The 144,179-nt window shown below is 31.7% G+C and overlaps 6 protein-coding genes across 32 annotated transcripts; 2 read left to right on the plus strand and 4 right to left on the minus strand.

The window, feature by feature from the left end:
• The first annotated feature begins 23,101 nt into the window (after positions 1–23,101).
• On the plus strand, positions 23,102–26,652 carry LOC137837602 (silicon efflux transporter LSI2). Its single transcript, XM_068646634.2, has 4 exons — positions 23,102–23,251; positions 24,418–25,687; positions 25,824–26,013; positions 26,147–26,652. The coding sequence occupies exons 2-4, from the start codon at positions 24,518–24,520 to the stop codon at positions 26,407–26,409; spliced, it is 1,623 nt and encodes a 540-aa protein (XP_068502735.2). The 5' UTR covers positions 23,102–23,251; positions 24,418–24,517; the 3' UTR covers positions 26,410–26,652.
• A 13,964-nt stretch (positions 26,653–40,616) lies between these two features.
• On the plus strand, positions 40,617–48,254 carry LOC137837603 (mitogen-activated protein kinase kinase kinase YODA). Its single transcript, XM_068646635.2, has 12 exons — positions 40,617–40,927; positions 41,938–42,689; positions 43,063–43,800; positions 43,916–44,003; positions 44,141–44,203; positions 44,433–44,593; positions 44,709–44,784; positions 45,168–45,227; positions 45,319–45,426; positions 45,596–45,841; positions 46,792–46,883; positions 46,986–48,254. Exons 2-12 carry the CDS (start codon positions 42,139–42,141, stop codon positions 47,491–47,493), a joined length of 2,691 nt encoding a protein of 896 aa, XP_068502736.2. The 5' UTR covers positions 40,617–40,927; positions 41,938–42,138; the 3' UTR covers positions 47,494–48,254.
• Positions 48,255–50,353: 2,099 nt separating this feature from the next.
• On the minus strand, positions 50,354–58,247 carry LOC137837604 (short-chain dehydrogenase TIC 32, chloroplastic). 22 transcript variants are annotated; one of them, XR_016520543.1, is made up of 9 exons: positions 58,040–58,247; positions 57,069–57,300; positions 56,827–56,906; positions 56,372–56,525; positions 55,901–55,979; positions 55,456–55,547; positions 53,824–53,908; positions 52,465–52,511; positions 50,354–50,662 (listed from the first exon to the last, which is right to left on the minus strand). XR_016520543.1 is itself a non-coding variant. In XM_090301652.1 (9 exons), exons 4-9 carry the CDS (start codon positions 56,888–56,890, stop codon positions 50,501–50,503), a joined length of 594 nt encoding a protein of 197 aa, XP_090157778.1. In that variant the 5' UTR covers positions 56,891–56,895; positions 57,069–57,300; positions 57,374–57,428; positions 58,040–58,246; the 3' UTR covers positions 50,354–50,500. The 22 variants fall into 22 exon arrangements, 17 of the variants coding, with proteins under 17 accessions (XP_090157778.1, XP_090157773.1, XP_090157774.1 ...); XM_090301652.1 differs by lacking the exon at positions 55,456–55,547 and adding an exon at positions 57,374–57,428 and having other exon boundaries at positions 53,824–53,911; positions 56,827–56,895; positions 58,040–58,246; XM_090301647.1 differs by lacking the exon at positions 55,456–55,547 and adding an exon at positions 57,374–57,428 and having other exon boundaries at positions 53,824–53,911; positions 58,040–58,215.
• Positions 58,248–64,268: 6,021 nt separating this feature from the next.
• LOC137837606 (uncharacterized) lies at positions 64,269–67,234 on the minus strand. The gene is made up of 3 exons (XM_090301801.1): positions 66,907–67,234; positions 65,183–65,642; positions 64,269–64,516 (listed from the first exon to the last, which is right to left on the minus strand). The coding sequence occupies exons 2-3, from the start codon at positions 65,597–65,599 to the stop codon at positions 64,364–64,366; spliced, it is 570 nt and encodes a 189-aa protein (XP_090157927.1). The 5' UTR covers positions 65,600–65,642; positions 66,907–67,234; the 3' UTR covers positions 64,269–64,363.
• A 4,021-nt stretch (positions 67,235–71,255) lies between these two features.
• On the minus strand, positions 71,256–91,947 carry LOC137837607 (short-chain dehydrogenase TIC 32, chloroplastic). Of its 4 annotated transcripts, XM_068646651.2 has the most exons (9): positions 91,476–91,947; positions 89,277–89,501; positions 86,694–86,925; positions 86,478–86,557; positions 86,118–86,271; positions 82,170–82,248; positions 73,578–73,662; positions 71,872–71,939; positions 71,256–71,686 (listed from the first exon to the last, which is right to left on the minus strand). In XM_068646651.2, the coding sequence occupies exons 2-9, from the start codon at positions 89,380–89,382 to the stop codon at positions 71,519–71,521; spliced, it is 972 nt and encodes a 323-aa protein (XP_068502752.2). In that variant the 5' UTR covers positions 89,383–89,501; positions 91,476–91,947; the 3' UTR covers positions 71,256–71,518. The 4 variants fall into 4 exon arrangements, 3 of the variants coding, with proteins under 3 accessions (XP_068502752.2, XP_068502753.2, XP_090157762.1); XR_016520533.1 differs by lacking the exon at positions 86,118–86,271 and having other exon boundaries at positions 91,476–91,909; XM_068646652.2 differs by lacking the exon at positions 71,872–71,939 and having other exon boundaries at positions 91,476–91,909.
• Positions 91,948–109,386: 17,439 nt separating this feature from the next.
• LOC137837608 (short-chain dehydrogenase TIC 32, chloroplastic) lies at positions 109,387–140,332 on the minus strand. Of its 3 annotated transcripts, XM_068646653.2 has the most exons (8): positions 140,167–140,332; positions 135,875–136,106; positions 135,665–135,744; positions 135,305–135,458; positions 126,897–126,975; positions 123,811–123,895; positions 110,004–110,071; positions 109,387–109,816 (listed from the first exon to the last, which is right to left on the minus strand). In XM_068646653.2, the coding sequence occupies exons 1-8, from the start codon at positions 140,270–140,272 to the stop codon at positions 109,649–109,651; spliced, it is 972 nt and encodes a 323-aa protein (XP_068502754.2). In that variant the 5' UTR covers positions 140,273–140,332; the 3' UTR covers positions 109,387–109,648. The 3 variants fall into 3 exon arrangements, with proteins under 3 accessions (XP_068502754.2, XP_090157915.1, XP_090157916.1); XM_090301789.1 differs by lacking the exon at positions 135,875–136,106 and having other exon boundaries at positions 135,665–135,733; positions 140,167–140,321; XM_090301790.1 differs by lacking the exons at positions 135,665–135,744; positions 135,875–136,106 and having other exon boundaries at positions 140,167–140,324.
• Positions 140,333–144,179: the final 3,847 nt, after the last annotated feature.

The raw sequence follows: 144,179 nt of genomic DNA on the forward strand, positions 1-144,179 counted from the left end.
TTGTGGGAAGTTTTGATTGGAGCATAACATGTCTTATATATTCCTCTTCACAAGGTAATACTTTAAATTTTGTATTGAAATAGTATTCACGCTCATTGCATGCACTTTATAATAACAATATTAATTACATGTTGCATGTGGTAGATGAATTCGTTTTACATTGAAGACAATTCTATTAGCACCCAGGAGGAACCCATAATCAGAGATATTATTAATGAGTTTAGTGAAGATGACGATGTTGATGATTTACCCGAAGATGGTGGTTTCGCAATGTCATCACTCCAATAAAGTGATTTCAATAATCAATCTAGATAAATAGTTCAATATGACCTTTCTAAACGGATGACTTTTCCTAATAAAGAGGTTGCATTGGTTGCCATCAAACAATATCACATAGCTGAAGGGTTCAAATTTGTTTTCATGGAGTCAAAGACGGATCGATATGTAGCCTGGTGCATTGACTACAATAATGGATGTCAATGGCGGCTTAGAGAATTCTTCAGTAAAATTTGTGATACATGGGAGATCAAAAAAATTGAAGCACCCCACACATATATGTCGACCACTCTTTTTTATGATCGTGTAAATTTGGACTCCAACCAAATTGCAACTGTAGTGGTCAATTCCATTAAAGCAAACCCATCCATCCAGGTGAAAACTTTAATCACAAAAATTAAAAGTCTTTATGGTTATTTTGTAACGTATAAAAAAGTATGGATGACAAAACAAAAGGCGCTTGCCTTGGAATTCGACGATTGGGATGAATCCTAAAATCATCTCCCAAGATGGTTGCAGTAGGTTCAAGAAAGTGTCCCTGGGACAATTGTCGAATATGTAACTCAGCCTTTTTTTATAGACGGTGTTCAATACAACTCATGTAACATCTTCGAACGTGCATTTTGAGCTTTCAAGCCTTGCATTAATGGCTTTAATTACTACAAGCCAATAGTCCAAGTTGACGGAACATTCTTGACCGGAAAATACCACGAAAATTTGCTAACTGCAATTGGTCAAGATGGCAACCAAAACATATTTCCTTTAACTTTTGCAATAGTTGAAGGTGAAACAAAAGAAGCATTGATCTGGTTCTTCTGCCTGTGGCGATCACATGTCATACCGCAACAAAATATCTGCATGATAACTGATAGAGGAAAGGCCATTGTATTAGCATTAAAATTTCCAGAAGTAGCTTGGGAAGGACATGTTCTCCTATCAATATATTGCATACACCACATTGCATCTAACTTCAATAAGAAGTTCAAGAATGTTGAAGCAAATAGACAATTAATAAACATGGGTATTTATCTTAATTTAATTCACTTATATTGATTATTCTTGTTGTAACACAATCATTTTAAATCATTTAATTTTTTACATTTCACAGGTTATGAAATGAAACAACCAATTGTTCAAGCAAAGTTGTTGGCTCTAAGATCACAATTTCAACAAGCTTTTGCCTGGATAGATCAAATACCTTTGGAAAAATGGACACAAGCATATGACAGAGGTAAGAGGTATGGTCACATGACAACAAATTTAGCTAAGTGCATGAACTCTGTATTAAAGGGAGCACGATTGTTAGCCATATTACTCTTGTGAAGACAACTTTTGAAAGAACCAAATATTGGTTTGTTGAAGGAGGGACGAAGATAGAGTGCATGTTACGAGTTGGCCATCAATATCTAGAAGATATTACTGCCTTGTTACGGAAAAATGAACAATTTGCTATGTGTCATGTCCAAAGCTACAATAGACAAAATTGAAGGTTGGATCTTCAAGAGTTATCCATTGTCCAACTACGACGCCTACCTATGTCATACACAATAAGACTTAATGATTGGTGGTGTGATTGTTGGGAGTTTCAAGCTCTCCAACTTCCTTGTGCTCATGTTATCGCTGTTTGTTCGGCATGCCATTTACAACTAAAAACATTCGTTGATCCTATTTATAGTTTGTAGTATATTTTGAAGGCTTATGAAGTTGAATTTCATCCAGTTTGAAATGAAGATTATTGGTCTACTTATATGGGACCGAATTTCATCCCGAACCCCCACATGCATCGTAAGGAAACAGGCATACCAACAACTAATCATATACATAATGAAATGGATGAACCACTTCCAAATAAGCAAAAAAAAAATGCTCTTATTGTAGGAATGAAGTCCACAATAGAACAAATTGTCCATATAGACAATAGTAGAATGTAGACTCTTGTACTATTTTTCTGCTTTCTATGACAATTAAGTTTTCGGTTAACGTTTTTCATTTTACTTTTTCGGTTAAAGTTTTTGCTTTATTTTATCATTTCGAATTTAGAATTTTACTAAATAATTAATTTACATTATTTTATATTATTAAAATATTACATCATTAATTTTATTAAAAATTCAAAATAGATTTTATGTATAATAAAAAAATATTTTCTAAAAACTTATTTAGTTAAAAAATTTTATAAAAATCTAATTTTCTTTAATTATATATAAAAAAGTTATAATAGTAAATTAAATTTATCTAATTTTCTATTATTATTATTATTTTAAATACTAAAATTTTATTTTATTTAATTATATATAAAATAAATTTAAAATAATAAATTAAATTTATCTAATTTTCTATTATTTTTATTTCTATTTTAAATACTAAATATATATATTAAAATTATTATATATTAAAATATTTCAAACATATATATTTTATAATTCTTTTTAACTTTATATATTATTATATATAAACATAGGTTGAAATCGTATTTCATATATATGTGATTTTAATTTTAAATTTAATATATTAAAATATATTTTTAATGTTAAAATCGTATATGTGGGATACGATTTTATTGTTAGAAATAGTATATCCATGTATGTATGATTTTCATTTCTTTTTAAATCTCTCTTGACAATTTTATTCTATTAAAATTTGCATTGTAGTTGACGATTTATTCATTTTAGAAATAAAAAAATTGCCTATTTTGAAAATATCAAAATAAAATTACAGTACTTTTTGAGAAAAATAACCCGATTATGACACATGAATTGAAAAATAGTCTATTTATAAAATATTAGACAAAAATATGATCAGGATTTTGATCTTCTCTTGTGTATCTTTTCAATACAAAGAACTTTATATTAATCTATCTTAATTATATCTAGAGAGATATGGTGGAAGAATAAATTAAAAAAAAATTATTATTTAAAGGCAATATGAACTTAAAAAACTAATACTTTTAGAATGAATAGAAAAACCAAAACTAGCATTACTTTAAGAAGTTGGGGGTGGAGCCCACAACAGCATGAAGTAGTCAATCCGTACAATTGAAGAGTTAGTTGTTGCCATCACTATCACACAAAGGAAGTTGCTTCCTCCTACCTCACTACTTTGCCTTTGGCCCATCTATTTAAATATATAATTCATATTTATTATATCACTTTTTAATATACTTTGTCACCATCTATATTAATGTATTTTCTCTCTTGGATTCTCTTTTATAATTTTTTACTCCATCTTAAGAATATAACATAGAAAAACATATTTAATGTTTTATTGATTTATTAAGTGTAAGGTGTGTAAAGAGTTGTTCCCGAACCTGTCTAATCTAACTATAGTTTTGGGTCATGAGTTGAATTCTCTTTGACATACTCCATCCAACTATATAATAAAAATACTATTTATCTAATAATTTTGTATTTTATCATTTCAATATTATATATATTTGTTATCTTATAATTATTAAAAACATTAAAAGACATATTTTGAGACATTTCTTTAATAAATAATATTTTTTAAATTGCTGAATTTGATATCATATTCCAACCCATTTCAATTAGAACTGAATTCAATTACTAATAAAATCATTTTAACTCAATCTAATTTCAATTAAATTAAACTCAATTTCAATTAGTACTAATTAATCACTTATCATTCCAATAAAATCATTAAATAGTAACAAAATTTAAAAACTAAAAATAATTTGTCATTATATTAACTAAATTAGATATTAATTTGGAAACTAAAAAATTATTCTTATCTAAAGTTATTTCTATTATTAATGAAAATTTATAAAATAGTTTCTAAATTTGTATCTAAATTAACTATCTAAGTTTTAACGATTAATATTTTAGATTTCAAATTAGTCTCTAAAAGACTTATAGATACTAATTTAAAATATAAAGTAATCAGTAGCTAAAACATTAGTAGCTAAATGGTTAGATATCATTTTAAAAATCATTTTATAATTTTTATTAATAATAGGAAACTATTTTAGATACTAATAGTTTTTTTAATTTATAAAATGGTCTTTAATTTAATCAAATATGTTTTAGTCTTTAAAATTAACCTAATTTTTATTTTTATTTGTATTTTTTTTTTTACCAAAGATCTCCCCCTCTCCCTTTCTCTCTCTCCTCTCTATAATAAATATCTTTTTATAAAAGTAATCTTTCTATAATGATTGATCTCAAATTTTGTTTATTTAGTTGAGAAAAAAAAATAATTCTCTCAACTTTGATTTTGAGTTTTTATTGTGTTTAATTATGTTCTTCTCGATCTCTACATTTTTTATTTGCAACTCTTCTTTCACTATTTCTTGAAGTGCAAGCCACTAACATATAGAGAAAATTATCTTTGATGTTTTTTTGTTTATGAATAAGTTTTAAGAATTTTAGTTAGAGTTAAATTGGGTATAATCATGTGTATGTACGTATAAAAATAAGATTTTGAGAGCACTAGAATAATTATGTCAGTATGGTTTGAATGAAATTAGGTACATGTTGTATTAGAATTTTCTTCAAGTTAAAACAAAAGTAAAAGATTTTATTGTAGTTTATGAAATTGTGATATTTGTTGAAGTATGAATGCAATGAAAGTGGTGTTATTTTGAGCTTAAAATGTTGATTTTGAGTTGAAATAATTTCAGCAATTGATAGTTGTTTTTAAGCATTTAAAACTAGTTAAGAAGGTTAATGACTTATAAAATATCTTATTGTTAGTTTCTTATATTTTTGGTTTGAATTGTAGCATAAAAATTAGATTCTAGTTTATTTTTACTCAAATAAGATATTCTCCCTTAAACTAAAATAGGACCCAGAGTTAAACTTTTTACATTGTTTTCTCATGAAAATGAGACTTAAACAAGAGCAAAACACAAATCAAACCTTATTTTTTGTTCGAATCTTGTTCAAGTAAAATTGTCATTTAAGCAATATTTTCAAGTATTGTTTTTATTGATTTACTCAGTATTAAGAGAAATAATTATTTATAAATTGGAATACAAATGAAATGATGATATATGAATTTGATTTAGTTGTCACAAAGTTAGTGTAGGTATTAAGTACAAACACTTATATTATAAAAATATCCTAGTTTTACAAAGTGTTTAAAATTTATAGATTAAAACCTTAGGTTACAAGAAGTAGAGAAAGTTTGTTACATATCTAAGATGTGAAGAGTTCTAAAGATTTGAAATCCTTATAAACTCAATATTTACATACTTAATTTGCATATTTTGATAATTCATTTATTGATTTACCTTTGAAAATTTTGTGATAATATAATTACTAGAAGTAATATGATTATTTAATTACTAGAAGCTTTTTTGCTTTTATGTTCAGTTCATTGAGATCAAGGTTTTTCAGAGATCACTTTATCATTTTCATGCATAGGAACAAAGCACCATTTTTAATTGTATCCCAAATTTCTTTATCAATTGATTTTATAAAGATTTTCATCATTACCTTCCAAAACTGGTAATTTACACCACAAAATAGAGGTGATCTATTAATAGATGCACCTTCCCTAAAAGGTAGTTTATCATACATGAAAACAGATTTTTGGATCAAAACTTGAATGACTTTCAAGAACCTATAGCTCTTGATGTCAATTGTTGAAATTGTAGGCCTTAAATAAGAGGGGGTGAATTGTTTATAAACGTTTTCTACAAATATTGAAGGTAGAGTGGAGTTCAATTAAGAATCAAAGAACAAGAAACCAAAACAACCAACAAATAAAATTGTTTTAAGTTGATTCCAAAAAATCAACCAGTTGTTTATGCGAATGAACCGGTTGTTTTTATCAGTAGTGAATAAAAAACAAGCTAAAATAAATTTAAAGGAGATAAGGAATAGAAAGATCACACAACAAATTTATACTGGTTCACTCTTAACTAAGAGCTACATCCAGTTTCCAGAAACCTCTGAGCAATCCACTAAGCAATTAAAACCTTTTATTACAAACCACACACCAAAAAGATGATCTTTAATCCTTCAAGAACATACACCTCCTTTGGCTAACAACACACCATAAATCAAAACACCTTCTAGATCTGCACACACCAGTCTTTACAGAAATACAGTGATCAAGAGAGAAAAGGAGTGATCACACTTGGTACAATCAAAAGATTGAATTGAAAAATACAAATCAATCCTATTCAACTATTTGAAAGAATCCAAATCTTGAATCAATCTTGGAGAAAACTAATTTGAAAGGTATAATCTGATTTCATAACAACTAGGAGCATATAATAGATTATTTATACTCCAAAAAGTTGTTAAAAACATTTAATGCAAGAGTCAAATCAGTTTTGAATCATTTAAGAAAAATTTGACAAACTTAACTGATTCGGTTAAGAATTTTCAAAAATCAGTCGGTTGATTCCTCGAAACAACCAGTTGAATTGGTTTGACAGCAAAGTCAAACAAAGTCAAACTTTTCAAATCCTTTTCAAAAACCACTAAGTGTAAAACAACCGATTGAAACGATAAAACAACTGGTTGTTTTTCCACTTTTTTAGAAAACAATCTTTTCCAAAAGAGCTTGATTAAAACAAGTTTAGATCATAACTAAGAGTGGATTTACAAATTCAAATTACCCATAACACACACACCCAAGCAGTAGCCATGCCTTCAAGCAATCCTCATTGATTTGGAGACATCAAAGTATATCTTCAACAATCTCCCCCTTGGCTTGCTTGTGTTGTTCTGTTTGAATTTGAAAGTACCTGCAAAACAGACAAAATGCATGTACCAATGAGCAATCATATCCACGTTCCTCTTGCATCAATGAACCAGTTTTCACCATGTGATTTTCATAAAGAAAACCAGCAAAATTAGTGTGAAAACCCAGTGTGAATGAGGTGCACAATCATAGTTTTGTGCAGCAGCATGCTAAACAAATTTAAACCAGATTAAAAAAGATATGTATAAGCATACAAACCACATTCAAACCATATAATTCTTCCCCTATTTGTCTTCACAAATAGAGTAGAAGAAGGAATTAAAAGCAATTGTTCAACAGATTAAAATAGCATAAAAAATTGTTCAGTGAGATATCACAAAATACAAAAGTAAAGCACTAAAAGACTTCAATCATCTCTAGCATATTGTATCTCAAAAAGTTGATTTTGAACAGCCTCAATCTGCTCAACAAGGTTTTGAAAACGTGCTACACAGAACTCATGATGACTCCTTTGTTCATCGGCAAAGTTGTTTATCCTTCTCATCATCAATCTTTCAAATGGAGACGTAGAGGTGATGCGTTCTCCCATGACTCCAACATCATCATCTCCAGCTTGGAATCCAACATCAACATCACCACCACCACCAGCAATACCAGCTTGCTCTTCTCCACCATCTTCAGCATGAGCTCCACTGGAGGATCCAACTTGATCACTATCCTTGCTAACCCACTTTCCACCAATTTTGGTGAAACCCATCTTACTAAGGGACCCATTGTTAACTTCAAGTGATGTTTTGACCACTTCAGATTGCTCCTCCTCAAGATCAACTTCAAAGTAATCCAGAAATTTAGAAATAAGGATAGCATATGGATAGTGGTAATCACTTAACCTCATGGATTTCAGCATATCTTGACCTTGTTCATTATGCAATAAATGAAAACAAGATCTTCCTCAATCACCACAGAGTGATTACTTCCCCTTGGAATCAACATCAATGTAACAATGAAGGCCATATAAGCCTCTCATTTAGCTTCAAGCCTCCCAAAGAGAAGTTTCTCACTTTCGATTGTGGATTCTTCAAACAGCTTCTATAAAACTGCATTATTTTGAATTCCTCAACAACTCCGATGTTCCCTTTATTTATCCTTAATCCAGCATGCTTCAAACCAGTGATGGCAGACCAAACTTCAGGAGTTATCTCCATGTCAACCCTTTTCACATGTGAAGTGATGGTATAGTCAACAATTTTGAGATTGGTGTAGAAGACTCTTACAAGGTCATGATAGATGTTCACTGACATCTCCAAGAATCTTTTCAGCAGTTGCTCTTTCAAGAGACTCCTTAATTTAGTAAGCTTTTGTTCTTTCAGCTAGTTGAATGAGATGAGCTTTGGATTGCTGATGGCTATCCTACTTGTTTCATGTAGGTATTTTTCAATCTTGTCATCTTCTCCCGAAAACCAACTTTTAGGCGCCCACCCCTTTTCACACCACGAGTCTTTATTCTTTTGGAAGAGGGAGGTGTTGAATCCATGGAGGAGGAAATTTCATAAACAAGAGGAAGAGGGCATCATATTTGTTATGAAGGCAGAGGAGTAATCAATGGGTTGATTCTGTGAAGAAAAAGTAGTTGAACAAACATGGTTATATAAGCAGTAAAAGCAATTACGTAGTTTGGCTTTTAGTGGGTTGATTTCTTCAAGAAAAATAATTTGTTCAGAGGAATAACTAACCCACGTCAACCTTTGAACAGAATTCACATGACCATCATATGGAGAATTGACTAGTCATAAAAACTCTTAATTTTCCAAGAAGATATAGAATATATTCCATTTATAACCAACATAACTTCCTTCTAGAGCCAATTCGAAGACATGATAAATGCAATTTTGACTTATAACAGCCTTGGGAAGGAATCAACGGCAAAACCAATGCACAAAGAAATAAAGCAGCCTTAAAGAAATGCTGCTAGAGGTGAAACAATCAGTTGTTTCGTAAAAGCAATCAGTTGTTTTTCTGTAACAACACTTATGATGTTTCACAATTCAAGAAATCATGACAAAGAAGAAACATAATAAGGATAATCTCATAACCTTTGCATAAATGAGAGTTTTTACATTAAAAGACTTCAACTGGAGCCAAACATTAACTCAAATAAAAAAAATACAAGTTTAAGAATCAAGAAGACATAAGCTCTTAGCCTTTTGACAATGTTCCTCTCTTAAGGAGCCATAGCACATGATTCAAGAATTCCAATTGACTTTCAGAATAAAGTAGTGCAATTAAGATCTACAACTAGGAATCCAGTTTGGACTTTTCCCCTTTCAAACTTGATACTTTAAGTCAGAGGTTCTTGGTCCTTAAGAATACCTACAAAAAAATAAGATCAAGTAGCAAGGTTTGGTTCCCTAACAAATTTGGGTCCATTGGCATTAATTGGATCATTAGAACCTTTAGGATTCTTAGGAACCCATTTCAAAATACCCTTGAGAACAAAAAAAATTCTAATTTTGTAGAATCTGACAAAGTAACCTTTTTTCATACAGTAAAAGCATGAAACAACCAGTTGTTTTTTCCTGATGGTTGAATAAGGCTTTGAAACACTACTTTTCTTGCTCTGTGGATTAAAACCCAGTTCAGATTTTCAAAAAACACAATTTTGAGATGGCAAAACAGTCTCGAAGTTTGATTTTCCTTTTGAAAGTTTATCCACAGTTTTCACAAGATAGAGAACCTTCTTTTCAAGAGATTCACAATTTTCTCAAACACTTGAGTCGCACTTGCAAGAAGAGTTTTTGTAAATCAATTCCAAATTTTCAAAGTTATTTTTCAAATTTTCTAGCTCTTATTCCAGTGTTTTGACTCTATTTTCCAGCCAATTATTCAAGCCTTTTAATCGATTGTTTAAAAGAGTCAATCTATTAGCTTCTTCATGAGTCTCTTTGAAAGCATCAAGAAGTTGGCTATAGTTTTCAAAGTTAATTGAAGTGCTAGAACTTACACTGCTCATGACAGATTCTCCCTTGGCCATTAGGCAGAGATTTGCTTCTTCACCTCCTGAAGATGAACTAGATGAATAAACTTCATTATCTTCCCAAGCAATGTAGGCTTTCTTAGCTTTGTCTTTCTTTTCACCTTTCTTACTTGCTGCTCTTTCTTTGTTCTCATTATTGGGGCAGTCATCTTTAATGTGTCCCTGTTCGTAACAACCAAAACATGTGTATTTGTTAGAATTAAAATCATTGAGTTTCTTGCTATTATATTTGTTGGAAGATTTATTCTTGTTGTTTTTCATCAGGAATTTCCTGAATTTCTTGGCCAGCGGACTTATAGTTTCTCCTTCACTGTCATCACTTGAATCTTGACAGTTTTTTGTGTCCAGCAACCTTCAAGGCAATGTTCCTCACATGCTTATCCTCATTTTCAATAACATTCAGCTTGTTCATCTCTAACTCATGTTCTTTGAGATTTCCAAACATTGAGGCAATGGTCATAGAGGTTAAATCCTTAGACTCAGAGATAGCAGTGACCTTGGGCTGCCAAGATCTGTCTAGGCACTTGAGGATTTTGATGTTGAGTTCCTCTTTTTCAAACATCTTCCCAAGACTCATGAGGTGGTTGACAATATGGGTAAACCTCTTTTGTACCTCAGCAATTGTCTCCCTTTCTGCATCCTAAACATCTCATATTCTTGAATGAGAACATGTTTCCTTTCTCTCATCACATCATTTGTTCCTTCATGAGTGACTTCTAGAGTATCCCACATTTCCTTTGCTGATTCACATTGAGACACCTTGAAAAACTCATCAGAACTTAAAGCATATGTAATAATATTCTTGACAATACAATCAATTGAGCCTTTTTGTTTTAATGCTTAGTCCATTGAGACCAAGGTTTTTTAGAGATCATTTTATCATTTTCAAGCATAGAAACAAAAGGACCATTTTTAATTGCATCCCAAATTCCTTTATCAATTGATTCTACAAAGATTTCCATCCTTACCTTTCAGAACTGGTAATTTACACCACAAAACAGAGGTCGTTTATTAATAGATGCACATTTACCAAAAGGTAGTTTATCAGCCATGAAAATAAATTTTTGGATCAAAACTTGAATGACTTTCAAGAACCTATAGCTCTTGATGCCAATTATTAAAATTGTAAACCTTAAACAAGAGGGGGTGAATTATTTATAAACGTTTCTCGTAAATATAGAAGGTAGAGTGAAGTTTGTTGAATCAAGTGTCTTCAAGCTTTGAAGAATCCAAACCCTTGAAGTTTGATGAAAGGTTGCATGTGCTTGCTGTTGCTGAGCTGTCTCTAGATAGGATCTGGGTAGATTATCTGTGTAAATCCACTCTTGATTGAATCCAAAGCTTAAGCATTCTCAAACCTTTTTAATTGAAAGTGTTTTTCAAACTAAGTGAAAAACAACATGTTGTTTTGTCGAAACAACCGATTATTTTATACTTAGGTGTTTTGGGAAAGGTTGAAAACTATTTTTGATGGTTGACTTGCTGTCAAACCAAAACAACCGATTGATTCGAGCATTCAATTGATTGTTTGTTTTGGGACCATAACAGAAAACTGTTTTGTTCTTTGACTGAGTTTTAAATGATTTTATAACTGAATACGCTTTAGTTTTAAATGCTTTGACCAGTCTTTGAATGCAATAAATAGTTTGTTCAGATTATGTAACAAACAAGAACTTAGTTTTTGATAAAAAGAAAAACAGATTTGAGTTTTTCACTGATTTTGCTTTTGAAGAGTTGAAGATTGCTTTGATCAAGAGAGTGTGATATAGGATTTTCATCTTGTATTGATTTCAGATATTTTCTCTAACAAGTGTAATCCTTTGTACTTTTTTTAAACTCTGTGTGTGAAGCTGAGAAGTGTTGTGTGTTCTTAAGGTTGTCAAAATCAGAATTCTTAGTGGTGTTTGTGCTGAGCCAAAGGAAGTGTGTGTCTTGAGGGGATCAAGGTCACTTCTTTGGTGGTGTTGTAAGTAATCTAGGGTTGATTGCTTAGTGGATTCCCCAGTGGTTTCTGGGAAGACTAGATGTAGCTCTTGGTTTAAGAGTGAACCAGTATAAACCTGTGTGTGCAATCTCTCTATCCCTTGAACTCTTTAATTTCAGTTTATATTTGTGAACTGGTATAAATAACTGATTGTTTTTGCGAAACAACCGACTGTTTTTCTGGTGCTGTGCTATATTGCTTTGTGTTTTTGGCAAACTGAATTCTTAATCAAGTTTTCTCAAAGTAATTTCATTCTAGACTTAAAAGTTTGCGAAAACCCTCTTTAAACCATTCACCCCCCTCTAGTTTAAAGTCATACATTCTAACAAAGTTCAATGAAGAATCAAAGAACAAGAAACTAGAACAACCAACAATTAAATTGTTTTAAGTTGATTCCAGAAAATTATCCCGTTGTTTATGCGAATCAACCGGTTGTTTTTATCAGCAGTGAATAAAAAACAAGCTAAAACAGATTTAAAGGATATAAGGAATAGAAAGATCACATAACAAATTTATACTGGTTCACTCTTAACCAAGAGCTACATCCAGATCCCAGAAACCTCTGAGCAATCCACTAAGCAATCAAAAACCTTGATTACAAACCACACACTAAAGAGGTGATCTTGAATCCTTCAAGAACACACACCTCCTTTGGCTAACAATACACCACAGATCAGAACACCTTCTAGATCTGCACACACCAGTCTTTACAGAATTACAGAGATCAAGTGAGAAAAAGAATGATCACACCTGGTACAATCAAAAGATTGAATTGAAAAATACAAACCAGTCTTATTCCACTCTTTGAAAGAATCCAAAGCTTGAAGCAATCTTGGAGAAAACTGATTTGAAAGGTATAATTTGATTTCATAACAACTAGGAGCGTATAACAGACTATTTATACTCCAAAAAGTTGTTAAGAACATTTAATGTAAGAGCAAAGTCATTTAAGACAAATTTAACAAACTTAACTAACTCTGTTAAGGATTTTCAAAAAATTAATTGGTTGATTCCTCAAAACAAACGGTTAAATTGGTTTGACAGCAAAGTCAAACAAATTCAAGCTTTCCAAATCCTTTTCAAAAACCACTAAGTGTAAAACAACCAATTGAAACGATAAAACAACTGGTTGTTTTCTATTTCTTTAGAAAACACTCTTTTTCAAAAGATCTTGATTAAAACAAGTTTGGATCATAACTAAGAGTGGATTTACAAATTCAAACTACCCAGAACACACACACTCAAGCAGCAGCCAAGCCTTCAAGCAATCCTCATATATTTGGGGACATCAAAGTCTATCGTAAACAATATCTTCCCGAGGGAACAAGCTTGAGTCCTTTTTTTTTTATTCGTTGTGTAATTCTTCTGTGTGGTCTTTTACTATAAAGTGGACTGAAACCATTCCAGTTCTGAGGAGCAACTATTAGCTAGGAACCCTGCCCAATTATCAATTTGGCATTCAACGTATCCCTCCTTAATGCATTAAAAACTTCTTCTGCGATTCCAGCATCTCTTTTGGTAATATTGTCAGGCACTTGTTTGTTAGAATATATGGCCTTAAATGAGGGGGGGGGGGGGTGAATTGTTTAAGAGAGGTTTTTGAAAACTTTTCTAGGTTTAACAAAATTCTTTGTGTGAATCCAGAACAAGAATCAAGTTTGTCAAGAATATAAGCAATAAAACAGCAAAGCAACATAAAAACAATCAGTTGTTTATACCAGTAAAGCTTAAAACAAAATTTAAATGAGTTTAGAGTAAGAGATAGATACACCAACAGTTTATACTGGTTCACTCTTAAGCCAAGAGCTACATCCAGTCCCTAGAAAACCATAGGGTAATCCACTAAGTAATCAAACCAGATTACAACACCCAAACCACCAAAGTAGTGACCTTGAACCCTTCAAGAAACACACTCCCTTTGGCAAAACACCCCAAGAGTATTGATCTTGACCACCTCAAGAAGGCACAACACTCCTTGGCAACACAACACCAGAAATACAGTAGGTTGAGAAGGGATTACACTTGTTCGCAGTATAAACTGAAATCAATACAACTGCAATCCTATTCCACTCTCTTTGAAAACCCAAAGCTTGATGTGAATGTTCAAATCTTAGAATCAACTTCTTCACAACTGAAAAACTCAAATTTGTTTATCTTGCTTGTTTGAAAACATAAACAAACCATTTGTATTTTCCAAAGATTGGTCAAAGCAATTAATGAAGGAGCGTATTTAGTTAAAAATCATTTAAAGCACATTCAACAACCAAAACAGAATTTTGTTAGGATTTTCAAAGAAACAATTGGTTGAAACCACGAAACAACCGATTGTTTGGTTTGGCAGTTAAGTCAACCAAACTAAAACAATTTTCAACCTTTTCAAAACTCCTAAGAGTAAAACAACCGGTTGATTCGACAAAACAACAGGTTGTTTTTCACTTAGTTGGAAAAACACTTTATTTTCTAAAAGGTTTTAAATCACATCAGTTTTAGATTCAACAAAGGAGTGGATTACATTCTGTTCTATCTAAACACAGCAGCAACACCAGGCTTGCATCAAACACTTTGGATTTGGATTCTTCAAAGCCCTTGATCACTCTTGATCAACATTGTTAACATTGCATCTCACTTGAATGTTTTTCTATATATGAATTCATAAAACATTCATGAAAAAGATTAGAACCTACACACACCATTTAGCCATAATAACTAGGTAATAAATTGGTATTGTGACAGCATATTATGTAAGTGTACAAAGCATTTAAGTACAGTAGTTACAATCAGAAAAAATTTAGTTGCCAAGTGTTTTTATTACTGAATAGAACATTCATGTGATTTATGTACTTCTTTCTAAGATGAGGTGAAGAAAAATTTGTTTGCTAAAAGATGCAATTAATTGTGGGCAGGTTTTTTGTGGATAGAGTTCCTGTGAGGGTGTTCAAGAACAACGGTAAAGCAAACAATTTCTTCCTCAATGAGAAACCCATGTACTTGTTCTCCAACATACAGAATGCAGATGAATGGGCCACAAGAGGTGGGCTTGATAAGACACACTGGAAATTTTCTCCATTTGTGTTATTCTACAAGGACTTCAGTGTGGATGGTTGTCTATGGGAAGACCCATACCTTGCTTGTGTCTCAACCACAACCAAAAATTGGTGGGATCAATATGATGCTTGACACCTCTCTAGTGATCAAAAAATGGATTATGCTTGGGTTCAGAGGAACCTTGTCATCTATGATTACTGCAAGGATTCTGAACGTTTTCCAACTACACCAGATGAGTCTTCATTGAGTTCATGGGATTAATATTGTATACCAACTACAAAAATCCCTATACTTTTGAGTCTGTCTTTTCTGCCTCATAATTTTTTAGTTACCATCAGAATAATAATGTGCAATTTTGTATTTGTAAGATTTTAAAGTTTGGCAATTTTATATTCAAACATTTATTCATGCATTGAGGAGACGAAAGGACTACAAGAACGGTAGTTATAATTTTTTATATTATTAAATTGTAATTTTATTATATTTTCTTGATATTTATATAATATTAATTTTTTTGTTATATATTTTTAGATTAATATTATGTTAGTTTTCTTAGAAAATATAGATTTATATTTAAAATTCAATTAATTCTTTTTATAAAATTATGAATTTGGATTTGATTTGGATTGGATTTGGATTTATAAAAATTCAAATTGGTTTTATAAAAATTCAAATTAGTTTTATGAAAATATGGATTTGGATTTAAAATCCAATCCAAATATTTGGATTATGTAAAAATCCAAATTAGTTTTATAAAAAATATGCATCTAGATTTAAAATCTAATTCATGACCATCATTAGTATTTACATCACTTATGTTTAGATTTTATGGTTAAGTATGAATGTTACAACTTAGGCTCAAAATAAACATTATATACATTATAAACATTGTTGTTAACTTTTAATTATTAAAAAAATTTAAATATATTACTATAAGAAAATTATTAAATAAAAACTAAATTTAGATACCAAAATAAAGTAAAAAAAATTAATGACATTTAAGTAGTTTCTATTATTAATAAAAATTTATAAAATAGTTTCTAAATTAGTATTTAACCATTAACTACCTAGGTTTTAGCTACTAACTACTTTATATATTAAATTAGTCTCTATTAGTCTTTAGAAATTTATATATTAAATTAGTCTCTACTAATGAGTCAACCTTCATTCCTAGATACAAGTTTCATTAGATATTTTGATTCGATTCTAGAATACAAAATATATTTTCCAATACCAAATGAATCAAATATCAAGCTATGGATGATCAAACCGCAACAAGCATTAAACATAGAAACAAAATACTGACATTGAAAAGACATATATAAATATAAACAATATCAATTGAATGAGAGTTTATTTGGTTACATCTAACCCCAACAAAATGGGGTTTAACTTTTCATTATGGGTTCAAAAAGAAAAGATGAACAATAGAGAAAGATGGATAACCAAAGATAAGAAAGGAGGACCCCAAGGAAACCCTAGAGGAGCCCATAAGTCTTCAAAATTGCATTTTTTCTTTGAAAAACTAAAAGTTCTTTTTCACTCGAAAAACAAGAAGAATTAAGTCAAGGATGTTATGTAAGCAAAAACATAGTCAAGCACTACACGTTGGGTGCATCAATCAGAAAAAACTCTTTGTCACACTAGGTACGTCCATCAAAAGTAACTCTCTGTCCAATTGGTTCTCACTGCAAATCATCTGACCGCCAGTGTAAATCACCATTGGGATGTGGTGCTCACTTGCAAGTAGGTGATGCGTGAAATTTTTTCTCTACCATCATGACATTGAGCTTGATTCAAGTGGCACCTAACACAGGTAATCTTGTGGTTATTCCAAATTTATCCTCATTTACACTTTCTTATATTCCAATCTTATTCCACTCTATCCAAGAACCTCTTATTCAATTGTTATACAAAAAATAATGGAGCGGAATGGCATAATTAGACGATAGTAACCAATATCCAAATATTTACAAAAAAAATTAAAAAGGAAACTAAGTAGGTTAAAAGCTAAATAAGAGTTAATTTTATTAATATAAGATGACTAAATATAATGATAAAAACTGATCATGTTATTTTTTGCAATATAGATTTTGAAATTTGTTTCACCTTTATTTTATTTCTAGTCAATATACAAAATTATTTGTGATATTCTTTAGTAATAAACTTTAAAAAGATGAATGCTTTATAAAGAAATAAAAAAATTAACTTATTTCTAGAAAAATATAAATAAATTTTAAAAATAATAAGTTGACACATAAGTTTTCTATTTGATCATCTAACATAAGTTTTCTATTTCATCATCTAACAAAGTTGACACATAAGTTGTGACAAACTTGTGATGATAAATTAATATTAATTCAAAAGGTTCAAAATTAAAAAATATTTTATCAACTCAAAATGTTTTTACATAAAAAAATATATAATACTAATTTTCTATTACATATAAAAATGTAAAATAATGTAATTATTAGGAAGTAAGTTGAAACATAATCCATCCTTACAAAACCGACATTATAAGATGAAAATTGTATCCATTTATATAATGTAAATTTGTTTTATCTCTAGTCGATATGAGATCTTCAGTACATTTTGTTGGTTATTATTCAAATTTTATTATTATTAATTCTAATTTTATTACCCTTAAATTATTTTACCGTTATTATTGCATTAATGGTCAGTTTACAGGCCTATTAGTATTCCTATTTTATAGCTTCCAGTAATTATAATTTTATTATATATATTATTGAAGTAAATCAAAATGAATAAGAAACCATTCGGCAGTTTTTCAATTTTGTGCAATTACGTTCAATTAGTTTCTACAACCTTTTGCCTTCTGTTATTTCCTTCCATTAGTTCCTACAACTGGTATCAGAGCTAGTCTATTATCATGAACTCTACTGAATTATCAGTCCCTATCTTTGATGGAAAAAATTACAATCGGTGGTGTGTGTAGATGAAAGTTTTGTTTGATTATCATGATTTATGGAATGTCGTTGAGAGTGAAGTGTCTGCATTAGTTGATAATGCAACTTAGGCGCAACGAGTAGTGCATCATGACCAGAAGAAGAAGGACAATAAGGCTTTGTATCTCATCCATCAAGGGATGAATGACGAGACGTTTGAGCAGATAGAAGGAGCAACAACTGCAACTGAGGCTTGAATCATTTTTTCAACCAATTATAAAGGTGATGACAAGATCAAGAAGGTGCGTCTTCAAACCCTAAGACGCCAATATGAATTGTTGTAGCTGGAAACCACAAAGACTATTGATGTTTATATAAACAAAGTTCTTGCCTTGACAAATCAAATGAAGAGCAATGGTGAAACACATTCGGAGCAGACAAAGGTGGAGAAGATTTTGAGATCTTTAACTCCCAGATTTGAATATGTCGTTGCCGCAATTGAAGAGGTCAATGACATTTCAAAAATGACAGTAAGATTATTGTCCGGTTCCCTATGAGCGCATGAGCAGCGGATGAATGACAATAATATTGAAAAACCAATTGAACAGGCTTTACAAGCACAAGCCTCAATTGGTAGCTCCTATCATAAAAACGGTAGTTCACGAGGCAGAGGACGGGGACATGGTGGTTTGGGTGTTGTAAATAACTCCTATCCAATCACATTCCAAGTTCAAATAACTCTTGGCGTGGAGAACTTGGTCGCGGAGGACGAGGAGGCATTTATAATAAATCAAATGTGGAGTGTTATAACTGCCATAAACGCGACCATTATGCAAATGAGTGCAGATCAAAAGGTGATAATCATGCTGCCAATTATGCTCAAGAAGACAGTAATCACGTACAAGATGAAAAAGATCATGCAGTACTAATGGCAGCCACATCAAATGAAACCCCAAACAATCAGACTTGGTATTTGGATACAGGTTGTACGAATCATATGTGTGGTCAGAAGGAGCTGTTTGCGAATTTGGATGACTCGTTTCGCACAAAAGTGAAATTCAGTGATGGCAGGTTCGTTCCAGTGACTGGAAAAGGGCGAATTCTTATCACATTGAAGAATGGTGATTACAGGTACATCTATGATGTTTTCTATGTACCTGTTATGAAAAGTAATCTGTTGAGTATAGGACAGTTGGCCGAAAAGGGTTACGTGATGCACATAGTTGAAAATAAATTCTCAATTTTTTATAAAAAAGGTAATTTGATTCTTAAAACCTTTTTATCAAAAAATCGCATGTTTCCAGTAGATATTCATATGGGTGATTTCAAGTGCTTGAATGCAATAGTGAATAATGAATCGTGGTTGTGGCATTTACGCTTTGGGCACTTGAATTTTCAAAGTTTGGAAAATCTCTCCAAACGAAATTTAGTGAATGGTTTACCCCGTATTCATCATCCTAATCAATTGTGTGAGGCTTGCATTTTTGGAAAGAATCACAGGATACCATTTGTTAACGAGCCCTGGCGTGCAAAATTTCCTTTGGAGCTTGTTCATACAGATGTTTGTGGCCCGATGAACATATCATCAGTTGGAGGTAATAAGTATTTTTTAACCTTTATTGATGATTTTTCAAGGAAAACCTGGATTTATCTATTGAAAAGTAAGGATGAGGTATTCCTCTGCTTTAAAATATTTAAAGCATTTGTTGAAAGACAGAGTGGCAGACAAATTAAGATGGTGCGTAGTGATGGAGGAGGTGAGTACAAGTCTAATGAGTTCAAGAGGCACTGTGAAGAACTTGGGTTGCAGCATAACATAACTTGTCCCTACACACCTCAACACAACAGAGTTGTCGAGAGAAAGAATAGAACAATCATGGACATGGCGAGGAGCATGCTTAAAGCGAAAGGTATGCCAAATTATTTTTGGGCTGAGGCTGTAACATGTGCAGTATATTTGATAAACAGATCACCCACTCGGAGTGTTCCTAACATAACTCCGATTGAGGCATGGAGCGGATTCAAACCTAATGTGCAACACTTGAAGGTATTTGGGTCAATTATTTATGCTCATGTCCCCAAGGCAGCAAGATTGAAGTTGGATGATAAGGTAGTGAAGACCATTTTCATTGGATATAAGCATGGGGGATACAAACTGTACAATCCAATGACAAAGAAGGTGATTATCGGTCGTGATGTTACATTTGTCGAAGATGAGGAATGGCAATGGAATGCAGCAGCTGAAATGGATTCGAAAAAACAATATATTTACGTTTTGAACGATAATGTGGAAGATGGAGTCACTCTTAAAGCACGCAGTTCAAACTGAAGCACCTGCAGTTCAACCTGAAGTTGTAATTCAATCTGAAGTTGCAGCTCCAATTGCAACTATGATGGAGCGACCAAGAAGGCAGCAGCGACAACCTGTACACCTTCAAGATTGTGAAGTAAATCTTGATGATGAAGTTGATGACAATGGAGATTTAGTTCACTTTGCTTTTCTTGCAGATTCAGAACCCGTGAGATTTGCATATGTCATTCAACACACCAAATGGCAAGAGGCTATGAATGAAGAATTGATGGCGATTGAGAAAAACAATATCATGACTCAAATTGGTTTTAATCTACATATTCCAATTAAGATTAATTGCAGATGTTGGGCATGAAGGTTGTTCTAAATCAGAATTAAGGGAGGATGTTGATTATTAATTCAAATTTTATTATTATTAATTTTAATTTTATTACCCTTAAACTATTTTACCGTTATTATTGCATTAACGGTCAGTTTACAAGCCTGTTAGTATTCTTATTTTATAGCTTCCAGTAATTGTAATTTTATTATATATATTATTGAAGTAAATCAAAATGAATAAGAATCAGTTAGGCAGTTTTGCAATTTTGTGCAATTACATTTAATTAGTTTTTACAACCTTTTGTCTTCTGTTATTTTCTTCCATTAGTTCCTACACATTTCCCTTACATCGAGACATATATAACTCGAGCATAAAACTATATATTTGTGGGTGATTCAATAATGGGTGACACAATAGACCTAATAAACCTTATTAAGATAGAATCTAATAATATATTAAAATAAATTTAAATCTAATATTTGATTACGAACCTATTTATATATTATAAATTTACCTTATAATCTCCAACAATAAAACCTAAAAATATATTTCATAAAACTTAAATATTTTAAAAATTATAAAATAATATGTCAGCATATTGAGGTCAAATTTAGTGATTCAAAACTAAAAAATGTCAACCATCAAAACTATATCTTAAGAAATATTATTATTTAAGTAATAATAATAATAATGATAAATATAATTTTTTAAGTTAATACATTTTAAAAAATAACTTAGTAAGCAGGAAAGACGAATTTATTTAAGTATTATATTAAAGGTAACTACTTTTAGAGACTTTGTGCGGTAATAGTATTCTTTTACATAGTTAACTCTTATAAATGACATTTTTTTATTCGAGAGAGAAAGTCCATTTTACATTTTTCTAATAAACCATAATAGCACCTCCATATTTTTATCTCTTTATTTATTCCAGTGTTTCATTGTAATTATATTGCAAAAAATTATAAAAATATTAGTGCCTAATATCTTCTACTTACTTTAAAAATAAATATAATTTTTTTTGTTAGATATATAATTTGTTAGGAATTCAGAAATATGAGTCTAAGTCCTATTTTGGATAAGAAGTGATATTAAACTTATTATATGGGTTTGGTCATAGTTCATTAAAGCTAAATTTTCTCGAAAAAACCTTTCTCAAAATATCTAATATTTAATATTTATCGTGATGAATGTAAATTTGATAAATAATTTTTTTTATCACTCCAATCTAATTATATCCTTTTACTTAACTAAGGAGGATTCAAACTTTATGTTTTATACTATGTTTGAAATTCATATAATTATATTTTTTATACAATTGATAATGTTTTATTAAATCAAATACATTTCTGCGGATAAAACTTTCGAAGAGTATTCAAATATTTAACATATCCACATCTGTCCACACGTGTCCCTTACGTGGATGTTTCAAATCTCTTAATACTTCAAAATATGAATATTTAATTCTTCAATAAAAATAGTTTAATTAAAGAAACACAAATATACATGTATGTGCCAAGAAACCTCCCATGAATGCGACAGAAGCTTTATCATCTGAAAGAGGTAACAGAAGAAGAAGATAACAGAAGCATTTTAATTTCAACTAAAATTGTTTACCTTCAATTTGATGAACACATTTTGGAACACCTCTTGCAAACAACTTCTTATCAACATATTCTTTCCAATTAAAAATTATAAAATTTTAGAAATTTCATTTCTTGGTTAAGAGATGGTATCCCTCATAATTTCATATATCTTTTTAATAAAATTTATTACAAATAGGCTTAATGATCTTTTTATTCTCTCGTTAATTTGGTTCAAGATTTTTTTAAAAAAAATTAATATGATCCTAACTTTTTAAAACAAATTCAGTGTAGTTTAATTTTTTTCTAGAAGGATTCATTGTAGTAGTAATTGAATGGCTGAGATAAATCTATTTTAACAAAATAATTCAACGAATAAAATGATCGTTTTAAAAAAAGTTGAAATGATAATGATTTTTTAAAAATCTCAAAATTAAATTGGCTTTTACATTAAAAATAAATTCTACAATAATAAATGTGCCCTAACTACAATGATTTGAAGCTATGATTGAAGCTGCCTCATATGACTTTGGTGCACACACACACCAGAGTGTCAGAGGGTCCCTCTCCAAGTGACCAAGTTGGTACGAAGTTGCTCTTTTCTTCCTTCTACTGCTGTTGGAAAAAACTAAGCATCATGGTAGAGTTTTGTTAACACAGATGTTTTTATTAGGTTAAAATTATAATGGATAATTAAAGTTTAACTTTTTATTTAAAAATATAGCAATTCAAATATCACAGTAACTTAGTTATTCCAATTTATATAGACTTTGTTCAAAGAGAAGATATTATGAGTAGAATGTATCACGTGATGAACCTAAGTTGCCTCTTATGACTTTTATAATATCAGCATGCAAAACAAAGTGTCCTTTTTAACCAACTGGATTCAGCTATAACAACTGGACTCAGTTGCCGCTTATGACTCATCCTTAAAGTGTTGAAGTATATATATAACTAACAAGAGGGTCATCTTTCTCACCAAGTAATTTGAAGTCTCTTCACTAGTTTTCAGCTCTGTTGCAGATTTTCCTGACATTATATTTTTTCTCAATCCAATTCAGAAAAAAAAAACACTCAGAGTTCATAGCCTTACATGGAGCCTTCAACTTATCAATAAGGTAACAATATGATGTAAAGTGATGAGAATCAACTATGGCTAGTGGAATCACATCATAAAGTGTGTGATGAATGTTTATGTTGTTTTCCTTTTCCAGTTCCCTTTGATTCAACTGCTGTGTTATATACCTTTGCTGTTCATTGGATCATTATGGTTATGGATTTTCAAAGTACATGTCTGGATTAAACCTGAAAGAGTTACAAAATATTTGTATTTCAGATGTAGGAAATCTTTCTTTCTCATTTTATATTCACTGGAATGCATGCCTTTGTATTAAAATTTGCAAATATATTTTTGTAACTTTAAACCAAAGATGTGTTGAGTGGTGGCTTTCATGGGTGGTATTTTTACCTCAAAAGTGGATAAAAACTTTGTTTTTAGAAGTGGTGGAACAGTCCACTTATATGTTCTTTGTGTAGCTACAGATTTGATGCATTTTGAGGGTTCAATGAATATTTTGTTGTTGTTCAATTTTGCTAGAATGTACAGAAGTACTTTGCTCAGTGTTTACCGTGTCAGTACTCTATATAACATGATACTACTAGCTGGCTATTTGAGGCCTTGACTGAGGACAAGTAGCCCTTAAAAAAAAGGAAAAAGTGGATATGGTTCTCAAGTCAAGTGTATCTTGGATGAGGATTAAATCTGATACCATTTTTGTTTGTCAAAGAAAAAACACCATTTTCCCCAATAAGACACTGACACGTGGTGTTGACAAAGAGTTGAGTTGAGACAGCTATTATTAATATTATTTGTGATTCCTCTGGTATCGGTACTGGTTTGTTGGTTTGCTAACCATTTTTTTATTACATCTTATTCATGATTTTTTTTATTTTTATCCTAAGTTGTTTTTTACATAACTACTTTTAACTTTTACTCTAGGCTTTGAAATTTATATGATTTTATCTTTCAACGGTGTTGTCATGTTTTATAACATGAAATTCCAATGTCTGGTCTGTATTTAATTTTATTTAAAGCATGGCAATGGAATTGAGCTCAGTCAAATACCATAAAAACATGCACTCTACCTGCTTGATCCTTAATCTTCAATAATGATTAACTTAACTCATGTCTTGAAGTGTTAGATTGAGTGGGTAATGGAGTGTTAAATGTTGGATTTTCATGTAGTCTCACTAAGTTACTAACCAACTGGCTTTCCATGTTCAGGGAGTTCTACCAAACAACATCCTATTGTGTGTTGACCTGGAGGTGAAAGTTTGAATATTTGTTTGGAAATTTGGGAACTTTTGCTTGTTTAAGCACAAGAATGGCACTGACTTCTCCTCCAACAGTTGTCCTTGGTTCAGTAGCCTTTGCAATCTTTTGGGTTCTAGCAGTTTTCCCATGTGTGCCTTTTCTACCTATTGGGAGAACTGCAGGGTCCCTACTGGGTGCAATGCTTATGGTGGTATTCCAAGTTCTTACTCCAGATCAAGCTTTTGCTGCAATTGATATCCCAATTCTTGGTCTTCTTTTTGGCACAATGGTTGTGACTGTTTTTCTTGAAAGAGCAGACCTGTTCAAGTACTTGGGGAAGTTGCTCTCATGGAAAAGTAGAGGACCAAAAGACTTGCTTTGTAGAATCTGTCTGATTTCAGCTATTTCAAGTGCTTTTTTCACCAATGACACCTCTTGTGTTGTATTGACTGAATTTGTGTTGAAAATTGCTAGGCAGCATAACCTCCCACCTTACCCTTTCCTTCTTGCACTTGCTTCAAGTGCTAATATTGGGTCCTCAGCAACCCCAATTGGGAACCCCCAGAATCTGATTATAGCTATTCAAGGTAAAATATCATTTGGGAGTTTTCTAGTTGGCATTCTTCCAGCTATGCTTGTAGGACTTGCAGTGAATGTTGTAATTCTTATAGCCACTTATTGGAGGGTATTAACTATTCATAAGGATGAAGAGGATCCAATTTCAGAAGTTGCAGAAGAGGAGATTATGTCCCATCAGTTTTCTCCAGCTATAATGACTCATTGTGGTCCCTTTAATTCTGAAGAATGCAATGACAGTTCAGAACCAACTAATAATCTTCAGAACTCTTCTCAAGTTCACGTTATGACAAACCAAACAGTGCCAAGTTTAAGGGAAGTTCAGATGGTTCCTAGTAGCACAAACGCAAAGGACTCCACAACAACCACAAATGCATCCGAGGAGAGGACCAGTGACACAAAGGAGGAAACTAATCCTTCAAAAGATGTTGCAATAGTAGTGGATAGACCTATGGAAGCACGTATCATGCACTCTTCAGAAGGAAAGGAGGACTATTTGAGCATAAAATGGAAAAGGATACTATGGAAATCTTGTGTTTATGCAATCACATTGATGATGTTGATTGCAATGCTTCTTGGTGTAAATATGGCATGGGCTGCAATTGCAGCTGCAATAATTTTGGTGGTGCTTGATTTCAAAGATGCAGGGCCAAGCATAGACAAGGTAAAACTTATATCATAGAACCTCTTGTACATAAATCTCATTTTATCTCTCTTCCTTTTGAAACTCTACCTATTGTTATTCTTGAGCCAGTTGAACTTTGAACAATCTCTTACCGTGATTTTTCTTCTTGGAACAGGTCTCTTATTCACTTTTGATATTCTTCTGTGGAATGTTTATCACAGTAGAGGGCTTCAAGAAAACTGGAATTCCAAGTGCTCTGTGGGACTTAATGGAGCCTTATTCTAGAATAGATCATGCTACTGGAATAGCTACACTTGCTGTAGTTATACTTGTCTTATCAAATTTGGCTTCAAATGTACCAACTGGTAAGTACATGATCACCTGCCAAAATTGTTATTTTTCTTGTAAAAATTCCCTAAGTTGATATTTGACCATATTCTTCTCTACTAAGAGCCATTTTCATCTGATGAACCAAAACATTCTATTTATGTTTTGTAGTTCTGTTGCTTGGAGCAAGAGTTGCAGCCTCAGCTGCTGCAATTTCCAAAGAAGATGAGAAGAAGGCATGGCTAATCCTAGCTTGGGTGAGCACAGTAGCAGGAAACTTTTCACTATTAGGATCAGCTGCCAACTTGGTTGTGTGTGAACAAGCTCGTAGAGCTCCAAACGTTGGATACACATTAACTTTTTGGACCCATCTCAAATTCGGTCTTCCTTCAACTCTCATAGTCACTGCTATTGGATTGACCCTCATAAACTGATAAAACAATCACTAAATGAGAAATTTACACAAGCAGAATAGGTTCATTTGTAACACATTTTAAGGTTGTGTGAGAGAATACACGGAGATACATGTACATTAACATAGGATATAGGATTTCTCTATTTTTTTTTATCATTTACATCATCAAATAAATGTATGATCATGATGATCCTAGCAAAAAAGTTTGTTAGGAATTCTCTGGATTTCAGCTTATAATAAAATGTCAGTTTTCATGTGAAATGTTATACTTATTTAGTTGCTTAACTTTCTCTGAGACAGCTCCAAGTTAGTGCACTCCCATCACATGCTACCCTTTTGCAACTTTATGTCCCTTGTGTTGGCATGATCTGAAAGCTTCTTATCAAAGCTTAGGTGTTGTTTCCCACATATATTTTGAGAGATAAAAGGAAATAAACTTGTGGATGATAAACATGTCCATTCTCTATCTGTGGATTGTGAAATGTTTGCTGACTTTTCCAAATACAATGAACAAAAGAAGTTTACAATTAATAAACATTGGTCCAAAAAAAAGATTATAAGAGTGAAAGAAACAATATGAAAATTATTGAGTGAAATATAAGTGCATGCCAAGATCAGGAACTAGTTCTTGTATCAACTCAGAGGAAACTTTAGTTTCAGAATGTATTGAATATGAAGAAATGAAGAAGACACGTGCATGGGACACGTGCATGGTTATGTGTAGGTGAATGGAGCCCAAGAAATGTAGGAGCATGGCACGTGGGAGGGTGCTACCCGTGGAATGTCCTACATATCTCCCTTTGCCTTATCCCTAAGTTTTCATCAACAAGATTACATGTTATTGTGCCTTCTCTCATTGCTTAATACTTTATTTCAATTTGCATTTCTTCAATTTTTCATATAATTTTGTGTCCCTTTTTGCAATCAAACTCCTAATACCATAATCATATAACCACTACATTCTATCTTGTTAAATGGAAACTATCTCGTTTCCTCTTTCAACATTATTAGAATCTTTTAATAGGATTATAGATTTAATTGTTATAAACAATGTAAATCAAATTACATAGCATACAAAACAAAGTACTTGCTTTCAATTATAAAATTTATAAAAAAAAAGAAACATCATAATTGATTTTGTAAGGGAAAGTGGCATCTTTCTTTTATTATTTGGAGAGTTTTTCTTCAAAAATCAATGGAATGACTTAACATGATTGTGTGACAAATCTAAGGAACACATTGACATCAATTCTAGGCACATTTGATGGCTCAATTGAATTGGAAGCAAACATAATGTAAGAGATTATATCATCATGTACTGAGCATGGAACATTGCTTACATAACACCCTAAAACTTATATAGTGAAATTTACAAAATGGAGCATTCTAACACTAACCTTAAATACACGCACTTGATTGAGTCATTAATTGCATAACTTCTTTCCATTTCAAATTCATTTTTTTTAATTATAATTAGTTTTAAAATTTTAAGATTAGCTTTTAGTTTAGGAGGGACTTTTTAAAACAATTTTTTTAATTTATAGTTTAAAAGTTTACTTTTTTTTATGATTTAAGATTAGTTTGAAAAGAAAATTATGTGGTAGTAATAATATGTTAGTAACACAATTGTGTGGATGGATAATGATAATAATAATGGTGATAATATTGATAATATATTGAAGCTAGTGATGATGATAATAATAGAGATGGTGTAATGACTATGTAACCTAAGATTTTTGCTTTGTAAACTTTAGCAAGAATATCAAATAATAAAAGTAAGAATGTATTATGCATATAATGAAAAATATTATAATTTTTATTGAATTATGATTATATTATCATTTATCCCATAAAATTATTCAAATCTCAATCCGTTAAAAGAACTTAAGTCTTTTTGTTTAATATTAATCTCTTAAACTAGTAAAACTAAGACGCTTACATTTAAGAAAAATGTTTAAATAACAATCTTTCATATTTAACCTATTGTTAAGAATCAAAACGATTGATTCTCTTCTGTAGCTCAAAATAATCTATTAATTACAATTGAAATTATAAAATGATGCAAGTGATTTAATGTTCAAATTTAAACAACACAAATATTAAAATAAATGAAAGACAATAATAAATAGTCATTAACTTAAAAATAATTTATAAATTTAATTGCATTAAACCAAAATAAAAAGTTGCGAATTTCCTTCCATGTTTGATGATTCGTCCTATAAAATTAATAAAAAAATAACCAAAATTAAATGTAAAAGATAAGAAAAATATTTAAATTTAAATAATATTAGTAACTACAAAAAATATTCTGCACATAATATGCCTAATCCATATATATGATTCATAATCTACCAGCATCCTCTCTTAACCATTAGTAACTACACACTATAAAAAAAATATTAAATAAAAATTAATTTTAAAAATAAAAATAATTTATTATAATATTGACTAAATTAAATATTATTTTAAATACTAAAAAAATATTAATATTTAAAATTATTTATATTATTAATAAATAATTTTTAAATTAGTATTCAACTAACTATCAAACTTTTACCTACCAAAGATAAAAATATTAATTAACTAATTAAATATAAATATAAAAATAATACAAACTACTTTATATAGTAATAATAATTTTAATTTTTAAAATAATATACAAGTTATAGTAAGTAATTATTTTTTTTAATAATTATTTTTGTAGTGAGAGCAAATACCTTAACTCAGTGTATTATTTTAATTTATCTCAATATTTGGTGAAATGAATTTGAACTCAAAAGATTTATGTTTGAGAGTTAAGAGAGGAAATAAATAAGAAAAAGGATTTAAATAGTTAATAAAAATTTAGCATTGATGTAATCATTTTACTAACCACTAAAAATTGCTCTAATCTTTATACGTCACAAATGGTATTGTTATTATAAGTAAAAGGTCAACTACTGTACATATTAGTATTTACAAACCAAAAACCTTTTTTCGAACTTTTTTTTCGAAGTATAATATTTACATTACAATTCAAAATAAAGTATGTTGGATTAAATAATGGATTATAATGCTTGAATTTGATTTTAAAGCTCTAATCTTAATTTATAAAATTTAAAACTTAAAACGATTTCAGGTAATTGATAAAACATGTTGTACTGGTAGGGTTTGCACGACCGAAAGTCAATGGACCGACCGACACAACAAATCAAATTATGCTTAAGAAGAATTAATGAAAGTAACCAACGGTTAAAAGTTAGGTAATATATTCTTAAACATTATCCAACTCCCTAATCCAGTTCAGTAAGAAAGATCTACCAAAATAATATAAATAACACATATTTAAAGAATTAGGTACGTCATTACACAGTACTTAGAATACCGAATGTTAAATACTAAACATGACTTTAGCGTCGGAGTGTATGTTGTATGTATCATCTAAATCTAGATTTCGTGTAGATTTCGTGGAGGTCGAGGAGTGAAAAAGTAACCAAAATTATTTTAACGAACTTAAAATTTATGATGATTAAATTCAAAAAAATAATAGAAAATCAAAATTGAATTTAATTATATTATTGTTTTGTTTCATATATAATTATATTTAAGATTGAAACATATTTTTATCTTATGTTTGTTGGAATATAAAGTTTGCCGGATGAAGATGTCATGCTAAATTAGTAACCTAATTTCGTATAGGTTATTCATATTTTTATATATAACACCTTACATTACATTGATATTTTTATTAATTAGAATATATGAAATTATTTCATAAGAAAGCATTAAGTGTTATTTGTGTTTTTTTTTCATTTTTAAATGTTATTATTACAATATGTTGTTAATTTTCCTTTTTATAGATTGTTTATGATTATTTGATACATTTGTTAGCACGTCCATTTTTTTTCTCGTTGGCCATTCGTATTTTTATATAACACCTTACATTGATATTTTCATTAATATGAATATATGTAATTATTTCATAAGATGATATAAAGCTTCTTATAGGAAGCTACAATGGTTAAGTCAATTTTTTTATGAAAGTAAAAAGTATATTATTTAAAAAAAAAAATTATATTGTTTTTTTATTTCTCTTTCTTTTTTATCTATAGTAGCTAATTAGAGTTTCAACCATGATGATGATTATTTTATAAATATCTTATATTTTCATGCTACTGAGTCACACTCACAAGCATTAATGATGTGATCATGGATGAGAAGCAATTCAAGGAGAAGAGAAAACAATTCAAGTATAAGAGATCTTAGAAGGAAAATAGGTTTTTCAATGAGACCTTACAAGGAATATGACAAAGGAGAAAACAGAAAAAGAAATAAAGAAGGAATTTAATCGAAAGATTTACATGGAGGAAACTTAAAGAGCTTGAAGAAGAAATTAGAAAGTCTAATAATTTGTGACTTTTTGAAAGTTTCTAAAATCTAGTAATTTCTAAGAGATTATGTATGTGTGAACGAAGTTGGAAGGTACATGAACTCATTTAAATACTCATCATTAAAGAGGTTAAGCAAGTTCGTAAACTTGACCACCTCATCATGTGAAAGTTATAAGTGTCTTCACATGTCACCATTAATAGTACACACCTTATGTAACCATGTGTTGTTTTGCTTTCTTTACATATTTCTTTGAATTGTTCTTAAATCTCTCTCCATCTATAAATAAAAGGGATTCTCCCCATGTAGTCTTTACACTTAAATTAAATGAAATAAAATTTTGTGAGAATTTTTAGTGTCATGAGAGTATGATACTTCTTCATTTGGTTATTATCTTGAAAAATTACTTCCAACTGTGAATCTTTCTTACACTTATTATTAGAAAACCTAAGTGGTGTATTCCATCTCATTAATCCACTTTATTTTCATTTTACTTTGTTTGTTGTTTTCTTATGGAGGTAAGTTGAACCTACTATTAATGATTTGCTTCAAAAAAAAAATTAGTTGAATAAATTCTTCCTAAGTCCAAGAAGACTTCATCAACTAGTCTCTTCAAAACTAAATGGTTGAAACTATCATGCTTGGGCAAGAGCTATGAAGCTCAATTTTCTCTACAAAAACAAACTAAATGATGAAGCCATGAGTATACCAACTCCAACTAACCAAGGACTTCAGTCTCCCAGAAGGATTACCAGGACATGACACAGGATCCAGAGCTTGGTTAACTAGCCTAGCCAACCCAGGACCCAAGCTCAACCATTCCCAGAAAAATCACCAGGAACATTGAATAAGAAGCAAGGGTCAGGGCACCAACTGCTCTCCCTATTTTGCCTTTCAATAGTATAGGCCTCTTTTGTAAATAAATTGGACTCACATTAAGCCCATTTAGAAACCTTAGTCGCCCCTTGTTAGGAATCCGTAAGTGTCTCCTTCTAAATACCTCATGATGGAATTTCTCAACAAGTGGACCAAGTCAACTGTAGTATAGTTGATAAAGGGTTATCATATCCTTAGGGATTAGAAGGTAATGTAGTAGTTGTGATTTCCTTCATAAAGTATGATATAAGATATGAATCTAACATTGAAAACATAAGAACTAACTTGAAAAAAATTGCATGACACACTTGAATAATGATTAAAGGTACATTACAAGCCCCTTTGTTCCTTAAGGCCAAACCAAGTTAATCTCTTAATATCAAATCACCATAACCAATTCTTTAAATTATAATAATTTGATTTCTTCATTAAAGTTGGAATAAAAATAGCCAATCACCACAACTTTATTCCTAGCAGTTGAAGTCTTTTGGTTGATTTGATTTAGTTTAGAAAATGAAAGTATTTTCCAATAACATTCAAGTTCTAAGATCAAGAATAATCACTACAAGAAAAAAAGGTTTTAATGAAGGTTATTTAGCGAAGGTTAATATAATCCCATGAATGGATTTAATTAACGGAGGTTTCTTTAACCTTCGTTAACCTCTATAGGTTTATTCTAAAATTTCAGCAAAATAATGGAGGTTTTTTAACCTTCGTTAAATTCCAAATGTTTATTTTAAAACTTCAGCAAAAAAAAAGGTTTATTGTTGAACCTCAACAAAATACTCTAGGTTTTTTCAAACCTCCATAAATAAATAAAATTAATTAATTTTAATGAATAAATAATTAAAAAATATATAATTTGTTGTGGTTCAAAAAGTAATTCAGTGGTGTGCACAATAATTTGGAAGAATTGCTAACGGGGGAGTTGCAATTTTCTAGTGAAATCGATTAGCGGAGAAGACAACTGAAACAGTGCCTTGCGTTTAGGTTTTGAAATCAAAACTGAATTTGAAGCGATTTGCTGAAGAATTTGAGATTGATTGAACACAAATCAAAGAGGAACTATAGTGTTTCATATGAATTGATTCATGTGAGTTCCTTCTCCGTTTTCGTTTCCAATTTTGAAAATTTGTTTTTCGTGTTTTGTTTGTTGTTTTTTCTTCTAACTGGAAAATTCATCTTTGAACTTGTTGCTCAAAACGAAGAATTGTGTTGAGCGATTATGGTGAGGAGATTGGACCAATAGTGGATCTGACCAATAATTTGAACATTATCTTGTTGTTTCCATCTCCACTTCCGGCAACTTGTTGTTTTTCTAGTGCACAATTTCCAACTAGATATTTGTCTTTTTGAGAAGGAAGCTATTTTCCTTTATCCTATTAATTCTTCTAGTTATAATTTGTTATAATATGTTCTTACTACTGATATCCACTTTTTCTTTTATTAATTTTTATTTATTTATTGTATTTATGAATGCTTAAATGATAAATTGAGTAAAAAACTAAATGTTTTTAGTTCCAAAACCTATAGTATTTTACGGGAGTTTTGAAACCCGTCATATTTTATGAGGGTTTTGAAACACATGGTATTTTACAGAGGTTTCAAAACCTATGGTATTTTACGAAGGTTTTAAAATCCATGGTATTTTACAGAGGTCCTAAAACTCATGGTATTTTATGAGGGTTTTGAAATCCATGATATTTTACAGAGATTTTGAAATCTATGATATTTTACGGAGGACCTAAAACCCATGGTATTTTACGGGGGTTTTGAAATCCATGGTATTTTACGGGAGTTTTTGAAACCCATGGTGTTTTATGGAGGTTCTTAAACCCATGGTATTTAACAGGGGTTTTGAAAGACTTTCTTGGGGTCTAAAAAACCTCAGGGAACACATTCCCCAGGGATAGTTTAGCAGGGGAAACTACAACCCTGAGTAAATGACTTAACGGAGGTTTTAACCCTTAGTAATGTAAAAATAAACTCTCGTTAAAACCATTTTATCTTGTAGTGAATGATTGCTTTGCTATCAAGCATTGAGCATAAAACCAGATCAAGTAAAAAAGAAGTGTACTAGTATATATAAATAAAGAGAATACAAAAGATTTACACTATCATTCAATCTCAATAGTTATTAAGTTAGCTACTCCTTATGAATGAGATAGTACAATGAATACAATGGTAGCTTGCAACTACGAACATTACAGATTTAGACCAATTTTCACTCTTTGCTAAAAGAGGCTTCCTTGACTCTAAGGACTCTGCCTTCCATTTAGACTATTAAACTACTTAGTCTAATCTTAAATATCTATGCTCAACACCATGGTTCTTCTACTCATCAGATCAAGATTCTTCCTCTGAAAGTTTCCTCTTAGCTCAACCTTTTCGTAGCTAACTCAATAGATTACCTTTCTTCACTTTGAGGCTTCCTTTATGCTCAACGTTTTTATGGCTCGCTTATCAAACTTTGGTTCATGGTTTCACCATTCTTTAGAGTAAATTTGCTCAGGTCCAACTCCCTACACTCAACGCTTTGAGGTGCTAGTTTTGGTTGCTCTCTGCCTTGATTTTGCTCAACTCCAACTTCTTGCACTCAGTAAACTCCCTACGCTCAACAAATTTGCTTAATTATAGTGACACATAATGATGAAGAAGATCACTATGATGATGAGAAGAAGTTTATTTTGAATCAAGTGAGACAAATGCTAAGAAAATCAAGGACACGATTAAGATATGTTTTGGCACTACATTGTACAAAGATTGAACTCAATCATATTTTAGCATGTTTACAATATTGAAAACATATTTCACCTTAAGAATTTATATTTTATTTGTAAATCTTCTCTAATTTTTCTGTCTTCTTCGAAATAGAAGGAATCATTAACTTTAAGGATTGAAACCTTTTAAGACGACAAATTTAAAAATAAAAACAAATTTGATTGAAGTTGAGTTAGATTGTATGCTTGATTGTTTTGTAGTTCATGAAAGTAAAAATGTTAAAGTGTTACACTCGCAAGTGAGCAACTAGAAAATTTAGGAAAGTTAGAAATTGATTTTTGAGGTATAACAGTTATGACAGATGAATCACATATCTTCATGTGATGTTTTTTCTTTTCTTTGAGTGAACAACTTGCTTTTTGTTTCTTCTTCTACTTCAATTTTTTTGTTGTAGTGACACATAGTGTAGAAGAAGACTATGATGATGAGAAGGAATAAAATCAAGCTGAGTAAGTAGTTTATGCAACATATATAAGAATTTTACATTTATCTCTCAAAAATCTTTATCTATATTAAAAATATTATTTTATAGTAACAACATTCAAACTTAAAAGTCATATTACTATAATTTTTATTTAGTTGAGGGTATACAACTTTTGCACAACATTAAACAAAGATTGAACTCAATCAAATTTTAACATGTTTGCAATGATTAAACCCATATTTCACCTTCAAAATTGATCTTTTATTCATAGATACTTCTCCAATTTTTTTGTCTTCTTCAAAATAGAAGGAATCATGAAATTTTTTTATGGATTGAAACCTTTCAATAAGACAAATTTAAAAATAAAAATAGATTTGATTGAAGTTGAGTTGGATTATATGGTTTGTTCTACAATTCATGAAAGTGAAGATGTGAAAAGTGTTATGCCAGCAAGTGAGCAATTACAAAATTTAGATAAATTAGAAATTGATTTTTGAGGTACAATAGTTATGGTAGATGAATCTCATCACTCTTCACTACCTTCTTCAACAAGTGAAATTGATTGAAAGATAGTCATAACATTTGTTGTCGAAGGAAAAGCAAGGCTTCCAAAGGAAAATTGGCGTGAGACATATGCTCCTCCCATTTATGAAACCAAAGTCACTCATCCAGTCGAGGAAAGTAAGACAATGAAAAAAGTTGTAAAGCTCATTTTTTTTCTAAGGATTTTGTATTAATATCAAGTATAACGTTATAAATTTTTTTCCACACATTTCCTAACATGTATATATGTTATTTGTAAATTTATATATGAAATGGACATGTAAATAATAAATATATATATATAAGATTTTTTATTTAATTAATAGAATGAGCAATTAATTTAAAATGAAATTGATATGTATTTTCTATTTTTTTAGTACTTTTAGTTTCAATAAACTAACTTATATAATTTTTTTCAGTATTATTTTAAAATGGATAAATAAACTTTACAAAATTAGAAAGTGAGATTTAAATTTAATTTCTCAAACAAAATATACTACTTGCAACACACAGATATCAAAATTATTTTTGTAAAATAAAATAAGAAAATTTAAATTTACTTTCCCATAAATATTTTGCATAATGTTTTTTTTTTTAAATTTAAAAATAATTTTTATGTAATTAACATATTTTAATTACTTATAAAAAGTATTTAAATCATAAACTTAAAATTTTTAAATCATGGTCAAATTTTGTCTCTACATATAGATATTATCTTTCAAAATAATTATATTCATTGTATCTAAGTAAATTTTGTCACGAATAAATATTAGTACTATATTAAATAATATGATATGGATAAATTTTGAATATATACTTTTTATTTGGAATTTTTTACCAACTCTTGTTTACAAAAATAAACCTGGATACTAGGAGGATATTAACCCTATTAACTCTTACAACTCAAGAGGATATATAAGTTATCAACTCTTAAATCACCGAGAACAACAACATTAGAACAATTCAGTAACAACAACAATAATTACAAACCATTACTGGAACAATCCAACATAAACAATGAGAAATAGTTTACCAATGTATATTCATAATAGAAGTAATCACAGTTCAGCAACACAATCTTAATCAAATCTTTAATTATCCTTTTAATTATTGATAGTTCAAAATGAGTATTTGAAAGCTCTGATTTTTATCACTCAAATATACACTTTTCAATTTGTAATTCTCTTTTTCAAAGAGTGGGTGAAAGCTTCTATGTATAGTTATTTGAAGGCACTGATTAAAAATTGAGACTAATGCTTTCAATAAATTATTATTAATCTTTACATCAGTTCTTAATTTAATTTTGAAACACATTTAATTGATTATAAAATATTTTAAACAATTATTATATTAAAAACTCTAAAAACATTAAAATTGGTTATCTAGTTTAATCAGTTATTAATGAGATAATCGATTATCATGTTCCAAAAACAAACAGTTAATCAATTATTTTGTTCTAAAATCCTTTTAAAACCATTTTCTCTTTTCATAAACTTTTTAACTCATTTTAAATTAGTTGTGTGTTGATCTTATGGATACCTTTGTGTGAGAGACTCAGATAACAACTGCATAGAAAGTCAAAACATTCTAGACAGATGTTAACCATCTTCATATTCATTCTTCATCATCAAAACACCATCTCTTGGGGCTTAAGCATCTTCAAATCTCAAGTATAACACCTAACACAACATACAAAATTTGATATTGGAATTTGACATCTATGATTTAGTCACATATCAAATTCTACCTTAAGATTGGTGTGTAAACATTTTTCCTTAGTTACTTTTGAACATTCATTCCCATGTAGACAAATAAAACTCTTTTGTTTCTAGTTTTACAGAATCAATAAAAAAATATATTTTACATATTGATTTATGGAACCATGTTCTACTTCTTTCATTTATGACCGCAATTTTTTTTTCAATTATTATTGATAATTTTTCTTAATTCACCTAGATAAAACTAATGAAACAAATAACTGAAACTAGAAATCACATAAAAATGTGTATCTACTACATAGAAATATAAATTGATACAAAAATCAAGGCAATCCAAAGTGATAACGGAACAAAAGTTATAATGAAAGATTTTTATCTCAGTAAATTATAAAATCAACACCAATTTCAAAATTTATATCATCAACCACTTATTCTTAGTCATTTCAATGTTTTTAATTGTTTTCCATATTTCACTACTTTGGAACAAGAGAGAAACACGTGAATTTAAGGGCAAGAAAGTTTATTTCCTTATGCTATAAGAAAGGAGCTAATGGTTGTTTGTTGTATGACATTTAATCAAGAAAAATTCATGGTTCTAGAAATGTTATTTTCTATGAGAATAACTTTCTTTTTTAAAAAAAAAACTAAGATGGGGTATGATATAACCATTTCGTTAATGTTATAAGAAAACTAGATTGATGATTTCTCACTCACAACCAACAACAATTCTATTAACCTGCCAACTAAAACATCTATTGACTATCCTACCCCAAGCTTAACCACCAAATATTTAATATTCATTGACTCTTCTCCATCCTCACCAAATGCCCAACATGTTTCTCAACCTCTTAGATAATCACTAAGACATAAAGCCCTATTAAGTTACTTGAGAAACCATCATTGTTATTCATCTACTCTAACTACACTAATATGTCTTAAGGTATGACTTCTTTTATATCTTATCCATTATCTTCTTTCATTTCTTACCATAAATGTTCACCAAATTATATAAAATTATGCATTTATGTTTCATGCATCCAAGTTGTATTGTTGAAAACAAACTAGGAACACTAAGATTAAGGTTCTTGAAAAAAAGACACTTGGTAAATCTTATTAATTTATGTCTTGTTATACAATGCAGTTAACTTATTTCTATTTATAAAATCAAACTTTAAAGGTAATCACATTACTTGTTTTAATCAATTCATTCAAATGCTACATCCATTCCACAATTTATATATATATTGATAATATTTGACTAAATATTTAGAATGTCTATCTCTATGTTATATATGGTAAGAATATATCTCAATTGAATTAAGATTAGTTATTGCATAACATTACATATTATCTATTATATTCTCTATTGTATGTTATTTTCAATTGAATTAAGATTAGTTATTGCATAACATTACATATTATCTATTATATTCTCTATTGTATGTTATTTTCTATTACATTGAGTACATGAACAAAATAAAACAAGTACTTCTATATAAGAAGCCACTAACATGTAACTCAAGTTAAATAAAGTAATATTCACAATTAGATTAAGTATATAGTATCATAATTATAACAAAAGTCACCAATAAAAAAATTACTTTAAATAGTTATATTCCCAAAAAATAAATATATAAAGACATATAAAGATACTACTACTCTAGTACTAAAAAGCCTTGCTAGCCTATATTCTTTATAAGTGAAAGTGAGAGAAACTTGTAATATCTTTCTCCTTGTGAAGTAACATCCATTTATGAAAACTTTGTTGTAAATTCTCTCTAGTAAAATTATTTCTCAAGATTCAATCTTTGTTTTGCTTGTAGTCCGAAGTGATAGAAAAAAAATTACTTAAGGTTCTTAATCTCATGAAAATATAAAGAAGAAAAAAATAGAAGTGATTAGTGTATTCGTGTTGCAAGAATAATCTAAAACTTTGGAGTACATCAGTATAAAAACATTGTCATTACTTTTTAGACAATCTATTAAATAATCTAATGCTCTTAGCTAGAAAACTTTATGCTCAATACAACTCTATTTTAAAATTTATATGTTATTTTAGTTTAAACTAAAAAAGAAAATAAATGTAATCCATAATATAATTTGCTAAATTTATGGTCTTGGTATCATTAAATCAGCATAACAACTTGAATAAGTGTTTTTTTCACTTACAAAACTTACCTCAAAGTTTAAAAAAAGTTTTAGAACTTTTTTAAATTGATTTCATAAAGATTGCTTGAAATAACTTACATATACGATTGCGAGTTTTCAAATGCTTGAATGTTTAAGTAAAATAATAAATTTAATTTATTAAAATATTTATTATTTCAAATTTAACAAGTTTAAGAACATTTTAATAGATTAAAAAATTTATTAATATATTAAAACAAAACTAAACATTTTCTTCACCTATGCAATATAAAAAAATTACTTAAAACATTTTTAATGTAAAAATTTATAACCTAAATCCAAATTAAATATAATATCAAAGTTTATATTCAATTATATCACCACGTTGGAAACATCAAATCTTCAAACTCAATTTATTTTCAAAATTATATCTCAATAATATAATTATAACTAAAGGATTATATTGATAAAAAGAGATATTATATATAAATTGATGGTGCTTTAATAATTTATGCAAGTACTATATTATTTTCTATTTTCTTAAAATATAAAGAGTAACTCATATTTAACACTTTCTAGATTAAAAAGTTGAAAATAAAAAAATTCACGAAATCGTTTAGATCATTCTCTATGAAGAGAAGAAAATATAAATAAATTAAATTATACAAAGGTAGCTACTAAGAATTATTCAATAATTCTTAATTGGATAAGTTATCTTAAAATCTATAATATGATTGGAAGTTCATTTCACATTAGTTATATTTACAAAAGTTGATATTATTTTAAAATTATTTTATATTTTATTCATATACACCAATATTAATATAATATATTTTAAAATATAAAAATATAAATATTTTGAAAGATACTTTGGTGTTTTATTTATTCCCATGTTTATACTCTTTTTTGAAAGATAATATATTTATTATGTATTTGGAAAATAGTTAAAATCAACACAGATACAGTGTGTTCAAATTTATATTTGAAGACTATTTTTTTTTTCTCATTTTATTTCCAACCTCTGATTTATTCAAATAATTAAAATTAAAATTTCATCTTTATTATTTTACCATTAAACTTGTCCCAATAACCTTTAAGGTAAGGCTTCATCATTGAATGTTGATATTCCTTTAGTGACTCAGATTTAAAATAATGTATGAATGTTCATAATAGTAATAATAATGATAAAAAAGTGTAACCTAAGAATCTCTACCGAAATAATCTCTCACACATTATACAAATATATATGTTGTTGTGGTTGTAATAATTTCCAACAGCAAAAGATGTAATAATAAAAACAATGTAATAATTAGGTTCCATATTTTAAATTATTTTATTGCAATTTGTAATTAATTAATTAATATTAACTATTAAGAATCAAGTCTCAAAGTCCCTCTTCTGCGATGTCTTAGCAAGAGAAAAACACACACTCTCTTCTCTCTCTTTCTTTATCTCTCTTCTACTTCTTCTTCCGTACGCGATCTCTTTCACTATCTCCCAATTCCCAATTTTTTCAAGACACACCGCTGCAATCCCTGTCCATTTTCTTGCATTTTCGGTTTCTGGGTCTGTTTTCTTCTTGGGGTTCCAAGTGGTTCAGAAAAAAAAAGTGATTTTTCTTCGCTTTTTGCATACTCAGATTTGAGTTGAGCATTACAGTGTGGGCTTGAGTTCAGATTCACGGCGTGGAGCAATTCGAAGTAAGTTTCCAGCTTTGTTGCATTTTGGGCATGTTCTAATTCCAGTGAACGATGATCGAGTTGGTTGATTTGACTGTTTTTCTGTATCCAGTGTCATGTGTGGGTGATGAGTGGATCTGGGTTTTGATGTGATTTCTTTTAACAATGGGGGTGTGGTTTCACTTGGGGTTATGAGAAATTTGGTGTAGTTGAACTTTGTGAAGTTGAAAGGTTGAGTTTTTTTTTTTTTTTTTTTTTTTTTTTTCTGGAGAGGGTTTTGGAATCTGGGTATTGGAAAACACACTCAAAGGGTAATCTATATGTGAATACTAGTTTGATTTGGAGATGAGTTTCTACTGTTTCGACTATCTGCTTGCAAATTTTTAGGGTGTTGATATTTTCATATGCATTATTTACTTATTTTTTTATTTCTAGGTTAGAATTTTGCGGTTGGGACATGCTAAACTATAAATTTTTAAGTTGCTAAATAAGAAATTTGAGCTGATGTGAAGTAGTGGATGTTGTTGTCTAACTAATGCCTTAAAGTTTCGGAGAGTTTTAGAATCTGCATACAAGATTTGTACGGCAAATGATGTCACGTTGCATTAGTCTATACTGATTAGGAATAGGAAGGTTAGAGGTGTTTAGACTTGACTATATTGCACTGATACAGTATTAGGTTTTGGGCTTGAGATTCTGGGGCCCAAGGGTTTGCTGATGGAATTATTGATTTTTGTTAGTTAATATGTTGTTGTGTTGGATCCGGTGTAAGATGTTTCTCTATCCGAACACCTGTTGACCAACTTATTGGAAAAAGTTGATAGTTAGTTATAGGGCATAAACTAGAGAATCGTTGGATTGTTAGTTTATGATATCATCTTTTGGAAATATATCATTCAGGAGAGTGTTGTCATAGTTTTTACTGGTTAAGATTAGATGCATATGTAGAAGAGTTTGGATTCAATATGTACAAAAGTTGTGAAAATATTGATTTTACAGTGATTGAGTATATGTGTTATTCTTTGTTGCAGGGTTTTGGAACCATTCAGTCCATAATTTCTATCTCAGACTCTGTAGTACTGCTTTCGGAATTATTGGATTCTTCATTTGATAGGGTTTTGGTCGGATTGTAATGTGTGTAACTCCAGATAGTGACTTGAAGTGATAGATATTTCAAACTATCAATGGAATTAATTTAAGAAACTTGTTTACGGCCTATACAAATTGCAAATATGCCTACATGGTGGGGGAAATCATCATCAAAAGAAACCAAGAAGAAAGCAAATAAGGAAAGTTTTATCAATACATTTCACCGAAAATTTAAAATCCCATCTGAAAGTAAATCCAGCAGTAGATCTGGAGGATCTCGTAGACAATGCAATGATTCAATTTCTGAGAAAGGGGCTCAGTCTCCTCTTGAATCAAGATCTCCTTCACCTTCCAAAGTGGCAAGGTGTCAAAGTTTTGCTGAAAGGCCTCATGCTCAGCCACTACCACTTCCTGTCCTGCACCCATCAAATATAAGCCGAGCAGATTCTGAAATTAGCATATCAGCTAAATCAAGACTTGAAAAAGGCTCCAAACCATCATTGTTTCCACTACCAAAACCAGCATGCATGCGTGGTAGGCTGAACCCTGCCGATTTGGATGGAGATCTGGTCACTGCGTCAGTCTCTAGTGAGAGCTCTGCTGACAGTGATGAGCCAGTGGACTCTCGCAATCGTAGTCCTTTGGCAACAGACTGTGAAAATGGGACTAGAACTGCTGCAGGCAGTCCTTCCAGGTATACTCTACAAGCATTAACTATAACGTGCTTCAAGATTGCATATTTTGTTGCATATGCATGCCTAGGTTGTGTATTTTTAGACGTAGAGAATAGATAGATATAGTTGGTTCATGGCATGTTATCAAAGTCTCAGTTCAATCTTTGCTGCCCCATTCTATGAAAAAGTTGAATTTCAGCACAAGGTAGGGGGCCAAGGAATTATCCATGCATGAAGTTCAATGGTATATGAGGGTGTATTGGAGATATAACATAAAACCATTCTTGATTCATCCTCTTAAGCTTAAGCTTTGGGATGGCTAGTTCATGAAATTTATGATTACTAGCAACTAATTTTATTTTACTCATTTTGGATGTTGGCCTTTTTATGAAGCTCGATGCCCAAGGATCTATCATCTACTGTTTCCCAAATAAATTCAAGAGAAACCAAAAAACCGGCAAACATTCTGGGTAATCACATGTCTTCTACTTCACCAAAACGGAGGCCTTTAAGCAACCATGTTTCAAATTTGCAGATTCCTCCTCATGGTGCCTTCTGCAGTGCACCTGATAGTTCCAAATCAAGTCCATCAAGAAGTCCGTTGAGAGTATTTGGCACAGAAAAGGTGTTGAACTCTGCCTTTTGGGCTGGAAAGCCGTATTCGGAGATCAATTTAGGTGGATCTGGGCACTGCTCAAGTCCAGGTTCTGGTCACAATTCTGGACATAATTCAATGGGAGGGGACATGTCAGGACAGTTATTTTGGCAACCTAGCAGGGGTAGCCCCGAATATTCTCCTGTACCTAGTCCCAGAATGACTAGCCCTGGACCTAGCTCTAGAATTCAGAGTGGTGCTGTTACACCTATTCATCCTAGAGCTGGGGGAACACCCAATGAATCACAGACAGGACGGGTTGATGATGGAAAACAACAGAGTCATCGTTTGCCCCTTCCTCCTTTAGCAGTGACCAATACTTTACCTTTCTCTCATTCAAATTCTGCAGCAACTTCTCCATCCATGCCAAGAAGTCCAGGAAGAGCAGATAATCCAATAAGCCCTGGATCACGTTGGAAAAAAGGAAAACTGCTTGGCAGAGGCACATTTGGACATGTTTTTGTTGGCTTTAATAAGTATGAGTTTTACCTATTATTCTTGATTCTACTTTAAAGATTTTTTTTTTCTACTTTTAAATCCACTAATATAGGCATCTTATACATTGGTTGGTTAAAATATTTTCATGTTTAGGGAAAGTGGTGAAATGTGTGCTATGAAAGAGGTGACTCTGTTTTCAGATGATGCCAAATCTAAAGAAAGTGCTAAGCAATTAATGCAGGTAAATAAATATCCTTTTTTGACCCTGGAAGTATTTTGTTGAATGTGTAATCCTTATTCTCTTTGGAAATACATTTGTTTCTATTTCTGTTTCAAATTTAGTGTAACTTTGAAAAGCTAACTCCTAGATTCTCACAGGAAATTACCTTATTAAGTCGATTGCGGCATTCAAATATTGTGCAGTATTATGGTTCTGAAACAGTAAGTTCTCCATTTCCTTTTTTGTTTGCAGTCTGTTTATATTAGCTACTTGTAAGTGATCATGATTTATTTTGGGTTTTTGTTCCTAATTTCTAATGCTTGCATGATCATCTAGTTACAAGATTATTAGTTGGTTTATATATTTACCTAACACCATAATATTGGAAACTTGTCTACAGTTTGTCCTTTTAGTCTACTTATAGGTGCTGATGAATCATCCCTTAAACAGGTAGGTGACAAACTTTACATATATCTGGAGTATGTCGCTGGAGGCTCCATATATAAACTTCTTCAAGAGTATGGACAATTTGGTGAACTAGCTATTCGTAGTTTTACTCAACAAATTTTGTCAGGACTTGCTTATTTACATGCTAAAAATACTGTCCACAGGTGAAATAAGTCACATTCCTTTTTGAAACTTTAATTATACCAATGATTTATAATGACTAGCTTTCTCTGCTTCTGAGTTCTGATATCTATCACTTAAATTGCTTTTCTTGTAAAGGGACATCAAAGGAGCAAATATACTGGTAGATACTAATGGTCGGGTTAAGTTGGCAGACTTTGGCATGGCAAAGCATGTAAGCTTGAGGATAAAAGTTATCCTGTTTATTTGCTTTTAAGCTAATTGTAGGATATGAAAAATTGGTTTCTGTTGCTTGTGAAATTATGTATAAAGATTTAAAACTTCCTAATTCACTTATTCAAGAGAGTTTCTAATTTCAGTGAGGTTTTTTTCATGTTTCTTTCTTGTACTTTTTTACCGTTTTTTGGAAGATATCTTTCCTGTCCCACCTCCTACCAGTTTATCATGCATGACTTCAACTTGAAAAAAGATCTCTAAGAATCCAGAAGACATTGTTTTCCTGCTTAATTGCCATTTGATATCACATCTAGTATATATAATTGCAAGTTTGCATGATCCATCCTGTTCTCCCATCTATTAACCTGCATATTTTTGCAGATAACAGGGCAATCATGTCCATTATCATTCAAGGGAAGCCCCTATTGGATGGCTCCTGAGGTAGTAATGTTTTCTGTTAGTTTCAGTACTTTATAGGTTCAATTACATCTTGCTTTTGATGACATGATTGCTTGTCGTTCTGATATTTTAGGTTATCAAAAACTCCAATGGTTGCAACCTTGCTGTTGATATATGGAGCCTAGGATGCACAGTTTTGGAAATGGCCACAACTAAACCTCCTTGGAGTCAGTTTGAAGGGGTTAGTAATTTTTGTCAATATATTGGAACTTTTAGCTAGTTTTTTTATATTCCATTTCCCCCCTATTATTTTATTTAAGTTTGTTATTTTCATTTATAAAAGCGTTGATGATATTTCTTGTATTTATGTGTTGACTTGATGTTTATTGTCTTTGCATGTTAAAAAAAAGGTTGCTGCCATGTTCAAGATTGGTAATAGCAAGGAACTCCCAACAATCCCGGATCACCTATCTAGTGAGGGAAAGGATTTTGTTAGGAAATGCCTACAACGGAATCCACACAATCGCCCTTCTGCAAGTGAATTATTGGACCACCCTTTTGTAAAACATGCTGCACCTTTAGAAAGACCTATTCTGGGTCCTGATGCTTCTTCAGACCCAGCTGTCTCTGGGATCACACAGGGAGCTACAGCTCTGGTAGGGAAGCTACTGCCAACATTAATCACATAAAAAAATTGTGTATTTTCATATTAGTGTGGGGGATTGCCTGTTTCTCTTGCATTCCATATCATGCATGTGTTAAATATTTGTGTCCCCTTATTCCCCATTGCGTATGATAGGAATAAAATGCGAAGCCATCTCCTCTCCTACTTGAAAATGCTGACATTTTTGTGCACTTCATGCATTCAAATTCCTTGTTTGATGAATCATTTTTCTTGGTATAGATAGTGGCCTTTTATAGGATCTGCTTGGATAAACTTTTCCATAACTTCTGGTAGAAAAGTATTAGGAAAAATGGAATAAAAACTTTTCCCTCCCTCTCCCTTTGGCATCCACCAATATATGTCGTTGTCTTGGTAATATGACTGGTCAAACTCTAAATGGTCTTTTTTCAGCTGATAAATTTCTATTTTGGAATCATGACTTAATAATAACTTAGACTTTTTTATGTTACTGTTTGGAGAAAAGGATTCATATTCTTGTTGATTTTTTATGTTACTATATGGAGAAAAGGATTCATATTCTTGTTGAAATGTGTAAGATTTCCATTAATGCTTCATCCTGTCATTGATTCCCTTGGAAGTAGAGAATAAAAAAGACAGGGCTAGGTATAGACAACTAGAGAAACGGTACAAAACCATTTACTTTCTGCAAACTGTAAGATAGATTTTTTCCATTAACATGAAGTAAAGTACACGGTGGTTGGAGGGGAGACGAACTACAGATGAAGAATGTTGTTGTCAGAAGAATTGTGGTTACGATTTCCTACAAGCAAAATAAATTTTCTTATCTGGGTGTTAATTCGAACTATATTTCAATTGTATAATATTGGAAAATTTTGCTGTCATAATGGAATGATCTTTGAAGTTTTCTTTTATGGTTTCTTGTCTATCCTTGTAATTATTGTGGTTGTGATACATTTTCAGGGTATTGGACAAGGAAGGAATCCCTCTACATTGGATTCAGATAGACTTTCCCGTCATTCTTCTAGGTTTTTGAAAACTAATCCTCATGCAAGGTCTCTCTCTCTCTCTCTATCTCCCACCCTCACACACACACTGCACACACAAGGTTGCTGACCATTCCTACGATGATCTGAAATTACTTTATCAATCTACAGTGAAATCCATATTCCGAGGAATATATCCTGTCCTGTCTCACCCATTGGAAGCCCACTTTTGAGGCCAAGATCTCCGCAGCATATGAATGGTAGAATGTCTCCCTCTCCTATATCCAGCCCTCGGACTGCTTCTGGTGCATCCACACCTCTCAACGGTGGTAGTGGTGCCATTCCATTTAGTAATCACTTGGTTTACATTCAAGAGGGTCTTGGAAACTTGCCAAAGTCCTCAAATGGTGTCTACATTATTGGCCCTAATCATCATGACTTGAACGTTGACATTTTTCGAGGAATGCAACAGACGTCTCACATTACATCAGAACCGGTTCCAAGTGAAAGTGATGTTCTGGGGAGGCAGTTTGCCCGGTCTCCTCGTAGCGAGCCATATGATGTTCAATCAGTCTTGGCTGATCGAGTTTGTCGGCAGCTGCTGGGGGATAATGTGAAAATCAACCCATCCCTTGATCTAAATCCCAATTCTTTGCTCAGCTGGGCTAATGGGTTATGACATGGGGCATTATCCTTGGCCCACCTCTGTGAGCAAATCTTTGAAGTTTACCAGAATGATCCATTCATTGTTCTATTTGCTGAGGAAGTAATTGTAAAATAGGGAGCCAAAGCATAGGAGAATCAATGTAATAAATTTTGATCGGAGAATAGGGGAGCTGAGGCACATTATTCCATCTTGCATGGTTTCTCCCTCAGGCATATGGAGTTCAGAACCTTTCAGGTGAAGTGCCAAACTAAGCCATAGGATGAAAATTCTTGACATTTTGATTTGTCTATATCAACCGAAGCAAATGCTCACTTGTTGCAAAGAGGAGCTTATGTTTGAATGTAGAATTTTCAAGATACAGCATCAGTGCGTGGATTTCTCTCTGGTGTCTGAAATATGAGAAATGATAGGTTTAATGTTAACATTAGCTCAAGGAATGAATTTTTCTAATCACATGTATGCAGTTCCTTCAGTTAAAGAATTCATGCAATGACAACTGTATCTTTTGGAACATCATATAGATGCAAAAATAGTGAAATTGGTGCAAAATTTAGCTTCTAGACTATTTTTTGGGAGGTGATATTGCTGTACAGAATATGGGAGACTGTATTGTGATTCTGCATTTGTTGATGGGAAGCCAAGGATTTGTAAAACCCATATATCTCTTGACTGCATGCTCAGATGTACTAATGTCATTAAATCCTTCTGCTGGATTTATTTTGTACATTATTTTTTGAAGTAAAAATTGAAGATGTGTTTCGATATTCTCTCAACTGGTTTATGCAGTACTTATCTAATATGGTTATTCTTTCTAATATTATTTTCCCTGTAGTGATTTATCTATTAAAATCATGTTTAAGTTACGAAAATTTTCAAATAAAATCTTTATAACTTTTAATTGGAATCCTGAATAGAAAAAGGAAGTCTTTTGAACAATTTGAGAACTTTCAAATAAGTTCTTAAACTATTTTTTTAATTGGAATCCTATATTAAAAAGTTAAGTTCATTGGATTAGTAAAAGTCTTTTTAAAACCACAAAAATGTTAATGTTAAGATTTTAAAGATCACAGGGATTCAATTAAAAACAATTATATGTTCAAGGTTGTAATGAAAACAAATTTTAATATAAGCTTATTTAAAAAATTCGAATGGTTCAGGAACATTGTTATTTAACTTAAAATGTTACAATTTGTATCGAAATTATTTTAATATTTTCTTCGAGTTTGATTGGATTGCATTTATACCGAGGTACGTACTCATCATACTCGACCGCTTCTTCCTGCACCTAAGACACCTCCATAAATTTTAAAATTTCTAAAATTACCTATTAGTAATGGTTTATACCTAATTAAAAACTCAAAAATTACAACTTCTAAATTACAGAAACCTATTTAACAGTTCACATTACCGGATTATGTAATTAAAAACTATTTAAGAAAATAAACCTATCATATTACATAATCTAAAACTAAAAAATTACCACTTCCAGATTATGTAATCCAAAACCTATTTAACAACTAACAAAGTCGGATTACATAATTTGGAATTTATTTCAGAAAATAAACCCACCAAATTCGTAATCCAAAACCTATTTAACAACGACCAATATCGGATTATTTAATTTGAAATTTATTGAAACTTTAAACCCTACCAGATTACGTAATTCAGAAGACAAAAGTTACAACTTTTAGATTACATAATCCATAACCTATTTAACAACAAACAATATCGGATTACATAATCTAGAACTTATTTAAAAAATAAATCTACCGGATTGCGTAATCCGAAATCTAACTAAACGCTCACTGAATTACGTAATTTGAAACCTATTTAATAATTTAAAACTACCAGATTACTTTATTTTCACCAAATTCAAATTAAAAAGAAAAACCATTTAAACTACTAACATAGTGTTTGGAAGAGAAATGGGAGGAGAGGTTTAGGCAAGAGAGGATGTGGATAAATTTTTTTTCCTAAAACTCCTTTTTTTAAATACATTTTTGAATTAAGAAAAATTCTTTTTTGGAATGTATTTTTAGATTTTGTGTTATGGGTTTTCTTTTCCATATTTTTTTTATTTTATAATTTATTTTTTTAGCATGAGATTTTAATTTTTAAATTGTATTTTTCAATTCTAGATTTTTAAATCCTGAATAGGGGATAAATTTGGAAAATTTAAAAGGTAATAAGGTACAAGTTCAAATTAGTACGGTCCAAGAAGAATTTGCCTCATTTTTATTGATTTACTGATTGATCCCTTATCAAAACCATGCAAAAAAAAGAAGAAAAGAATAGAACTTTCCTTTCCAATGACTTGCAACCTCCAACAATGAACCACCCTATTAATTTCATGTTGTAAAATTGAATAAAATTACTTGCTTGTAGAGATACTTGTAATTTGAAAAAAAAAATATAGATTCCAATATATAAGACTTTCTAAAAGGGATGATGGGAGCCTTATTATTAGTGCAAAAGAATATGTTCAGCAATAACATGATTAATTCTCAAATGTGCACACCACAGACAAAGTTGCGTTACTTTTAAGCCATGTGATTCCGCAGGTAATTGATCTTGAGCCTGACATAAACCATTAGTTAATTGAAATTGGAGCATAATCAGACATGTCACATTAAGTCTAGCTATGATAAATTATGATCTGAGGTATTGTATCTAACATGTTCAATTTCTATCCATAAAATAAAATTAATCAGATGTTAATTAATTAAGCGTAGTTATCATTTGGTGCTTCTTTCTCTCTTTTGACTGTCATGTTGTGGGATCATTCACTTCCTAGTTGTAAGATATTTGAGTTACTCACAGAAAAAACAACAATAAAAAACAGCAAATAACTGTAACAAAAAACACAATCAAATACATATCACCTACAAAAGTGTAGTTTATTTAGAGACAAGATCAGATTACAAGTATATCTCAATTCGGTAATGAGGTACTGTACAAGGGAAAACTCTAGTAGTGATTTTTAATGGATCATTGTCCCTATTGGTTAGGTAACATAATATCAAGATTTGACCAAATTTGAGCTATGTTCCCACAGTTTCCTTGCCAGCTCTGGATCAGCTGCTTGTGAACTTGCTTCAGCTAAGTTACTATCTCCAAAGTAACGGCCAGTCAACCCTTTCAATTGTGGATGCAATGCAACGTAACATGTAGTTGCTGCTCCCTATGTTCAGAGGAAAAAATGTATATTAGGTGATACCTGCTACCAAGAAAAACCATACTACTCTAAGAAAACTATATGAAAAAACAAACATTTTGCCTTTTTCATTTCCACAACTGGTCATATAAAGGCCTGAATACATTATTCCTACAAACCAGTCAAACCCATCTGTCCATTTTGGGTAATAGAAAAGATTTCTAGCAAACAACTCATGGTGTAGGGCTAATATAGTCCTTTAGTGAAGTGGGCATAAATATACTCCAAATTGGTCTATTATGAGTGCCAAGTCCACTAACAAGACTACCTCCATGACAATAACCAGTCCTCAAGTTGATAGAAGGTCAATAGTGTGAGGTGGGAACGCCTTGAGAGGGCCAATAGGGGTAGATTGGATTGGGATTAAGTTATGCCATGGTTGGGATTGGGCTAGATTTTTGTGTGTGGATAGAAACGTAAGGGAGGTTATGAGACTATTGGGTGGGTGGTGGATAGAAACCCAGTTGGACTCTAGAGTAAGAAGAGTTGTCCAACTGAGAGGTGAGGATCCCTAAAATAAATGTCAGGAAGTAAGTCTTATTGAGAATTTATCTATTGCATTGAGAAATGAAAAAAAGATTGTGTAAAATATCTTATTTCTCAATATGTTTGCACTAACAATCTTTCTACTAAACATTGAGACTTATTGGTTGTCACAAAAATTCCTGTCTCAGCCTAAGAAGCCATGAAAGTGAACAATAGACTCAAGTCATGAGAGGAGATGAATGCATTAGAAAGAAACTCAACATGAGACTGTTAACAAATCAAGAGACAAGAGGGTTGTAGGACGTATGTTTCTTGGAGAAAGTCTAGTAGCATATATATAAGCAAAAAACAAGGTAAAGTATTTCATTCTAGTACAGAAGTTAAATTTCAAATCTTTGCTCAAAGTGTATGAAAGACTTTGGATGAAACTCATACTAGATAACTTTAAAATAAAGGATGAGATCCTTATGCAATTTATTATGATAACAAGTCAATTATGAACATCGTCTACAATCCATAACAATGGGATAGACTCAAACATAATAAAGTTGATAGACACTTCATCAAACATAATATTGAACAGAGGTCTTGTGGTTATAACCCATTTCCCAACAAGACTTGAACATTTTTACTAAGAGGCTTCCCTAGGGAAAATTCCAGGATCTTCCAGGTATATTGGGAATGATCAATATTCATTTACCAACTTGAAGGAAAGTGTTAAAGGGAAGTGTTATAAATAGTGGATTATTAGGATAAAAATCTCTCCAATATCTCCTAAGTGATTAGGAGAATATATTTTTAGAATCTTTTTATTCATTTTGACCTATTTTTATTTCCTTAATTTGAAGAGTTTGATTATTACAAATATAGATGATAGGAATGTAATTGGTATGGTTGTTATCAATAAAATAATTCTTTGTTTTCTTACATGGTTCAAGTGGAACCAAATAATTAATTAAAACAATTAAAAGAAGCTTTAGGAGTTGTAACCATTTTCATAAGTAGTTTATAAGGTCTAGCCAAATTTCCTTGTACTTGTTTGCCAGAAAATTGTGCTGTATTAAATTGTAATCTTATAAGGGAGAACTGGACAAACCAGTCTCAACAAAGATTTTTCCTAGTGATAACAAAATAGAGTTTGTCTCTCTTTTTCTTTGGATATAAAATATAATACATTCAAATTTCCTCCACCTTTTTTTATTATTTCATGTAAGTAATAATAGTTTACCTCACCTAGTCAGATAAGGCTCTATTGTTGGGTTTCAAATACCTAATCCGTTTACCTGCTGAATATTTTTCATCACATATTTACCAAGTAGACCAACAAACACTGCATAAAATAGGAGCAAACTGTCAATATAACAAGCTAAACAACAACAAGCATGCATATCTTCAGATCTAAAGAAAAAAGCAGGCAACACCATCATATGTGATATATTTAAGATTAAGGCATGATAAAGAAATATAAAATAGTGAATAGTGTCATGGAGGCTAAACCAACCTGTTCCACCCCCTCCCCCTGTGTCCTAACATCAAATGATAACCACATGACCATGTTTTTGACAGGGGAAATTAGTTAGTTTGGTCATCTCCTAATCTACACAGTTGTCAGTATCAGACCCAACTAGTAAATGTATATTAAGAAGAAAGGTGTTGAGAAAGATGAATCTTATGTATTTTATGAAATTAAGAAGAATGTACAGCGACACTGCGATTCTGTTTATAAAGATCTACATACACTACTGAGCTCAGTTACAGGTTAGTTATATTATAACTGTCTAACAAAAAACAGTTACAGTAACCAGAGTTTACTCTTCTACTATAGTTAATAACACTAAATAATAGCAGTAAAGGAGTTTTACACTCAAAAGGTTTAATTGATCGTTTGATCCCTATACTATACCTGTGTCAATTTTTCGTTTTAATCCCCATATTAAATCCCTATATAAACATTTTCTTTAATATTTAAGTCATTGTTATCAGTTTTCTGGTGGTGTAAGACTGCCACAAAATGGAGTCATAAACACTAAAAAAATTGCTCATAAAGGGAGTAAAATACAGAGGTGTTAGGTATAGAAACTAAAACAAAAAAGTTGACCCAGTAATATAACAAAAGATTAATTAAACCTAGAAGAAATAAGTAAGAACTGGCCTACAGTGTCAAGTGAGTCAGCCTCCATTAGTTAGGTCTGTCAAATAATTTTTAGTTTCTCTCAAATAAATAGAAATAAAAATATAATTGAAGGCCATGGTTAGAGTTAGTTTTGAGTGGGACAGACCACACTCAAATTCTAGGAACAATATTTGTAATTCACTTAGAACCTGCTGTTTCAAGAGGAGGCTATAATAATAAAGATTTCTTCTCTTTATTTGTTCCATACTGTCATGCTAGATTCATAACAGCTGACATATCTGCACACAGTTTGTCACCTAAGAACTGAATTAATGGATGTTTGACAAAGGGTTATGATGGAAACCTCAATAGAAATGTTTTTTTTATTATCTTGGACCTAATCAGAAAGATTTTAACCTAAACGAGAGAACCTAAAAATTGAAGTAAAACCAAGAATGTAATATAACATGTATAATGTCAGATGTAGTTTTTCACGTACAAATAAAACACCAAAGTAAAACGGAGTTACCATCTATTAAACTGTGATAACGAAATAGATTGGTGGCAATTGGTCCTGGGCTAATTGAGTTTGCAGTTATCTTTGCGCCCTCTTCCTGCTGCAAGTAAACACCAAGTAGCATGGTGACTGCTCTGTTGTATGTTGATTTAAACTTTTGACAATGATGAAATTTTCAGGAATAGGAAAATGTTTTTTCAAAATAACAGAAACAGCTGCAACTTGTGATTTGGGAAAACCTCATAGATGAGCTAAATGCTAGCAGTAGATGAATATGATTCAATACTAATCTAAACAAATATGCTCATGGATATACATGAATTATTGAGTAAACTATCATGCGGTACGTCTTATTTATCCTAGGACATCTTGACCTATGTATATAACTAATTCTTATTCAGGGACTTGACATAAGGCGCCAAGCTTCTCATTTACCACGTACACCGTATCATATTCCCCACAAAATCATCCATATGTATTTGAGTTTGAGTTGTGACACAGGTGCATTCATATATATTCTTCTGGCAAGATCATTTAGTGCGTGAAGCAAACAATTCACGGGGCAGACTAGCAGTTAGATCATGCATAAACTAAAGGTAAAGCCAAATTGAGACTTATGTTATATCACATGAGCTCGTTTTACATGTCAAATCAAAACCAGAAACGTACATAAAGAAAAAAAAATTCAAGCCACCAAGGCTGCATCCTCCCTCCTCCATTTTGAGGTTTGGGGAGTGTTGAATGCTTGCAAACTTGCTCCTATGAGCATAGAGGCTACTTCTAGCAATTGCTGTTATGCTAAGGTTCACCCTGCCATCCCCATTTACAACCTAACTGATGTACAACAAACTTATGCTTTGTTTGAATTGGATGATAGAAAGTGAGAGTGAAAAAAGAAAGAAATGAAGGAAACAATAGTGGAAAGAGAGTGAAAATAAGTTGAACGTAAAATATATTTATTTCCTTTTGTTTATTATTTTAATTTTATTTATTTTATTATAGAAAAAAATAAAAATATTAATAAAATCTCGACGATATAATTGATTATGTGAAAGACAGTCAATTATGCTCATCGGTTTTCACACTTTTAACTCTTTGATCTTCCATTTTTTATGCTTTCCTTCAGTTTCTTCGTGTCCCAACTTTTTGGGCCTTGAAACATACATAGTGTAAAAAAAAGTCTTTTAACATTTAAACAAATCACAAAAATGGTCTTACCAAAAATAAAATGTCAAGAAAATGTTGCCTAACCGAAAGAAAGTAAATGGTCTTCTAGAATAAGAAGCATTCATGTGAAAACTCTTAATTTGCTCTAAAGACAAGTCAGTTTTAAAAAGTCAAGTCAAAGAGTCCAGACCAACCAAATCATTGCTACATTCCAAGGTCCAAGCAACCTAACAGCCAGCTAAAAAGCACCCACTTCTATAGGCTAAGATCTTATATGTTGCATAACCCATTTTTTAACAAACTTGCAATGTCAAAGAGGAAGATAATTCTACCTTGTATTGTTCAAAGACAAAAAAGCTCACAAGTTACAAGTTACAACACAGAATTTTTCTCTCTTTATATACAGCAATAAAGCTTTAAGGTGTTATCTAAACAAAAAATGCACTGCATAACAAGTTTGAGTGAGCCAGAAAGAACCTTTTCAAGCTGAACTCAACCTTCTCATCACAGTATCCTCATTACCCTCAAAATCACCACAATCCTAGCACACGGTTGAAAGAGATTGACACCTTCCTCATAAAAAGTGGCATTCACCTCTGGTCATTAATATCAGAGTGATACGAAATAAGAGAAAAGGTAACTTATTTATCAATAAAAACCCTGAGGAAAATATCTTTACAATCCCCAACTCCAGTTTAACCACTCCTAAACTGTTCTTACATATGCAAATTGCTTATTACAAACTGTTGGTTTCAGTAGTCCATCTCCACAACCATTTTCTTGATAATCTAGTCCCCTCACTCCTGCCTCCCTCCTCTCATGTTTTCTTTATTTTGCTGGGTAAATAAACAGAATAATGCATACAGAAACAGACTACTAGAAGAAATAACACATAATCAATAACCTCAAATAAGTTGGTCACCTTAAGCCGTCTGGCAAGCTCATTGGCATGCAAAACATTGGCAAGCTTTGACTGGCCATATGCAGACAAACTATTATACCTGTACATTGATAAGAAAATAAAAAATATTGATCACTTAATATATTTTGGATGGAGGGGGGTTTGAAGGGAAAGCAAATGAATGACTAGTTTTTCAATTCAATTTAACTTAAGATTTTATTATTTGAACATTTTTAAAATAGAAAAAGTAAATTTATATTACTATGCAATGCTATCGTAACTTTTACTTATTTTCATAAAAAAAATAGTTTTACCAAATTTATAGATGAAATATTAATCCCCTCTATCCCTCCAAAGCCCCTCCATTCCAACATATCATTAGTTTCAGAAACAATTAGTAATTACCAATGAAAAGGGGGTGAGCTGAGGGGATAACATAAAGCTAAAAACTGTCAACAGTACTAAACTTTATGCGATTAAACATATTGTTACCCTGATTCATCATTAATTTTATCAAATCTAATCCCTTCAGGATATGATAATTTATGACGTCTTGATGAAACATTCACGATCCTTCCCTCCTTCCTTTGTTCAATAGAAGTCTGTTTCATTGTTTCAAGCAATAAGTTTGTCAAAAGAAAATGACCTGCAAGGAGGGACCCATATATCTCAAATCCCCTAGTAAAGGAATAAGGTAAAATATTTATGTAAACAACTCAATTCTATACTATAAATAATTTCAGGTAAAAAAAAGAAATGAAATTGATAGAATTTACAAAATTCATAAATTTTTTAAATTATCAAATTGAGATAGGGAAGTATACTCAGTTTCTTTTTACATGACAATTTGAAACAATTATTGTTTTAAGCCCAATGAGTATAACAATCTATCAAATTCAATATTTGTGTGTGTATTTTCTTTGGACAGTTTAAGATGAGATTCTGACCTATATGGTTTGTTGCAAATTGTAATTCTATGTTGTCTTTGGAAAGCTTGAATGGTGTTGCCATGATTCCTGCATTATTACTTTGAATAGAAACTTAATTTTCAGTGTATACAAATACAACAGCTTACGTTGAAATTTACCATCTTGCATTCTTCAAGCAAACAGCATTTTGATGAATGGTTGAAGTCACACAGAACACCAAAACATCCATTCAAAAAGTACATATGACAGTAGTAACATACACAAGTATATTTAGAGGAAGACCACAGGATTTGAATTGTGCTGCAAATTTCCTAACTGATTCCAGTGAGCTAAGGTCCAGCTCCATCATGCCAATTTTTGCAGTTGGGTTATCTCTTAGTATCGTTTCCTTGATCTCCGCACCAGCTGCCATATTTCTGATCCCCATAACAACATGGACACCGCGTAATGCAAGAACACGTGCAGTTTCAACACCAATTCCACTAGTTGCCCCTGCAATAACATGTATCACACAATGATAACAAGTCACTTGCCTAAAAAAACACAAAAAAAGGACAAAAATTACCATAAAATGAGCACCATGATGATGAATTAATTCCGCCAACATGTATTTCCCAAATCTACAACAACATACTTGACACAGCCACTCAACTAAATAGCAATAGATAAAAATGCAATAGCTTTTTCATCCTTATCCGCAACCACAATTGTAGCCGCAACATCAAGGTTTCTGGGGTTTGGTCACAACTACAACTATGATAGCATCCACCGCATTTTATTCACAAATTTTCACAATATCAAGGATTCTGACCAAACCGCTCAATGATTCTGGAAAAACCACCACTGCAACCGCAATTTACAACGTTGTTGACAAAACATAGGAGCATAATTCTCCAACACTCATTCAATACATGCAAAACCATGCAAAGATGTCTCAAGCATAATCATCAAGACAAAAAGTGTGACGTTCTGTTCAATAACCATCAAGAGAATAAACCTATAGCATTTCATGATCTTCTTCCACTCTGTTCTCATTCTAAACAAAACAAAAATCCCAACCTAAAAGGTTGAAATATGGAAACATATTGGTTGAAAACAAATACCCATTTAAATAAAGTTTACATTTTTAAAAGGGCAAACTTCCATCTCATAAGAACAACAATGAATGATGAGTAAATTAAGGAAGAACAGAACAAATAAAGGACACCCATTTCCATTATTCACGATTAACCTGTAACAATGGCAGTGAGGTGAGAGGCATCAATTCCTTGAGTAACTTCCTCAGCAGTAGAAGAAGCTGAGAATCCTGAAGGTCCTTTTCTTCCCAACCACCACATTATTTTCTCTTATCCTTCTCCCAAGTGAAGCTCACACATTCATACTGTGTTGCGTTTCACTTTAATTTCTCACTTCAATCAAAATCCTACCTCGCAAAATCGTGTTCATTTTATTTATTTTCACCTACAAGAACAAAATAAACGTCTTTGAAAATTTCTGAATTATTACAAAAGATAAGTATTTTATATCTTCACATAAAATACTAAATTTTTGAAGAAAATATAACATTAAATGAGATTTTTAACCAAGGTTTAATTTAACTTTTTGCAGCACATTTTGTCATCTTTTTGTGAATTTTGTTACCAAATTATGAAATTTACATACTCTACTAATTAATTTTTTAAATTTTATGCATTTTGTTACCCAAACTTATATAGACTGAATTGTTTGAGTGTTTATTAAACGTGTAAGACATTTTCAATTTCTTTCTTAAAAATTAATAAATTAAGAATAAGTTCTTGAAAGATTTATTTGTTACATAAATATATATGAATTCGGCATAGCTCACTCTAATTCACATGGAAGAGGGTAAAAATACTCCCAGTCACATAAAACAAAAAGTCTATACGATGAAAATGTCAACAAAATTCATGAGCTAGAACCAACTCATGAGCTATTTTTAAAGTACAATCTATTTAGAAAAAAGTTACTTAAAAAAGATCTTTATACATATAAAAAATATTTATTTAATTCAAATTCAAACCTAGTATGAGAAAATAGTTAGACCGACATCATCTTAAACTGGTTGATATGGGTCCATGTCAAGTTGAGTCAAGTCAAGTTTAAGTTAGGTCAAGACGACCCGAGTTTAGGTCAGGTCGAGACGAATCGGATTTAGGTCAGGTCGAGACGAATCAGATTTAGTTGAACTCGATCCAGTCTAGGTTTGCTCGAGTTTAGCCCCACCCAAGTTATGTCAAGTCAAGCTAAGTATGGGTTGAGATAAGTTAGGTTGAACAAAGTCTAATTTTGGCCAGGTCAAGTCAGGCTAAGACAAGTTAAGTCAAGTTGAGCCCATGTTAGCCTGAGTCGAGTTCGATCCACCTTAGGTTAAGTAGATTTGGCCACATTAAGCCAAGTTGAATTAGGCCCAAGTCGAATCGAGTCATGTTGATCCCACATTGAGTCGAGTAGAGTTGAGCCAACATCAAGCCGAGTCGAGTCAGGTTCAAGTTGGACCTAATCGAGTTAGATCCACATCAAGTCAAGTCGAGTTAGATCCACGTCGGGTGAATTCTCAATGGTTAGTCGAGGACTGGATGTAACTCTTGGTTAAGAGTGAACCAGTGTAAACATCTTGTGTGATTCTCTCTATCCCTACACTCATAAACTGTTTTAAAATTATTTTTCAATTTTGCTGGTATAAACAATCGGTTATTTTGCACAACATAGTGAATTCTCAATGGTTAGTCGAGGACTGGATGTAACTCTTGGTTAAGAGTGAACCAGTGTAAACATCTTGTGTGATTCTCTCTATCCCTACACTCATAAACTGTTTTAAAATTATTTTTCAATTTTGCTGGTATAAACAATCGGTTATTTTGGAAAATAACTGGTTGATTTTCTGGAATCAAACTTAAAACAATTTTTTTATTGGTGGAACAAAATTTTCTATTGATTGATTCTTCATAGTTTTTCACTCTACCTTCAATCTTTGCGAAAATCTTACAAAAACAATTCCCCCCCCCCCCCCCCCCCCTCTTGTTTAGGCCTCTAATTCTAACAATTGGCACCAGGAGCTGAGTTCTTGAAATTCACTTAAGTTTTCGATCCTAAAACCATTTTAAAATGGCTGAAAAACTACCCTTTCATGAGGGCGCTTCTATAAACATGCCACCTTTGTTTTGTGGATTGAATTATCAATTTTGGAAGGTTAAAATGAAAATCTTTGTTGAATCAATTGATAAAGGAATTTGGGATGCTATTGTAAATAGCCCTTTTGTACCCAAATTTGAAAAAAATGATGTTTTCATTTGGTCCCAATGGAATGAGAGTGAAAGTATAAGAGCTCAATATGATTGCATTGCCAAAAACATCATCACTTATGCTTTGAATTCTAATGAGTTTTTCAGGGTCTCACAATGTGCTTCTACAAAGGAGATGTGAGACATCCTTGAGGTTACCCATGAAGGCACCACTAATGTAAAGAGAGCAAGGAAGCATGCTCTGATTCAAGAATATGGAATGTTCAGAATGCTTAAAGGGGAAACCATCTCAGATGTGCAGAAAAGATTCACTCACATAGTGAATCGTCTCATCAGCCTTTGTAAGATCTTTGAAAGGGAGGAGTTGAACATCAAGATTCTAAAATGCTTGGATAGATCTTGGCAACCAAAGGTCACTGCAATTTTTGAATCCAATGATTTGACAACATTGACCACAACCTCCTTGTTTGGTAAGCTAAGGAAACATGAGCTTGAGACGACAAAGAAAATGAAGAAAATCATGTGAGGAACATTGCTTTAAGAGCTGCTGGTCATAAGGATGGTCATGACTCAAGTGAGTGCAATGACAGTTAAACTCTTAACTTGCTCACAAGGAAGTTTAACAAATTCTTGAAGAAGAATAATCGGGACAAGAATCAACCATCAAACAGGTACAATAGTAAGAAAGTGAATGAATTCAATTCTACTAACTATACTTGTTTTATATGTGGTAAACAGGGTCATATCAAGGTCGATTATCTAAACAATGAAAGCAAGGAGAAATAGGCAAGCAAGAAATTTGAAAAGAAGGGCAAAACGAGAAAAGCCTACATTGCTTGGCAAGATAATGAAGATGAAAAAGTCAATTTATGTTTGATGGCCAAGGAAGAATCCAAATCAAGTAGTGTAAGTTCAAGCACTTCCATTAACTTTGAAAATTATAGCCAACTTCTTGAGGTTTTCAAAGAGACTCATGAAGAAGCTAATAGGTTGACCCTTTTGAATAACTAGTTGGAAAATAGAGTCAAAACCTTGGAAGAAGAGTTGAACAATTCAAAATTTGATTTTGAAAATTTGAAAATGATTTACAAAAACTCTTCTTGCAAGTGTGATTCTAGCTCTTGTGAAAATTGTGAAGCTTTTCTAAAGAAGGTCTACTATCTTTTAAAAACTGTGGATAAGTTTTCCAAGGGCCAATCAAATTTTGAAATTGTTCTTGCATCTCAAAAATGTGTTTTTGGAAAAGTTGGACTGGGTTTTAATCCAAAGAACAAGAAAAGACCCGTTTTTAAACCCTTTTTCCAATTTTTTTTGAAAAACAACCGATTGTTTTGTCAAAACAACCGATTGAAACGTGCTTTTACTGCATGAAAGGGGCCATATTGTTAGATTTTGCAGAGTAAGAAAGTTTTCTATTCCCAGAGGTATTTTGAAGTGGGTTCCTAAGAATTCTAAAGTTCCTAATTTCCCAATTAATGCCCATGGACCAAATTTGTAAGGAGAACAAATCTTGCTTCTTGATCTTGTTTCTTGTAGGGTTCATTGATGGCAAACCAGCACCTATGGTACCTGGACAATGGATGTTCCAAGCACATGACAGGGATAAAAGCAAGTTTATCAATCTTCTCCTCAAGCAAGAAGGTCATGTGACATATGGGGACAACAACAAAGAGAAAATTCTTGGAAGAGGAACCATTGACAACAAAAATACCTTCTTGATTCATGATGTGCTTTTTGTGGAAGGTCTAAAGCATAGCCTCCTAGGCATAAGCCAACTGTGTGACAAAGGCTATCAAATAACCTTCAAGCCCAACACATGTGAGATAAAGCTGCCCAAATTACAAGAAGTTTGTTGATTGGACTCTATGAAGAATTATGCAGAAGAAGATGATCAGAACACCATTCTGAAGAAGTTGGAATCCTGTTCAAAAAATCAACCAGTTAATTCTGCGAAACAACCTGCTGAAATTCTGCATCAGGATGATCTTCCCAAAAAAAAAGGAGAATTCCAAGAGACCTTTTTGTGGACAACATCATTGGACAGATTGATAAGGAGTCTCCACTCGAAACTCTATCTCTAATTACTACAAACACTTGGCTTTCATATCTTAAATTGAACTTAAATCCATTTTTATGCACTTAAAGATGAAAAGTGGGTTGCTGCCATGCATGATGAGCTGAATCAATTTACTATAAGTGATGTGTGGTTTCTTGTTCCTAAAACTGATTACATGAATGTCATTGAAACTAAGTGAGTGTTTAGAAACAAAACTAGGTTGGTTGCTAAATGGTATAATGAAGAAGAAGACAATTATGCAATTTATTATGATAACAAGTCAATTATGAGCATTGTCTACAATCCATAACAATGTGATAAACTCAAACATAATAAATTTGATAGACACTTCATCAAACATAATATTGACACATAGATCTTGTGGTTATAACCTATTTCCCAACAAGACTTGAACATTTTTACTAAGAGGCTTTCCTATGAAAAAGTCCAGAATCTTTCAAGTATATTGGGAATGATCAATATTCATTTACCAACTTGAAGGGAAGTGTTATAAATAGTGAATTATTAGGATAAAAATCTCTTCAATATCTTCAAAGTGATTAGGAGAATATATTTTTAGATCTTTTTTTCATTTTGACCTATTTTTATTTCCTTAATTTGATGAGTTTAATTATTACAAATATAGATGATAAGAATGTAATTGGTATGGTTGTTATCAATAAAATAATTCTTTATTTTCTTACATGGTTCAAGTGGATTAAAAGAATTAATAATGATGATAACATTATAAATAATAGGTAGTTTGTAGTGTATTGCAGAGATAAATGAGAAAATAGAAGTAATTTAAAAAGTGTAAATAAAATTATAGGAGAAAAGTAATAATAGTAATTATATAATAATGAAATAGGAATCCTAAGAGTGAAATAGTACATATAAAATGTGTACTACAAAACAACTTATCAATTTATATATAGTTATAATATAATTATAAATTATTATTATCATTATTACAGAGAAGAAAGAAATGATTTCTAAAATGCATGAGGTTAAATAAAAAAAATGATCATGCAAGTATATAGTAATTTAAAAAAAAAAAACATTATGGTAGTCTTAATTTTGTAACAGTAACTTTCATTCCAACTTACTGTTTTTTACAATATTTGTCTGTGTTTCTTTTAATCAAGAAAATAAATTGAATAAGGAAGTGTTTCAATCCTTTCCTTTTACAGATGAAGGAAAGATAAAAACAAAAACAATAATGTTTAAAAAAAACATCCGTACTGTTAATAAAAAGACAAATTCTTTCTACACCTAATCTTTTTTAACCTGCACCCTACACAGCTTTAAATTTTCAAAAATACCTTTTATTCCAGAAATAAAAATCTGAAATTGGAAATAATACATTTCAAAAAAATACATCCGAAAGAGAGAGATTATTGTATTCTAAAATAAAAATTTAGAAATAAAAATAAAAATATCATTCCGAATAAAAAAATTCACAATACAAAAAATTCGTTCCAGAAAAAAATCCAGAAACATATTCAGGAAAAGAGAGTTTGAAATGTATTTTTTTATATGTATTCCATTTTATTTAAGGGTATTTTCGTACTGAAATTGGGTGTAGTGCTCTAGTGCAGGAAGTAATTGCCATAAAAAAAAACCTGTGACCAACACCTACAGCAAACTATACAGATCCAACACCTCAACGTCCCACTGAAAACTACTTGTATTATATACCCTTTGAACCTCTAAAATCTGACACCCATCAAAACATCCAAAGAAAAACTCAAAGATCAGGGAAAACTCTGCAACATGTTTGTTGTAATTAGTTCAAAGCACAGAGAAAGAGTAAGTCTTTTGCAGATCAGATCAGAGACAATATTTGTCTCTATAGTTTTTAATTTTTGAATAAACCTTAAATTAGACATTTTGTAACTGTTTCTCTCATTATGAACTTTAATCTTAACTTCTTCAGAATATAAATGTTTCTTCAGACATGCTTATGTTTAAACTGAATATAGTTGCGATTGTGAACTCAGTAATAAAAGATTAAAGTAGATTATCGAAGTTCAGTGGTTCTAAACTACGAGCCAGAAACATATGGACAGATGAAAGGAGAAGAGAAATGCGACCTTGGCATAGACAGGGAATAAACGATGAAATCTAGGAGATGAGAAACGAAGAGAATAAACTCTTGTATAAAATATAATTCAAGACATCTACATCAATGAACAATCAGTGTGGCTCACATGCACTAACTCATCATCCATCATTTTCATTTTGGTTGAGGACGCTTCATTTTGAGAAGATGGGAGAGTCCAGCAATAACGTGTAAACGACTACTCGGGACACCTGTTTTTGCCAGTGCCTTGCCTTTGTTGTCAAGAAGCACAAAACAAGGAACATAGCTAACATCATAATTAAGGAGCTGCAATAGGAATATTCAAAAGCAAGTCAGCAAGGAGTAATAATACTTTTCCATCAATAAAATTATAAAGGCCTCAAGTATCTTAATTGAAAAATGTATTCTACTTTTTAATTAAAATGTAATATGTTATTCCATATCCTTCCAAAGAAGTGTAATATGCACATTCATCAATTTTTATTAGTATTTGATGATAATTGAGATCTCCAAGGAAACAACATTTGCTACAGTTGAAAGGTAAGGTTAAACATGGAAACATCATTTTGTTACAAATTACAATACATAATCCAAGACAAGATACTGGGTTAAGGCCAATTTAAGCAGCAGCTGGATTGCAAATAAAATTTGCATGGTTTGCTTGCATGTAGAGGTAATTCAGAAAGAATGAATAAAAATAGAAAAGCCAAAGTTACACAGATGAAGAGTCAAGAATACAATACTTCTTTAAAGGGATATAGTGACCACAATCACATTTGAAGAAAACAGACTGAAAAACAGGTCGGCATCTTGAAAAGGTTTACTTCATTTTTTCTTTACCTATGAATGCACATACAAGTTTATTCACTATCCAACAGTTAATGATGTTTTGCAAAGGGAATGATTAAAGTGAGAATTTCATAATTTACAATCTCAAGACTTAAATGGGTACTTTTATGCAAAAGAAGGTACCTCAGGTAGCCAATTGGGATCCTCAGCATCGGCCATGACAATATTGACCCAGTGAGAGTTCTTCGTTTCAACTTCGGAAACAAATTTGAGCAAGGAATTGCAGAGCCTGCACTTAGGTGAGTAGAATTCCACCAAAGTTGCCTCCTTGCCGCTCGTCAGAGCCGAAGCAAATGCTCTCTGCTCTGCCTCCGACTGTGCCGGAGCCGTTTTCTTCTTCCAACTAGAAACAGAGTTCGCAAAATTGAAAGCAATTAAACCAAGGTTTTGGAGAGATTTCAATGGCCAGGGACCCTCAAACTTGCAGGGACTAGGACCAGAGTTAAGGCTTGCGTCACTCCATGGCCATTTTAGGCAAAACGTAATTTGTTTAGGTTTAGGAATAGGAACCAAATCCATCCATTTTGCTTCGGGCATCATATACAACGAGAACGACGAAGGATAAATATGAGGCAATTTCTCCCTGCACCATATCATTTAAGACATGCACCCAATCCAAAAGTTAAAACCCAATAATGATATATAGTATGATCTACTAACGATATAAAATATAAAAAGTTATCAAACAGAATATAGTGTGAAATTATTATGTTAATTTATAGTATTTGAATGCAACTTTTATGCGAAGTATCCTCTCTACTATTTGAGTTCTATGAAACTCTCACGAGTCTAACAACCTTATCAGTCAGCACTAGCATTTTGCGTCACAGGTTCTCAAGGATCATTTAGAGACCAAAGATGTAAAGGCAAGATGTAGTGTCAAGTGGGTGGTGACCAACACTCAAAAACACTGTAGCAGCAGCCAGAAGCCACTACCAGAAATTAAGTGACAGCAACCAAAAACTTCACATAAATTTTAAAAAACAGATATTAGATAGTCCAAGCAGGATTAAAAGTTTATATATTTCATGTAGGAAGGAAACACCGTTAGCAACAGACCTGTTGGATAAGGAACTAAAGAACTGAGTATGAATAACCGAAAAAAAGGACAAAAATCATATCAAGATTAACTACGTTATTAGGAGCATACCAGTGAAATCTAAAACTTCATCATTAGTTATTTAAAAACACAAAATTACATGACATAACCTATCCTATGAACAAAAAGGAGAACTTTCATAGATAGTGATTTCTTTCTGATCCCTAATCAGTTCGAGGGTGTCAAATGGATTAAAAAAAATCCTAATTAGCTGCATAATACTGGATGAAGGAGGGTTAGGTTATTAAAAGCGGGGATTTGACACCTTTATAAGAGCATTATTCCATAACACAAAAATTAGTACAAACAATTTATATCACAAATTTTCCATTAATCAGTAAAATAGAAACCAGTTAGCAGATTAATCATTACTGCAACTTCAGCAGTAAAGTTTTAATCTTTAGATAAACCAATAAAAAAAAATCATGCAAAATCAATAAACCCCACAACTTCAATAGCAACAGTTTGACCACCTCCAACTTACTTTTATCTCAATAAACTCAGTTTGTTAACATGTTTGAACGTCCCTCGGTACTCTTCTCACATAAGTTTGCTAGTATATTTTTTTTATCAGTACTGTCCAAACAAATTTTATTTTAGTAAACTCGATTTTTTGATAAACTCAGCAGAATCGTAGTGAACTCGGTGAACTCGCTCAAACTCGCGAGTCTGCTCCGAGTTGGCGAGTTTAACTGGGTTTTCGTTTTAACGGTATCCTTCTGGGGAAAATTAAATGAAATAAACTGACCTTTAGGGTTTCGCGTTTCGTTTTCGTTTTGGTTTCACTTTGCGTCTTCTGTGGAGTGCGCGGAGGTAGTGCGTCTTCTCTGAACGAGTGCGGCGGTGGTGGCGATCGAGCGGAGTGATCGCGCGGTGATGGCGGTTAGGTGGCAGGGTGGTGGCGGTTCGTACGTTCGTGCGGCGATTGCGGTGATCGCGGGTTGCAGGTTGACGGTGTTGTCGGAGGTGCCGTTCATCGTAAAGGTTAGGGATTGTGGTGAGGAATTAGGGTTCCATTGTTAAGTGGTCTAATCTAGGGAATTAAGGTTCTGTTTTTATTTTATTGGGCTGCACAAACAACAATTCTCACAAATTGTTGTTTTTTTTAAATTTAATTGAGGTGTAGATTTTTGTTTTGTTTGGAATGGTCTTTTTTTTTTAATTCAGAAAACTTGTTGCAATTTTGTTTTTGGCAGAAATTGAATTTGAAACAGTATATTTTTTAAGAAATATCAAATTCAACCGAGGTTAATCCAAGTATATCTTCTATTTTTAATAAAAGTAAAAATACTTTACGAAATAGATCAAATATTAGATGGAAGCATGATATAAGTAAAAAGGTGAAATGTAATTATTGTCCAAAGAGTATGAGGGGAGGAATATTTAGATTCAAGCATCGTTTTGCTGGAACTAGGAATGTCTCTGAACCTTGTGCTGGTCAAAATGTTCACTTAGATGGAGGAATAAGAGTTCCAACTCTAGATGTAGATGATGGAGCAATAAGATGAAGATGGAGATAGAGATGATGGAAGAGAGGATATCATTAGAGGATTGGACATAGAAACTTGACATTTGTCCATTTCTAATTATTTAATTTCTATGACTTGAACAATTTAACTTTTGTAGTATTTGTATGAATTTCTTTATTTGAGGTACTTTGAAGTTATATAATTCTTATTCATGACTAAATGTAGTTATTTATTGTTAAAAAAAATCATGTAAAGTAAACTCTTACGACTCTACAAGTTGAGCCTACAAAACTTCCATGAGTCTACGTAGACTCTTGAGTTTGACAAACATAAATCACATTATAGTATACTCATTTTCTATCAAACTTAAGTTTCCGAAAAACTTTTGATTCAAACATGTGTTTACATGCTTTAATCCAAACATGCACTTGTCATCAATTCAATAGTAAAGTTTTTCATCTTTAGATGAACCAAAAACAAAACCACGCAAAATCAATAAATCACGCAACTTCAATAGCTTAATAACTACTTAAACATCAGTAGTATACCCAAAAAAATAATCATGCAGAATAGATAAACCCCCACAACACATATTTCAGGATATATAACTAGATTTCGAGTGCAAAAATCAAAATTCGATAAACACAAATATACCAAACCTGAAAACCCCAACAGTTTAATCGTTTCAATTTACACAATACCTTGTCACCAGCACGAAATCGATATTCAATTGAAACTAAATGAACAATAGAACTTACGATATGGAAAAGGTTCAGAAGCCAAGGTCAAAACGCAAAAGGGGTAGTCGTTTTGTTCTACCTCGTCGTTCAACAGTGTTTTTGTTTCGGAGCAAATAAAAAGAATACCTCCCTGGTGCTCTCAAGCCTACATCGTATTTCCCCTTTCTCGCCTTTGAAAAGAAAATTTACTTCAAGCCCTAAAAAATTGTTTGTTTTTGCAGATAATATACTATTTTGTTGTGGAGTATTAACACATGATGTTTGATGCACTATTCCTTTATTAACAAATAAATTAGTCATGGAAAATTCATTTTTGTTGAACCAAATGGTGTTCAAGCTTTGAAGAATCCAAACCCTTTGAAGGATGTTGAATGCTAGACTGTGCTTGTTGTTGCTGAGCTGTCTTAGATAGGATCTGGGGTAGATTGTTTATGTAATCCACTCTTGATTGAATCCAAAGCATATGCACTCTCAATCTTTTTAAAGAAAAGTGTTTTTCAAACTAAGTGAAAAACAACCGATTGTTTTATACTTAGGAGTTTTTAGAAAAGGTTGAAAACTATTTTTCAAATGGTTGAGCTGTTAAAACCAAAACAACCGATTGATTCGTGGAAACAACCGATTGTTTGTTTTGGTACCATAACAGAAAAATGGTTTGTGCTTTGACTGAGCATTAAATGATTTTCTAACTGTTTACGCTCCAGTTTTTAATGCTTTAACCAATCCTTAAATGCAATGAAAAGTTTGTTAAGATTTGATAACAAACAACATCTTTGAATATATTCAGAAAGACAGATTTGAGTTTTAAGAACTAACACAAGATTTTGAGATTTTCAAAGAGTTGAGATTGATCAAAGAGTGTGAGATAGGATTTCTGCTTGTATTGATTTCAGAATTGTTTCTGTAACAAGTGTAATCCTTGTATCTGTTGAACAAGAATCTTTGTGTGTTTGCTGAGAAGTGTTGTGTGTTCTTGAGGGGATCAAGATCAGCATTCTTAGTGTTGGTGTGTTGGCCAAGAGAAGTGTGTTTCTTGAGGGGATCAAGGTCACTTTCTTGGTTGTGTTGTAAGTGATCTAGGTTTGATTGCTTAGTGGTATTCCTCAGTGGTTTCTGAGAAGACTGGATGTAGCTCTGGGTTTAGAGTGAACCAGTATAAACATCTGTGTGCATTCTCTCTTTCCTTAATTTCTTTAAATTCAGTTTTGATATTTGCAAACTAGTATAAACAACCGATTGTTTCTGCGAAACAACCGATTGTTTTTCTGGTGCTGTTGTTTTTGCTTTGAGTTTTTGGAAAACTGAATTCTTTATCATTTGTTTCTCGAGATAATTTCATTCTTGACTTAAAAGTTTGCGAAAACCCTCTTTAAACAATTCACCCCCCTCTAGTTTAAAGCCATCCTTTCTAACAATTTCCATTATCATTCCTAATTATTTTTATTGCAACAAAATTTTCCAAAGTTTTAACAACTTCAAAATTTTCTTTTTAAAGAAAAATCCACGTGTACCTCGAATAGTCATCAACTATGGTCAAGAAATATTTATAACCATGAATTGATGGTATTGAGTATGGTCCTCATACATCTACATGAATCAATTCAAAACATTTTTTAGATTTAGATGTACTAATAGGAAATGAAAGTCTTTTTTGTTTTGCAAAATAACAAACATCACAAACAATAAATTTGTTATATTTAACAAAAGGAAATTTAGTCATGATAACATAAATACGTTTGTTGGAAACATGCCCTAAACGAAAATACCAAAGGGTTTCTAGATCACTAGCACTAACATTAACAATATTGATGGTATGTGCATATTTGATGGGTTTGATTTGAAGTTTTTGATAGGATGGGATCCTGAGTATATAAAGTCTATCTTGCATCTTAGCTAAACCAATTGTTTTTAAGGAACTTGTCCTGAATGTGACAAACATTAGAGTCAAAGGTGAGAGCACAAGATAAATTATCAATCAATTTTGCTACTAAAAGAATATTAGAAGTGAAACAAGGAGTATACAGAACATCATCTATGACTTGATTTTGATTGAGAAGAACACTTTTAGAATAATTAGCAATGACTTCATTTTCATTTGGTAATTTGACATGAATATGATTAATTTGATGATATGAAGTGAAATGAGTTAAGGATAAACAAATGTGGTATGTAGCACCACTATCAAGAATCGAAGGACTAAAGGAAGAAAGAATTTTATTACTAGTTTGTTGTCATGTTGGAAGGAATAACAAAAACTTGATTAGAAACATTACCATTAAATTTGGACTGTTGTAAAAGGAAGGCAAAAGATATGAAAATGAATATTTATTCTATTTTATTTTCCTTACATAAATCAAAGCAAAGATTATGAATATATACAAGCAGTATACTCATCCTAGGTCTAGCTAAGGAGACAAAATGTAAAATAAAGAATCAATAAAGACTAGAATAAGAAAAAACAAAATAGATGTTATACATATGTACAAAGAGAAATAACTAAGAATTAGAAAAAACAAAATTAATATTAACTTCCTTCTAGAAGCATTATCCATATGCTTTGTTATTAATTTCTATCGTTCTATATCTTTGATAAAAGCTTTTCTTTCATATGTAGGTTGGAAAGAGAGTTCAAGAACATATGTGTCCTCTATTTTATATAATTTGTTATTATTAATAAAAAAAATTAGTATAATAAAATCGGTTGAGTTCAATAAGAATGTTTAAATATTATTTAAATATATAAAATTTTACTTTTAATATATATATATATATATATATATATATTATACATATATTAAAATATGAAGGAATACAAAATTAAAGATGTGAAGGAATACAAATTCTTCTAGAATTATAGAAATTATTCAAATAAATTATAAAAGATGAGCTAAACATGACAACTCACAAACTTTACGCAATTATAAAAATATATCTGACAACATTTTCAATGTCAATGAGGGCTTTGCAATAACATTTATATACATATCATTTGTGTAAAATCCACTCTTATACTCAAGCCATCAAACTTTAAGCTTGAACAACACACACGACTCTCATAAGAAATAACAACAACATATGCAGATTAACATAACTACATCATTGGTATTTTTATTTACTAAAATGGTATTCCTTTAACTGACCATTGGCACTTTTATTTATTTTGCTTAGTCAAATTTATGCTAAAATCCCATAGCTTCTTAGCCAAATCCATGTCCCTTCCCTGCAAAGAAGCTTCTGAAACATTATTATCTGCAAAATATTTGCCATTGAATCGACTCACTTGTGGGTGCAATGCTAAATAGCATGTTGTTGATGCTCCCTATCATCATGTAAAACACAAAAATAGTAAGAAAAACTTATATTTAATAGTTAAGAACATAAAATTATATAATTTAAAAAAAAGCAGAAATAGAAAATTGGGTTTTTCTGTAAAGATAAGAGTTTTCAAGTAAATGTTTTTTTAGTCTATCTATATTCTTGGATTATTATCGTGATTTAACTTACTTGCTGCACATTTTTCACCACATATCCCTCTAGCTTATTTAAAATTGGACTTAGCATACACTTTAAACCTGCATAAACCATACAATATGGATATAAAACTCAACATTTATCATTATGGATGGTAGACATAAGAAAGAAAAGAAAGAAGGCAATGAGTTGATACTCCAAGTAGAAATGTTAGAGCTATCTTTACTTGGTTCAAGAATAACAGAACATCTAAGAGTATAATTGATTGGATATTTGTGTTTCAGAAATGGTTGAATGATTGTCCATATAATAAGATTTATGTACTCGATAGAACCATATTAGATCATTTCCTTACTTTTCAAGAACACTAGTATTGATTGAAGACCCAAATGTTTAAGGTTATGCATTTGTGGCAGAAGGAGAGAGGATTGACAGTTGAAATGAAGTGACCGTATCCATTACAAAAAAATACTATTAAATAAAAATTAATTTCACATATAAAAATAATTAGTTACATGTTAACTATGTTAACTAAAGTAGAGATATTTTTATAAATTAAAAAATTATTGATATCTAAAGTAGTTTATTATTAATAAAAATTTATAAAATAGTTTATAAATTGGTATATGATCATAGTTACAAAAATTTTAACTAATAATTACTTTATATTTTAAATTAGTTTCTATTCATTTTTTTAAAGGCTAATTTAGAATCTAAAATATTAGTAGCTAAAACCATGGTAGCTAATTTAGACACTAAGTTAGAAATCATTTTATAATTGTTTATTAATAATAAAAATTATTTTAGATGTTAAATTTTTAAGTCTCTAAAATAGTATTTAATTTAGTCAATTTAGTGACTTTTTTTTTTCTAAATTTGATTATTATTTAATGATTTTCTTGTAGTGATATATTATGAAGGAGAAAATGAAAGAATTGAAGAAGAACTTTGAAGTGTGAAATAGAGACAAGTTTTGGAACATAATAAAGATACAATAGAGAATAGTTCAAAGAACAAGTTATTTGGATAAATTTGACGTAGAAGATAATATAGGACAAAATGGGTCGAAGGAGAAAAGGGAGCTAATGGTAGAATTAAAAAAAAAAATTAGTTATAGGTATGAATGTTGATCAAACAAAAAGCAAGAGAAAATTGAGTTACTAAAAGAATTCAAACACAAGGTATTTTCATGCAACTATAAATTAGAGGTGGATTAAAAATGGAATAAAAGGTGATTCATAGAAGGAGTATGAAGCGAGGAAGTTAAGAAAGTAATAGAGAAAATAAATAAATAAATAAATAAAAATTTAAGGAGAAAGAAGATATAAAAATAAGGCTACAAGGTGAATAAAATACATTAAAATAGTACATGAAGTCTTGTCATATAGAAAAATATTTGAAGTATTTTATTTATATATTTTTTTTAATGATAAAAGTGATATAACTATAAAATAATTACATGTGAATTGTGTTTGGAAAGATGTAGACTATTGTATTTACTAAGTTTGAATTCAATAAGTAGAACAACGAATTGAAAACAATTAGCTTCATTTTCCAAGCAATATTAATTGATTATGTACAAAATATAAGATTATAACATCAAAAGTACATATATTAAACTTTTGGAAGATAGTTAAATGTAGAACATTATGCAGATATAATTTAATTATTTAACAATTTAAACACGGTTATTATAATTTTCATGTAGACTATTAACTTTATAAATATATTATAATTACCTTTCAAGAGTCGATTATGAAGATATATATTTGTGGAAACAACTCCTGGATGAAGAGAATTGGCAGTAATATTTATTCCATCTTCCTGGACAATTGCAATATTGAGCAAGTGTTATATTTAATGCATCATATTATTTTTTAATTTAAAAAATTACATAAGAAACCGGAAGAACAACCAACTGTTATATGTTTTCATTTATTGTCCTAACAATACAATTTTTCAAATATAGAAAATAAAGTCTTATTGGGTGATATTTTTATTGCTAAAAATTAAAATAAATATTTTTTGTCAAATAAAATGGCCTCTCCCTCTAAAAGACCAAAATACTAATTATTAACAATATATAGTTTTGCCAAATACTTGTTAATAATGACCTACTGAAAGGATATGCAATTTCAACATAAGTAACATAAAATTTAATTTAGTTTCAACATGAGATTTGACTTGTCCAATCCTCAGGTAGTCAACTTGTACCATAATTATACAAAGGTTGTTTATGAATAAAAATGACACTCGTATTTATCAGGTGTATATATTAGTGTTTTACCCCAACTTATTAAGTTCTTGTTAAAAATTGTTATGATCATTCCCCTATTCTTACTAGTCTTGCTAGTAATTCTTTGAGGAAGGTTAGCAATTTTCGTTTCTTTTCTATGTGGCTTCAAGACGCTTCATGTAAGAAGCTTATTCATGATTCTTGGGCTAATAAGGTTGTTGGTTGTCCTATGTTTATTTTACATCATAAGTTAAAAAGGTTGAAAGTTGAGCTACGTGACTGGAATAAAAATTCTTTTGGTAATGTTCACAATGCAGTTCTTCTTAAACAGGGTCTTCTCCTTGGTATTCAACAAACCTTAAAGACTGCTAGTATGTCTGATATTGATGGGCTTCTCTGTCAAGAAAGGATCGCTAAGGAGGAGCTTGATCAGGCTCTTCACTGTCAATATTTGTTTTGGAAAGAAAGGGCTAAAATGCTTTGGTTTAAAGATGGGGATAGAAATACTGCTTTTTTCCATGTTGTGGTCAAGAGGAGAAATAATTCTAGTGGGATTCATCGTCTACGAATTGATAATGTTGTTACTGAGGATCCTACACTCATTGAGAAACATATTTTGGACTTTTATAAAACTCTTTATGTTGTGTCTATTTCTCATGATCAGGATACAGACAATATGGAAGATTTTATTGGTACTTATATTGTTTCCTCTGAGGAGAATATGATGTTGATTAAGTGTCCTGATTTTTTAGAAATCAAGAATGTTGTTTTTAACCTTAATGGTAATAGTGCTCCTGATCCTGATGGCTTTGGTGGTGTTTTTTATCATTCTTGTTGGGATATTATTGGGACAGATGTTTGTAATGCAGTCCAACAGTTTTTTAAACAAAACTGGGTTCTCCCTGGAATGAACAATAATGTGGTATCTCTTATTCCTAAGATTCAGGGTGCTGAATCTATTAAAGATTACAGGCCGATTGCTATTGCTAATTTTAAATTTAAGATTATTTCCAAAATTTTGGCAGATCGGCTTGCTCTTGTGGATGCCAGAATTATTTCTCCTAATCAGTATGGGTTTGTGTAGGGTAGACAGATTCAAGATTGTATTAGTATTGCTTCTGAAGCTATTAACTTGCTTTCTAAAAAGGTTCACGAAGGCAATGTGGCTTACAAAGTTGATATTCACAAAGCCTTTGACACTCTAAGTTGGAAGTTTTTACTATTAGTTTTGTCACGCTTTGGTTTTCACCCCTCGTTTGTCGGTTGGATTAGTACTATTCTTCGTTCAACTATGCTTTCTATCAGAATAAATGGTAGTTTGGTGGGTTTTTTTTCCTTGTAGTAGAGGTGTTAGACAAGGTGATCCTTTGTCTCCTATACTTTTTTGTCTTGCAGAGGAAGTTCTTAGTAGAGGTCTCTCAAAGCTTGTGAATGATAAGAATATTCTACATATGGCTAGTCCACAAGGTTTTCTCACTCCCTCTCATATTTTATATGCGGATGACATTTTTATTTTCTATAGGGCGGATAATAAGTCTCTTAGAAATTTGAGTAATTTTCTTAAAACATACGGTGATTTCTCTGGTCAATATGTTAATAATTCTAAGAGTAGTTTTTTCACCATGGATAATTCTACAAGATTTGTCACCAAAATTCAGCGTATTCTTTCTTGTAGTCATGGTTGTTTGCCTTTCACTTATTTAGGAGTGCCTATCTTTGTTGGTGCTCCAAGAAGTCGTTTTCTTCAACCTTTGGCTGATAAAGTCAAATTGAAGCTAGCTTCTTGGAAAGGTAAATCTCTTAGCATGATGGGTCGGGTTCAGTTGGTCAATACGGTGATTACGGGTCTTCTAGCTTATAGTTTTAATTTGTATAAATGGCCTGTTTCTCTTCTTAAACAAGTTGAGCAGTGGTGTTGAAATGTTATCTGGACTGGTGATATTATGAAAAAAGGTATAGCTACTGTTAATTGGGATACGATTTGTTCTCCCCTTGAGAATGGAGGTTTGAAAATTATTAACCTTCACCATGAAAATAATGCATATCTTCTTAAGCTTGCTTGGAACTTTGCTTATAGCAACAAGCCTTGGTCTTTGCTCTTGAAAGCTAGGGTCCTTAAATCAAAATACGAGTTTTGAATGGTTTATAGATCGTCATCTCTTTGACCTAGAATTAAGCAGTTTTATTCTACTATACTTGATTATACTTCTTGGACTGTTGGTACAGGTTCTCTTATTAATTTTTGGAATGATAAATGGTGTGCTACTACTTCTTTAGAAAATATTGCAGGATTATCTTATGGTGCTAGTATTCTGGATACAGTCTCTCAGTTTTGGACAGGTGGTGATTGGAATATTCCATTGTCTTTACAACATATGCCTAATCTTTCTAGTCATATCATGGTTATGCCTAATCTCAGTTTTGCTCTTTTTAGTCATATCATTCTAGATGAGTTTGGTCGTCTCACTCTTAAATCAGCTAGGACTTTTTTCTTGGATCCAGGGGTTTCCTGTGGTTGGGGTAAATTTATTTGGTCTTCATATATTCCGCCTTCCAAAACTTTTGTCCTTTGGAAAGTTTTTCATGGGCGGCTTCCTACAGATCAACATATTCAAAATAAAGGTTTGCATATTTGTTCTATGTGTACGCTTTGTGAAAAGCACGAGGAATCTATTCAACATTTATTTTTTGAATGTGCTAATGCTTTGCGCATTTGGAGTTGGGTTCGACACATTTTTCCTACTTATCATTTCTCTAATAAGGATGATCTTCTTTCTTTTATTAAGAGTGATGGTAGTTCGTTGATTAAATTAATTAAGCTAGTTGTGATAACTTTTTCTATTTGGATGATATGGCGTATGAGGAATTATGCTCGTTTTCAGGATAAGATTGAGGTTTCTAGGGCTATTTTGGTTATTAAAGATTTAACTTGTCTAGTGGGTAATTCGTCTAAAGCTTCAATGAAGAATGATATGTTCGATTTCAATGTGCTCACGGTATTAACACTCGTACTGGTAAAGTTCTACGTCCTCTTCCTGTTAGATGGGAGTTTCCTTCACCAGGTTCGGTTAAAATTAACACTGATGGGGCTGCTAGGGGATATCCTGGTCTTGCTACTTGCGGAGGTATTTTTCGTGGGAGTATGGGGGAATTTATTGGAGCTTTTTCTGCGTTTCTTGAAGTTCAGATTGCTCTGGTTGCTGAGTTTTATGGGGTTATACATGCTATGGAGGAAGCTCAAAAGATGGGGCTTACTAATGTCTGGTTGGAATGTGATTCTGCTTTGGTTTGTGCTGCGTTTACTGCTAGGACAAATGTTCCTTGGATGCTTCGTAATCGATGGAATGCTTGTCTTAATTATTGTGGGAAAATTAAGTTTACAGTTACACATATTTTTCGTGAAGGAAATGTGTGTGCTGATAAGTTGGCTAATTTAGGATTTTTTCATAGAGAATATTTTCTTTGGTATAATAGGCTTCCACCTTGTTTGTTCTTAGAATTCTTTATGAATAGGTATAATCTACCTATGTATCGTTTTTGTTAACATATGGGTTTTGGTCTAGTCCCCCGTATTTTTGTATTTTCTTTCTTTTTTCTTTTGTTTAATAATAATTTTTTCATGTGATAGTAAATGATTGTTGTTACTTGAGGTGTCAGCCTAGCTGAGATCTTAAGTTGCATAGTGATGCCTAACATGAAAGCTTTTATTTAAAAAAAAACACTAATATATACACTTTTATGTAAATCAGTAGCTACTTTACTTGTTGCGAGATCCTTCATTTTATACAAACCTAAAAAAATGTTAGGACTAAAATTGATAGAATATTAATTACTAGAGAATGGCTAGATGTATAGGAAGCATAGTCTTTTCAAGACAGAAATATTTTAGAAAGTAATAATATGTTGAAAATCCTGCAATATATAAATTACAAACTAAAAAAAAATTGTTTAAATATGGAGTCCATAGTAAGAGATTGATTTTTTTTAAATTGTAATGTGTGATGTCACAATTGTAAACTGATATCTTTTTCTATACATTGTCAAAGTTAAGGATGAGCAAAAAATTCAAATTACAAAATCCAATCCATAATTATCCAAATCCATATTAGTTTTAATCCATTTAAATGGATTTATCTCAAATACAAATCCATATTTTTGGATTTTAAATCCAATCCATTTAATTGGATATAGATTATATATAAATTTAATACATTTTTTTATTATCCAAATTGCATTTTGGGTTGAATTTTGACTTGACCTGATCTAGGTTGAGCCAAGACAATCTGGGCCCAGGTTGAGCAAAGTCGGCTCAAGTCCACATCGAGCCGAGTCGTCTGGGCCCAAGTCGAATCGAGTCGGTATGGGCCAAAGTCGAGCCAAGTCGTTTCGGGCAAAAGTCGAGCTGAGTCAACCCTAGGCCAAGTCGAGCTGAGGGGCCGATATTGAGTCAACCCGAGTCGGTCGGGGCCAATATCGAGTCGAGTTGGCCAAGGCCAATGTCTAGTCGACCCAGTCCAACCCCATGTCGAGTTGAGTCTTTCGGGTTCGATATCGAGTTGAGTAGGCCCAGACCGATATCCAGACGATCAGGCCACGACCGATGTCGAGCCAAGCGGGCCCAGGCTGGTGTCAAGCCGAGCGGGCCCAGGCCGATGTCGAGCCAAGCAAGCCAAGGCCGAAAATGAGTTGCGCGGGCTCGAGTCGATGTCGAGCCGAGTAGTCCCGGGCCCATGTCGAGTCGAGCGGGCTCGGGTCGTTGTCGAGTCGAGCAGGCCCTAGTCGATGTCGAGCCGAGTAGGCCCAGACCGATGTCGAGCGAACTTAGGCCTTTGTCGAGTAGTCCAGACCCGGGCCGATGTCGAGTCATCTAGGGCCGGGTCGATGTCGAGCCGAGCGGTTCCGGGTCATGTTGACCCATCTAGGCTCGGGCCGATGTCGAGTCGTCCGGGCCCGAGCCGACATCGAGCCAAGTGGTTCCGGGCTGATGTCGAGCATAGCGGGCCCAGGCCGATGTCGAGTTGTCCGGACCCGGGCCGATGTTGAGTCGTCCGGGCCTGGGCCGATGTAGAGTTGTCCAGGCCCAAGCCGATGTCGAGTCGTCCAGGCCTGGGTCGATTTCGAGTCGTCCGGGCCCGGGTCGATGTCGAGTCGTTCGAGGCTGGGCCGATGTCGAGTCGTTCGAGGTCGAGCCGATGTCGAGTTGTACAGGCCCGGGATGTCGAGTGGTCCGGGCCGAGACCGATGTCAAGTTGAGCGGACCCGGGTCGATGTCAAGCCGAGTTGGTCCGCGTCCAGGTTGAGTTGGCTTAGGCCCAATTCGAGCCAAGTTAGTTTGTGTCCATATCAAAATGGATTTTATGTAATTGACAAAGTGGATTTAATTTAATTAACAAAGTGGATTTAATCTAGATTTAATCTATTTTAAATTAAAAAAATCCAAATAAATTTGATCTAGCTAAAATGGATATGGATTTTAAATCCAATCCATTTATTTGGATTTGGATTGGATCTAGATTGGATTTTGAAAAATCCAATCCATGACCACCCTTAGTCAAAGTAACATTTTTCTATTTCAGATTATTGTCTTATTGTTTTGGTGGACCAAAAACAAGATTAGAGATATAAGTCTTTTAGGATATTAGATGGTTGGTTAAAAGTAAACAATTTTAAAACTTTTGTAGAGATTGAATGAAAAACTCTCTAGCAGCAAGGTGCTCTAGGTTTTGTCTTAAAAGAGAAACTAAAGGCTTTAAAAGGTAAAATAAATAGTGATTTCAACCCTTATGCAAAAAATACAGGTTATTAGTGTATAACCAATCCTATAGTCCAACAAATAACAAAACAACAACCCAATAATAATAAAATAGTTGTGTTACAACCTTTAAAACTGGTCCAAAAGGGAAACCAATTACACATTCCTACTATATGTTTTCACAATACGAAGATACCTACAACTTAAATCAAATAAGTTATTTGTAAATCACATCAACTTTGTGAAATTAGCCTATCCTTTTGAAGACAAAAAGATACAGGAAACAATGTATCATATTGTGAGCATTAATGAACGATACTCAAATGTTACGAGAGAAATTAGTGAGATAGATAAAATTGGAGGAAGTACAAAGGCTTAGAGTTGAGGAATATGAAATAAAAGGAAATTGTAGGAAAAAGTCTAGAAAGTGACTACATAGTGTGAGTCTCTGGAACAGTGATCATACAAAGCAAATGATGAAGAATAACATGATGATCTAAGAAGAAATTTGTTGTGTGATGATAGTGCTTAGTGCAACGGTGCAATTATTCGTAGGACCTACTATGGTGCGGTATGTAGAATTATATGTTGCATAATGGTCGACTAACTGGTGCAATATTTGCAGCCAAATAACGAGGAAGAAACAGTGTCGTAAAGGTTGTCTTAGTTGCGGCGTACCACCCTATCACACCGTAGAATTGGACTTGTTTTTTTCTTTGTTTGTTGGCTTGGTTCACGATCCCTATATCAACATAGTCCTAGAAATAACAATGTTGGATACTGATAAAAAAGGAGTAAAGTGTTATACTTCGGACAAAGAAATCATGTCTCATAGATTCTTTTGTTTGTAATGTTTTTCTAATGGATCAATTCAAGGGTTGCTTATGGTCTACAAGGTTGGATGGGAATATTAGTCTGGGTCTAAGTATTTTTAAAGATTGTGTTTGGTATTAATGATGGAAGGTCCTTGTTATTTTTTTCCTACAATATTTCTTTTTGCTACTGGAAGAGCTCTTATTAGGATTCTCTGATTTTGTTTTGAGGATCATGTGCAATAGTTTTTGTATAAGGGTTGAAATATTCTTAAAATACCTCTATTTATTTATTTTTCTATGCTGATTAAAAAAAATGTGAGTCTTTGTAGAGGCAAAAGACAAGATTTATATGGCTTAAAGAAGAGGATAAAGAAGCAAATCCATGGTTACAAAAGTTGTAAATCCAAGGAGGTTGGGAGTAATAATAAGTGTCAAATTTCAGTAATTTTTCATATTAAAATATAGACACTTATGGATATTAATTGCTAAAATAAGTATAAAATAACCCTTAATTTATGAAATTATACTTTTTACATATTTTGTGATTTTAATTTAAATAATAATGATTTATTTCCAAATTTGTGTTAATTTCATGATTCCAAGGAAGAATAGGGATAACTGAGAAAAAGGAGAATATACGGTGCTAAAAAGGGAAAGTTGGAATGCACCAGTATCACCAAAGCTGCCCCAAACTCACAAAAAGACAAGACACCACTAGTGGATCTCGCTTAAGCGAGCTCATTCTCGCTTGAGCGAGCCTATTAGCGCCCAAGCGAGAAGTAACTTAAGTCCAAGCAAATTAGGTTAAATAGGAGGCTTGAGGCATAATCCTAGTGTGCAAGATTGAGAGGAAAACACCATTGAATGATTTGTAACCCAATTGGGAGAATAGGAGGTGTGAGAAACATTAGAGGAGGAAGTCGTCAAGGAGAAACATCCTGGATCTTCTTTTGATGCTCTCCCTGCTTGTAGCAGTCATCATGTGTGGTTAATTCTATCCTTTGGGATTGAGACCAATCTGTTCAAACTCTTATGTATTAAGGTGATATCTAAACATAATATTATGTTCTTAATTGATGTTTGGTATTAACATTTTGTTTGTAATGCTTGGTTTACCATGATCTAAAATCTTAAATTTGTCTGGAAAGTACTTTTAAGGTTCTGACCTAAATGATAATACTTAACATATTTGAATGCTAGGAATGAATTTGAAATGTTAATTGCTATCAACGTCTGATCTTAATGATAAGTTGTTTTTATAAATATGCGAGGAATCAATATTTAGAAAATATTTTAATAATTTTATATGCAAGGAATCTTAATAACCACTCTTTCTTAGGGATTTTTAGTATATGCATATAGAAATTAAGTTTTTTATCTTTTGATTTTTATAAAATGGTTTGGTACTAATTGTGGTGTCCATTGTTGATAAAAAAAAAAAACTATAAACAACAACATTGTTTCTTCATAGTTAAAAAAAATTATTAATTAATCAATTGAAATAATGAAAAATTTACTATGGTAAAACCTTGAAACGTCTTGCAAGTTCTTTGGCATGTAAAATGTTAGCAAGCTTCGATTGCCCATATGCACGCCAATTGTTGTAACTGCACATAAGAAAGTAAATGAATTATGAAAAACACGAATATTTTGTCATTATAATTCTTGTATGTTTGCATGCTTATATGTAAGAATCATAACTGATTGATTGTAATAAGGTTAAAGTATCTATAAAATACTATATATTTATTTATTAATTTTTTTTGCTGTAAAAGAATGTTTACATGCTGAAATATTTTTTTCTTAAAAAATATAGAAATATATTATAAATGATAAGGAAATGATTTTTGTGTAAGTCATCAATAAGTATTAAGAAGTGAATTTTAAGCCTAACTCAACCTCATAAAATCGGCTTATAAGGTGAGGTTTGCACCCACTTATATATTATGAAATGTCCTTATCTCTAGTCAAGGTGGGATCTCCAACACACCTCTTAACGCCAAGACTTGCCAACTCATGCACGAGACTATATATTTATGAGTAGTCCGATAGCGGCTCGATAGCGGGTGGTCTGATAAGTCCAACAAACTCTTGCTAGGATGGACTGTAAATGGCTCTGCTACCAAATTAAGAATTGGATTTTAAGCCTAACTCAACTTAATAAAATCGTCTTATAAGGTGAGGTTTGCACCCACTTATATATTATGAAATGTCCTTATCTTTAGTTGATGTGGGATTTCCAACAATAAAAAATAACGGTTGGTAAGAAAATTACCACAAATAATGAAAATTGATATTAATGGTTATTTTAGTTGTGTACATTAGGTCAATCCTAATAAAATCAATTTAGTTTCATCAACCAAAAAACATACACTATATTGATGTTTGCTATGCGACATTTTAGTTGCCATTAAGAAAGCTGATGTTATTTCTTTTCTGACTATTATAACCAAAAAGTCATGAATCTATTTTATAAACTTTTGTATAAGAATATTTATAAGAGAAAAGTAAGAATAACATATTAAAAATGTATTCTTCATAAATTTAAATTCATTTATGCATAAGTAAATTTATAGAAAAATTTTCATATAACTTTTCCAAATTTTACTTTTAATTTATGCATAAATTATTTTTATCTTATATAAAAATAAATTTATTTTTTTACTTTATATATTTGTTTTATTATGATTTTTACTAAAATACTCCTATAAAAAAGTCTCAATAATCAACATGTTATTGGTATTGATATTCAACTAAATTTTTTAACAATGTTTTGATTCAAGATTTGCTAAAGAAGAAACAATATTTAGGAGAATGGACATGTTAAAAGTGATTAATCAACTTTTTTAGAGTAGATAATTTTAACTGAATATATAATATAGTTATAGAAAAAAAAATTAAAATTGTTAACAATGACTTCAAAAGGTTTTGTTAAGCATGATGTTCATTGTGTTTGTGAAAATGAGAAAGTTTAAGACGTGAAAGGGTATAAGATGTGGAGGTTGGAGTTTGAAGAGGCTGGATGCTTTGTTAGTAGGAACTTCACATTTGACAAAACTCAAATGACTATTATAGTGGGAAGGAGAAAATCCACATTGAAGGGATCCTTCTAATGATGGATTAGACCGTCTAGAGGTGCCAAACAATGAATCATTAGACAATTTAAACTAACATTTCTATCTCTTAGTCAAGAAGGCCCAAATGTACAGAGGTTGAGTCTGACTATGAACTTGTGTGTGATATAGAGAGGAGGAGGATCAAACATGCACAAAGGTTAGGGCATGTTGATTTTATCAGCTATACTTTGACAACAACTAAAGAGATATACAATTCGGATCCTAGAAGCTTCCTAAAGGAGGCTATAGATTATGTATAAGGTTAGCAATGACATCTTGGCATGGAGGAGAAGATTGAATCTCTGAGGAAGAACCACACATGGATGCTTGTTGATCTATCGAAATACTAGAAGGTGTTAGGATGCAAGTGGGAGTTCAAGAAAAAAGAGGGAATATCATGTGTGGAAGGATAGAGGTTCAAGACTAGACTAATGGTGAAATGGTTTAAATGAGTCAATGAGGTAAAGTATAATAAGATATTCTCACCTTTGGTAAAACTTTTTTCAATAAGGATTTTGATGTCTATTATTAACCTATACAATCTAGTGTTGGAACAATGAGAGGTGAAGACAACTTTTTTACATGGAATCTTGGAGGAGACCGTCTACATACAATAACCTGGAGGGGTTTGTTGAAGAAAAAAGGAAGATATCTCTTGAAGAAATTACTTTATGGCTTCAAATAGAGTCCAAGGTAGTGGTACAAGGGATTTGAAGACTTCCTAAGGTGGACAAGGTTCTAGAGGAGCAGTTATGATAACTACGTCTACATCCTAAAGAAGAAAAGTATATATTTATTTTTGGTTTATATCTAGGCAATATTCTTATAGCCAACTAATATGAAAATGAATTGAAAGATTTTAAAGAAAAATTAAGCTCAGAGTTTGAAATAAAGGATCTTGGTCACGCAAGGCAAATACTAAGAATAAAGATACAAAGGGATTAAACGGTTGGAATATAACGTCTATCTTAGCAAGGAAACTTGCAGAAGGTGGTTGAGAGGTTTAGGAGGCATGAATATAAACTTATGGGAAAAACTTTGGGACATCACACAAAGCTCTCAAATACCCAAGCTCATAATATTAAGATAGAAATGAGGGAGATGAAGACTACTATATTGTATGGGATGATCTGTAGCAAACCATTTGGAACATGCTATTAATGTGGTTATAGCATTCATGGTAGGTCCCAAACTGCACATTGGGAGGCTTTAAAGTGGCTATTGAGATATTTGAATAATGGAACAATAACGTTTAACCTAGACAATTTATGCATACCAAAGTTGTTATAAAGTAATTTGTAAACGCTAATTATACAAGGAATGTTGATACCAAAAAGTCACCTCTGCGTATCCTTTTACATTGTTTGGTATTGCAATTTTTTGAAAATACAGTTTGCAATTAGTGGTGGTTTTATCTACTACCTAGGAAGAGTATATCGCACTCATACAAGAGGTGGAGAAGTTATAGTGATTGAAGGGGATGATTGGAGAGTTGGGTATTGTGTAGGCTTGTGTGACTATTTATTATGATAGCCAAAGTATCATACATCTAGTTAGTCATTAGATCTACCATGAGAGGATGAAACAAATAGATGTTAGACTGCACTTCGTGAGTGACATTGTTGAGTCTAGGTAGGTTAGAATAGAAAAGATATCCTTGGAGGAAAATCCTACATATGTTTTACGAAGTCCTTCCTAAGGTCGAGGTTTAGATAGTGTTTGGAGTGGATTAATTTTTTGTTAGAAGAAAAAGGAAGTTGATATTGGAAGCTCTTTCATAATTTGGAGTAAAGGTGGAGATTTGTGATGTTTTGGTCTAAATCATGTGCAACATACAATCTTCTGTAGAGATCATTCAGGTGATTAGATCATCTGATGAAAGAGAGCAGAAGACCATCTACTAGAGACGGTCTAGGAATGGTTGTAACAGACCATCTAGTGCAAGCATTTATTAGGCTTAATTGTCTTAATGATTTTTTATTATTCCTTTATTTAGGTTTTATATATCAATATCGTTATGAGTGTGGACTGTACACTCTAAACTTATTAGACTATGTGTATAGAACCTTTTCGTGTTAATAAAAGTGTTTTATTTGTTCTTCTTGTTTGTTATTGTTGATAACCTAACAATTTCAACTTTAAAGATCACTCTCCAAATATCCTTTTTTTTGTTTGAGAAGAGAAAGAAAGTTTAGGAGAATTTTAACGAGGGAGTGTTTATATTTCAATTTTAGCACCCTTTCTCATAAAAGCATTAACATAATTGATACTTACTAAAAAAAAATCTTTTACACAACTATCATATGGTCATATGATTGATTCAAGATGAATCTACTTCATAAATTTGAACTACATTTTACCTTGATGGATCATTAATTTTCTCAAAATGGATTCCTCCACGATAAGTAAATTGATGACCTGTTGAAGATACATTAACAATTCTCCCTTGTACCTTACTTTCTCTTGTTGTTTTCTTCATATTATCCAACAACAGATTTGTTAGATGAAAATGACCTGTGAAATTATGTTGAAAAAAATGTATAGATTGAGATTATTTTTAAAATTTCTCAACTTTATAGAAAGAACAAAGTTATTAGACATTTTATGGCAAAGGGTAAAATGAATATGCATATATTTCATATGATAATTACTTATAACCCCAAACACACCCAGTATCATAAAAGAATAATGTAATGAAACTTAGATAAATTAAAAAATACCTAAATAATTTATAGCAAATTGAAGTTCAACGTTATCCGTGGATAGCATGAAAGGGGCTGCACAAATCCCTGCATTGTTTCTTAGAATTACAAAAAACAAATAAATTATTATTATTATTACTAAATTATTTCAATGAATGATCACGATTAAGTATTTGGAAGGATATATGAAATAGTATATGAAAGAAAAAGTTTAATAATGTAGTTGGTGCTTACATCAGAATATTCAATGGAAGACGAGTTGAATTAAACTCAGTTGCAAAATTTTGAACAGAGGCCATTGAACTTAGATCTAATTTCATCACATCAACTTTAGCTGTTGGAATTTCCTTAAGTATTGATTCCTTCACATTATTTGCATCAATCATATCAATTACTCCCATAATCACATGCACACCACGCAATGCAAGAACACGAGCAGTTTCAGCACCAATACCACTTGATGCACCTATTATGGTTTCAAACAACAACTATTACAATTAAAAAGTGTATGTATGCAAAAAAAAAAAAAAAATATCATGGAGTTTTTTTTTTTAATTTGATTTAGTATATATACATTATCAAAATTTAAAATCATGAAAGTATAACATTTTCTTAAAAGATAGTCTTGTACCTAAGTTGCATAGTTAAACTCAGTTAACAACTAAGCAATTTTGGCTAACTCTCAATTGTAAGGTTGAGGTAGTTTGTTTTAGGTTTTAGACCCAGTTTGAAACAGTTGCTCCCTACCTTGTTCAATAATTTCCACTTGCGTTGGATGCATATTGTTTTTCTAATTAAGTGTATGTCTGTCTAAAAGCTGATTTAATTAAGTTTTAAGTTATTTAAGTATTTTATAATGAGTTTTTATTTAAAATAAATTTTTTTATTGAGTATTTAAAATTTTTATATTTTTCATTTGTGTCATTTAATTTTTATGGGAATTGGGTAACACGTACTTGTATTTCATGTGTTAATACATATGAAGATTTATAGTTAATATAAAACGATATTATGATTTATGTAAAACAAGAAGTAACTTGTATTCATTTCATTGAAAATGTGTTGGATAAGAAAGTTTTCATACTCTCTTATGGCTTTCATGTCATCATCTACAATGACCAAATAACCGTCGTCATCTTCGGTAGGTTACAATGATGATGGTTTCTTGGTCATTGTAGATGATGATGTCGGCGTCATCGGAGAGCATAACGATCTCAATATCTAACACATTTTCGATGCAATAAAAGTCACTTATCATTATACATTAATCGTGATATCATTTTATATTAATCACAAAATATCACATCTTATTTCATTGCACATGAAGACGAAAAATTAATGGAAAAACTAAAATAACACTCATGTAACTTAATTAAAAAAAAATTAAATAACAGACATTGAATTGGAAAATATAAAAATTATGAGTACTCAATCAAAGAAAACAAAAATAATAAAAACTCAATTGAAAATACTCAAAGTTATAAGGAAGTTGAAACTTAACTAAGCCTAATTTAATTAGATAAAAAAATTCACCCTTTTTACGAAATTAAAATAAAACCAATTTTAGTTATTTTCATTTTAAACAATTTTATTTTTAAAATTTTGTATTTGAATAAAGACATTTAAAGTTATTAAATTTATAGTATTTCAAACTATTATCAAATATAAAAATGTATTTTCCTATTAAATATTTTTAATAATTAAAAATACTAGTTAAAGAGTTTTTTAATCAAGGTCTACAAGCTTTTTAAAGTTGACTTAGAAAAAAAAATGTAAAACAATGTAGATTAGGTTTCTTTTACAATACTAGTTAAAGTTTTTCTAAGTTGTTTCAAGTGATATTAATTAGAGTTATTGTTTTTTTGGCATTGTTAGAATGAGTTTTTCGGATAACTTTTCAATTGATAGCAGCTAAATAACCCAAACTAACATTAACTAACAAAATCTTAAACAAGTTAATGAAAAATAATTTCTAAATTAGTATTTAATATTAATTATTAAGATTTTACTTACAAAAATGTTAATTTTAAATTAATAATTAATTAATTAATTTAATTAAAATTAATTTAGAATATAAAATAACTATAACTAAAATATTAATTAATGTAAAATTTTAATTTATAAATTATTTTATTATTTTTTATTAATAATATAATTTTTTAAAATTTATAAAATATTATCTATTTAGTCAATATAGTTATTAATTATTTTTAAATTAGTTATTTAAAATGAACATCTAATTAACAATTGTATGTAAATAATATAATAATATATACTAATATTTTAATTTAAAAAGAAAACATATCATTAAAATAGTAATATAATAAGTTATCAAGGTATTAAAGCTCTATTTTGAAATATTTGAAATTTATTATTTATATGCATTATTATTTTTTATTATATTATAATACATTTACTCGTGAAATGGTAGCATGTCTCTCCCCTTTCGCGTAAAAATCTGGGACGATGGCTTGAGAATACCATGAAAGAAGCTTACTATCGACTTTCTTTGAAAAAAGAGTGATAATTAAATGTAGTCTCTCAAGTAAAAATTTCACTGCATTAACTCATTACTCAAGGAAATGATCCAGTGAAATTTTAACAGAAATTTAATTTTCAATGACTAAATTGGAGAGACAGTATGATAAAAAAGTATTTCAAATATTTGTTTATTAAAATATAATTTTCTTTATTTATATTTCATAAGATAATAATTATTTGTTTACCTTTTTCTTTAATTAACATGTAATGATATGAAAAATATGACGAGTGTTGAATAGAAAATGAAAAAGCAGTGAGAAAGAGAAAAAGAGCGACCTGTGACAATTGCAGTGAGAGCGGTAGCATGGATCCCTTGAGTAACTTGGAGTGCAGTGGAAGATGATGAAAACCCAGAAACTCCTTTTCTACTCAATCCCCACATTTTTCTTTTCTTTTCTTTTCTCTCTCAAACTCACTATTTCTCTATCTTCTCTATATTCATTGCAGGAATGCAGGAGCAGTTGCTGATATATATATAAATATATGCGTGTGCAAGAACACCTACACAAATCATAAATGTTACAGTTAGATAAATTAGATTAAACAATTTATAAAAAAATTTATAAAACAAAATCACTATCAATTAGATTAAATTTATTTTATCAATTAGATTAAATTCATCTCGATTTGGACCTTGGCAGACTCACTTAGAAATGGACCTGGACCCACTCGACTCGACATGAAACTTAACCGACTCGGCTCGACAAGGATCCAGACCGACTCGGCTCGACCTAAGCCTGGATCGACTTGGCTCTACATGGGCCCGGTGTCAACTCAAACTTGGTCCGGGCCGACTCAGCTCGGCATGGGTTCAGCCTAACTCTACTTAACATGGGCACGGGCTGTCTCAGCTCGACATAGGCTTGGGCCCACACAGCTTGACATGGTCCTGGGCCGACTCGACTCGACATGGTCCTGGGATGACTCAAATCAACATAAGACCGGGCCTACTTGGATCAACATGGGTCTAGGTTGACTCGGCTTAATATATGTCTGGTTGACTTAGCTCGACTTGGCTCAACATGGGCTCGGGCCGACCCGGCTCAACATCATCCTGGGCCAACTCAGCTCCGACTCAACTCAACATCGGCACGTGCCGACTCGGCCCGACATGGGCCTGGATCAACTCGGCATGACATGAGCCGGGGCTGACTCTACTCGACATTAGCTTGGGCCGGCTTTGCTCGACATGGTCCCAGGCTGACTCGGCTCGACATCGGTCGGGGCCAACTCAGCTCGACATAGGTCGGGGTAGACTCGGCTCGATATAGACCCGGGTCAACTTGGCTCGACTTGGGCTTCACTCATTTTGACTTGGGTCTGGGTTGACTCAGCTCGACTTTGGCCTGGGTCAACTCTACTCGACTTTGGTCCGGACCGACTCGGCTTGACTTTGACATGGACTGATTCGGCTCGACTTCGGCCTTGGCTGACTCGGCTCGACATGGACTCTGGCCGACTTTGCTCAACCTGAGCCCGGATTGACTCAGCTCAACCTAGGTCCAGTCCAAGTCAAAATCCAACCAAAATCCATTTTGGATAATCCAAAAATATTAATCTATATCTAATTCATATTCAATTAAATGGATTGAACTTAAAATCCAAAAATATGAATTAAAAGGAATATAGATTTGGATAATTATGAATTGGATTTGGTAATTTGGATTTTTAGTCCACCCTTAATTATAAGTTTTAATTATTTTTGTTCCTGATATTTATTTTCATATATATATATATATAATATTAATTTACAAATAAAATTTTACATAATTTATAATTAAAAACTATAAATAGAAATAACCCAATCTTTTAAAAGCAAAGATAAAATGTTCAGTTTTAAGTTTTTTTTAGTCTAACTTGAGCAAATATTTCTCACTTGAGCAAGAATAGGTCACGTCCAAGCAAGAATTCTCTTACGTGAGCGAGATTGAACCCGAGAGCACCCCAAAATTTACCCCATTTCGCTTGAGCGAGATTCCGTCTCGCTTGAGCAAAAATGGACCTAAGAGCACCTCATATTTTCATTCTATTCTCGCCTAGGCGAGATATGCAGAATTTTTTTTGTAAAATATGATATATTTTACATTTTCACCCAAACATTTCCATTCAAATTGTTATGTTATCAAATATACTAAACCAAAGTAACAAATTTTCTGCTAGAGTTGGATAATTATTCTAATATAGCTATTCTATAAATCTATAAATCAAACTCAAAATAACCAATACTCAACAAACATTACCCTTTAAGTAATTCATCAAACTATTCAAATACATTCATTTACTTATTCAAATAAAAAACAATATAATTCTGCAACATCTATCATATCTACAATTTTACATTCTAATATCAATCAAATTCTAATATAATTAAACAAACAATCTTGCAAGAAAAATTGAGATTGGTGACCACGTCACCCCCACATCCAGATCTTCTAGCCTAAGGTTCTATTGGAAATTTAAATTAGCTTCCCTTACCTGAGTTTGAGTAGGTGCTCACTAAGAGTTCCAAACCTACCAAAAGGTTAATGGTAAGTTAACCTGCACCACAGAGGTCCTGATAAAAGAGTCTGATCCTGAAGTTAAAAGAGTCACATGCAAGGACCTATACTAAAGGCAAATCTAACCACATCAAAATTGACTTAAAGAAAAAATGTAGCAAAAGTGAATTAACTCGGTCTAAAACTCTGATTGGAGAATCTTTTAGTATTCAATGCTAAAAATCCAGTGACAGGCTCCAATTGTCATTTTGATGACAAAGATGTTCAAAAACTTAAAAAAAAGAATGATGAAGAAAAAAGAAAAAGGTTAGAGAGAAAAATTTAGGAAGAGGAAAGAAATTTCAAACTTGGCCACCACTAATACCAAATAATGAAGAGAAAGAAAATGAATTAATGTGGCAAACTTTCTTTGCCTTTTCGGTTTGTGAGAGACTTTATAATTAATGTCTAATTTTTTTATATTATATTATTATAATATAGTATACATTATTTTGGTGTGTACCCGATAAATACCTATAAGTTTCTTAATCTTAGTAGTTAAGGCTTTGAGTAATTAGAAGTATGGGATTCTAGTGAGGTTTACAAGGCTTTCAACCCTCCCACCACAATCTTAGTAGTTAAGATATAAAAAAAATAACTACATTTATATAGTTTTCAATGTTTTATTTTAGTTTCTTAAACACATGACTATTAGGGTATACGGTTGGTCGCGACGAAAATAAAGAAAATAAAAAGGAGCGAAAATACAAAAAAAAATAAAAAAATAAGAGTTTTGCATTGGCAAAATAAACAACAAGCATAAATTTAACATTATTATTATTATGTTTTGTTAGAACTTATATATAAACAGAAACTATGTGTTAAGGCAGTTTGTTATATGTTAATTATTATTTATAAAATATTTTTTTATTAATTTATAATTTTGTGTAATTTTAATTTTTCAACATAACAATTTAATGTGTAGCATTTTTCATCTATTTTTTGTTTTATTTTTTTTGAAGTATATATTATTGTTTCTTTATGTACTCTCAAACAAAACGATAAGCAGCTATGAAGGGGAACTTCTCAACTACCTTGATATCAACTACCTTTATATCTTGGGAACTTCTCAACTACCCAAGTTGGTTCATCTTCATAACAACTGACACTTACTTCCATCACTCTTTTGTTTGTTTCCAGAAAGAAAGTTGTTATACTTTAATATAGTAAATAATTTATTTTTAATGTAAAAGTGATTTTACTTTTTATTACTATTATTACTCTATCAATATTTTCATAAATAAATAAATAAAGTCTCTTTTAATGGTCACATACAAATTGTTTTAATGTAGAAATCAAGAAAATTTGAATGATTTCTTTTAAACAATAAAAAAAAAGGTATTTTAAAAGCAAAGATAAATATGAGATATTCTTCCAATTTGACATATGTAGATTATGAAAAAGAAAGCATTAAAACCCACAATATTTTAATATTATTATATTTGGATAAGACTATGATATAAGACTGATTTGTCCTTCTCCTATCAGAATTGGAGTTTGACATCAATAGTATGTATGAATTCACATTTAATTGTATCAATTATTAAGTCGATTATTGAGACTAGTGGGTGCCTTTATATTCTTTAAGAAAAATAAATACTAATAATGATAGTTATATTGAAAAAATAGGTGTTGCACGGTTAAAGTATATGTTTTAAGAAAAAAAAATACTAATTACATTAAAAAAAAATAATTGTGTATATTTTTTCTTCACTACTTTTCTCTTTTACTAGCTCTTTTTTTTTCTCATCACAATTGCAACATGTTTTTCCAATACTTATTAAATATTTTCTTTTTATCTATATATTTGTTTTTACTTTTCTTTTCTTTTTCTTTCAATTTTTTCTCATTTGTTAAACAAAATCTTCAACAATGAATTTGTGATATGAATTGAGCTGAATGCAATTGTAATACTAGTATTTGTGATAAATTAAAAATATTTGAAAGTATAAAAAATCTCATTAAATATCAAGATTCGAAACTCCAATGCCTCTAGTGATGGAAAATATCGTCTTTGGTCTCCAATATTCCAAAGACAAATGGTAGATTCTAATCAGATTTGAGTTTTAGTACTCTTCATAGTAGATGGAAGCAAGTCTTTTGTCCAAGCAAACAATCTCAAGAAACTAGAAGATAACTACAATGAACCCATCCTGAGAGCCCACCGCATGTCTTCTAAAGAAGAGAACTCAAATTTTGATAACAATCTTGACTTTACCACAAATTTTGTAAAAATCTTGACTTTACCACAAATTAGAATTGGCTACTTGATAGAATTTCCAAGAAGAAATTGAAGGAAACGCCAACGTCCACCACCAAGTTGGAGAATGAATGACCACCCACACAAACCCTAGCCGCACCAAAACCCTTTAGAGGAGAGAGAACAAAGTAAAAATCTTATCTCCAAATCTTAGTTATGTTCTCTAATATATTTATTTGCACTACATTGTTTTTAATTCCCACTATATTTTTCATTTATTTCTCACCATGAGAATATGAATTATTTATTTATTGTAGTTTTTTTTATCTTCTCATATATCCATTCAATCATTTAATTAAAAATAGAAAAATTATAAAAAAAAACACAAAATTATATTTGACTATCATATCACGGTAACACTCACTCATGTAAAATAGAATAATTGTGTTACGTCTTCAAAGTTGATTAAACAAGCTGACAAACAAATGTGTTAGTAATAAATTTGTGTGTTTCTTGGTCGTATTTGCACCTCCCCACAACTCACTCTTAGCCTTGTGATTATGCCTTGCACCATTTTCCCTCCCCATTGAGCTACCGTAACTACCTCATAATCTTGTGACTCATCTTAAGGATGTTGTCATTCCCTATCATGTTGTCGTCACTTGCATCCACTTTTTATCATTGTTATTGTTGCATGAATATGAATTTGGTTTATTGTCTTAGTTGGATAAGAGGTGGGTAGAATAATGTACATTTTATTCTAATGAAAGGAAAATAGTTTACTTGATTACCATAATATTATTTTGTAAATAATTTTTAAATTGCTATCATTGGCTTAGTTACTATAAGTTGTCAACCTTAATATTATTTGTTATGGTAAAAAAATTATTAAATAAAAGTTAAATTTAAAATTAAAAAATAATTAATTATTATATTGATTAAAGTATATTATATAGAGATTAAAAAAATATTAATATTTATATTTCTATTATTGATAAATAATTTTTAAATTAATATTTAATTAGTTATTAACATTTTAGTTGAATCTAAATAACTAATAACTAAAAGCTTAGTAGGTAATTAATTTAAAAACTATTTTTCAATAATAAAAATTAATTTAAATATCAATAATTTTCTTAGTTTCTAAAATAATATATGATTTAATTAATATAGTCATTAATTTTTTTAACATTTTTATTTAATAATTTTCTATTGTTAATATTATATCAAAAATAGTAATTTATTTAAGAAATTAGACATTTTAAAAATAAATATAAAAGGTGATCTCGTCGGTTGACTTTGTCGCCAATTGACTCTGGTGACAAACTCTAACTCCGTCGGTTCTTTAGGAATTTGTTCTATCTCTCGTTGCTCTGGAATGTGGCTCCGTTGAAACAAAGGGGACCCTACCTATTGATTGCACTTTGACGATAAGTCAGGAAAGGGCTTACTAGAATTTAAGAAGTATTCAGTTTCAGTCTCAGAAACAACGTATCTTTACCTAGGGTCACAAACCCCTTTTATAGCTGATCTCTTGTAACAACTTTCTCTCATGAGAATCTAATCTCAACTGAAAGCATACTCAACAGGAAAACATTATATTTATGGGCGCTCTCTCTCAAGGTGCTGCAATAGAAAGGAATCATATCTATAAGGAGAGCATAAAATAATAACAAAACAACCACCTGCTAGCAGGGCACCAACTTATGCGCCAACATCAGGAGAATATTCTGCTTACGTGGGCACCCTACTCATGGTGCAACGTTATCTTTTGTCACGCATCCAACTTAACCACTATGTGCCCTAGAACACACATACCTAAGTTAAAAGAAACATTTATTTGACCTAGACACCTTATGTACTATTCGTACCCCTAGGTTCAAAAATACCCTTCACTAGTAAGCTCGTTGTGACATAATTAAAAAATGTATAAAAATGTTATTTTAATTATGCCACAACGGGCTTACCAATAAAACTAAGTCAGACTCATGACCCGCACCCTGAGCCAATAGTCGAGCTGACCTACTCACTCTGTGTACTGAACTCCGATTACTGAGCACCGTGCACTCTGTCCAGTACAAAAGGTATGGGTTTTTTTTTTTTATATATTTTTTGTTTATTTCATTAAATAAAGCGTTGGTTGACGTAATACGTCTTTTGAAAATCTAGATCAACGTAATTTTTTTTTATTATATTAAGTAATTAACTGAAATAAAATACATAATTTTTTGCTCCATTCATATCTATATTGATTCCCAAAAATAATATAATTTAACCTAAACAATTAACGTAAATAGCTATTTTTCACTTTTCTTTATCGGCCCCATTTTTCACTAATTACTTTTGGAACTCATTAAAATGGATAAATAAGAATGAGAAACTTACTAATATTTAAGTATTTATTTATATTAATATTTAGTTCAATTATTCAATATCTTTTTCCTTACAAATAAGTATTTTTTCTATAAATTATTATTATTATTTAATTAATATTTTTAGTAAATAACTAAAAAGTTCTTTTAGTTAATGTTTATTTTTTACAAAAATGATTATTAGATGAAGATCTTATCGCAATTGTCAAACCACTGTTAAGACCATATGTGTATGTAACTAGTCATAATAAAGTTCATATATAAAATACTTGTTATATTTTTAAATAAATTCTAGAAAAAGTTTGAAATACTTGTTATATTTTTAAATAAATTTTAGAAAAGTTTGAAATACTTGTTATATTTTTAAATAAATTTTAGAAAAGTTTGAAATACTTGTTCAATAAATGAGAAATAAAAACAAAAAATTAGATGGATAAAATTACTTAAAAATGAATGCCCTTGGGTTCAAGTATCACTTTGACACGATGATCTGAGTTGGAAGATGAGACTGAATCCACAATTGTGTGATTCATGCATTGCTTGAAAAGTTTAGACACTTTGATATAGTTACTAGCTTTAGTACCTTTATAATAGCCTTATGTTGCAAAGATTGAAAATCAAAGGGTAGAATTAACCATACATGATTGCTGTTACAAGCAGGGAGAGCGAGAAAAGAAGATTCTAGATGTTTCTCCTTGACAACTGTCTCATCTTGGGTTTCTAACACCTCTTAATCTCCCAACTGCATTCCAATTCATTCAATGGTGTTTTCCTCTCAATCTTGTGTGTTTAGGATTGTGTCTCAAGCCTCTTATTTAACTTAATTGGCTTGGGCTAAGTGACTTCTTGCTTGGGCGTTATTGGGCTCGCCTGTGCGAGTTGCACGAAAAAAGGCCCAATGCTTATGGAGTAATCTCGCTTGGGCGGTATTGAGCTTGTGTGAGCGAGATCCTCTGGGGGTGTCTAGCTTAGGCGAGTTTAGTCGAGCTTTGGTGAGTACTGGTGCATTCCGGCTTTCCCTTTTTAGCTTTGTATATTCTCTTTTTGCCCAATCATCTCCTTTCTTTCCTAGAATCCTGAAATTAACACAAATTTGGGAATAAATCATTTTTATTCAAATTAAAATCATAAAATATGTAAAAAGGTATAAATTCATAAATTAAGGGTTATATTATACTTATTTTATCAATTAATATCCATAAGTTCCTATATTTTAATATGAAATATTACTGAAATTTGGCACTTATCACTAGCGACCCTTATTAACCAACCAACTACTCAGTTAAAGCAGCCGCTTAACAACTAGTGACCCTTACCGATCGAACAACTACTCGGTTAAGGCCACCGCTTAACAACTAGCAACTCTCATTAACCAACCAACTATTTAGTTAAGGAATTTGTGTGGAAAAATATCATCCATCGCTTCGGGATACCTCACGTCGTCGTCACTGATAATGGTCGACAACTCATCGACTGAGGACTCGCTGAGTTCTATGAGAAACTTAACATTAAACATATCATAAGTTCGGTGGAGCACCCTCAAACCAATGGCCAAGCCGAAGCTGCTAACAAAATAATTCTCAATGAATTAAAAAAGAAACTCAACCCAGATAAAGGCAAGTGAACCGAGGAGCTTTTTAAGATCTTATGGGCTTATCAATGTACATCGAAGTCCACAACTCAGGAGGCCCCGTACATATGAAACAGAGGCTATGAACCAATTGAAGTTGGAGAACCTTCTCTACGACGACAAACATTTGGCCTAAACCTCAATAAGGAAAACCTATTGGTCGGACTCGACCTGATCAATGAATTCAGAGACAAAAACAGAATAAGAGAATAAGCTTGCAAGATTCAGGCGACAAGACAATACAACTCAAAGGTGACATCTCAGAAGTTTCGAAAGGGAGACTTGGTATGGAGGATGTGCATTGAAGCTCGGCGAAACGAAGGTAAATTCTCAAGCAATTGGGAATGATCTTTCTGTATTCAAGACACAACGGTCGGTGAAGCCTATTATTTAGAATTTTTATCAGTCAAATATGTACTAAGAACGTGGAATGACACTCATCTCAAATTTTATTACAGTTGAAAATCTAAATAAAATATTGTACTATTTCCTTGCTCGGTTGTTTTATCTCTAAGGAGGGTTTTCTACTGAGAAGTTTTTAACGAGGCACTTTAAAAATTATGTTTATTTAGTAGATACTACATGCTATTGTCATAAATGCAGGATCACTCGGTTAAGGCATATGCTTAACAACTAACGACCATTATCAATCAAACAACTACTCGGTTAAGGCAACCACTTAACAACTAGCGACCCTTATTGACCGACCAACTATTCGGTTAAGGCAATCGCTTAACAATTAGCGACCCTTACCGATCGAGCAACTACTCGGTTAAGGCAACCGCTTAACAACTAGCTAATGACTTTTCTATGGCAAGTGCACCTCGTTTTCTAAAGTAATAATTTGTCCCTAAGGATGGATATCAAACCCACAAGGAATAGTTGAATAATCAAGTAAAATATTCACTAAATAAAAAATAGAATAATAAAATTTGTTGGACTTTGTTAAGATTGCAATGATTAATAAGAAAACAAATCAAAGAGTTTGTTGTTTCAATTGAGAAAATAGGTATTGGGGTTCATCTTTCTCAATCTTTTGTATTTTGATTAGCATGATAATATTGTGTCCTCTGATTGATATTGATGTCTGTATAAAAATCATTTTTATCGATTCCTTGTATATAAAATTATTAAGATACTTCCTAAATATCGATTCTTCGCATATTTATAAAAACAATAAGAGGCCTACCTAGTATACTTTTCAAGTTGAAATTAATAGAAGAAGAGTTACTCTGCACAAATTGTGTGAGGTGTTAGTGAGGTTTGAATTCTTCTTAGCATTTAGGTCTTCTCTTGTGAGTAATTAAGAGCTCTCAAGTGGCGGCTAACATCACTTATCTTGGAGGCCAACCACACTCCAAGTGGCATGTTCCACTTCTCAAATCCATCACATAAGCTTTGTCCTTCATTCATTCCTTCTTCCATTGTCATTCCATTTTTACTCTTTGTTTTTATGTTCTTGTTTTGTTTCCTTGTATCCATTCGGTAATTCTATTTGGCTTTCCTTTTCACGTTCTTTAATTTCGCACCTATTGGCATCATGTTCACCTTGTAATTGTCTTTTACTTTTGCTTTTGTGAAGTGAACCTTCACATTTACTTAACCATTTGGTTAAGTTTGTGTCCAGTGGGGATCTTCTTAGAGTTCTCACCATATTCTTTCTTAAAATCTCAATCTAAGTAAAGTGTCACACCAAAAATGAACAATCCTAAAATCAACTCACATCACATCTTTGTTCAACTCTCCATGTAAAAAGACATTCTTTTTGTCTAATTTTTTCAGTTCCCAATTATAGATAGAATCTAAAGAAAGAAGGAACCTTATGGTAGTCATCTTTCCTACTGGAGAAAAAGTATCAAGGTAATTAATGCCTTTTGTTTGTGTGTATCTCTTTGCTGCTAGCCTTACTTTATACCTTTCAACTGTCCCACAAACATTATATTTTATTTTGAATATCCATTTGCAACCTATGACTGTTTGATTTGACTCCAAAGCAAATATCTCACATTGTATATCTTTTCTCCAACAATCATGTTTCACAACTTCAGAATAAGTGTTTGGCTCAACATGTGAAGAAAGAAATATAACAAAAGATATGTAAGAAGGTGATAAATTTTTATAAAACAAAACAAAATTCAAATAATATTTAAATTTTAAAAATGGTACTCATGCAAACATGCTACTAATTTAAAATTTTATTGTGTCACGATCTTCATTGAGATTTTGGTCTATATGAGAACAAACTTCTTCTGGAACCTCAATATCTGATTCACAATTACTATTACTATTATTTTCAGCATTATCACAAGGTGTTAGAATGGCTTGTGATAGCTCACTCAAAACAGGTTGATCATCAGTAAAAAAATTTGATCATGAATGTTAGGATTGTTAGTTTCATTTCTAATATCTTGAACTCTTTGATATGGAAAAACATGTTCATAGACGACAACATCCCTAGACACAAAAATTTATCTGAATTGAATATTCAACAAAACATATCCTTTTGTCCCCCTTTTAAAACCAATAAAAACCCATTTTGATGCCCTTAGATCAATTTTTCTTTTGTTTGTTGACAAAGTGTTAGCATAGCATAAAGATCCAAACACCTTTAATGCATTAAAATTTGCTGCAGTTTTGTAAAACATTTTATGAGGAGAAGAACAATTTAAAACAGGTGTTGAAAGCATGTTTATAATATGCGCAACATGTATCGCAAAATATGACCCATAAATTTTGGGTAAATGAGATTGTATCATGAGAGTTCTTACTACATTTATTACATGACCATTTTTTCCTTTTAACTATGCTATTTCGTTATGGAGTATTGACACATGATTTTTGATGCACAATTTCTTTATTAAGAAATAAATTAGTCATGAAAAATTCAGTCTCATTATCATTTCTTATTATACTTATTGATGTCACAAATTATGTTTGAACAAAATCAACAAAATTTTCCAAAGTCTTAACAACTTCAGATTTTTGTTTTTAAAGAAAAATCCACGTGTACCTCGAATAGTCATCAACGATGGTCAAAAAATATTTATGACCATGAATTGATGGTATTGAGTATGGGCCCCATACATCTACATGAATCAATTCAAAACATTTTTTAGATTTAGACATACTAATAAAAAATGAAAGTCTTTTTTATTTTTAACAATGACAAACATCACAAACAATAGATTTGTTATATTTTAAAAAAGGAAATTTAGTCATGATAACATCAATACATTTGTTTGAAACATGCCCTGATTGAAAATGCTAAAGGGTTTCTAGATCACTAGCACTGACATTAACAATATTGGTCGTATTTACATATTTGATGGGTTTGATTTAAAGTTTTTGATAGGATGAGATCCTGAGTATATAAAGTCTATCTTGCATCTTAGTTGAACCAACTACTTTCAAGGAAATCTTGTCCTAAATGTGACATATATTAGAGTCAAAGGTGAGAACACAAGATAAATTATTAATCAAATTTGCTACTGAAAGAAGATTAAAAGTGAAACAAGGAATATACAGAACATTGTCTTTGACGTGATTTTGATTGAGAAAAAAACTTCTAGAATAATTGACAATGACTTGATTTCCATTTGGTAATTTGACATAAATAGGATTAATTTGATGATATGAAGTGAAATGATGTAACACCCCGAAAATACATCTAACTATTTAAAACGTTCTACGTATTTCTATACAAAATTAGAGTTTTTCAAAACATTCCTAATACATGCTTAGGACATATAGAAATACAAATATTTACAACATAAGTTTCAAAGTCAACATCCTAAAGCTCTTCAGACCCTCCGACACCTGTAATATCATTTGCTCGTGTACGTAGTACAGTCATCGCAGTTCAAACACAACAAGAAAAGCAAGGGTAAGCTAGTGAAAAGAAATTGCATATCATATCTAATTCTTGCAAAAAGAACCAACCAAACAAATCATTTATAAACATTTCTTTAAATGTTGTCATGTAAAATTTCAATATCAATTTCATCATTCATATAGACCACACTTGGATCTATTTTCAATTACAATCATTGGATTTCATTTCAATCCCACTCCAACTTCCGGAAGACTCATTAAGTAATGCCCCTACCAGAGACTAACACCTGATCCAAAGATTACCAGCGAATCCAATAGAAAGGATCAGGGTAAGTTCAAACATCCAATACCGAGTGTCTACAGTGGGACCTGGTGTGTATGAACTCCCTCTCAGCTCCTCACCACCTAATATCTTAGTCTACATGACTTAGATCGTTAGTGAAGCCAGAGGATCTTCGTTAAACATAGGCTTTTCATACATAACGTACCACCACCAACAACTCATACATTATCCCAAATGTATGGCATCAATTTCATACTATTTATATCATTCGTATATAATACATATCATTCAATCACATAACATTTAAAAATTCATATCATTCTAGAACTTTTCCAACATTAAAGACAATATTTAACTATCAAACTATCAAAATATAATATTTATAAGGTTTAAATAATATATAAACAAACACACAATATATAAACAAATAACACCCCTGCAAGAGAAATTCAATATTGGGACCACGTCCCTTCCGCATTCAGATCTTCTATCCTAGGGTGTTATTAAAAATTAAATTTAGCTTCCCTTACCTCAATTGCTTGTTTTCCAAGCAACTTCTAGAATTTTATTCCCTGCAGTTTGGATAAACTTCAAGATTTACGGGCCTAAAGCAAGTTATCCAAACATAACAAAAATTCAGTATATAGTAGAATAAGTTGAGAGGATTAAACTTCTCATCTGACTCCACCAAGATTGATGACTAAATCCTAAGGAAAAATAGAGAACAAAGGAACTTTAGAGCAAAAATGAACTTACTCTGTTTGAAAATCTGATCGGGTAGAAATGTTCCTTAACTCCTCAACTACAGCGTGGTATGATCAAATTCTAAAATAGATGAAGATTGGGAGAGAAAATCAGGAGAGAAGATAGAAGGGAGAGATGGAGGGAGAAAGAAAGGGAAGAAAAGAATGGTACGCGCAGGGGGAGGCAACGACTCTGCTTCTTTAATTTTTTTTATACTGTTACATTATCTCGAACTACAAAAACTTTTGTCCTTGAAAATGAACTTACCAATAAAGAGATTAGTGTATGATGCTCGTATCTCCTCTTCAATTTCCCAAGTGGAGTCTCTAGAGATGAGATCCCACAATACTTTCACCATGGGAATACTTCTTCCACGAAGTTGTTTCACTTGTGAATCTAAAATTATGATTGTCTACATTTCAAATGACAGATTTTCTTCCACCTGGATTAAATCAGACTCTAGAATGTGGTTGGGATCGAGTACATACTTTCTTAGCTGGGATACATGGAAAATATTGTGAATGTTAGCTAAAGGAGGAGGCAAAGCAATTTTGTAAGCCATAGGGCCTATTCTCCTGAGAATTTGATAAGGTCCTATGAACTTAGGAGTCAATTTCTTGGATTTGAGTGCTCTTCCTACACCAGTGAACGGTGTAACTCTCAAAAAGACATGCTCACCGCAGAGAATTCTAAAGGTCTTCTTCTTTGATATGCATAAGATTTTTGCCTGCTGAGAGATGTTTTCAATCTTTCCTGAATCATTTTGACTTTCTCATTGGTTTATTGTATTAATTCTGGTTCAATTAACACACTCTCACCAATCCTAAAACCAACACAGAGGTGTCTTACACTTTCTTCCATACAATGCCTCGAAAGGAGCCATTCCTATTCTAGCTTGGTAACTGTTATTGTAAGTGAACTCTACTAATAGTAGAATTTCATCCCAACTGCCCAAATGATCTAACACACAAGTCCTAAGCAAATCCTCTAAGGACTGGATAGTTATCTCTGATTGTCCATCAGTCTGAGGATGGTATGTTGAACTAAGTCTGAGTTTAGTCGCCAAAGCTTCTTGAAGTGTTTGCCAGAATCTGGAGGAGAATCTAGGATCTCTATTTGAAACTATGTTGGAGGGTACACCATGCAATCTGACTATTTCATCTACGTAAAGTCTATAGGTAGGAAGTGTGTCGTCTTTGTCAGTCTGTCCACTATGACCCAAACAAAGTCATGCTTCCTCAAAGTATGTGGTAAGTGGGTAACAAAATCCATTGAGATACTGTCCCACTTCCACACTGGAATGTCTAACTGAGTTAAGATGCCTGCAGGTCGTTGATGTTCAATCTTTGATTTCTGACAAGTCAAGCAAGTAGCTACAAACTTAGCTACATCATTCTTCATGCCATGCCACCAATAAGACTTCTTGAGATCTTGATATATCTTGGTCATTCCTGGATGTAAACTGAGTTTGCTTTTATGACCTTCAGATAACACTGTTTGCTTTAGTTCATTATCCTCTGGCATGCATATTCCATTTATGAATCTCAAAATACCATCTACTCCTAAAGAGAAGTCTTTAGCTTTGTCAGTATTTAATAAGCCCACGAAGTTCTTCAATTTTGAATCTTCCAACTGCTTCTCCTTCACCTTCTCCAGAAATTCATTAGTTATAACAAGTGTATTACAACTAATACAATTTGAAGACATGGAAAACTCCAAATTCATACTCTTGAAATCTTCAATCAATGCTAGCTCTCTAATCATAAGCGACGATATTTGTATTTTTTTACGACTCAACGCATCTGCAACAACATTTGCCTTCCCAGGATGATATATTAGTTGGAAATCATAGTCTTTTAAAAATTCAATCCATCTCCTCTGCCTCATATTTAGCTCCTTCTGATCAAACAAATACTTCAAGCTTTTATGATCACTAAACACATTAAAACTAACTCCGTAAAGAAAATGTCTCCATATTTTTAAAGCAAAGACAACTGCTGCCAATTCTAGATCATGAGTTGGATAATTTCTTTCATGCACCTTTAACTGACGAGAAGCATAGGCAACAACTTTCTTATTCTACATCAGAACACAACCCAATCCCTGATAGGAAGCATCACAGAAAACTTCAAAAGACTGATTGGTATCAGAGATTGTCAATACAGGAGCATTAGTCACACCAAATGTCATAACCAGAAATTCATAGTGACCATACCTTGATCTAAAAGCAGTCTTCTGAACATCTTTCGCTTTCCCTAAAATTTGGTGATAACCTGAGCGCAGATCTATCTTAGGAAAGACAACTGCCCCATGAAACTAATCCATCAGATCATCAATTCTAGGAAATTGATATTTATTCTTTATTGTTAACCTGTTTAATTGTCTATAATCTATGCATAGACATGACGAACCATTCTTCTTCTTCTTCACTAATAGCACTGGAGCTCCCCATGGAGAAACACTAGGTCGAATGAATTGCTTCTCCAATAAGTCTTCTAGTTGTTTCTTCAATTAAGCTAACTCTGCGGGTTCCATTCGGTATGGAGAAATTGACATTGGGCCTGTTCCAGGAATAAAGTCTATTGCAAACTCTATCTCTCTTTTAGGTGGAAGTCCAGGAATCTCATCAGGAAATATGTCCATAAACTCTTGAACTACAAATATATCTTTTTGTACTTTATCAGTAACTATAGAACAAGCCAAAAGCATAAAACATTCTGCACCTTCTTGTATCTCTCTCTCAAACTGATGAGCTGAGATAACCTGCATTCCTTCTAATTTAAGGAAAATTAACTTCTTCTGACCACAATCTATAAGGATAAGATTAGCAGACAACCAATCCATTCCCAATATAACCTCCAAATCTTTTAGAGGTATACAAATCATGTTGATCTTGTATCTCTGCCCATCTATAATTACTGGACACTCAACACACATGGAAGAAGTTACTATAATACCTTCTGTTGGTGTAGATACCATCAACTCAAATTCTAATTCTCGGACTGGCAACTTAAGTTTCTTAGCACAATCAAAAGATATAAAAGAATGGGTTGCCCCAGAATCAAACAATATAGATATTTGTGTTCCAAGAATAGAACAAATACCTCTAACAAGGCTATCGGACTATGAAGCTTCAACTCCACTAATGGCAAAAACTCTTCCAGCAACTCTGGGTTTTTGATTACTATTTTGTTGTACTTGCTGCACTACGCCAGAATTTGGAGATCCCAATTGGACACGACAGTCTTTTGTTGCATGACCATACCTGTGACATCTATCACATGTCACATTTGACACTGGATGAGGGCAAAATCTAACAACATGTGGCCCACCGCATCTAAAACATCTGAAACTAGGTGGTGATTGAGAACTGGGTCTTCCGCTGCTATAAGATTGAGGTCTGAAATAAGGTTTCTTTCTATCTTCATATTTAGGCATGCTTTTAGAAGGTCCTCCCACTTGAGGCTTAACAAGTCTGCTACTAATTTTCAAACTCTCCACTACTTTTGATTTCTCCACTAGAGCAGGGAAATTTCTAATGGACATAGAAATCACCACTTCTTTAAGTTCTTGCTTCAATCCAAACTCAAATTTTCTACATCTCCAAGCCTCAGTAATGGTTTGGGTGTAGAATCTAGCTAGGTGTTTGAACCTAGTAGCATATTCAGTGACTGAAAGATTTCCTTGTTCCAGTTGAATGAATTCAATTTCTTTTGCATACCTGACACTATTAGGAAAATACTCCTCCAGGAATTTTACTTTGAAGTTCTCCCAAGTGGCATCTTCTCTTTTGTCTTCCATCATTTGCTTCATGCCTATCCACCAAAACTCAGCTTCTTCAATAAGCATATAGATGGCATAAGATAACTTTGTCTCTTCAGGGCATTGAGTAGCTTCAAAGATTCTTTCTATGTCTCTCACCCACTGGTCTGCTTCATATGGATTTACCTTCCCATTAAACTTGGGGGGATTGTGTCTCAAAAAATCCTCCAGACTAAAGGTATGGGGTTGTTGATGAAGTTGAGATGCTTCAGCTGCTAATCTAGTAGTTTCTAATTGATGAAGGGCAGCCTAATGTTGTTGTGCCATAGTAGCACTCTGTTGTTGCAAGGTTGTTGCCATCATCACTATTGCCTGAGCTAAGTTGGGCATATCTACTGGTGGAGGAGGAGTAGGTGGTCTACGTGCCATCTACTAAGCACATAAAGAATTGGGTTAGAAATTACTAAAAATTTCCAGCTACATCTTTAAGACAAATTAACTTAAAGGAAATAATCACACAACATAGATACAAAACCAATCAAGACTTATCTCTAAAATGTATTCTAGCTAATTAGAATTAAGATAGAAAATAATCTTGATCTAGTCATGAGTGTGCACCCTCACTACTCTATCAAGATTTTTTTCATTCTTAATACTTTCATCTTTATTCCTAACAATTAACTTGACTCGAACACAAACAAGATTTCAAGAAAAACAACTTTGTCAAACATCTTATTAGAAACTTTTAACTAAGTCTTGAGGCTAGATGTAAACAAAAATCTACACGCAGGAGAAACAGAATAAACCCACCACCCTCAGATTATCTTAAGGATGAACCGCTCTGATACCATCAAATGTAACACCCCGAAAATACATCTAACTATTTAAAACGTTCTACGTATTTCTATACAAAAGTAGAGTTTTTCAAAACATTCATAATACATGATTAGGACATATAGAAATACAAATATTTACAACATAAGTTTCAAAGTCAACATCTTAAAGCTCTTCAGACCCTCCGACACCTGTAATATCATTTGCTCGTGTACGTAGTACAGTCATCGCAGTTCAAACACAACAAGAAAAGCAAGGGTAAGCTAGTGAAAAGAAATTGCATATCATATCTAATTCTTGCAAAAAGAACCAACCAAACAAATCATTTATAAACATTTCTTTAAATGTTGTCATGTAAAATTTAAATATCAATTTCATCATTCATATAGACCACACTTGGATCTATTTTCAATCACAATCATTGGATTTCATTTCAATCCCACTTCATCTTCCGGAAGACTCATTAAGTATGCCCCTACTAGAGACTAACACCTGATCCAAAGATTACCAGCGAATCCAATAGAAAGGATCAGGGTAAGTTCAAACATCCAATACCGAGTGTCTACAGTGGGACCCGATGTGTATGAACTCCCTCTCAACTCCTCACCACCTAATATCTTAGTCTACATGACTTAGATCGTTAGTGAAGCCAGAGGATCTCAGTTAAACATAGTCTTTTCATACTTAACGTACCACCAAACAACAACTCATACATTATCCCAAATGTATGTCATCAATTTCATACTATTTACATCATTCGTATATAATACATATCATTCAATCACATAACATTTAAAAATTCATATCATTCCAGAACTTTTCCAACGTTAAAAACAATATTTAACTCTCAAACTATCAAAATAGAATATTTATAAAGTTTAAATAATATATAAACAAACACACAATATATAAACAAATAACACCCCTGCAAGAGAAATTCAATATTGGGACCACGTCCCTTCCCCATTCAGATCTTCTATCCTAGGGTGCTATTAAAAATTAAATTTAGCTTCCCTTACCTCAATTGCTTGCTTTCCAAGCAACTTCTAGAATTTTATTCCCTGCAGTCTGGATAAACTTCAAGATTTACGGGCCTAAAGCAAGTTATCCAAACAGAACAAAAAATTCAGTATATAGTAGAATAAGTTGAGAGGATTAAACTTCTCAACTAACTCCACCCAGATTGATGACTAAATCCTAAGGAAAAATAGAGAACAAAGGAACTTAGAGCAAAAATGAACTTACTCTGTTTGAAAATCTGATCGGGTAGAAATGTTCCTTAACTGCTCAGCTACAGCGTGGTATGATCAAATTCTAAAATAGATGAAGATTGGGAGAGAAAATTAGGAGAGAAGATAAAAGGGAGAGATAGAGGGAGAAAGAAAGGAAAGAAAAGAATGGTACGTGCAGGGGGAGGCAACGACTCTACTTCTTTAATTTTTTTTTATACTGTTACAAAAGACTTAAGAATTAACAAATGTGTTCAGTATCACCCACTATCAAGAATTCAAGAACTGAAGGAAAAAATAAATTTATTACTAGTTTGTGTTGTCATGTTGGAAGGAATAACAGAGACTTAATTAGAAACATTGTCACTAAATTTGGATTGTTGTAAAAGGAAGGCAAAAGGTATGAAAATGAATATTTATTCTATTTTATTTTCCTTACTTAAATCAAAGCAAAAATTCTTAATATATACAAGCACTACACTCATCCTAGGTCTAGCTAAAGAGACAAAATGTAAAACAAAGAACCAATAAAAGCTAGAATAAGAAAAGACAAAATAGAGGTTAGACATATATACAAAGAGAAACAACTAAAAATTTGAAAAGATAAAATTAATATTAGCTTCCTTCTAGAAACATTCTCCATATGCTTTGTTATTAATTTCTATTGGTTTATATCTTTTATAAAAACTTTTCTTTCATATGTTTGAAAGAGAGTTCAATCACATAGTTTCTTCTATTTTATATAATTTTTTTTACTGTTGATAAAAAATTTAGTATAATAAAATCGGATGAGTTGAATAAGAATGTTTAAATGTTATTTAAATATATAAAATTTTACCTTTAATATATATATTATATTAAAATGTGAAGGAATACAAAATTAAAGATGTGAATGAATACCAATTCTTCTATAATTATAGAAATTATTCAAATATAAATTATTTCTATAGTATAAAACATGAGCTGACAACTCAAACTTTTCGCAATTATATAAATATATCTTACAACATTTTCAATGTCAACGTGGACTTTGCAATAACATTTAAATTTAAATACATATTATTTGTGTAAAATCCACCCCTTATACTAAAGCCATCCAACTTTAAGCTTGAATAACACACACGACTCTCATAAGAAATAACAACAACATATGCAGATTAACATAACTACATCATTGGTATTTTTATTTACTAAAATGGTATTCCTTTAACTGACCATTGACACTTTTATTTATTTTGCTCAGTCAAATTTATGCTAAAATCCCATAGCCTCTTAGCCAAATCCATGTCCCTTCCTTGCAATGAAGCTTCTGAAACATTATTATCTGCAAAATATTTGCCATTGATTCCACTCACTTGTGGGTGCAATGCTAAATAGCATGTTGTTGATGCTCCCTATCATCATGTAAAACACAAAGATAGTAAGAAAAAACTTATATTTAATAGTTAAGAACCTAAAATTATATAATTTAAAAAAAATGCAGAAATAGAAAACTTGTTTTATATGTAAAGATAAGAGTTTTCAAGTAAATGCTTTTTCAGTCTATCAATATTCTTGGATTATTATCGTGATTTAACTTACTTGCTGCACATTTTTGAACAGAAATCCCTGTAAATTATTTACAAATGGACTTAGCATATCCTTTAAACCTGCGTAAACCATACAAATACAGATATAAAACTCAATATTTATCACTATTGCAAAAATAGTATATATAAAATATGCCTATAAAAAAAGTATAACATGATCGTTGTTACTGAACACGCGGTAGGGAGAGAAATTCAAGTTTTGGGTGTAAAAGATTAATTATTACGACAAAAAAAAGCATTAAATACAAATTAATTTTAGAAATAAATTATAATTAGTTGTTATATTGATCAAATTAGATACTATTTTGACTAAATTAAATACTAGAGACTAAAATATTATTTGTATCTAAATTAGTTTATATTATTAATAAATAGTTTTAAATTGATATTTAATCACCTATCAATGTTTTAGGTACCAACTTTAAAATCTAAATAATTCGTAGTTAACTATCTACAAATTTAAAAAACTATTAATCAATAGAAACTAATTTAGAAACCAATGATTTTTTTAGTCTCTAAAATAATATCTAATTTAGTGAACATAGCAACTGATTATTTTTTTATCTCTAAAATTGATTTTTATTTGATGTTTTTCTAGTATTGTTTACATGAAAAGGGTATGTGTAGATAGTGGGATTTGTGGGGTGAGAAGAATATTCCTATGGCGATTACAAATGTATGTACTATGTAATTTAGTTGTTAGAAGAATGTTGTGAGAGAATTTAGTTATTACAAATGCGTACGACTCTGTCAGGTGGGATTTCCTATATGGTATGCGGTAGAGGTTGGGATTCCATACTAAATGGATTTTATGGATCAGAGGGTGCATGGAATCCGCTTCGGTTTCTGTTTTGGTAAATGGCAACCCAACTGATGAATTTAAATCGATGAGAAGGTTGAGGCAGGGTTATCCCTTAACGCATTTCCTTTTTATAATAGTAGCTGAAGGCCTTGTTGGGTTAGTTAGAAAGGCTGTAAAGGCCAAAATGCTATCAGGTGTGAAGGTTGGTAGGAATGCGGTAGAGTTGTGCATGCTCCAATTTGCTGACGATACACTTTCTCTATGTGAAGACTCCTTTCGTAATCTTGAAGGCTATTCTGAAGGGATATGAACTTGTATCAGGTATGAAGATTAATTTCCATAAATCGAAGGTGGCAGACATAAATGTTGAAAGGAATGCTATGAAATACTATGCAAAGACCTTAAATTGTACATAGATGTCGATGGCAGGTAGAATTTGTTTAATTAAATCTATTCTCACAACCTTATCCCTCTTCTATCTATTGTTGAACAAGATGCTTTGATGTCTCCAAATCATAGTGGAAAGCTTGAAGACCTTGCTGTTGTTGTGTATGTGCGTACCTAGTTGTTTGAAACTTGTTAATTCACTCCTTAAGTTGATCCAAGCTCAATTGAATCTTTAACATTTTGAAAAGATGGATTTTCTAAAAGGAAGTGAAATTTCAACAGGTTGAAATTTCGTTTTAACAGGTTGTTTGACATTTAGTAGATTTCAAACTGATTTGGACAAGCTTTGTCTTTGCCTTTGTTGTCAAAAAAATTTTAACAGGTTAAAATTTCGAAACAACAGGTTACTTGACACTTAGTGATTTTGAATGCTGTTAAATAAGATTCAATCGGTTATTTCGAAAAATCAACCGACTGTTTTGCTGAAAACCTTAACAAAATGCTGTTAGGTGGTTTTTCTATTTTGAATGATTCCAACTGCTTTTGGGCTTTTGTTGTAAACTGTTTTAACCATTTGATTGAAAGATAAAAAGGTGATTTTTACGCTCCTATGTTTGAATGAAGAAAATGAGATCAATCAAAAACAGTTTTGTAGTTTTGAAAGAGCTTTGGATAATCTCAAGTGTGGAATAGGATTGGGTCTTGTATTATGATCTTTGATCTTGTGATTTACCCAGGCGTTTTCTATTCCCTTCTTTCTTAATAATTGTATTTCTGTACCGGCGTTGCCAAGAAGTGTTGTGTGTTCTTGAGGGGGATCAAGATCAACATTCTTGGAGTGGTGTGTGGTTGCAAAGAGGGTGAGTGGGCTTTGTGGGATTCAAAGTCACCTCTTTGTGGTTGTGTAAGGTTGTAATCTGTGATTGATTACCTAGTGAATTCTTAGTGGTTTCTGGGACTGGATGTAGCTCAGGTGTTGAGTGAACCAGTATAAACATTCTGCGTGAATCTCTCTGATGAGAACAACTAAAGGTGGCTTTTTATAATGAAGAACAAGATCATTCGCCTTCACATTTAAAGTTTTTCTTGTTAATCTTTGCAAAAGATAAAGCCCAAGCCCAAGCCTAAGAAGGCCAAAGCCCACAAAAGCCCAAAGACCATCCCATGAAGGGCAAAACCAAGTTTTAAATAAATATTGTTTAGAAAGGTGCTTAGAGGGAAACATTAGAAACCTCTATTGTTAAAGCATCTTTTAGTCTTTAGTTAAGAGTCTTAGGGGGTGTGTGTTAGTAGATAGGTGTAGGAGTAAATAAGGAGGTGCCAAAGTGAGAGAAAGGATCACACTTTCCTCATGCTTTGTTTTAGGCGCAAATTCTAGAAGCTTTTTAGGAGGGAGTTTTTTTGAATTTGTGTAGCTTACTTTTCAGCACCTTAGGCTATAAATAGAGGTGCTCTCTTTGTAAAATTCAGATTGGAATTAATCTAAGAAAACTCTACTCAAATTTTGAGTGATCTTTGGAGAGCTTTTGGAGCCTTCTTCTCTAGTCTTATCTTGATGGATCATTGGAGTCCTCAAGTGGCGGCATCACTCTCATCTAGGAGCATTCCACACTTCTAGTGGCGAGATCTTCCAACATTCTTCCATCTTCATGAGCACTCTCTTCTCCTTCCTTTCTTCTCTTTCAATTGTTCATGTTGTCTTGTGTTCTTGAGTGGTTTGGTTCGGCTTTTCTAATTTTCCAGGACCTATGTTTTGTTCTTTGCCTTTTAATTTCATTTTGTTCGGTTGAAATGTGTTTTTATGCAATTCTGTTCGGTACTTCTTAATTCTACCTCTTTTGTTTGGTTCAATTTGACTATAATTGGTTCATCCAAATGAGTTTGGGATTTGGTACTAGTTTTTGGTGAGTTCTTGTCTTAGAACAATGATCCAACTCTAAGAAAAGTGCCTCTATAATGTCCAACTCAAGGTGATTCCTAAGAAGGTCAATAACCTTGCTCTTTATGGCTAGTGGAATCACATCATGTGGTATCATGAGTCTTAGGTTCTTCTTGTTTAATTGTTGAGTTGTGTGCACTTTATTTCAAGAGCTCTTTTAATTTCTTGCAATTTAAGTTTCTATTTTAGAATTTTAATTGAGTTTTCTTGCTGTTTTTCTTTTACACCAAGTGCTTGTGAAAAGGTTTATGGCACTCATAATTCTTATGAGTATGGTTGCTCTTTTGGAATGGCATTATCCTTCCTAGAGTTTACCTTAAGCTTCCTTTCACTTGTTGTTAAACTTTGTGATGTGTCTTTTAATTTTGTAATCATGCCAAGTTTTGTCTTAGTCATGTTATTCCATATTTGTCATTACTTCTAGTAGTACTTTTCTTGTTTTGATTGTTTCTTGCTTTAGTGTCATATAATTTTCTGAATTGATGTTGATCCTTTGTGCATTTTCTTTTTAGAATTGAGTTCATACTTGTATTCTAGACCTATACAAGTTCCAATACATCATTTTCTATTATGTCTTTGCTAGTTCATCATCCTGTTTTTTATTCCTATTAGGATTCCTCTGTTTCTGAAAAAAGTGCTTACTGTTTTTCCTTATTTCAATTGATTTACTGACTGGAAAATTCTGAAATTCTGGATTTGTGATATTCAAAGTGTTAGAAAAGAGTAGAAAAAAGAATCATTCAAAAATTCAAAGTACACAAAAAATGATAAATAAAATAAAAAAAGTGTACAATTCTGCCGAAAAGAATACGGTAATCTGGCAGCGATTTTGAAAAATTTATTTCTGTCAATTGGCTTACTGTTTTTAATTGATTCCAGTGCCATTATTGAGTTAACATCTTGAAGTTTCTGTGGTTTAAATTTCATAATCCAGTTCGCTCTACATCATTCCAGTTAAATCAGTGAATATCAAGCACAGTTTGCTTTTAAAAAAAAAATTTCCAGTAGCTAAATTTTTGTTTTCTTCATCTACTCTAGTGCTTTTCCTTAAGTATTCTTTTGTGTGCCTACTTTTCTCATTGAGTTCTTTATTTTCTTGATTGTCTTTCATTCTTACTCTTTGAGTTTGTCTTACATATAGTATTCCTTTTGCAATTACCTTTCCTTGCTTATACCTTTTCTTGTTTGTCTTTATTGTTTCATTGGTTTTGTGGTGGTTGCTCTTGAGATTGGTGTGCTTGCTTTGACATATTTCATTTGAGGATTCCAAGGCCTCAAGATCAGATTGGTGCAAGAACATTATTTCTTTGAGAGTGATCTCTTTTTTCAGCCTCAATTCACTTCGGCATTTTGCTTAAAACATTCACTGTTTTTGCTAATTTTGTTTCTTAACTTGTTTGCTGTTTTTGTGTGTTTGCTGTTTTTAATTACAAATGGCTGGATTTTCAAGTGATGCATCATACAAGCAGAATTCTCCTTCCAAAGCTTCAATCCTTGGTGAATTACATGAAGCACAAAGAACTATTAGACGCTTGGAAGAGAAAATGCAAAAGATGGAGGTCCAACAAGCTAGACCATCTCCTTCTATCCATGATGGGCATCATTCACATAGACCTTCAACAAGAGGTTCTTCCAATGACATAGGCCGTGAAGAGGACCATACGAGAAGGAGAACTCCACCCCAATTCCTTGGACATAGACATCACAACCAAGGGGAGAGACCTCACTATGGCAATGGCTACTACCAAGATGCAAAGGCTAGGCTACCTTCGGTCAAGCTTCCTTGTTTCAATGGCTCAAGTGATCCTAATGTATATTTAGATTGGGAGGCTAAGTGTGAACAAATATTTGAGATCCATGAGATCCAAGATGAGCATAAGCTTAAGCTAGCCACCCTAGAGTTTAGTGATTATGCCATGAAATGGTGGCATGGAATTGTAAAGGACATTATCTATCACAAGGGTCCTCCCGTGGACTCTTGGAACTCTTTAAAGGATCAAATGCACGCTAGATTTGTGCCCCCACATTTTAGGAAAGACCTCATGTTGAGACTCCAACGGTTTCAACAAGGCACGCTAAATGTGGATGAATATTATAAAGAGTTAGAAACGCTTGTGCTTAAAATTGAATTAGAGGAAAGTGAGGAAGCTATGATTGCTAGGTTTGTGAGTGGTCTTAGGAAGGATATTCAAGACTTTGTTGAGTTACAAGAGTATTCATCATTGGGCTCTTTAGTTCATCTTGCAATGAAGGTGGAAGCCCAACTTGCTAAGAAAAACTCTTTCAAAAATGCTTCCAATGATGGATACTACTCCAAGTCTTGGAGAAAAAAAAATTCTTTTTCTAAACATCCTTCCAAAGATTCTTCTTTCAAACCCAAGGATCCTACGCCATCTACTTCTAGGCCTAAATCCCCAATTAAATCGTCTAGTCAAAAGTGTTTTAAATGTCTGGGATATGGTCACATTGCTGCTAATTGCCCTTCTAAACGAAGTATGTACATGCATGAAGGCATTGTAGTTAGTGAGCATGATTCCACTTCACCTAGGCATTCTTCACCTTCTAGACCATCAAGTGAAAATGAGAGTGAAAGTCCTTGTGAAGGTGACTTATTGATGGTAAGACGTATGTTGGGCACAATTCCAAAATCTTTGAATGATACTCAAAGAGAAAATATTTTTCACACCCGATGTCTTATCAACAACAAGTTATGTTCCTTGATTGTTGATGGGGGAAGTTGCACTAATGTGGCTAGTACAAGAGTTGTGGAGAAGTTAGCCTTACCCACTATCTCTCATACCAAGCCATACAAATTACAATGGCTTAGTGAAGTAGGTGAAATCATGGTGAATAAACAAGTCCTCATTAACTTTGCTATAGGAAAGTATAAAGATGAGGTTTTATGTGATGTTGTGCCCATGGAAGCTTCTCATATTCTTTTAGGAAGGCCTTGGCAATATGATAGACATGTTTTACATGATGGCCTATCCAATACAATGTCTTTTTCCTTCCTAGGGCGCAAGGTTATATTAAAACCCCTCTCTCCTAAAGAGGTTCATGAGGACCAAATAAAAATGAAAACTAAAAGAGAAAATGAGAAAGAAAAAGAAGTAAGTACTACACCGAGTCACACCATTTTCTCCTCTAAATCCATCATGTTGACTCGTGCTATACCTCAAATGGACCCTCCAAGGTCTTCTTCTTCTTTATCTTTTTCATTACCCAAGGTTCCTATTTCAACACCACCTTGGTTAAAATATGTTAGGGATGATTTTTTCATACCTCCTAATGGGTTTCACCATTTAAGAGGTCTTTTTCCCAAAATTATCATCATTCCCAAACACATTTTTTCAACTTGGTCGATTTGTAGGACCTCCTTTTCTGCAATCCCTTTGGTTCCATCTGCTAAGTCATGTATTCCTTTTTCTTACACTTTTGATTGTAAAAGTAAACTGACTTTGTTATATGTAGGGATTCAGAATTCGTGGGCGAATTCTCTCCAACTCAGGGAGTATGATGAGAATCAACTAAAGGTGGCTTTTTATAATGAAGAACAAGATCATTCGCCTTCACATTTAAAGTTTTTCTTGTTAATCTTTGCAAAAGATAAAGCCCAAGCCCAAGCCTAAGAAGGCCAAAGCCCACAAAAGCCCAAAGACCATCCCATGAAGGGCAAAGCCAAGTTTTAAATAAATATTGTTTAGAAAGGTGCTTAGAGGGAAACATTAGAAACCTCTATTGTTAAAGCATCTTTTAGTCTTTAGTTAAGAGTCTTAGGGGGGGGGGGGGGTGTTAGTAGATAGGTGTAGGAGTAAATAAGCAGGTGCCAAAGTGAGAGAAGGGATCACACTTTCCTCATGCTTTGTTTTAGGCGCAAATTCTAGAAGCTTTTTAGGAGGGAGTTTTTTTGAATTTGTGTAGCTTACTTTTCAGCACCTTAGGCTATAAATAGAGGTGCTCTCTTTGTAAAATTCAGATTGGAATTAATCTAAGAAAACTCTACTCAAATTTTGAGTGATCTTTGGAGAGCTTTTGGAGCCTTCTTCTCTAGTCTTATCTTGATGGATCATTGGAGTCCTCAAGTGGCGGCATCACTCTCATCTAGGAGCATTCCACACTTCTAGTGGCGAGATCTTCCAACATTCTTCCATCTTCATGAGCACTCTCTTCTCCTTCCTTTCTTCTCTTTCAATTGTTCATGTTGTCTTGTGTTCTTGAGTTGTTTGGTTCGACTTTTCTAATTTTCCAGCACCTATGTTTTGTTCTTTGCCTTTTAATTTCATTTTGTTCGGTTGAAATGTGTTTTTATGCAATTCTGTTCGGTACTTCTTAATTCTACCTCTTTTGTTTGGTTCAATTTGACTATAATTGGTACATCCAAATGAGTTTGGGATTTGGTACTAGTTTTTGGTGAGTTCTTGTCTTAGAACAATGATCCAACTCTAAGAAAAGTGCCTCTATAATGTCCAACTCAAGGTGATTCCTAAGAAGGTCAAGAACCTTTCTCTTTATGGCTAGTGGAATCACATCACTCTCTATCCTTACACTCTTTAAATTGCTTTAAATTTGTTTTGATAAAAATGCTGATAAAAACAACTGGTTATTTCGTAAAACAACAGGTTGAATTTCTGCATCAAGCTTAAAACAATGTTATATTTGGTTGGACAGTTTTCCATTGATTAATTCATCATAGCCTTTCACTCTACCTTCAATACTTGCGAAAATCTTTTATAAACAATTCACCCCCTCTTGTTCTAGCCATCAATCCTAACATCTATCATTCTTTAAAGCGCTAGAATCAGTTTGTAAAAGCATCACCAACATCTAAATGAGGTTCTTGTGGGGATGGGGGAAGGAGGAAAGATCAATATCATGGGTAACATGGGAGGATTTGTGTAAACCTAAAGAGGAAGGTGGGTTGATTTTTTAAGCATATCAGAAAGTTTAATCAAGCCCTCTTGGCTAAGTGAAGATGGTGGTTCCTAACTGAAGAGAAAAGGAAATGGAGTGCCTACTAGTTTCAAAGTATGGCTCGAATGTAGATAGAAATAGTACGCCAGTGAAGTTCCATTCCTGGTGATGGAGAGACCTGTCTAACGTCTGTCGTGGGGGAGGAGGAGGATGGTTTCAGGAACCAATAGGCTGGAAAATAGGAGCAAGTGATAAGGTTAGATTTTGGGAGGATGTGTGGGTTGGCAACCTAAATCTCAAAACAATATTCCCGAGGTTGTATTCTTTATCACTAAACCAAGGAGAAAAGGTGGGTGAGGTTGGCGTGCGGGAAGAATCAAAATGGCGGTGGAGCTTGAGGTGGAGATGTGCCATGTTTGAGTGAGAATCTCTCATGGAGGAAGACCTTCTAAGGTACATTTCTCTAGCCAGTTTGAATAAGGAGGTGAAGGACCTCCAGGTGTGGAGGAGTGAAGAATCAAGGTTGTTCTCTGTGAGCTCAGTGTATGATCACTTCAAGTGCTTATGGAAGGTAAAAGCGCTACCCAATGTGTTGATTGCGGCTTGAAGGGTCTTGCTGGATAGAATTCCATTAAGAATGGCTTTGAGTAGGAGAGGAGTGTCAGTGAATACTCCCATATGTCCTATGTGTCAGGCTAAGAAGGATTCAAGTCAACATTTGTTCTTAGAATGCGTATATGCACAAAGGATTTGGTCTATGTGTTTCAGGTGGATTGGCATTTTATTTGTGTAACACAATGATTTGAAGTGCCATATGAGAATTTTCATCTGGCTCAGGTGAGTAGCCAACGAAACTTGGTGTGGAAAGGTTTTTGGGCAACCATAGTGAGGTGTATCTGGGAACAGAGGAACTGTGTTATATTCAAGGAAGGGGTAGTTGATGCGGAAGAGATTCTTCACATGGCACAACTTAAATATTGGTTGTGGATAAAATCTAGGATTCATTCATTCAATTACTCCTTTACGGACTGGGTCTTGAATCCCCTTCCATGCATTAAAAGTTATAAGTAAGCGTGAAGGGTTACATGAAGCAAATCTAGAGGGAAGAGGTTGACTTTAGGGGAACCTATAGTACACAAAGGAAGTTCTTTTATGAAGGGCGTTGAGGAGTCTAGGAGCATTCAAGCAGGGGGTAGGGTTTAAGTATGAATAAATAGTATGTAGGGTGTTGATGTATGTATATATGGTGTACCACATCTGTTTCCTTGCAGCAACACAATGCAGATTGAGGATTTGGCAATTGGTTTAGCTAGGTGGAGTGAACCTGAACCATTACAGCTTTGACTAATGTCTACCTAGCTCTGCTGTGAATTTTCTAGCAGTTTTAATAGGTATGAAGTAATAAGTTGGAGTCTCTGTTGGGTGTAATAGGTGTGTTGCATTTGGTTAGGTTGTGTGTTTTTGAAATCTTTGTTTTGTTATGGAATGGTGCGGTGTATAAGTGAAAGAAAAGGAGCAGATTATGGTAGGAGAGGTGTCTGACGTAGGGATCAAGTTATCACCTACAGGGTGTTGCCTCTGCTCTCTTGGTTCTGCTATATCATTCCACGTAACTCTGTAGCATAGAGCCACCAATCCCTGTTGGTTTTTCTGCAGTTGTGCGCTATCTATGATGCAAATTAGTAGAGCAGTTGCCACTGTGATGCAAGGTTTTTAAGTTTCCAACTTCAGGGTTCCTGTGTTGGTTTTTTTCACAATGTTTTCTACATTTGTACCCTACGTCTAAGGCATTTTGCAGTTATGTGCAAGTGAAGTTTTAAGGAGCTACAAAATTATACAACAGCTGCAATAAATCAACAGGGAGAATGCATTGGAGGAAGGAAGATGAAGAAGAATGAGCTCTTAGGTAAGGCTTGACAACATAGGTGCTATCAAGATTTTTCACAGTTTGAGGGCAGTTTAGTTTGTTGTGTGGGGGCAGCTATGAATTTCTTTGTATAAGGGACCTAGTTAACTTCTTTTGTAGAACTTGTTTTTTGGGGAAGCCTAAGCTTATTATCTGTTATGTTATAACTGTTAGTTTAAGCTAGCTGGTAGGTTTTGATCTTGTTACTTGTAATAGGGTTGGGACACTCCTGAAGTGTCCCCTCTGTTGAACCAAGTGATGTTCAATGTTTTGAAGAATCCAAATCCTTTGAAGGATGATGAAGCCTCTGCTTTGCTTGATGCTGCTGTGCTGGTTTTAGCTTTGTTCTGGGGTAGTTCTTTGTTGTAATCAACCCTTAGATTAAATCTCAAAGCAATTAGCATATCTTTTTTTATCAAAGCAAAATGTTTTTCAAACTAAGTTGAAGCAACCGATTGTTTTGTCGAAACAACCGATTGTTTACACTTAGGTGTTTTGAGAAAGTTTGAAAACTGTTTTTGAATGATGTTTTTGTTAAGTAACAAAACAACCGATTGATTCGAGGAAACAATCGATTGTTTGTTTTAAAACCATAACAGAAAAACTGTTTTCTTTGACTGAGCTTTAAATGCTTTAACAGAATACGCTCCAGTCATTAAATGCTTTGACCAATCAACTTTAAATGCAATTAAGAGTTTGTTAAGATTTGATAACAAACTATATTCTTAGATATATTTTGAAAAACAGTTTTGATATATTAAGAATCTTGAAACAAAGTTTTTCATCTAAGAGTTTTTCAAAGAGTTCTAAGATTGCTAAAGAGTTGAGAGATTGATCAAGGTGCTGAATAGGATTCTGCTTGTATTGATTTCAGATTTCCATCTGTAACAAGTGTAATCTTTGTAAACTGCTGAACAATTCGTTTGTGTGTGTTGCTGAGATTGGCTGTGTGTTCTTGAGGTGTTCAAGATCAACAATCTTAGTGTTGGCCAAGGAGAGTGTGTTTCTTGAGGTGTTCAAGGTTGTGATGTAAGTGATCAAGGTGTGATTGCTTAGTGGATATCCTCAGGGTTTCTGAGAAGACTGGATGTAGCTCTAGTTTTGAGTGAACCAGTATAAACAACTATGTACAATCTCTCTATCCCTATCTCTTTAAATTCAGTTTGTTTGTTGTTTGCTGGTATAAACAACCGATTGTTTCGAAGAAACAACCGATTGTTTTTCCTGGTATTACAGTTTTGCTTGCTGTTTTGGCTAACTGAATTGCTGAATCAATTGGTTTCTGAAATAAGTTCATTCTAGCTTTGAAAAGTTTGCGAAAACCCCTTTAAACCATTCACCCCCCTCTAGTTTAAAACCATATTTTCTAACACCCTCTAATTAATTTATTTTTTGTTGATAAAAAAAAGAATAACACAACTGCTAAGAGTATAATTGATTGGATATTTGTGTTGCATAAATGGTTGGATGATTGTAATAAGATTTATGCACTTGATAGAACTGTGTTACATCATTCCTTACTATTCAAGAACACAATTATTAATTGGGGACCCAAACATTTAAGGTTATGGATTTGTGGCAGAAGGAGAGAGGATATATAAAATGTGATTGATATATAAAGTAGTTTTTATTAGTAATAAAAATTTAAAAATAGTTTCTAAATTGGTATCTAACCGTTAGCTACCAAGGTTTTAACTACTAACTACTTTATATTCTAAAAGTCTCTATTAGTTTTTTAAATACTAATTTAGAATCTAAAATATTAGTAGTTAAAACCTTGGTAGCTAATTTAAACACTAATTTAGAAACCATTTTATAATTTTTTATTAATATTAGAAATTACTTTAGATACCAATAATATTTTAGTCTCTAAAATAATATTTAATTTAGTCAATATAGTGACCAATTATTTTTTGTTTCTAAATTTGGTTGTTATTTAATGATTTTCTTGTAGTGATATATTATGAAGGAGAAAATGAAATAATTGAAGAAGAACCTTGAAGTGTGAAATAGAGACAAGTTTTGGAACATAATAGAGATACAATAGAGAACAGTTTAAAGAAAAAAAAGTTATTTGGATAAGTTTGATGAGGAAGATAATATAGAACAAAATGGGTCGAAGGAAAGAAGGGAGCTAATGGTAGAATGAAGAAAAATTAGTTGTAGGTATGAATGTTGATCAAACAAAAAGCGAGAAAAATGAGTTACTAAAATAATTCAAACACAAGGTATTTCCATGAAACTATAAATTAGAGGTGGATTAAAAATGGAATAAGATATATTTTAGGAGAAAATAGAAAAAAAATAAAAAATTATATATTTAAGGAGAAAAAAGATATAAAAATAAGGCTACAAGGTGAATAAAGTACATTAAAATAGTAAATTAAGTCTTGTTGTCGAAATGGAAATGGAGTCAAATGACTAAAAACCTGGATGTGGAGGGAGATTTTGAAATCCAAATGTGGGAATTGGAGGAACATAAAGAAGGACAATAACAGTAAATATGATTCATTGTGGAGGAAGGATTTGGGAAAGGTATGCAAAACTGAGGAACAACAAAATTTGTTTGATGCAAATGTTATTTGGAAAGTGAATTTAGGAAGCAGAATCAACTTTTGGAGAAATAGATGGTTAGGGAAACTCCGTTCTACATGAAATATCCTAATTGTTTTACAATGTAACTCTCAAAGATGTTGCAAATACAAATTTAGGTAGTTGGGTGAAGGAGAGTTGAACATGGGATTTTCAGTGGAGAAGAAGATGGTACCAATGGAAATTAACTTAGGTCAATTAGTTGATGTAGGAAATAGAAAGTACTAAACTAGTAGTAGCAGGAGATGATGGTTTCATATGGATGGGTGATGAATATATTGTCAAATTTGCATATGAAGTGAAGCAAGACATATATATGGTCAAATAAGCTAATATGTATATAACATTGTGGAAAAGTAAGTTATACCTTCAAGAATATGCTTTGCGTGGAGACGGTTTCAAGTTAGGTTATCGACTAAGATAATTTAGAACATATGGGGATTACATGTGAAAACTAATATGTCTGTTATGTGCGGTGTTGAAGAAGAGACAACAGATAGGATATGGATCCGGTGCTGGAATTGGTTGGGAACAGTTATGGTTTCCAAAAAAATGTCTAGGGATCACTTCCTTATGTTTACGATATTAGGGTAAGTAAAAAAGGAAACAACATTTGGAGAAAAATGTGTCTAGTTGTGACATAATGTATTTGGAAACAAATAAACACAATGAATTTTATAAACCATTAAATAGCATTACAAGAAAACTATTAAATAGAAACCAGTTGTAGAATCTAAATAATTTGTAGCTAATTAGGTACTAATTTAGAAACTATTTATGGAAATTAATTTAGATATTAATAACTTTTTTTAGTTTCTAAAGTAGTATCTAAGTTAGTCAATATAATAACTAATTATTATTTTTTTCTAAAGTTGATTTGTATTTAATGATTTTCTAGTAGTGTATGGATTGAAACATCGGAAGTATTTTATTTATATAATTTTCTTTTAATGATAAAAAAGTGATATAATTATAAAATAATTACATGTGAATTGTGTTTGGAAAGATGTAGGCTATTGTATTTACTAAGTTTGAATTCATTAAGTAGAACAACGAATTGAGCACAATTAGTTTCTTTTTTCAAGCAATATTAATTGATTATGTACAAAATATAAGATTAAAACATCAAAAGTACATGAATTAAACTTTTGGAAGATAGTTAAAAGTAGAACATACAGATATAATTTAATTATTTAACAATTTAAACAAGGTTATGATAATTTTCATGTAGACTATTAACTTTATAAATATATTATAATTACCTTTCAAGGATCGATTATGAAGATATATATTTGTGCGAACAACTCCTGGATGAAGAGAATTGGCAGTAATATCTATTCCATCTTCCTGGACAGTTGCAATATTGAACAAGTGTTAATACATCATTTACTTCTTAATTTAAAAAATTATATAAGAAACAGAAGAACAATCATTTATTGTTATATGTTTTCATTTATTGTCCTAACAATACATTTTTTCAAAAATAGAAAATAAAGTTTTATTAGGTTATACTTTTATTGCGAAAAATTAAAATAAATATTTTTTTGTCAAATAAAATGGCCTTTCCCTCTAAAAGACCAAAATACTAATATTAACCATATATGATTTTGCCAAATACTTGTTAATAATTACCTAAAAGGATATGCAATTTCAACATAAGCAACATCAAATTTAATTTAGTTTTTCAACATGAGATTTCACTTATCCAATCCTCTAGTAGTGAACTTGTACTATAATTATACAAAGGTTGTTTACGAATAGAAATGACACCCAATTTTAAAACACTAATAAATACACTTTTATGTAAATCACTAGCTACTTTACTTGGTAGCGAGATCCTTCACTTTATATAAACCTAAAAGAAATGTTAGGACTAGAATTGACATAATACTAATTACTAGAGAATGGTTAGATGCATCGCAAGTGCATCCTCTTTCCGAGACAGAAATATTTCAATCTTCACTATATTACAACTAAAAAGAAAATTATTCTTTTTCTTAAATATGGACCCCTCATGAAGAGATTGATTTTTTTTAAATTACATTATGTCACGTCACAATTGTAAATTGATATCTTTAACTATGCAGTTCTCAAAGTAATATTTTTCTATTTCAGATTATTTTTTTAATGTTTTGGTGGACAAAAAACAAGGTTATAGACCTAAGTCTTTTAGGATATTAGATGGTTGGTTAAAAGTAAACAATTCTAAAATGGGAAACTCTCTACCAACAAGGTTCTCTAGGTTTTGTCTTAAAAGTGAAACTAAAGGCTTTGAAGGTAAACTAAATAGTGGATTCAATAGCCGTTTGGAAGCATTAATTTGTTTATGATCGACAAAGAATAAAATAAATTAATGTGACATACTTAAGTGGTGTTCCAACCCTTATACAAAAAGGACACGTTATTAGGCTACAACCAATCCTGTAGTCCAACAAATAACAAAACAATAGCCCAATAATAACAAAACAGTTGTGTTTCAACCTTTAAAATTGGTCCAAAAGGGAAACCAATTACACATTCCTACTATATGTTTTCACAATATGAAGATACCTATAGGTTCTCCTTCTGAAGACAAAGATACACGAAACAATGTATCATATTGGAAGCATTAATGAACGATACACAAATGTTACAAGATAAATTAATGAGATAGATAAAAATGGAGGAAATACAAAGGCTTAGAGTTGAGGAATATGAAATAAAAGGAACTAGTAGGAAAAACTCTAGCAAGTGAATACATATTGTGATCATACAAAGCAAATGATGAAGAATATAATGATGGTCGAAGAAGAAATTTGTTGTGTAATGATAGTGCTTGGTGCAACGGTGCAATTATTCTTAGGACCTACTATGGTGCGGTATGTAGAATTATATGTTTTATAATGGAAGACTAACTGGTTCAATAGTTGTTTCCAAATAACGAGGAAGAAATATGGTCATAAAGGTTATCTTAGTTGCAACGTACCACCCTATCGCACAATAAAAATGAACTTGGTTTTTTCTTTGTTTGTTGGCTTGGTTCACGATCCCTATATCAACGTAGTGGTAGAAATAACAATGTTGGATACTGATAAAGAAGGAGTAAAGTGTTAGACTTTAGCCAGAGAAAGCATATCTCGTAGATGCTTATGTTTGTAATATTTTTCTAATTGATCAATTCAATGGTTGCTTACAGTCTACAAGGTTGGATGGGAATATTCGCCTGGGTTTAATTATTTTTGCTAATTGTGTTTAGTATTAATGATGGAAGGTCCTTGTTGTTTTTTCTCCTACAATTTTTCTTTTTGCTACTGCAAGAGCTCTTATTAGGATTCTCTAATAGACTTTTGTGCAGTAGTTTTTTAGAACGTGGATGCGGAGGAGATGAGAGTATGGAGCCTCACAAATTAATTTGAAGTTAGTTTTGAGAAAGTTGTACTGCTTTTAAGATTCACTTTGAGAAATAATGACTTAGTGGAGTGGAATCTTCTTATGTAAATGTTGAGAATATTGAATTTTTATAAGAAATGGATTTTGTGGGTTATTAGGTTCCTAAAATCAAACTTAGTACCATAATGAGATGTGAGGATTTTCTTGTTCCTAGTGAATTGATATGAATTTATATTAAAGTTTGTTAATATTATAGTTGAAACCACTTTAATTTATTGTATGTTTTTATTTTCTTTTTCTTATTTTTTATTACCATTCTTCAATTCATTGTGGTATTGGTTGGTTGTGATGTTCCTGTTTGGTGAATTTAGTGAAAATCCACAACACCTATTATTTAGAAATTTGATACCAAGTTAATAGGTTTCCTTTGGTGGAATTATGTGTTTGCATAGTTTTGTCCTATATCTTTCTTGCGTCTTCTTTTAAATTCCAAAACAATAGTTTGGAAAAACTTCAAATAATTCAAAGAAGATTTTTGTGGGAAAAAAAAGAAGAAAGATTCATTGAGTAGTTGGGAGAAAGTCTATTGTACAAAAGGAGTGATGGTATTAGGTGCAGGATCTAAGAACTTTTAACGAAGTGTTTCTAAGAAATTAATGCAAATGGTTACTACAATTTAGAGGAAAAACCCTACGGTCCAGAATCTCAGATTCTAAGTATAGAGGGTAGAAAAACATGTTAGTTGGTATTTATTTACTTTTAAAAGTAAATAAAACATAACCACTCTTTCTTAGGGATTTTTAGCATGTACAGATAGAAATTAAGTTTTTTCTCTTCTGATTTTTATAAAATGGTTTGGTATTAATTACGATGTCTATTATTGATAAAAAAAAATATAAACAACAACATTGTTTCATCATAGTTAAAAAAAATATATTAATTAATCAATTGAAATAATGAAATTTTACTATGGTAAAACCTTGAAACGTCTTGCAAGTTCTTTGGCATGTAAAATGTTAGCAAGCTTCGATTGTCCATATGCACGCCAATTGTTGTAACTGCACATAAGAAAGTAAATGAATTATGAAAAACACAAATATTTTTCCATTTTAATTATTGTATTTTTGCATGATGATATGTAAGAATCATTACTTATTTATTCATTTTTTTCTCATAAAAGAATGTTTACAAGTTGAAATCTTTTTATCTTAAAAATTATAGAAATATATTATAAATGATAAGGAAATGAGTTTTGTATAAGTAAGTCATCAATAAGTATTAAGTTAATTTTAAGCCCAACTCAACCTCATAAAATCGACTTTTTCCAACTCATGCGTGGGACTATATATTTATGGGTGGTCCGATAGCGACCCGATAGCGGGTGGCCTGATTAGTCCAACAAACTCTTGCTAGGATAGACTCTAAATGACTCTGATACCATATTAAGAAGTGAATTTTAAGCCTAACTCAACTTATAAGGTGAAGTTTGCACCCACTTATATATTATTAAATGTCTTTATCTCTAATCGATGTTGAATCTCCATCAATAAGAAATATATTCAACAATTAGTAAGAAAATTACCACCAATAAGGAAAATTAATACTAATGGTTATTTTAGTTGTGGACGTTAGATCAAACTGAATAAAATCAATTTAGTTCATCAACCAAAAAACATCACTATATTGATGTTTGTTATGTGACACTTTTGTTGAACAAAGGCTTTGATGACTCCAAATCTTGAAGAATTATGTGAAGTTCTGTTGCTGCTTGTTTTGTTGGGTATTGTGTAGTGTTTGAATTTGTAATCCACTTCAAAGAATAGATCCAAGGGCATTTGATCTTGAAACCTTTTAAAAAAGATAAGTTTTCAAAGTTAAGTGGAAAATCAACCAGTTGATTTATCGTTTCAATCAAGTGTTTTTACACTTAGAAGTTTTTTAAAGAGTTTGAAACAATTTGACTTTGGTTGACTTTGCTGTCAAACCAATTCAATCGCTTTTTCGATAAATCAACCGATTGATTTTTGAAATTTCTTAATAGAGTTTTGTTAAGTCTGTTAAATTTGTTTTGGCTGGTTTTCAAACTACTTTGGCTTCTGTTTTTAACGATTTTAACGACTATTTGGAGGTTATAAAAAGGGTTTTATACTCCTAGTTGAATATACTTTTTCAATAGACTTAGATTGCCTTTTTGAAATCAGGTTTTTCAAGATTGACTAAGGCTTTGTACTTTTCTTCAAGAGGAATAGGACTGTTGTGTGTAAAGTCAATTTTTCAATTTTGTGAATTGATTCAGGTGTACTCTTTCCTCTTCTTTTAATCTTTGTACTTCTATAAGGTAGTGTGATACAGATCAATAGGGTTTTCTGATATGTGTCGTGTTTGCAAAGAGAAGGTTATGTTCTTGAAGGGTTCAAGAACATCTCTGTTGTCTGTGTTGTAAATCAAAAGAATTTGATTTGTTAGTGAAATTTCCAGGTGTTTCTAGGGACTGGATGTAACTCTTTGATAAGAGTGAACCAGTATAAACCTATTGTGTTAATTTGCCTTCCCCTTATTTCATTTAAATCTGTTTAATCTTTGTTTTTATACATTGCTGATAAAAACAATTAGTTGAATCGAAGAAACAACCGATTGATTTTATGGAATCAAGTTAAAAACAAATTTGATTTTGGTTGAACTTGCTCTGTATCTTTGATTTTGCTAGTGACTTTCATAAAACCTTCAAAGTTTGCGAAAATCTTACATAAACAATTCACCCCCCCTCCCCCCCTCTCTTGTTTTAGCCCTAACAATATGCATAAAGAGCTAAGATCTTGAAATTTACTCAAGTTTTTTGATCCTAAAATTCGTTTTCATGGCTGAAAACTACCCTTTGGGGAGGGTGCATATATTAATAAACCACCTTTGTTTTGTGGTTTGAATTATTTATTTTGGAAGGTTAGAATGAAAATCTTTGTGGAGTCTTTAGATAAGGGGATTTGGGATGCTATTGAAAATGGTGCTTTCATTCCAACTATTGAAAAAGATAATGTTTTTGTTGAAAAACCTTGGTCCTAATGGACTGAGTCTGAAAGTAAAAAGGCTAAATTTGATTGGATTGCCAAGAACATTATAACATTATAGCAAGAAATTTAATGATTTTAACATTAACAAGTATACTTTCTTTGGGTGTGGTGAACAGGGGCATATAAAGGCTAATTTCCCAACGAAGACAACAAAAATAGGGAATCAAGCAGGAGGTTTGAAAAGAAAGGAAAATCAAAGAAAGCCTACATTGCTTGGGATGATAATGATGCTTCTCCTTCAAGGTCTTCATCAAGTGAAGATGAAAAGGCAAATCTATGTCTTATGGCTAAAGGAAAATTCGTTTCTAGTAGTGTAAGTTCAAGCACTTCCATCAATTTTGAAAATTATAGCTAACTTCTTGAGGCTTTTAAAGAAACTCATGAAGAAGTTAACAAATTGGCTCTCTTAAACAACCGTTTGAAAGACTTAAATAATTGGTTAGAAAACAGGGTCAACACATTAGAAGAAGAGCTTGTTAATTCTAAAAAGGATTTTAAAATCTGGAACTGATCTACAAGAACTCTTTTTGTGAATGTGAGTCAAGGTTTTGTGAAAATTGTGAATCTCTTGAAAAGAAGGTTCACCATCTTGTTAAAAATGTGGATAAGCTTTCCAAAGGAAAATCTAACTTTGAAATTGTTCTTTTCTCTCAAACGTGTGTCTTTGGTAAAGCTGGATTGGGATTTAATCCTCACAACAAGCAAAAAACAGTTTCAAAACCTTTTTCTACATTTTTTGAAAAACAACCGATTGAAAAGTCGAAACAACCGGTTGTTACATGCTTTTACTGTATGAAAAGAGGTCACTCTGTTAGGTACTGCAAAATTTGAAATTTTTCTGTTCCTAAAGGTATTTTAAGAGGGGTTCCTAAGGTTTCTAAGGATTCTAAAGTTCCAGTTAATCCAATTGCTACTCATGAACCCAAATTCAAAAAGGGACCAAATTTTTCCTACTAAGATTTGTATCTTGCAGGGATTCATGAATGTTTAAGTTCTTTAACGAAAAGGATGATGCCTCAATTGAAAAGAAATCTAGTGTTTATGCTTTGATGGCTAATCCTATGAACAAATATATTTTGTGTTGTATAATACTACTGTCATAAGTGTTAAAATACTCAAAATATTAAAACTCTTATCTCTCACTATGTGTACGTGATTCACTGTGATTTGATTAATTGAAGTTTTTTTTTTCTTGTGGACATCTGTTGTGAAAATATATCTACATAATGGTTTATGAAATCATTAAAATGTTTGTTCAACACTGCCAAAGTCTTTTTTATTTTATTTGTAAAGCTTTTTTCTGATGCAGAAAACAACCGATTATTTTCACGAAATAACCGATTATTTTCTCTCTATCAGTTTGGTTTGAAAGATGTTTTGAAACTTTGTCCTTTGGTACAATTGTTTCTCTTAAATCCAAACTGTAATGGTCAAAATTGCATTTATCATGGCTTTGATTTTGCTCTGAAAGGAAGTTATGTTGGTCATAAATGGAATATATTCCATATCTTCTTGGAAATTTAAGAGTTTTTATGATTAGTCAATTCTCTAAGTGTTGGTCATGTGAATTCTGGTCAAAGGCTGACGTGGAACAGTTATTTCTCTGAACAAATTCTTTTTCTTGAAGAAATCAACCTACTAAAAGCCAAACTTTGTAACTGCTTTTACTGCTATATAACCACATTTGTTCAGTTGTTTTTCTTCACAGAATCAACCTATGGATTATTCCTCTGCCTTCATATCAAATCTTCTGTCTCCCTCCTTTTGCTTATGATATTTCCTCCCTTCTCCATGGAATCAACACCTCTTCCCTCTAAAAGGATGAAATCCAAAGGAGTAAAAAGGAGCGGTCGTTTAGAAAGTTGGTTTGTTGGTGAAAATCAAAAAATTGAAAAATATCTTCATGAAACCAACAGAAAAGCAATCAATAATCCAAAGCTTATCACCTTCAACTAGTTAAAAGAGCAGAAACTTACTGAAGTAAGGAGCATGCTAAAGGAACAACAGCTGAAGAGGTTCCTTGAAATTTCTGGAAACATTTATCCAAACTTGGTAAGAGTTTTCTATACCAATCTACAAATTGTTAGTGATACTATCAGCTCACATGTAAAAGGAGTTGATATGGAAATAACCCTTGAAGTCTAGACTGCGGTTGCTGGACTGAAGTTTGATGGATTAAGAATAAACAAAGGGAACACTGGAGTTGTTGAAGACTTCAACAAAATGCAGTTTTATAGAAGTTGCTTGAAGAATCCTCAATCCAAAGTAGGGAACTTTTCGGTGGGTGGCTTAAGACTTAATGAAAGGCTTATTGCCTTTATTGTCTCATGGATGCTAACACTAAGGGGGAGCAACCACTCCATGTTGACTTAGGAAGATCTTGTCCTCATCTACTGCCTAATGAACAAGGTCAAGATCAACTGGATTCACATCATCAAAGAACATATGCAAAATTCTATGAGGTTAAGTGTTATCACTACCCCTATGCTATCCTTATTTCTAAATTTTTGAATTTCTTTGAAGTTAATCTTCAAGAAGAGCTAACTAAGGTGGTCAAGGGATCACATGAAATTAACAATGGCTCTCTAAGCAAAATGGGTTTCACAAAAATTGGGGGAAAATGGGTCAACAAGGATGGAGATCAAGTTGGATCCTCTAGTGGAGCTCATGCAGAAGATGGTGATGAAGAGCAAACTGATGTTGTTGTCGATGGTGGTGGTGCTGGATTCTAGGCCAGAGAAGAGGATGTTGGTCCAAGTGTTGGAATCATGGGAGATCGCATCACCTCTATGACACCATTTGAAAGATTGGTGTTAAGAAGAATGAATGACCTTGCTGATGAACAAAGGAGCCACCATGAGTTTTGTGTGGCACGTTTTTAGAGAATTGATGAAAAGATTTAAGTTGTTCAAAATCAACTTGTTGAGCTTCAATATGGAAGAGATGATTGAAGTCTTCAATGCTTTATTTCTAAATTATGTTTAATATGCTGAACAATATTTTTTTTTTTTTTTTGTCTTACTCTATTTGTGAAGACAAAATAGGAGGAGATATATATGGTTTTATGTGTTGGTTTTATATTGAAACAATTTGACTTTGGTTGACTTTGTTGTCAAACCAATCCAATCAGTTGTTTCGATAAATCAATGGATTGATTTTTGAAGTTTCTTAACAGAGTTTTGTTATGTCTATTAAATATGTTTTGGTTGGTTTTCAAACTACTTTGGCTTCTGTCTTTAACGATTTTAACGGCTTTTTGGAGGCTATAAAAAGGATTTTATACTCCTAGCTTAATATACTTTTTTAAGAGATTTAGATTGCATTTTTTAAATCATGTTTTCCAAGATTGCCTAGGCTTTGGACTTTTCTTCAAGAGGAATAAAACTGTTGTGTGTAAAGTTAATTTTTGAATTATGTGAATTGATCCATGTTTACTCTTTCCTCTTATTTTAATTTTTGTACTTCTATAAGGTTGTGTGATACAGATCAAGAAGGTTTTTTGATATGTGTTGTGTTTGCAAAGAGAAGGTTGTGTTCTTGAAGGGTTCAATAACATCTTTTTGTTGTGTGTGTTGTAAATCAAAAGAGTTTAATTTGTTAGTGAAATTCCCAGGTGTTTCTGGGGACTAGATGTAACTCTTTGTTAAGAGTGAACAAGTATAAACCTATTGTGTTGATTTCTCTTCCCTTTATCTCATTTAAATTTGTTTACTCTTTGTTTTTATACACTGCTGACAAAAACAATCAGTTGAATCGAAGAAACAACCGATTGATTTTCTGGAATCAAGTTAAAAATAGATTTGATTTTTCCTGAACTTGCTATGTATCTTTGATTCTGATTATGACTTTTATTAAACCTTTAAAGTTTGAAAAAATCTTGCATAAACAATTCAACCCCCCACTTGTTTTAGCCCTGAAATTCTAACAACTTTAGTTGTCATTAAGAATAGTTTGATGTTATTTCTTTTTTGCCTGTTATAGCGGAAAAGTTATGAATCTATTTTATAAAATTTTGTATAAGAATTTTTATAAGAGAAAAGTAAGAATAACATATTGAAAATGTCTTCTTCATAAATTTAAATTCATTTATACATAAGTTAATTTATAGAAATTTTTCATATAAATTTTCCAAATTTTACTTTTAATTTATGCATAAAATAATTTTATCTTATAGAAAAATCAATTTATTTTGTACTTTATATATTTGTTTTATTATTGTTTACTAAGATACTCCTATAAAAAAAAAGTCTCAGTAATCAATATGTTATTGATATTGATATTCAACTCAATTTTTTAACAATGTTTTTATTCAAGTTTTGCTGAAGAAAAAACAATATTTAGAATAATGGACATGTTAAAAGTGATTAATCAACTCTTTTTAGAGTAGATAGAGGTTCAAGACTAGACTAGTGGCGAAATGGTTTAAATGAGTTAAAGGGGTAGTTTATAATAAGATATTCTCACCTTTGGTAAAACTTTGTTCAATAAGGATTTTGATGTCTATTATTAACCTATATAATATGGTGTTGGGACAGTTAGATCTGAAGACAACTTTTTTTGCATGGAATCTTGGTGGAGACCGTCTACATACAGTAACCTGGAGGGGTTTGTTGAAGAAAAAAAGGAATGTATGTCTCTTGAAGAAATCATTTTATGGCTTGAAACAGATTCCAAGGTAGTGGTACAAGAGATTTGCAGACTTCCTAAGGCAAACAATGTTCTAGAGGAGCATTTATGATAGATGCGTCTACATCCTTAAGAAGAAAAGTCTATTTATTTTTGGTCTTATATTTAGGCGATAGTATTATAGCCAACTAATATGAAAATGAATTGAAGGAGTTCAAATAAAAATTAAGCTTAGAGTTTGAAATAAAAGATCTTGGTCACACAAGGCGAATACTAAGAATGGACATACAAAGGGATCAAACGGTTGGAATATAGCATCTATCTCAGTAAGGAAACTTGCAGAAGGTGGTTGAGAGGTTTAGGATGCATGAATTTCAACTTATGTGAACACCTTTGGGACATCACACAAGGTTCTTAATTACCTAAGTTTCTATTATTATGATAGAAATGAGAGAGATGAAGACTACTACATTGTATGAGATGATCTATGGCAGACCATTTTGGAACATGCTATTAATGTTGTTATAACGTTCATGGTAGGTCCTGAACTTCTCATTGGGAGGCTTTAAAGTGGGAATTGAGATATTTGAATAATGGAACAATATCATCTATTCTAGACGATTTATGCATAACAAACATGCTATATAGCAATTTGTAAACGTTGATTATACAGGGAATGTTGATAACAGAAAGTCACTTATGGGTATCCTTTTCCATTGTTTGGTACTGCAATTTGTTGAAAATACAGTTTGCAATCAGTGGTAGTTTTATCTACTACCCAAACAGAGTATATCGTGCTCATAGAAGAGGTGGACAAGCCACAATGGTTGAAGGGGATGATTGGAAAGTTGGGTATTGTGCAAGTCTGTGTGACTATTTATTATGATAGTCAAAGTATCATACATCTAGTTGATCATTGGATCTACCATGAGAGGATGAAACAAATAGACGTTAGACTGTACTTCGTGAGTGACATTGTTGAGTCTATGGAGGTTAGAATAGAAAAGACGGACTTGGAGGAAAATCCTACATATGTTTTACAAAGTCCTTCCCAAGATCGAGGTTCAGACAATGTTTGGAGTTGATTAAGAAAAAGGAACTTGATATTGGAAGCCCTTCCATAATTTGGAGTCAAGGTGGAGAATTGTGATGATGTGCAACAAACAATCTTTTGTAGAGATCATTCAGACGATTAGACCATCTGATGGAAGAGAGCAGAAGACCATCTACTAGAGACCGTCTAGGAATGGTTGTAACAGACCGTCTAGTACAAGTATTTATTAGGCTTAATATTGTCTTAATAATTTTTTATTATTCCTTTATTTTAGGTTCTATATATAAATATCGTTATGAGTATGGACTGTACACTCTAAACTTATTAGACTATGTGTATAAAACCTTTTTGTGTTAATAAAAGTGTTTTATTTGTTCTTCTTGTTTGTTATTGTTGATAACCTAACAATTTCAACTTTAAAGATCACTCTTAAAATATCATTTTTTTTGTTTGAGAAAAGAAGGAAAGTTTGGGAGAATTTTAACTAGGGAGTGTTAGATTTCAATTTTAGCACCCTTTCTCATAAAAGCATTAACCTAATTGATACTTAATAAAAAAATATATTTTACACAAGTAGCATATGGTGATGATTGAACTACCTAGATTAAATCTACTTCATAGATTTGAACTACCTTTTACCTTAATGGATCATTAATTTTTTCAAAATGGATTCCTCCATGATACGTAAATCGATGACCTGTTGAAGAGACGTTAACAATTCTCCCTTTTACCTTACTTTCTCCTGTTGTTTTCTTCATATTATCCAACAACAGATTTGTTAGATGAAAATGACCTGTAAAATTATGTTGAACAAAATTAATAGATTGATACTATTTGGAAAATTTCTCAACTTTATAGAAATAACAAAGTTATTAGACATTTTATGACAAAGTGTAAAATGAATATGCATATATTTCATATGATAATTACTTATAACCCCAAACACACCCCAATATCATAAAAATTAATGTAATGAAACTTATATAAATTCAAACATACCTAAATAATTTATAGCAAATTGAAGTTCAACGTTATCCGTGGATAGCATGAAAGGGACTGCACAAATCCCTGCATTGTTTCTTAGAATTACAAAAAACAAATAAATTATTATAATTATTACTAAATTATTTCAATGAGTGATCACGATTAAGTATTTTGAAGGATATATGAAATAGTATATGAAAGAAAAAGTTTAATAATGGTGCTTACATCAAAATATTCAATGGAAGACGAGTTGAATTAAACTCAGTTGCAAAATTTTGAACAGACACCATTGAGCTTAAATCTAACTTCATCACATCAACTTTAGCTGTTGGAATTTCCTTAAGTATTGATTTCTTCACATTATTTGCATCAATCATATCAATCACTCCCATAATCACATGCACACCACGCAATGCAAGAACACGAGCAGTTTCAGCACCAATACCACTTGATGCACCTATTGTGCTTTCAAACAACAACAACTACAATTAAAAAGTGTGTGTATGCAACAAACAAACAAAAAAGAATAGTTTTTTTTTTTAATTTGATTTAATATATATACATTATCAAAATTTAAATTCAAGAAAATATGACATTTTCTTAAAAGATAGTCTTGTACCTAAGTTGCATAGTGCTGAACTCAGTTAACATCTAAGCAATTTTGGCTAGCCCTCAATTGTAAGGTTGAGGTAGTTTGTTTGGAAAATTATGTCTTAGACCCAATTTGAAACAGTTACTCCCTACCTTGTTCAATGATTTCCACTTGCATTGGATGCATATTGTTTTTCTAATTAAGTGTTTTTCTGTCTAAAAGCTTTTATAATTTAAGGGTTTAATTTAAGTTTTAAGTCATTTAAGTATTTTTTTATTAAGTTTTTATTAAAAAAATTGTTTTAATGAGTACTGAGAAGTGGCTAATTTCAGTAATATTTTATATTAAAATATAGGCACTTATGAGTATTAATTGTTAATTTATATATAAAATAATTCCTAATTTATGAATAAGAGCATTTTATTCCCAAATTTGGTGTTAATTTCAGTTTTCTAGGGTAGAATGGAGATTTGTTCTAAAGAGGAATGATATAAGCTAAAAAGAGAAAGTTGGAAGGTCTCAGGATGTATAAAAGTGCCAAAAAAGCCAACTTTGCAACAGGAGATCTCGCTTGAGCAGGAATGCTCCAGGGGCGTTTTCGAAAATCGACGCCTTTCTCGCTCAAGCGAGAATGTGTTAGATTAATTGGGCTAATTTTATGTTTAATGAACCAACCCATCAGCGCGACGTAGGAAGTCACCTAACTCTAGTAAATTAGATTAAATAGGGGGCTAGAGGCTCAACCCTAGTGTGCCAGATCGAGGAGAAAACATCATTGAGTGATTTCTAACCAATTGGGAGAATGGAAGGTGCTAGAAATATGCGTAGCTAGTTCTACCATTTGGGATTGTGAGTAATCTGTTCGAATTCTTATGTATTGAGATGATATTTAAATATGATACAATATTCTATTCTTGATTGATTATTGGTTTTGTTGTTTTGCTTCTAAATAGTTGTGACATGTTTGAGAATCTTAAATTTGACTGGAAAGTATTTTTAGGGTTCTCACCTAAACAACAATAATTAACATATTTGAGTGTTAGGAATAGACTTGAAATGTTAATTGTTATTAACGTCTAAACGTGATTATAAGTTGTTTTTGTAAATATGCGAGAAATCGATATTTAGGAAACATTCTTAATAATTTTATATGCGGGGAATCAATGTAAATGACTTTTCTACGGGCATTAATTTCAACCAAAGAACATAATGTTAACATGCTAATCAAAATACATAAGAGTGAGAAAAGATGAAACATAATCCCTATTTTTCCAAATTGAAGCAACCAATTTTTTTCTATTTTCTTATTGATCATCGCCAACATAACCACTTTCAACACACTTTTTATTGTTTTGTTTTATATTTAGCGAATATTCTACTTGATAATTCAATTGTTCCTCATGGGATCGATATTCGTCCTTAGGGACAAATTATTACTTCTGACAATGTGGTGCACTTGCCATAAAAGTCATTAAGTACTTAAAAAATTTATATTTTTCATTTGAATTTGTGTCATTTAATTTTTCTATTCGTTAGGTAACACAAGTATTATCTTACTCTGTCATCTTGCTTACTTGTATTCATGTGTTAATAAATGTGAGGCTTTGCAGTTAATATAAAATGAGATTATTATTAATGTAAAACAAAAAAGTGACTTGTATTGATTTCATTGAAAATGTGTTGATAAGAATGTTGTCATACTCCCTTATGGCTTCCACATCATCATGACCAAAGAACCGTCGTCATCACCTATAGGTTACGATATTGGCCTTTTGGTCATTGTAGGTGACAACAATGATCTTTTGGTCTCTATAGATGATGATGTGAACGTCATTGGGGAGCATAACGATCTCAATATCTAACACATTTTCAATGCAGTAATAGTCACTTGTCATTTTACATTAACCGTGATATCATTTTATATTAATCACAAAATATCACATCACATTTCTTAACACGTGAAGACCAGTAAACAATATGATGGAGTAAAATAACAGTCATGTCACTTAATTAAAGGAAAAATTAAATAGCAAGGATTGAATTAGAAAATATAGAAATTGTGACTACTCAGTAAAAAAAACAAAAATAATAGAAACTCAATTAAAAATACTCAAAATTATAAGGGAATTGAAACTTAACTAAGCCTATGGGGGAGTTTATTGGGGTTTCTCTGCATTTCTTAATATTCAGACTACTTTGATTGTTGAGTTTTATGGAATTATATATGCTCTGAAGGAAGTTCAAAAGATGGGTTTACTAATGTATGGCTTGAATGTGATTTGTCTTGTTTTGTGTTACGTTTACTGCTAGGACTTCTGTTTTTTGGATGCTTCATAATCGATTGAATACTTGTCTTAATTATTATGGGAAAATCAGGTTTAGGGTTACTCATATTTTTCGTGAAGGGAATGCGTTGGCTAACTTAGGATTTATTCCTAGAGAATAATATCATTGGTATAATAGGCTTTCATCTAGTTTGTTCATGGAATTCTTTATGAATATGTCTAATTTACCTATGTATCATTTTTATTAACATATGGGTTTTGGTCTAGTCCCCCATAGTTTTATTATATTTTTTTTCTTTTTCCTTTTTGTAATAATATTTTTTCGTGTGATATCAGATGATTGTTGTTACTTGAGGTGTCATTATAACTGAGATGTCAAGTTGCATAGTGATACCTATTTATAAAAAAAATAAGCCTAATTTAATTAGATAAAAAAATTCTCCCATTTTTATGAAATTAAAATAAAATCAATTTTAGTTATTTTTTGTTTTAAATAATTTTATTTTTAAAATTTTGTATTTGAATAAAGACATTTAAATTTATTAAATTTATGGTATCAAATATAAAAATTTATTTTCCTATTAAATATTTTAATAAATTAAAATATTAGTTAGATAGTTATTTAATCAAGGTCTACAAGCTTTTTTAAGTTGACTTAGAAAAAAAACCTAAATTAATATAGATTAGGTTTTTTTACAATATTAGTTAAAGTTGTTCTAAATTATTTCAATTACTAATTAAAGTTATTTTTTTACAATGTGTCCCCAAACTAACATTCACTAACACAATCTTAAACAAAAGAATGAAAAATATTTTTAAATTAACATCTAATTTTAGCTAATAAAATTTTAATTATAAATCATTTTAAAATTTAAATTAGTTACTAATTTAATTAAAGATGGATTTAAAATGTATAGTTAGTAAATAAAATATTAATTAATGTAAACTTTTAATTTAAAAATTTGCTTATAAATTTTATTAATAACAAAAATTACTTTAAATATTAATAATTTTTAGTTTATAAAATAATATTAAATTTAATCAATATAATTATTAATTATTTTTATTTTAAAATTAATTATTTGATAAAAAAATTAGTTAACACAACTAATTAACAACTTGATGTGGATAATCAATATTTTAATTTAAAAAGAAAATATATCATTAAAATATTAAAATAATAAGTTGTGAAGGTATTAATGCTCTATTTTTAAATATTTGAAATTTATTTTTTATATGCATTATTATTTTTTCATTATCTCCCCTTTCGCGTAAAAATCAAGGGCGATGGTTTGAGAATACCATGACAGAAGCTTACTATAGACTTTCATTGAAAAAAAAGACATAATTAAATTTAGTCTCTGAGGTAAAAAGATCAATGCATTAACTCTTTACTCAAGGAAAAATGATTCAGTGAAATTCTAACAGAAATTTAATTTTCAATGACTAAATTGGAGAGACAATCTGATAAAAAAGTATTTCAAATATTTGTTTATTAAAATCTAATTTTATTTTTTTATATTTCATAAGATAATAATTATTTGTTTACCTTTTTCTTTAATTAACATGTAATGATATGAAAAATATGACGAGTGTTGAATAGAAAATGAAAAAGCAGTGAGAAAGAGAAAAAGAGCGACCTGTGACAATTGCAGTGAGAGCGGTAGCATGGATCCCTTGAGTAACTTGGAGTGCAGTGGAAGATGATGAAAACCCAGAAACTCCTTTTCTACTCAATCCCCACATTTTTCTTTCCTGCGTCAAACTCGCTATGTTGTATCTTCTGTATATTGATTGCAGGAATGCAGAAGCAAGCAGTTGTTGATATATATATATATATATATATATATATATATATATATATATATATATATATATAAATATATGTGTGTGCAGGAACACCTACACAAATCATAAATGTTACAGCTAGATACCCCTCCATTGTGAATATTTTATTAACATTATTTACATTATAAGAAGGGGTGATCAACTCTGGATGGAATCTAGATCTAATAAAATGATTTGGATTCCAAAATTTATATTATTTTAATTAGATTAAATTTATTTGAATTTTTTCAAACTCAATTAAAATAAATTAAATCTATATTAAATTTACTTTATTAATTAAATTAAATTTATTTTATTAATTAGATTAAATCCATATCGATTTGAGTCTTGATCGATTCAGTTTGAAACAGATCCGAGAACCTAGTCGACTCGGTTCGATAAGGGTCAGACTGACTCGACTCAATCTGGACCTGAGTCGACTTCGCTTAAAATGGGCTCGGTCTCGACTCAAACTTCATCCGAAGGGACTCATCAAGACATGCGTTCGAGCTGACTCAACTTGATATGGGCACGGGCTGCCTCGGCTCAACATGGACCCGGACCGACTCGACTTCAGCTCTAGCCGACTCGACTTGACCTGGTCTCGAGTCAGGCCGAGTCGGATCAACATAGGTTTGAGTCGACTCGGATCGATAAGGGCCCAGACCAACATGGCTCAATATTGTCCCGGGCTGACTCATATCGACATGGGCCCGAGTCAACTCGAATCAACATGGGTCTGAGTCAACTCGGATCGACACGGGCTTGGGCCGACTCGTCTCTATATGGGTCCGGATCGACTTTGCTTGACATTATCCCAAACCAACTCGACTTCGACCCGGACTGACTCGACTCGACATCAGCACGGGCCGCCTCGACTCGACTCGGGCCCGGGTTGACTCGGGTCGACTTTGTCTTGGGCCAACTCGACTCAACTTTAGCCTGGATCGACTAGACTCGACTTGGGCCCGAACCGACTCGGCTCGACTTTGACCCATACTGACTCAGCTCAACTTGGGCGTTGGCCGACTCGGATCGACATGGACTCTGTTCAACTTTGCTCGACCTGGGTCTGATTGACTCAGCTCAACCTAAGCCTAAGCCAAGTCAAAATCCAACCCAAAATCCATTTTGGATAATCAAAAAATGTATCAATATGTATCTAATCCATATCCAATTAAATGGATTGAAATTAAAATCCAAAAATATGGATTTGGATTTAAGATAAATCCATTTAAATTGATTAAAAGTAATATGATATTGGATAATTATGAATTGGATTTCACAATTTGAATTTTTTTTTAACCTTAATTATGAGTTTTAGTTTTTTTTTTCCTCATATTGTTTTTCATATATATATATATATATAATATTAATTTACAAAATGGTATTATAACTTCCATATTTAAATTTGAAATATATTATAATAAAATCATTAAATAAAAATTAATTCTAAAGATTAAATATAACTAGTTACTATATTAATTAAATTAAATATAATTTTAAATATTAAAAAATTATTGATATTTAAAATAATTTCTATTATTAATAAATAATTTTTAAACTATTAATAAGTAATTAAATACAAATTTAAAAATTATTTAATAATAATTGTTGAAAATTCCACGTCGACTAGAGATGCGAATATTTCATTGTATATAAGTGAGTGCAAACCTCATCCTATGAGTTGGTTTTGTGGATTGAGTTAGGCTTAAAGTCCACTTTGTAATAATAATACAAATTATTTTAAATATTAATTATTTTTTATATAATAATTAATTATTTTTAATTTTTAAAATTAGTTTTTTTAATAATTTTCTTAATGATAGAGTAAATAGTGTAGTATTATTTAAAATTAGTAAATAGTCAAGTAAATAAAGTTAATCAATAGATATGTTATAACCTAGTTTTAATTTTTATATAGTAATAATAATATAAAACTCTTGTTTTATTTATTTATTTACGTTTAGGTATAATCATGAATTCTTTATCTCCCTCAGTTTAAAATGCATATATGAGAGATAACATTTGTTGCTGATATTTATGCTTGGAGAATGTAACACCCTAGAAAATAACATCTAAATATTACAATACAAGTTCTACGTATTTCTATACAAACTTGGAGTTTTTCAAAACATTCCTAATACATGATTAGGATTTATAGAAATACAAATATTTACATATCCATAACTCAAAATAAAACTCTGAAACCTCTAAGGCTTTCCTGCACCTGTATGATCATCTGCTCGTGTACATAGTACAGTCATCGCAGTTTAAACACAACACAAAAAGCAAGGGTAAGCTAGAGAAAATAAAATTTTATAATATACCAAATTAAATTAAAATAGAAAATCAAATTACATGGCCAATTTCTCAAATTATTCAATTTTCTTCAAATCTCAACAATAAACAATCACATAGATCTCACATGGATCTACATATCCAGAATATTCAACAAACAATGTCTTCCGGAAGACCCGTATTAAGTAAGTCCTACCAGAGACTAACACCTGATCCAAAGATTACCAGCGAATCCAACAGAAAGGATCATGGTAAGTTCAATACAACCCAAGTCGTGCATCTCATATGTCACGGTGTGCATGAACTCCCCCATCAGCTTCTCACCACCTGATATCTTAGTCTATGTGACTTAGATCATCAGTGAAGCTCGGAGATCTTTGTTACCACATAGGCATCAATACTTAATACACAACAAACATCAGTCCATACATTATCCCAAATGTATGAATTCAATTCCATACCATTTCGTCATATAATATCATTAAAAAATGATCCACAATATTCAAAAGTCTATTTGACATAAAAAAATAACACTTTAATACTAAATCATTAAAACCGAATATTTCCACAAATTTAAATAATATATAAACAAACAACCCAATATATATAAACACACAACATCCCTCCAAGAGAAATTGAATATTGGGACCACGTCCCTTCCGCATTCAGATCTTCTATCCTAGGGTGCTATTAAAAATTAAATTTGGCTTCCCTTACCTCAATTGCTTGCTTTCCAAGCAACTTTTAGAATTTTATTCCCCATCGTTTGGATAAGCTTCAAGATTTACGGGCCTAATGCAAATTATCCAAACAGAACAAAAATTCAGTATATAATAGAACAAGTTGAGAGGATTAAACTTCTCAACTGACCCCACCAAGATTGATGACTAAATCCTAAGGAAAAAAAGAGAACAAAGGATATTTAGAGTAAAAATGAACTTACTCTGTTTAAAAATCTGATCGGGTAGAAATGTTCCTTAACTCCTCTTTTATAGCGTGGTATGATCAGATTCTAAAATAGATGAAGATTGGGAGAGAAATTAAGAGAGAGGGAGAGAAGAGAATATGGAGAGAGAGAGAAATGGAGATAAGGAAGGAAAAAAAATGCATGCTGGGCTTCTGTTTCTGTTTTTAAAAAATTGCTGTTACATTATCTCCAACTACAAAAATTTTCTTCCTCGAAAATGAACTTACCAAGAAAGAGGTTAGGGTATGATGTTCGTATTTCCTCTTCAATTTCCCAAGTGGAATCTCCAGAGATGTGATCCCACAATACTTTCATCATGGGAATACTTCTTCCACGAAGTTGTTTCACTTGTGAATCTGAAATTCTTATTGGCTTCACTTTATATGACAAATTTTCTTTCACCTGGATGGAATCAGACTCTATAATGTGTCTAGGATCAGATACATACTTTCTTAGCGGGGATACATGGAAAATATTGTGAATGTTAGCTAAAGAAGGAGGCAAAGCAATTTCATAAGCCATAGGGCTTATTCTCTGGAGAATTTGGTAAGGTCCTAT

Source organism: Phaseolus vulgaris, chromosome 4 (genome assembly GCF_051622355.1).
Source record: "Phaseolus vulgaris cultivar YP4 chromosome 4, ASM5162235v1, whole genome shotgun sequence".
In the NCBI taxonomy this organism is placed as follows: domain Eukaryota; kingdom Viridiplantae; phylum Streptophyta; class Magnoliopsida; order Fabales; family Fabaceae; genus Phaseolus; species Phaseolus vulgaris.

Coding starts and splice junctions, on each gene's coding strand:
- LOC137837602 (XM_068646634.2), top strand. CDS start 24,518: ATGGCACTGACTTCTCCTCCAACAGTTGTCCTTGGTTCAGTAGCCTTT. Junction 25,688..25,823: donor CAGGGCCAAGCATAGACAAG/GTAAAACTTATA, acceptor TTCTTGGAACAG/GTCTCTTATTCACTTTTGAT. Junction 26,014..26,146: donor GGCTTCAAATGTACCAACTG/GTAAGTACATGA, acceptor TATGTTTTGTAG/TTCTGTTGCTTGGAGCAAGA.
- LOC137837603 (XM_068646635.2), top strand. CDS start 42,139: ATGCCTACATGGTGGGGGAAATCATCATCAAAAGAAACCAAGAAGAAA. Junction 44,785..45,167: donor ACTTTGGCATGGCAAAGCAT/GTAAGCTTGAGG, acceptor ATATTTTTGCAG/ATAACAGGGCAATCATGTCC. Junction 46,884..46,985: donor AAAACTAATCCTCATGCAAG/GTCTCTCTCTCT, acceptor ATCAATCTACAG/TGAAATCCATATTCCGAGGA.
- LOC137837604 (XM_068646638.2), bottom strand. CDS start 58,145: ATGTGGTGGTTGGGAAGAAAAGGACCTTCAGGATTCTCAGCTTCTTCT. Junction 57,301..58,039: donor CCTCACTGCCATTGTTACAG/GTTAATCGTGAA, acceptor ATGTTATTGCAG/GGGCAACTAGTGGAATTGGT. Junction 52,512..53,823: donor TTATCACAGTTTAATAGATG/GTAACTCCGTTT, acceptor TATTTTATGCAG/TGTTTGTTGGTCTACTTGGT.
- LOC137837606 (XM_090301801.1), bottom strand. CDS start 65,599: ATGATGCCCGAAGCAAAATGGATGGATTTGGTTCCTATTCCTAAACCT. Junction 64,517..65,182: donor ATCCCAATTGGCTACCTGAG/GTACCTTCTTTT, acceptor TTCCTATTGCAG/CTCCTTAATTATGATGTTAG.
- LOC137837607 (XM_068646651.2), bottom strand. CDS start 89,382: ATGTGGGGATTGAGTAGAAAAGGAGTTTCTGGGTTTTCATCATCTTCC. Junction 86,558..86,693: donor CTTCCATTGAATATTCTGAT/GTAAGCACCAAC, acceptor TGTAATTCTAAG/AAACAATGCAGGGATTTGTG. Junction 82,249..86,117: donor AAAATTAATGATCCATCAAG/GTAAAATGTAGT, acceptor TCTTATGTGCAG/TTACAACAATTGGCGTGCAT.
- LOC137837608 (XM_068646653.2), bottom strand. CDS start 140,272: ATGTGGGGATTGAGTAGAAAAGGAGTTTCTGGGTTTTCATCATCTTCC. Junction 123,896..126,896: donor AACTTGCAAGACGTTTCAAG/GTTTTACCATAG, acceptor GCAACTGTCCAG/GAAGATGGAATAGATATTAC. Junction 110,072..123,810: donor TCATAATCGATCCTTGAAAG/GTAATTATAATA, acceptor TGGTTTACGCAG/GTTTAAAGGATATGCTAAGT.